Source organism: Mus caroli, unplaced genomic scaffold (genome assembly GCF_978045245.1).
Source record: "Mus caroli unplaced genomic scaffold, Mus_caroli_1 scaffold_13, whole genome shotgun sequence".
Classification (NCBI taxonomy): Eukaryota; Metazoa; Chordata; class Mammalia; order Rodentia; family Muridae; genus Mus; species Mus caroli.
Window position 1 is genome coordinate 59439629 of NW_028227268.1, and position 144179 is coordinate 59583807.

Here is a 144179-nt window from a genome sequence, read left to right on the forward strand (position 1 = left end):
TCCCTCTTAGATGTGGGAGGAAAATCCAGGTTTCATCTGAAACGAAAGCACAACTTTGTGTCTAAGAAATTTCTGTTCATTGCTCTCGTTTCTGTCATTACGAAGAAATAATTACCTGAGGTGAGGTAATAGATGGGAAAAGAGGTTTGTTTTGCTTAACCTTTCAAAGGGCTAGGTTGAAGAATCACAGCACTGGTTCTCATGGCTGTATCAGCTCGTGGAAGTGCTTGTGAGAGGAAACATCAAGAAAGGAAAAAAAGTTGGAGCTTGGGGGCGGGGCAGGGTAGTAAAAACTAGCCTTAGATCCCACCTCTCAAAGATCTCACTACCTCTTAAAGGTACTACACTGGAACCAAGCCTGCAACACCCGAACCTTTGGGGAGTGACCACATCTGAGCCATAGCTGTGTTACCTGCTGTTTCAGTACAGTTATATGCACATTTCTGTGTTATATATGCAGTATGAGCAGCCTCCTGGGACCTTTTCCGTGGACTGGGCTTGACATCCTTGAAGGCCATAAAATATTTTAGAGAAAGCACTCAAACCTCCCACGTGGACAGGGAATCGCTTATTACTTTCCCAATATGATCGGGTGCTGCAATGGTAATATGAAATTAAATAGAGAAAGCTGCCTTTCATCTTAAGGGAGCTACTATGGCAGAAGGTGGCAGTGACATCCACCACTGACAGACTGTGCGCCAGTTTCTCAATTTCTAGTGTCTTTACCTTACAGGGAAAAGAGCCAAAGTAAGAATTTTGACACCCTAGTTCTGTGTCTAGCTAAGATGCTGGGTCTTGCTGCCAAAAGAGGGGACAACTGTGAGAAATATTGAGTAAACGTGGGTGGGTGAGGGATGGGGAGATCTCCTAGGGTTTATCTGCTTAACTGCCACTATCTTACCATGGGACACACAGGTGCCTGTCCCCATACTTGCTGTATCATGATCTCTGGTCCAGGAGCTCTCAGGAGGGAAACATAGCAACACTGAAGTCCTACACATATGGGAGCCCGAGACGCATGGAGCAAGTTAACTACTACAGATATTGGGCAAAGCAAAGAAAGATGGTGCCAGCCTCTCGTGTCTCCATCCCAGCAACATGGAACATGAACAAGGAAGCCTAACAAACTAGAGCAAATTGTGTGTGAAAATGTTAAAGGTTGAAACAAGGCAAAGAACAGATTACAGAGGTAGCAGGATGGTTGTAACTGAAGAATTCACTAAATTACATGACAGATGGAGGAAATGTTTTCAGGTGGGAGAAGGAAAAAGAAGGGGATATAAAACACCAGAGAAAGCCTGTTATACAGAGGCCATGTAATAGAAGTCTCAAAATTGGAGAGAACATGTCAGAAATGCCTCAAGGGTTTGGAGGGATGACTTAGTGGTTAATATTTTGTTTTGTTTCCAACACCCCAGGTCATGTGGCTCACAACTGTCTGTAATTCTAGCCCCAAGGGAGCCTGATGCCTCTGGCCTCCACAAACACCTACACTCATGCACACACACGTTGAACCCCCCACCCCCACATATATACATAATTATAAAATAACAAAAATTTTAAAAGAGGGAGATTTAAAAAAAAACCTTTTGCTAGATAGGTTGTGGGAAAATATAAGAATATAAACAACAATAATAACAGCAAAACCCTAAGATGACACTGAGAAAAAGCTGATTTATATAGACGAATCAGACTGGCATCAAAGTTCTCAAGGGTAACAGAACAAGAAGAGAGAAGAAGAAATGAGGAAGAAGAGGAGAAGGAGGAGAAAAGAGGGAGAAAAGAGAAATGAAGAGAGAAAAAGAAAAGGAAAATAGAAGAGAGAAGTAGTAGTAGAAGAGGAAGGAGGAAGAGGAGGAGGAGAAGAAGAAGAAGAACAACAACAACAACAAGAACAAGAACAAGAAGAAGAAGAAGAGGAAGAGGAACAAGAAGAGGAAGAGGAAGAGGAACAAGAACAAGAAGAACAGGAAGGAGAACATGAAGAAGAAGAACAAGAAAAACAAGAACAAGAATAAGAGAAAAGAGGAAGAAGAACACAGACTATATCAGTAGGTCAGTGGCAGTGTGCCATGGAATCACTGATCTGTGCTGCAAACTAAAGCTCACAACTAAAAAGACAGGTGACCGGGTGACTTCACTCAATCTACTCTTAAACCGTCCTCAGCCTATGACTGAAGTAGTGACTGCTGACCCAGCTCTCCATCACCCAAAGCTGGCTGGAAATGCAGCACCAATGCCCTTTCTACTCTGTGGAATCAGAGTGTACACTGAAGACAATCTATGGTTACAGCATCACTGGTCCCTAGCACACTCTTCTTGGAAAGTGAGTGAGCCTACAGCAACGTCCTGCTTCGTGGGCTGATGGCCATCTGTGACTGCCTCATCCTAACTCACACCTTTGTGGACAGCACTGTTTCAGACCCTGAGACAAGTCTGATGGCTATGTGTGTGGGTGTGTTTTAGCTCTCACACATATGGGACTGGACAATGCCAGTAGCCAGGGTCATCTTAGACACTTCAGCGGTCAGTATCACAGCACTGTGGTGTCAGATGAGTCCGGTATAAAGTCAAGGATTTTCAAAATTGTGGAGAATGGGTGGCTCACTCAGCAAAGAGTGAAGTAATTGTGTAGGTACCTATAGCGGCTATAGTTGGAACCATGCAATTTTTCTGGTTCCACAAGGCATTCATTCTGAATCAGGGAGAGCATGTCTTTGTGTTTGGTCACTGGTTTAGCAAATATGGCCATTCTTCTGTATGCATAGGTTCCACGGCCACAAATTTAACTAATTTTAAAAATATGCATCTGTATTGAACATGTGTGGAGTTTTTCTTGTCATAGTTGCCTAAGCAATATAGCATCTATGTGAATGGCACTTATGCTTTTTATATACATAAACTGTGTCAAACTGATTCTCCATGTATAGGAGTATGTGTGTAATCTGCAAGGTGTTCTGTAACAGTCTTCTGGGCAAATGAATACACTGCATTTATTAAGCACCTATAGTGTCCCACCCATCAATGCCAAGTATGGTATAAAAGCACCATTGTCTATTTTTAAGTACAGCTCTTAACGTTTGACCCGTGGGACTCTGGGAGAAGGGAATGAGATAGTTTGTGAACATTTGTATCAGATCACATTAAAGTCACCTAATTCACCTTTGTACTATTCTTCGCCTTCTGTCCTTAGCTCTTCCACTAGTCTCTTCTTCCTAGCTAATAAGACATTTGCTTCTCAGGTGGCCAAGGACACCTGAGCCTTCGTGGCTTAGGTCATTCAGAAGGCCAGGCTGGAGCTCTGAAAGAAGCACTGTGTGTGTGTGTGTGTGTGTGTGTGTGTGTGTGTGTGTGTGTGTGTGTGGCTCAGACAGCCCTGGAACTTCACCCAAGATGCTGTGGTTTGCCTTTCCTCCACAGAGATCAGGCGATCAGGCGAGCGGGAGAATGGCTTGCATGTCTTTACCTTCTTCTATCTATCCCAGCAGAAGGAGATACAGGAGGCAGAAAGGGAGAAGTCATGACTTTAAAATCTAAATTCATTTAGATACCATTTCACTCTGAAAATGGATTTAACTGATCTTGGAAAGAAAGAAAAGAGGAGAAAGCAAGAAGAGAGAGGGAAGAAGGAAAGAAGATTTGGGGGAAGATGGGGTTAGAAAAGAGAAAAAGTACAAAAGAGGGCGGAGTGGTCTTGCTCCCCCCGGCCCTGGGCCTTGGCATCTCAACAAAGCAGATTCTCAAACCAGGCCCTTAAATTCCAGTGTGCAGCACACCGCCCACTCCTTTCCTTGTTCCCTAGGCTTGAGCTCTGGGCAAATCTGTCCTCATTAGGGGTGTTAAAGACAACATTGGTGTTTGTAGGGGCATGCACGCATGTGGAGGATTGTCTACAGCAGAGGCACATTATTGATATGTTTAAATGTGTGTGTGTGTGCGCGCGCGCGTGTGACACACACACACACACACACACACACACACACACACACAGAGTAACATCTCTGTCGTGCAAAGAAAAGACAAAACCATCCAGAGTGTGTTTCTTCCTTCCTCCTGTGTCCATCTTTCTTTCTTCTGTCATCTCCTTTCTCTGAAATCCCCAAACACTGATAACACTCTGAAAGTGCCATTGCATGCAATTCCCTCAGGGAGAAGGAAGGAAGGAAGGAAATCTTTGTCCTGGTGGCCTCAGGACACATCTTGTTTGGCAATTACTGCTCTATAGCACACATGCAAATTACTTCAGAGAACTGACTAACCCAACTGGGTGTCTTCTGTTGGAGCTGACTTGGGGATTTATTTCCTGACTTCTGAGGGGGCTTCCGGGCTTCCAGAGTGGAGAACTTCTCACAGAGCAGCATTCAGATTTAAAAGGCTTTTCTTGCCAGGCGATCATTTCCAGACTTGCCCACGCAGAAGAGCTTGGGGGAAGAGTGGAACAGAAGGTGGTAATTTGCTAAGAAAGGAAGGAAAAACAATAATATTTATTTGATTACATTGTCTCATGTTCTAGTAGGGGGTAAATTACAGGCCTGATGACTTCAGTGTTGAGGGTTTGCCCCAGAAGGCTTCCTGTGCTGGGGGCTTTGCTGTTAAAGGGAACAGCACAGAGGAGGCCCTTCTTATTGTCACCACTGTGGTGTTGTATGCAAAGCGAGTCTCCAAAAGGACCATCCAGCTGCACACCTGCTTCTTGTGCTCATTGACACTGCCCCCCAAAGTGAACAACTAAACAAGAAAGGAAGATGCTACTGGATTGCTACCAACCAGAGAGAGCAGGGCAATAGTTCCAAAGTCCCCCCACAATGTGTCATCTTTTCATCTTTCCAACCTCCGGGTGGCATTAGCATCACTAATGCTCCATACATGAGGGAATGGACTTTCTGTCCCCACTACCTGACAAAGGCTCCTCCAGACTTAAAAGTAACAAAGTCCTCTGGGTCTTGAGGGTCAGGCTATAATTGATGACCATATAATTGATGCCCTGTGAATGCACTTGCCCACTGACTCCCAGAACCCCCTACCTTGCTCCCCTGGGAATCCGTACTCAGTAAGGACAGAGACTTAGAGCCCTGGCCAACTTGGACCTGACTCTAGCTTGCACCAAGAGGGATCTGAGGGGTTGTTTAGCACTTCACATTCTTCACTCTTCAGTCAGGGAACATCATTTCTACCTTTCGTGATGTTGTGAAGATCAAATGCTTAGAGGATAAAACCTACTGAGCAAAGTACCAGTGTACAACCAGAGGCCCAGGCTGGCCTGTGCGATACTGCTCCAACTGAGATGTCCCCCAGGACTCGCGAGTGGTCCTTAATGAAAGACTATGTTCCCAATCACCCCACCCCTTTTTCAGGAGAGGAGGAAAGGGGAAGCAGAAAGAGAAGTAACTAGACGTGGTGACACCAGCATATAATGTCAGTGTTCTGAAGCAGGAGGATTTCCCAATCTAGACCAATCTTTGAGTCTAGCCTGTTTCAAAAACAAAACAATGGCAAAAAGAGCATCAGAATTAACCAAAATGAGCCCTGTGGCTCACACCCTGGCACCAACACTTCACACCTGGCTCACTGGGAGTCAGTTACCCCTTCTCTGTCTACCTCACAGCGTTGAAAGAATTCAAAAGAACAGAGAGGCAGCAGACGTTTCAACCACAAGATGCTTTCAAATAAAGCTGAATTACCTTGACAGTAACCATTCCTGGTCTGTTCAGCAATATATATTTTTCTCTTGAAGGATCCTCTAAGGCAGTGGTTCTCAACCTGTGGATTATGACCTCTTGTGGGGGAGAGGGGTGTCAAATGACCCTTTCACAGGGGTCACCTAAGACCATCAGAAAGCATAGATATTTATGATTCATAATGATGGCAAAATTACAATTATGAAGTAGCACGGAAAATAACTTCATGGTTGGGGCTCAGCACAGCATGAGGAACTGCATTAAAGGGTTGTAGCATCAGGATGGGAGCAGCCCTGCTCTAAGGGATCACTACTGGAAAACCTTCACTCCAAAGCAGGGCAGGACTTACGTTGCTTGGAGAGACTGCTGCATGTCCTTACCCTGTGCTCAGGGCTCTGGGAGTTTCTGTTTCTTCCTAGCGGGGTTTCTAGAGTGGGGTGTTAGAGGAGAGGACCAGAATCTTCCTCCATCCCAGCAGATGATAAATGCTTTCCAGATACAGCTGCTCATCTTCAACTAAAGCGGTCCCCATGACCAGGTATTTGTGAAAGGTTAATCGAAGGTGCGGTCCAAGCTTGCAGGCAAGCTCGGCCTGCGGCGTGATTGCTCTAGCTGCGATCCTCCAACTCTCCATCTCGCTCCTGCCTGCACTCATCTGATGATAAAATGCCAGCTCTCTATTACTGGCATCCGACCTTTAAATGGCAAAGAGCCACTTTGTCATCAAATAGAGTCGTGAGCAGTCACAAAGGAGGAGACGGCAGCAGAATACTAACTCGCGGAAAGCTAGCACACTGGAGATTCCGTTGACTCAAGCACGGCTTCCTACTGGAGAATAAGGGAAAGCAGGATTTTGGATTTCCTCTCTGGTTCTTTCAGGCAACACGGAATTCTTTACTGACAGTGTTCCAATCCAGCACAGTTTGTTTTCTGTCAGGTCTGGGGTTTTGTTTGTTTGTTTGTTTGTTTTGTTTTTTGAGACAGTCTTACTCTGGAACTCACTGTGCAGCTAGCTTACACTGGCCTAGAACTCACAGTAATCCTGCTGCCTCTGCCTCCCAGCTGCTGGGATTACAGGTGTGCCAGATCACACTCAACTCTTTTTTTTTTTTTTTTGGTTTTTCGAGACAGGGTTTCTCTGTGGAGCCTTGGCTGTCCTGGAACTCACTCTGTAGACCAGGCTGGCCTCAAACTCAGAAATTCGCCTGCCTCTGCCTCCCAAGTGCTGGGATTAAAGGCGTGCACCACCACACCCAGCCATACTCAACTATTAATTTTGGCTTACAATTTCCTTTCTCTTTGTAATCCCTCCTTGCCATCCCTTCCTCGTATCCATGAGGCTATTGGCTTAGCCCACATACCCCTTAATATGAACATTAAAAATGCTCTGGCCCTTGAGTGTCTCCTGCAGGGCTCCATCAGGCAGGACATGCAGTGCTATGACAGTCAGGAGTTAGAGTGAATCCCTACCTTCAAATTGCCAGCTGCTCTGCCAAGCCACTTAGCCTTTGGGTATCCCTGCTCTCTCCTAGCTGTAACTTGGAATGAGTTTAATGGCATCACCTCAAATCCTAATGGGACCGTGCTGAGGAATAACTAATGCCAAACCTTGTGAAACACATGGGAAAGTATGAAGCAAGACACGCAACGCTGATCTTGAATGGACTTTTCTGCAGGGCTGAGGCTTGAAGAGAAAAAGAAGCTGGAGAAGGAGGGGAAGGGGACAAACCCCAAACAACCGAATCCTTTAGTTTTTACACATCAGAGTCAGGGGCAGCTGTGTAACATACAAAAGGAGACTAGAAGGATAGATCTGAAGAACTAGCCTTGCCTGTTTGCTGTCTCAGGATTCAAAGATGACAGCACTTCTCCATCGTCTGTCAGGGAGCTTCCTCTGGTCGCCCACTGCCTGAAGTCTCTTCCACTTTCTGTGCTCACCTCTGCATGCAGCGAATTGCAACAAAGAAGACTTTATTTTAGATGTTGAATTCAGTGTTTAGAATGGCTTGAGGCCCCAGCATTTAAACCTGGGCTAACACATCTTCAAATCAGTGTATGCAAAGACCTGCATTCACTAAGCAGGAGTCTAGAAGATGTAACATTATAATGAACAGCACCTACATTTAAGATGTAAACTATGTTAAAGAAATGACAATAGCAGACATGTAAAATTGTATAGAGGGAAGATAAATTTTTATCATACAGACTGTTAATCTGTGGAAGTTGGGAGATTGAAATTTTTCCAGTAAGGAGAGTTGTTAGGATAACAAGAAGCTCAAATGACCCAAAGCTTGTAGGTCGATAAACTGGGATGGGAGAGGGGATAAAGAGCCTGGCACAGGGACAGTAGGGTGGATGCTTGTACCTGGGAGAGAGAAGATGCTGAAGAAGGGGTGAAAGCACAAGGGGTGGAAACTGAGCTAAGAAGGTGGGTTCTAGAGAAGAGTGGGGGTCTGTGGTTTAGGACTGAGACAATGGGGAACTTGCTGACTACCATATTTAATGTAAAAGATTTAGTTAAAAATGCTTAAAAGGGATACGCCCTCCCCTCACTTCCTGATACAGGTGGGTGCTTCAGAAGTCTGTAGGGAATAGGGATCAGACTCAGATAGTCAGCCTTTGACTACCATCTCTGAAAGGTCTGCTTCATAGAGTCAACCTTTCCAGCAAGCCATTGTCCTTTTCAAAATTTAAATATATTTTAACTGATACATAAAACTATAAGTTGTACGTATTTGTAAAGTACCACAAAGTGATTTGATGCATGCATATGCTCTATGATTTTCTAGTCAGTGTAAACATGTCTAATTCCTTGAACATATCCATCATTTCTGATGATTTTTTTTTACCTTATTGTGATATCAATGGCTTCATTTATAGCCAAGGTACTATGAAACAGTACACTAGATTATTTATCTCTCACAAAAATAGTCCCACTGGCCTGTGTTTCTCTCTCCCTCTCTCCAGGACCCTTCCAAAAGTTGGTATTTACCATTCTGTGGTCCTCTGTGAGGTTCTGCATGGTAGATTAGAGGCATACAGATCAGTGGATGGGCCTCAGTCGTTTTAGGTGTGCACTCATATTATGTAAGAGGCAATGAATGGTGCATGCCTATAATCCCAGTGTTTGGTAGGCTAAGGAAGGATTGTCAGTTGGACACCATCCTGGGCTAATGGTAAGTTTGAGGCTAGCTTAGAATAAATGGCAAGAATGTTTTTGTTTGGTTTTTTGTAGAAAAAGTCAAATTGCAGATCTAAAGCAGAATGTCAAGGGAAAATAAATAGAAACATGCTTCTGATCTGGGATTAAAGGACAACTTTTATGAAGAAAACAGCATTTAAGCTGCAATTGAAGAGACAGTGATGGTGTCACCGGGCAGAAATGGTGGATGGCAGAGTAGCAGGAGTCAGGGAGATGGCTGGAAAACCACAACCCTGATGGCAAGGAGCTAGCATCATGTCCTATTTCATTAAAGCAAGGTTAGAGTGAAGAGCAGTGATCAATAAGTTGGGGAAGCTGAGGATAGAGTTGTTGAGAAATGGGCTTTAGCAGACAGCAAAGAACTTGAATTTATTCCTTGCCAATAGGAGGAAGCCATTGGGATATTCATATAAGACATCAACACCTTGAGAGTTGAAAACTCAAAATCACCTTTGATGTGAAGTCTCATTAAATCATGAATATTTATCCCTCTTCCAGAAAAAAAGGGAACCTTTTAAAGTTGACAAAGAAATTGAGCATGTAGTGGGGGGGGGCAAAGAGAATGAAATCAAGACCCTTGGGGTACTCATATTCCTTTCATGGAACAGAATGTCAACTGCCTTGAGCATCCTAGTACAGGATGCTGGAAGCCTGATGTTGAATGGGTGTGAGGCAACCTGCCCCAGACTCCTTTTGTTTTCTAACTTGCTTTGTCATCCATGGGGAGAATGTACAGCCTCTCAAGATTTGAACATAGTCTTCATGGGCCTTTTATGGGCACAGCAATGGATTATTAGTAGGCAAAGAGTCATTCACTATGGGCTGCTGTGCACAGCTAGTCCTGGTGTCTGCAGCCCATTGGAAAGAGTAAATTTGAGCTACTTCTAGCAGGCTGTCAGCAGCTGAGTCCTCAGCTGGTTTGGGCCCAGCCTCCAGCCATGACTACAAGTATTAACTCTTTCTTCCACTCTGCTGTTTGGTTTCTCTTAGGGAATTTTTCTGTGGATGAAAGAAAAATTATAGATTGAGCTTACTTTTCCCTCCAGAACACAGTGTTAGAAATGGGCAGAGATTTCAATGTTCAGCCAGCATTCAAGTTGTAGAGATAGGTCCAAGAGAGGGAGGGGCTGGAATGAAATCAGGCATCGATTTCTCTGGTCATCTCCCCACATCTTAGTACTTCTTTCAAGTGCCTGTGTTTGGTAGAGCTAGCTGCAATGGACTTTTTTTCCCCACTTAATCAATCTCTCCCCTTATTGCAGCTTCCCTCCTTAACATCTAAATTTAGAAATTATTTTCTTAGATTCATAAAATATCTCCATAAAATGCTTTATGAAATGGGTCTCAAGTCTATCCTGAAACAACAGACCAATCAAGGAGAATAGTCAACAGTTTGCAGAATGTAAAAACTGCTTGCTCTGCCCAATAATTATCAAGGACCAACAGAGGTGTTTGTGTCATCTCAAGATTAAAAAACAAAACCAACCAAACAACCAGAAAACCAGGCAAGGAAAAACAAAACCAAATCTCAGATAGATGAATAATATTTAAATAATAAAATACTAAGCAAATATGGAGCCTCAGGAACGCAACCTGACACAACAAAAGACATAAACTACACCTGAACCCTCAGTGACAACAGAGACACTTCTGAGTCATTTCTGTCACTGAGATACTTCAGGTCGCTGGAAATTTGTTGGTTTACAGTTATGTTTGCAGCTAGACTCCACTCAAAACCATACATTGAGCAAAGATATTTTCTGAGAAGAACAAAGGGAGTTGATGGGTGAAGACCTGTGCTGCAGTGATGTCACAAGCTTGCCCTTCAGGAAGGCAGGTGAGAATCCATGGGAAGGCAAGTCATGTGACTATGACAAGCCAGCTGGCAGAAACTCCTTAATGGGAGGGAATTTATTTCAGCTCATAGCTTCAGATGCTGCAACCCATTAGAGTAGGGGAGGAGGTCTCCATCTGTGTGGTCTCAGTCTGTGGTGATCACATCACAGTGCCAGACAGAAAGCATAGATAGGGGCTCAGGCCAGAAGTGGAACTGAGCAGTCTTCTTAGTGGCCAATGTCCTTGCCAGCTGTTCTTACATGGATAAGGGCCAACATCTTTCCCAAACAGCACCACCACTTGGGTACCAATTGATCAAACATATGAACCCATAGAACCATGTCACATTCAAATCATAGCATTTTACCCATTGTCTCCTAGACTCCTGTCCATCTTACATCATGACACATATTCCATCCAACCTTGACAGGTTCCAGGCTGTTCAAAAGTACGAAGATCCTTCTGATGCCCAAGACAAACTCTTAACCCATAAAACCAAACAGCAAATTACATACTCCCAACATGCAATCTCGCACAGCAAATCTTCCCTTTGGGAGGAGCAGGAGGATAGCAAGGAAAAAAACCACACCAAAGCAAGACCAAACCCTAGCAGGACAAAGACAAAAGCCTGTACATAACTCCATGCCTAATGTTCAAGGCTTGTGGAGGCATTATCTGGGCTCCAGTGAACTTTGATGGCACTGTCTCTGTGACTCCACTGTGGCAATGGTGATTTTTCTTTTGCTGTGTTTGGTACCTGGAGCTCTCCCTAGTAGATATACTACATTGGTGGCATTTCTACTCTCCTGGATTCTCATTGCAGCTTAGGCTTCACCCTCACAACCGTACATTTTGGTCTCTTCTATGGATTCAGCAACATCACACATTTCCTGGTCTCATGACATCTTCGGAACCTTGGTGTAAGTTCCATGACCCACTTAACAACTGCCTTTTTTGATTCCTGCGAACCAACATTATGTGAATGATGCCAAGTTCTGCTGCCAATTTGCCAGGTTTCATAGTCCCTCTGAACCATGGCTGTGACAGCTACTGAGCCTCTGTGAAGCTCAACTGAGGAGAACATTTCTCTATGAAGCTCTGCATACAGAGGAAACTCTGGCGGCTTTGTGTTCTTGTGAACTCTCTTTATAAATGGACGTGTTTTGTTTTTTAAAGTTCATTTTAAGTTTTATAGCTCACAGCTTTTGGTGGGTAGGGTCTTACTCTTAAGTCACCAATCCCGTTGCCCCAGTGCAGAGTGAAAAGCTCTTCTATGGTGCACTTAGTCTGAGGCCATTTTGTTCTTTGCTTTAAATGCACCCAAGCTTCTTTCCCAGCAGAACTAGACATATGCTGCGTGCTTCTGCTCCAGTGTTTGCTTTGAATTCCTGCTAGAAACCTGGCAGAGGAAATGGACAGTGACCATGCCACAACCTGCATGCTACGGTGTCTTAAAATTGCTCTGTTACTTTTAAATCTAGCCTCACTCAGTTTTAACTCTATGAGCATAATGTGAGCCAGATTCTTTGCCGGAAGGAAGATGAATTCTCTGTATCCTAGGTCCTACTTCAATCCCACCCGTCCCTTAAAAAACCTCATGACCAGGGCCTTTGTGTAGTAACATGTTAAACAAAGCCTTTGCATCTGGCTTTATCTTACATATCACCACACCTCCAGGACCTATATTTTCATCAGAGCTATGGTCTTTTTATGGTAAGACAGTAGGGACTGAAGATTATAGCATCAAGGTTAATGTACAAAAGAGGCCAGTGTTCAGAAAGAGACTGGAAGCCCTTCATCAGTGTGGGCTTCAAATACACACAGTGTGTATACAGGGAAAGGTAGAGGCAGGTGCTATATAAATGTGTCTCACAAACGGTCACAACCTCATGGCCCAGCACTTTGGAGACTTTTCCTCGGCTCTCTAACTCACTCCTATTCTCAGAAGTATTCTCTTGTTACCCTTCAGAGTTCTTACCTGTCCGGTCCAAAAAGCTTCTTTAACAATGTGCTGTGGCCTCTTTACTTCTCCATTCTCTAGCTCTAAACTCTTCCACATTTCTTCCATAAACCAGTACAAAAAGCCCATGACTCATATGGTCAGGTTATCATGGCAGTGGTCTTACTTCTTGGTGACAGTTTTCTGCATTAGCTGTATTCTCGTTGCTATGACAAATTACCTGACATGAATAAGGGTGAAGGTTTTCATTTGTCCTATGGTCTAAGATGGTATCATTTATCATGGCAAGGACAGTGTGGGAGCTAGTGGGTTTTTGGTTCATGGTGGCAAGGTTCTGAGCTGGCCATATTGTAGGGGCAGATGGGAAGCCAAGAGCTTGCTTGGGCCAGAAGTGGACCTTCACAGATCTGCCCCTGGTGGTTTATGTTTGCCAATTACACCCCAGAGGTTTCAGGACCTCACAAAACAGCAGCATGAACTGGGACCTATGTGGTCTAATGCGTGAGCCTGTGGGGGACTTTTCACTTTCAACCTGCAGGAGCAGAGAGAGAAAATGGTATTCACTTGGGAAGAGCTTACATAGTTGCTGTCAACATAATAAGGATAGCAATGACATCTCATTTATCTAGTTAAGAGAACAGAATTAAGCGACTGGATGATGATACTTTTAAAATGCATTGGTCATTCACAGAGTGAACAGTCTAAGTACCGTGTATTTTTTTTAAAGAGAACTAAAAATAACATAGAACTATTCTATACATGTTTAATAGTATGTCAATGGTGATCATAACAACATTTCAAACCAGTAATTGTGAAAAATGGAACTCGCATGGCAATATCTCAGTCATTTTGATAAAAGGAAGAAAAGAAGGATGAAAATGGAACCAAAGACACCTTAAGGTGTGGTTTGCTCCTGAAGCAGAACTTGGAATAACACCTCATATACAGTAGCTGATTCAGGAAGTGCCTCAGAGAGCTGGCAGCCTGGAGAGTAGGGCAGAGAGCATTGATAGTGCCAGCTTGAGGCTACACTTGCTATGACCTGTCATTTAAACCCCTCAGAAGTACGGAAGGAGCTGCTCCAGAGCCATCTACCCAACAGATGGAAGAGTCAAGCGCTGTTCCACCCATGGAGTGGAGGTGCTGGCTGCTTCACTAGCTCAGCTGTGTGCATGTGTCTCTCAGAGGCCTCCCACATAGTGGCAGTGGTGATGCCCTAATGGGTTCAGTCAAAGACAGATGAACAAGCAGTCATGCACTGCTGTCATGTTACACCTGTGTAGAGCTGGTCATTCTGACAACAACTGAAGTCAAGTGATCAACATGACATCAATCTGGGTGAAAGAGATGGCAAACAGATGCACACACAGGAAGTCAAATTAGGACAGTAGAAATAAATGTATGCAATTTTTCCATAATTCCCAACAAAGGCAAATTGGAAGAAACACATCTCATTAGAAAACTTACATTAAAAGGTGACATTAGTTCTAAAGTCTTTTATTTAGAGCTAATTAGAGATCCATTGACCATGAGGGTGCAGAGGAGGCAGAATAAATGGTAGGGAAGCACTGTCCACGACCATCATCCCATTTCCCTAGGCTTTTGTCAATAGAGCCCACAGGGCCTAATGGGTGGGGGTCTTAACCTAGCTTTTCCCACTGGACTTCAGAGAAACTACAAGAGGGATTAGGGATTGGAAGTCAACTTCCAAGTGAAGAGACTGAGACAAAGGAGGAGAGACACGTCACTACCGGTCATTAGCTCCTCATTTGACCAGTTTCTCCACTCCGCCATTTTGGCACAAAGACAATTCAGCTAATATATAAATGAATTGTAGTGGTAGGATTTCGGTGAAATTGTATTTACCTTACCACAGCAGTCTAATTTGGCTGTAGTCTGCTGATCTCTGAAGCACCACAAAGAAAGCCACACAATAGCGTCTTCGTCCATGTCATGCATGTTCAGAGTCCATCTCAGCCCCACATTCTGCAGGATATCAGGATCCATCTCAGACCATGTTTTGTGGGACACTTGGGTCCATCTCAGTCTACACTGAGAGCAAAGGGGAAATTGGAAACATGCTGGCTTTTCTGCTCCTCTATGACCTTTCAACCCCAACATTGCTCTTGCCATTTCTACACTGCCTTTCTGGGCACCATGACAGTTACATGTTGTGGGTGCCATGCTGAAGGGAGAAGTCAGGTAAATTCCTGGGCTCCTCTTTCCCTGCAGTTCCCTATTTGTCCAGCTTCTGTAAACATCCAGAGCAGTCGCCTTCCGGTGAAAGCCGTTTGTTCTATTGTAGACGGACATAAAAGAGACCACCCAAAGCCTCCAGTGAGCATAGTCACCATTTGTCCAGAATTATGGACGTTTCCTCATTTTAACTCATCTACAGTTTCTAATGCTGCCACAAGGATCACAGAGTTCTTTTAAGAGAGGGAGGGTGGGGGGAGGGGAAATATCCAGTCTGGCCACATGAATGACTCTGTCATCCATGTTCTGGGGGTGACGCCCCCTGCAGACATGACAAAGGGTATTTTATGTCTGTTCAAATACAAAAACTGGCACCCTTGGAGCTGAAAGGAGCAGAACTGTCCATTGTTCCCTGCCCCCCTTTCTGTCCCTTGGTGCCATTTCTTAAATTCCGGGCTCTACTTAAAAGTCATTGTGCATTGTGCATTGTTTTTTGTTTTTTTGAAAAGCTGAAACAAAACAAAGCAAACTCCAGAGCTCACAGCCCGACTACAGACAACAATAGGGACGTGAGTAGCAGAAGCCTTCAGAGATGACAACTGTTAGGGACCTTCCTGAGAAACTGTCACTGGGACACGGCCATGGGCTCTGATCCAGCTTCTCCTCCTGCTCCCTTGATTGGCACCTACAGGTCTGGCCGTTTGAGGAGAGGATGGTGAATTATTTAGAAGCTCTTCCCTCGCTGATAGAGTTTGGTTTGAGGAAAAGCCTTTATCCGGTGTTAGCTACAGCCTTGGCTCCTGTAAGGAAGAAGGAGGAAAATCCCATCTGCCGCTTCCTCCGGGAGAGACACAAGGATGACATTTGTCTCTTTGTCCCTGGAAGCTCGGTTAGTCCCATTTACCTTTTACTTACCCAAGGGAGGAAGGTGGGAATTATCCCAAGGTAGAGTTATTGAAGGAGAGCATCTAAGGAGGCCTGTGGAGAAATTGCGGGTGCCGTTAGCCTGAGAGGGAAGGTCTTGGGGAGGAACTATGTTGGCTCTTGATGGGTATGGAGTGGGAGCACATGGGTAAGGTAGTCCCCACTTTGACTGCATTTAGAAAAAAACCCCAAAGGTCAGGAGATTAATTTTCCCTTCCAAATGCCATTACATCTTTGAAGGAATAAGAAGAGCTTCCTAGACAAAAATGCAGGAGAGCGACCCTCCTCCCGGCCTGCCTTTGATGTGGCCAGACTCAGTTACCCAAAGGAAAAAAATTTTTTTCAGTGCTGGAAAGGGAACTGGGGATTCCACATAAGCTAGGATCCTGTTCCACTCTGTCAAAGAGCAGCACTCCTTAAGGAGAGAAAGCTTAAGGTTTTAATGGAAAGTCTTAGCAAACTTGCCCTTCACCATATGATGGAGACTGATGAGATGTCAGGCCCCCCGTTCCTGAGAGGTGACTTGATGAGAACTTATCCTCTGCAGGTGGAAAGAGAGATTCTAAAACAGAACAAAACAAAACAAAACCAAAATAACAAACAAACAAAAAACCAAAACAAACACAAAAACTGAAAACAAACCCTATTGAGCAATACTGTCTAAAATACCCAATCAGAGTCCCTCAGACTGTCCAGACCACAGAAGGCAAAGGTGAGAGAGAGATGGGAGAAATGGGCACACACTGCAGTCTAGAAGTTGTGATGATTCATGCCGCGGAGCATCCCGAATGACTGATCGACAGAGAAACACCAACTAGGAAAACCTGAGTGGCTCTGTCACTGGTACAGCCAGAAACTCACCAAAGCTTTGTCCTGGACCACAGGCCTGTCTATCAGACTTGTCCCTAGCTTAGTGCTGTTGTGAGTGGTGGAAACCTCTGAGAGTAATACAGGTCATTTAGGTTATACCCGTAAAGATGTTGGGGCCCTGACCCCTTCCTCTCTCATCCACCCAGTCACAGGTGAACAGCTTATTCCGCTAGTCCTCTCTCCATGGTATGCTACCTACCCATAGCTCAGAGTAACAGGGACCAACCCACTATGGACCAAAGGTGAAAGCCAGAACAAACCTTTTCTCTTTACATGTTAATCACCTCAGTTATTCTGTTGTAGTAATAGAATGAGAACCCACACAATGTACTACACAAGGTGTACAATGTGAGACATCTCCAAAAGCAGATGGTGGGTGAGGGGTTTATAGGAACTCTCAGCTCTTTGTCTGACTTTTCTAGGAATCTAAAGTTATTCCACAATAACAGTATTGGAGAAGTGTGGCTTCTAAGCTATTCACCAAGGCATCATGACACAAACTCTGCTCTTATGAAGATGGGAATAGAAGGACACTCCCAGGAGCAGCAAAGGCAGAAGACAAAGTCAGTGACTCTCAGAGCATCTTTTAATATTCTTTTGAACTTTCATTGCAGCCGAATTGTTTATTACAGAAGGTCCCAATGTTCTGCTTCACAAGAAAAAAAGGCAGTATTGTATGATAAATCTGAAAGAAAATGAGAAATAAAATTTGTAGCCATGGGCTCCCCACCATAGTTCACATGATCATATGAAGATGATGCTACTGCAGGCCCCACCCAGAGACAACTTCCTTGCATCCTGCTGGACTCTTCAGCCAATCATAGCTGGCTCGGACCAGCAGGATGACTTCATGGTGTGCTCCTGTTTCTTACCCAACAAACGCCATTGGGCTAAAGTCAAAGTGTACCTGTCTTCTTAAGCACTGCCCATCTCTAGATTCAGAGACCAGGAGAGCACTCATCCATAGAGAGGATGCCCTTTGCCTTTGGCCCATGAGTATTGGCCCTAAGAAGATACCATACAAGCTCTCTGCTCTTGTCCGGAGTGGGGCACCAGTAGAGCAGAGGAGTGGTGGGCACAAGGACCTTATCCACTGGATACCCAGTGTGATTAAAGAGGCTCTTGGCTCTTCAAAACTGTCCAGACTGCAGGCCATCCCCACCACCTTTTCTAAATATCATTTTAAAATGAAATCATTGCGTCAACCTTCAATGTCTCTGGTTTTATGTGTGTTCTTTCAAAGTCCATTTTCAGCTTGAGTAATTATACTGAATTTGTTAAATGATAGTCACAAGGTTCATCCTTTGTTATAATGTCTCTCTGCTTTACATACGCCACAGGGCATACCCCTCACAACGTCTCTAAAACCCTGCACAAGCGACTACTTACTGCGTTTCTGACCACACCCTTTGCCCTTTCTTTCTGACTCACTTTTGTCTGGTACATCGACCTGCTTGCTAGACTCCAAACACACCAGGAGTTCTACACCCCAGGGGCTTTGCATCTGCCATTTCTCTTTCTTAAACACTTCTATTTCAGATAATTGTGTCTCTGCCATTCCTGTGTCCTTCAGGGATCTTTGGTATTAAAGTATTTAAATTTATTAATATCTCACCTCGTACTACATACCTCTATCCTCTAGCTCCCTCTACTTTAACATTTTGTAACATTCTATGAAATTTCGTTACAAGTTACATTTGTTATTTGTCGCTAATAAATAATAATAATAATAAATCAGGCAGATGAAATTTCACAGAGCAGAGGCTCTCTGTGCTTAGTCTGTTGGCATAGCCTCTCTCACAGTAGGAACTGAAAAGTACTTTTGATGAACAGGTGGAAGATGCTTCAAACAGGAGAAGCTTAAAAAGACAAAGAGAAGAGGAGCCTTGCACTGCTTAATGAAATGCATTACATACACAGACTTGACTACTAGTGTGTGCGTGTGTGTGTGTGTGTGTGTGTGTGTAGCCATAAAACAAAAGCTACAAGCTGACACAGGTACACCTGTGATGGCAATTATTTCAGGCAAAGGAGAAGTAGCCTTAAATTGTAGAGTTTCAGGTCAATGAGCAAAACATAACTAAATTTATCTATCATTCAAGGAAATAAAAGCTAGATTGTGTTATTCTGTGTTCTATTGTTACCTTTAACACGATTAAAGCGTTTGTATTACAAAATTACTTAATAAGGTAGGTGCACCAGTATTTAATATCTTCAGATTAGAGAACCCCATTATACAGACATTTATTCCAAGGACACAGTTGTAGTGACCTTAAATAATTGAGAAACCACCGATATTCATAAATGCTACACTCACAGCCTCCAAACTGGAACATGATCTGCGCGTGCACATCCATCTTAGTTCAGCCCGGCCTACCGAGAGGTCAGGCAGGTGATCTATAGACACTGATGATTCGACCCCACCCTTACTCCTTCACAGCAACATCATTTGTACACAACAATTAATTGTGCTGAGTGTTTTACACAAAGGGGCCATAGAAACACATTCAAGATTTCAGGAGAGGCCAGAGCTCCACGTAACTGAATGGTAAGTTTCCTTGGTAGGGCATGGTGTGGGTGTGTCTGGAGTTTAAAAAAAGGTATAGTGCCTGTCTATTTGGGGAGCATTGGAAAGATTCTGGGTACATAAATGGTTGCAAATATGATTTAATTTTTTTTTCTAGGGCTGGTGAGTTGGCTGTCAAGATGGGTTTGCTGTCAAACCCATTGGCCTGTGTTCGATCCCTGGGATACACATGATGGTGAGACCCTACTCATGCAGGTGGTCCTCTGACCTTAACATGCAAGTATGCCATGTCATGTACATGTACCCACCTCCCACACTCTATAAATGGATTTCATTGTTGAAATAGTTGGGTCTGATCTTCCTGTCTTTCCCCATTATAGGCAAAGGCAACAACAGACCTGGTTAGAAAAGGGACCAGCTGTTTGAGAGAAGATGAGAACATCCAGGGAATTTTTTGAAGTGGTCTGATAGTGTCAGTACAAAACTCACCTTCCCCCCACCCCCAGGTCTCTTCTAAAACCATCAAGAGAGCTGGGATTCACTTTCATATTAAATTGGATGACAACCTAGATAATTAAGGCACCTGTCCTAGGCAAATGCCCTTTTGCAGTTTGCAGGTCTTTGTTTATTCTTCTTAAATATTTAGCAAGATAGCATGCATTTTTAATAATTCCCACCACTTCTCATGATAGGCTTCCAGGATTTCAGGGTGTGTGTGTGTGTGTGTGTGTGTGCAAGTACTCTTGACTTCAGAAGTCAGCCATGCTCCATATCCCGTCGTAGCTCCATATCCCAATTGTTATCACACACAGAGAACAATATCCAATAGTCTTTTTGATCACTTGCCCAGGCTTCAAAATGTGCCTTTGAAACAGAAGGAACATCTGGAAAAAAATGACTTCCAGGCCACACCAGGCCCCACAGGATGATGGGACCCTCTGCAGCCCATAGCTGCCTGAGCTCACCACGGCAGGGACACTGCTCACATCTTCAGGATGAGTCTCCATTCAGCAACTGTGCAAGGGTGCCCCCACAGCACTGAGCCCATGGTAGCACACACTGTTGCTTAAAAGACAATCTTTTGTATGTTTCTGCTTTGGGGGTTGAAGGTTTAATTCCTTAAATATGAGGAGCTAGGTGCAAAGTAAGTGACTCTAACACCTCCTCCTCTCCCCCCCCCCCCCCGTTCATCTGGCTAATGGCTCTGAGAAGTGTAGGTTGTTAGGAGGAAGTTGGATGCAAGGCAAAAAGCTCACGAGCCTGGTGGTCGTCCAAGCAACTTCTCCTCTATGCATATGAGGTGAGCAGCCCCTGCAGCAGACTTCCACAGAGGCTGTAGGAAAAGGAACTTGGCTAATTCTTTTCATCATTAGCTTTTATTTTCATATGTATGAGGGTTTTGCCTTCAAGTGTGTCTATGCACCACTGTCAGCCTGGTGCCCATGGAAGCCAGAGAGGGTGTCCAATTCCCTGAAACAGGAGTTACGGACTAGTGTGAGCTGCCATGTGGGTGCGAGGAACTGAGCCCTGGTTGTCTAAAAAAGTGGCTCTTAACCACTGAGCCAACTCTGTGATGTTTACTATTTATCGTCACCTTGATGGGCACTGTTCCTCAGACATCCCTACCTTGTTTTGTGAGACAGAGTCTCCCACTGGCCCGGAACTCTCTAAAAAGGTCTGGTTGGCTTCCCAGAAAGCCAAAGTTACCCACCTGTCTACCTCCACAGCACTGCGGGTCTAAGGGCATGCTTCTTTACGTAGATGGATCAAGCTCAGGTTCTCAGGAATGAGTGACAAGGACTTTACCCATTGAGCCATCTCCCTAAGCCATCAGCCAATTGTCTTTGAAGAAAAAAGCTGTCAGGCTGCAAGAAGCAACCAAAGGCATGATGGTATGGTCTTGTTAGAGGAACTGTGTCACTGTGGGAATGGGCAATGAGACCCTCCTCCTAACCACATGGGAGTCAGTATTCTGCTAGCAGCCTTCAGATGAAGATGTAGAACTCTGAGCTCCTCCTGCACCATGCCTGCCTAGATGCTGCCATGTTCCCACCTTGATGATAATGGACTGAACCTCTGAACCTGTAAGCCAGCCCCAAATCAATGTTGTCCTTATAAGAGTTAGTTGCCTGGTCATGGTGTCTGCTCACAGCAGTGAAACCCTAACTAAGACATCTTCTTTGCAGACTTCTATCATACATACACTGCTCAGCTAGACTGTCTTTCACACTGCTCTTACAGTTACTTCATTTTTGTTTGTTTTTACCCCTCTGACACACTTCATTCCATAGCCTGTCTTTGAATTCGCTTACCATTCCTTCTGCTCCATCTAGACTACTTGAACCCTTCCAATAAAATTTCTCTTGGTTATTGGGTTCTTGGCTTCCTGATTATTTGTATTCTATACAGTGATGTTTCTTATGTATCTTTGTTAAAATGAGCACATGGCTTATTCATTAATCTCCTTATAAGAATGAATTTAATTACGCCAGGTACATCATATAACTTGTTCTTGTATATGCACTAGGAAAACCACACACATCCTTCAGTCTTTATAGACTGACCTTTATCAGCTAATCAACTAGGGGGTCATCTATATTGAGACAGGAGAATGGAGTGAGATGAATGGTATGTACCAGCTGTGGAGACTACTCCTGTTGTCAGATGCCAGACTGTGTTGGACTCATATGAGCTATAGGAATGGAAAGGGATCGTAGCTCTTTGGTTGGTCCTGAGGAATCTGGTTACTAGCTGTATGATCAACTGTCTGCTTTCTTTGAGTAAAGAGAACAGGGGTCCCTTTCATCTAGTATCTCTGTGCTAAGAAGATTGTTGCTGTTGTCAACCATCCCATGCCTGTTCTTTCCTGTGTCTCTGGATTTCTCAGTTTGCTGAGATCTGTAATACTGACAAGACAATGCCCAGTCCTCTGTGGAGTACCTGCTGCCTTGATCTCCTGCCCTGAGGGGCTTGGAAAGCAGGTTTGTTTGTTTGTTTTGTCTGTTGTCTGGCATGATCTCTGGGAAGAGTATCGCCTCCATCTCTGGGCCAGTGAGTCAGCTTCCATGTTCCCCTGAGTTCAGAAAGTTCAGTTATTTTTCTGTTCTTATAAAGGCAATTTAGCCAGTCCTTGCAGGTGAAATACTAAGTTTGGGGGGTGAAGAGGGTCTGAGACACCATTTTGGTGAAGCCCTGCATCTGTCTGTCCAGCACCCCTGAGTTCTTTGATCCTGTCTTGCTTTCAGGAGCTGTGTGGTATTCTCAGAGGACAGTGTTGTCATCGTAATTTTGCAATGGAGGTGTTTCTATTATTGAAATGCAGAACTTGGAGAACACTGTTGGTGGACGATAAGGGGGAAAAAGGGACCATTGAAGAAGTAAAACTATCCAGAATCATACAGAAAGATTCTGATAAATGTAAAACATAAATGGTATATTAAATGTTATTTAATAATTCTATTAGTTATTAATATGAACCAGGCAGCTTCCCAGTAATAGAGGCAGAGTCCTATGGATTCTTTAAAATCAGCTTTAGCACAATTATTGGGCAAATTACCCCTAATCTATTTTTCTATATGCTAGACTGTTCATTTCCCAGCTGTACTCCCCAAGTACTCGCTGTTTGAGTATCGACAGATACTTCATTCATTCACATGCTCCTGGCCCATCACGTCTAAGGGAGACCCCCTTCCTCTTTCTTCCTCCTCCTTCTCTCCTTGTGGTCCCTACCTAGGACCCTGAGCCCAGTAACCTAGCCTCACTTAGCTCTATTCTCCCCAGTGATTGGCTGTCAGCCACATCTATTTATTTAACTAGTCAGAGAATAAGACAAGGACCGTTTACACCTCACTTGGTGTACCTGAAGATCTGTTCAAGGGGCAACCAGATTATGGGGGCTGGTATTTAGCGTTTGAATACACAGTGGCACCAAAACTGCTCCCAACAGATAAACTTTGTTTAATTATTTTAAAAATTTTCTGTGTTTCCTAAGTGCCAGGAACAGAGTTACAGCGGATGAACGGAAAAATGACTCAGTCAAGTCAACCACGCCCAGAATAAACTGAGCAATACAAGTAAAAAGAAAGAAAAGGAAATATACAACAGGGATAAGTCACATCAATAAAGCTTTAGCAGAAGTAGGAAAAGAAAAAAATTATAAATCTGGAGATAAAAAGGTTTTACTTCACAAGTGATAGGGAAAATAAGTATTGAAACAATAGTCATCAGCAATATTTTTTAAGATTGATCATACTAACGGCTTTGAAACACATGACAGAAATAATTTCAATCTTCTATTTACTGCTAGTTAATTTAAATCACTATAACGACCACCAGAGACTCAGATGACATTTAGTAAAATTGAAAATCTGTATCATTCTTAGACTTAACTTCTAGATACACAAGAAAGACCTATGGACAAGGATGTTCATTGTGAAGGAGGAAAAGTTAGAAATAACCTTCAGGTCCATCAACAGGGGAGTAAGAAAAAAAAAGTGTCATGTAGTCATAGAGTGGAATTTCACACAGCGTAGGCATAAGTAGAATATATCTTTATTCACTGATATAGAAAAGTCTAATGACAATCAGGCTCTGTCTTAGTCAGGGTTTCTATTCCTGCACAAACATCATGACCAAGAAGCAAGTTGGGGAGGAAAGGGTTTATTCAGCTTACATTTCCACATTGCTGTTCATCACCAAGGAAGTCAAGACTGGAGCTCAAGCAGGTCAGGAAGCAGGAGCTGCAAGGCCATGGAGAGATGTTCCTTACTGGCTTGCTCAGTCCCACATGACAACAGGCGAAGGAGAGAAAGACTCCCTTTTTCCAATGTCTTTATGTGGTCTCCAGCAGAAGGTGTAGCCCAGATTAAAGGTGTGTGCCACCACACCTTTAATCCCAGATAACTTTGAACTCAGAGATCTCCCTGTCTTAATCTTCTGGAATCCATAGCCACTATGCCTCAAGATCTCCATACCAAGATCCAGGTCAGAAACTTCTATCTCCCAGCCTCCAGATTAGGGTCACTGGTGAGCCTTCCAATTCTGGATTGTAGTTCATTCCAGATATAGTCAAGTTGACAACCAGGAATAGCCACTACAGGCTCTAAGGATGAAGTGGGGGTGGTTAATGTACATGTGTGATGTGAAATTAGAGGCGGAGCACTGAGACAGCCTGGTATGTGCATGAGATGAGGCAGAACTCCGAGACAGACCTGTGCAAGCAGAGAGGTGAGGCATAGCAGTGAGACAGACCAGTACAGGCACAGGAGTGAGGGGTGGAGAGGTGAGAGAGATGAGAGAGAAGCAGGGCTGGGGCCAGCAGCCAAAACCAAGTGTGATGAAAATGCCATAAGAAAATACTTTATTTTGTGTGATAATTAAAATAAAAACAAAGTATAAAGAAAATAAATTTTAAAAAGATGTAGACAATCACATCTGACATTCTACTTAATTCCAAGTGAAACAAATGATTACATGTTTATTTGACAAATCATTTGTATATAGAGACATAGCTGTGTTAACGTAGAATTGTGTTTTTATAAGAATGGTGGTACCAGAGCAGAGGAAAGTGGGGTGGGGGTGGGGGAGCTTCAGTGGAGGTCATTAATGAATACTGCCATTGAAGAATACTGTCTCTTCAGTTCCTGCTGTCCCAGCCAAACAGAGCCTGCTTCTCCCTGCTGAAACCTGCAGTTTTCAAACAAAAGAAGGAGAACACTGTCTTCTTCTTCTTCTTCTTTTTTTTTTTTTTTTTTGCCATTTCTCTGGCATTTTAAGGTTAAAGGATTTGCTGTCAAACTTTACATTCTATGATGTCCTCTCTTGACCATTTATTTCTGCACTAGTCACGAGTGAGTTTTCTGTTGTTGGTCCCTCTGACCTTTCACCTCTCCCATCTCACATGCCCCTCTGAGAAATACACCCTTGTCAGCCACCAAGAAAACCGAGTTTTTAAGCCTATGTGTCTTTCTTGCTTATTTATCTATCTATCTATCTATCTATCTATCTATCTATCTATCTATCTATCTATCTATTTATTTATTTATTTATGTGGTACTGGGCGTTGAACCTGGAGCCTAGCTCATGCTACACAAATGTTCTACCACTGTGCTACAGCTCCAGCCCCTGAGAACTGGGGTTTTTAGAGTACAGTAGCTGAAGAAGAAGGTGGAGAAAAGAAAGTCCTTTAGTTTAAGTGTCTACTGCATGGATTTTCACCTCCGAGGAGAAGAACTCATAGGAGCTTTCTACTCTGCCTTCCTTGCTCGTTTTTGATCAAGGGCGGCTAAAGAGTAGCCTTGCGAGATAAGAACCAAGAGCATCTATAAAGCACGTCTCTCTGTGACGCTGTTCCCATGGCGGGATGTTTTACAGCCATAGAACACAACCAACATATTAATAGTACAGATTTATCACTACAAATGAACGCTCCACTGGAGCTTGTGAGAAGAGGCATGTGCGGAGTCAGGTTGCAGGGATGGACCACTGACATGAAGGACTAAGCCAGTTAGCAGATCCACCTCACCCTCAGAGCTTTAGCGGATGAACTTCAATGAGGACCAGCCACATCCCTGCATCGCAAGTGAGCGTGGGGGCACAGGGATGTTTGGATGAGAGAGGGGGCACAGGGATGTTTGGATGAGAGACATGGACCACATATCTCATAGAAAGCTGCCTGAATCATTTCTCAGCCAACTCACCTAGATAGTACGCTTTAAGAATTTTTTTTTTACTGTAAACGTATTTTAACATTAATAAAAAATATTTGGAAACCAAGGAATGGGCCAGTCATTCACTTTCAAACAAAATTCCCTTTCTAGTTCTAGATGATTTGTAAAAATAAGCTGACACAGTTATAATGGTAATAAAAATATGTTATAATGCATAGTTATAATGCTACTTATGAGAGTGCAGCATGACCATGAATTCAGTTCCACGTCGCAGCTACACTGGGACCATGGTTGATGGAGCAAGCACCATGGCAATATAGATGTGGTCCTCAGAGGCAGAGGAAAATAGCAAAATGGTAAATCTTGCACTGTGCTATGTTTTGAGAGTCAATTATTCCTCATCAGACTCATGTAGTGAACGCCTCGTGCCCTGATGTGACACTTTGGGTAGGATGTGGAACCTTTGGCAGGAGAGGTTTTATTTGTGGGGGGTAGGGTGGGGCTTGAGCTTTACAGCGGGCACCATTTACAATTGAATCTTTGCTTCCTGATTTGCCCAGTTGTGAGCAAGCTCCTGTGGCGGAGGTTAGGAGCCACTCTTACTGCCATGCCTTCTCCACGGTGGTGGACTGGGTCAAGATACCTCTGGTAGGGTGTTTCCATCAGGGAGTTTGCCACAGCAATGAAAAAACTAAATAATACACTCTGGATCTTACGCTTCTGTAAGGATGTGGCTCTTGTTGTGTCTACTCATACATCAAAGGTCACAGCAGTAGTCACATCTCTACCTGTGATGCCACCAGATGTCTGGAGGAAAGAAAGGATCTAGTATTTTCAATATCCCAGTGACTCCTGCTGGGACATTCCAAGGGTTGAGGCCAGAAAGGTATAATTGACTTTAGATTAAAGTACCCTGCCAGCTCCAAAGTTTCACTTCCATTATCACCCTGAGTCCACTGACTTCAGTGTCCTGTGTTGGTGCTTCCTGCATCTTCACCTCAGAAATAAGTGGAATTTCCAGAAGCAAATCTGCCCAGCATCAGCCAAGGAAGGTCTCAGCCCCAAAAGTGTCCACCACAGGCAAATGCTGAGCCAAACCTTAGGCAAAACACCAAGAGTCTCAATTCACTGGTTTCTAAGTTTACTAGGGCCCCCTTCAAATCAGATAACAATCAAAAAGTGGCTCACCTTTCTGCTAGCCAGTAAATGAAAGGCTTCTTGTGGCTAGAGATAGTTTCAAACTTTAATCTCCTCAGAAAGAATCAGGGACATGAAAGAATCTAGGCACATGAGCTAAGCAGGAACAGCCATCTTGATCACCACACTCAGGATACTTAAGGAGTTTGAGTCACATAAACAGAGCCACTCGGATCTGCCTTCCACTGTGTGCACTTGCCCACCCTTTCCCAAACATGTTCATGTCTCCCTGTTGCCTTTTTAGTTAACTGATATTTTCAAATGGTCACGTACTGGCCCTTGCTTGAATTAACTGGCTCAGCCACTGTTGGTCTGTGGGGGTCAGCCCTGGAGTACAGGTGATTGACAGTGTTCAGTACTGAGTCAGGTGGGGATGCTCGTCGGGTGAGACACACAGAAACATAGGTAGATGCCAAGAGACATTCCTTGATTGACTTTTCTGGGTCACTCAATTGTTTTGGTCCTGCTATGGCAGGCCTGTGTGTGTGTGTGTCCATGCTTGTGCATGTGCATGCTTGAGCGTGTGCCCTGGTATATATGAGTAGTCAGAGGACAACTTTATATGTTTGAGGCAAGAGTCTCTTTGTCATTCACTACTGTGCACACCAGGCTAACTTGCCCAGGACCTTCCGGGATTCTTGTGTTTTCAACTTGGATCACACCACGGGCATACTGGGTGTCACAATGTGTACTGCCATGCCCAGCTCCACGTTGTTCCGAGGATCTGAAGCCAGGTCCTCATGCTTACATGGCAAGCACTTTGCCTGCTGAAGCATGTCCTCAGCCCCTCTGGGGGGTTTTGAGCAACAAAGGGGTCTTGTTTAAATCTCTCAGTGAGCATGTGCAGTCTCTGAGCTAAGCCATGTACCCTGAACACAGAATAGGGAGTCGCTGGCTCATCCAAATGCTTCCTACAAACTCTACACCAAACTGATGAAGCCATTAGCAAGAGATACAGTTAAGAGGAAGGTGAAGATGCTGTTTGGCTAATTTATTTTGAAGTATTAAGAAATTGATACCACTCTCTTTTCAGCTTCACAGGAGACTGTGCCAAGCACTTTCCAGTAAAACTCACTGAAAGTGACCCAACTGGACACCATTCTGAGCAGGGTCCTGCGTGACCTCGGCAGACAAAATGAACCCAGTGTGGGATTAGTGCAGAGGATGGCTTCCTGTTCAAAATACCATTAGCCCCAATTTCAGGTCTTTGCAAACAGCACTTAGGGCCTCTGTGAGCCATTAGAAGGCTTTTTAGGCCTGACGATGAACCAGACAGTAGTCATTGCTATAAATCCCCGGGATGAGCTGGCTGCATTAGGACCCAAATTACAGGCTTGGGAAAAGTATTTGCTAAGAATCCTGCTAACATATACTGTTGGTTGGATAGAACCTCAGGAACTTTAATCTAATTATGATAAAAGCGAATTCCTGAGGGGAATGAGGGTATGAGAGCAGCGTCTGTTGGGTTTCTTTGAACAAGGAAAAGGAATTCCGTGAACGGTTTATTGGCCTAGTTAAAAAAAGAAGAGTCAATACAGAAGTCAGTGATAGTCCACTTCTGGTCAGAGAACCCAAGGGTCAGAGTGCCTCCCAATTGTCTCTGAAGGAGATTGGATTTCGGGAGGAGAGAAGAAGGCACCAATCAGTGCTCTGGTTGACAAATGGAGCAAGAATGGAATGTAAAGAAATGGCACTTTTCCTAACGCAATTTCATCCCCCTAAAAAGTTAATTGAACCCAAATGTGTGAAATCATTTATAAATGCACATTTCCAAACAATTACAGAAAATGTCACACTTGCAGTCCCTTTGGGTTTGGACACATGGAACACATTGTTTATCAGAACCTGAGTGCTAGTTGAGAACACGGACTCTGAGGTGGGTAGGAAAGCCAAGCGAAGCACAGACTGGAAAGGGCTCAGCCCCTGGCTGCTACCCGTGCGTGGGTTTGGCACTGGAGAGATACTGGTGTCGTTCCTAATCAGCTCTCATTGATGTATCCAAGGACATGTCAGATATATTTAAATAGTTCTTCTTGAATCTGAAGCCAGTGTCTGTCACTGTCTGCTTCCTTTCTCCTTGTAGAAAACTAGATAAATGTCTTGGAGTCACTCAAAGAAGTGGGAATGAGACACCCATCCTTGCTGCACTTCTGGGAGCCATATAATTAAATGACACCCAGGAGTGCAAGTGTCTGTCTGACACAGTGGGTAGCAACCCAGTCCCCCCACAACATGGCATGGGGGCTGAGGCCATCTGTGATGACTCCGGAAGCAGACGTGATTTGGAAAGGTTAAGTGGGGAAGTGATTGGGCCTGAATGGACGAGGCCATGGCTGCCGCAGCATGAAGTGTGGGGTGCACTTGCTCTGACCTCCCAGCTCAGGGGGTCTCCCTGTGGTTAATTCTCACTGAGATGTAAGCACTCCTGAGCCAAGCACCTCAAACCCAGCACACTGTCATAGCAACCCAGGACAAAGGCTCAGCCTCCACCTCCCCTTCCTTCCCCAAGCCTTATGTGGAGAAAGCAACAGTGCTTGTCCTCTAGCATTCTTTGTAAGCTCTTCAAGACATTCTGCCCCTCTGTTGGGGGTCTCTGACCTTCCACTTACAAACCTCTCACTCTTGATCCATCAGAACACATGCAATTTTTACCATCTCTGCATACTGGTGGGTCATCTTTCTGTCTTGTTGGAAGAGACTGCCCTTCTCATCACAATTAATTTTATTCTGCCAATTGAATCCAACCATAACTGACTTCATCCTCTTGATGGAAGAATAAAGCCACATTTTCCTGGACCTCAGATCACCACATCAGCTACTTTCAACAGCCAGGAATGCACTTGAACGTTGTCTTAGTCCATTTTGTGTTGCTGCAATAAAATACCACACACTGAGAAAGTCCTAAGAAAAGGGAGAGATTTCTTTAACTCCTGGCTCCCGAGGCTGGCAAATCTGAAAGAGTGGTGCCATCAACTAAGTGGGCTTCATGTGGGGGTGTCTGTGCTGCATCATAACACAGCAGGAGAAACAGAAACACCACCTTGCAGGAGGGATAGCCACAGAAACTCAGCTGGCACGGGGCACTTCCTGAAGGTCCTACCACCCCTCTGCACTGTTATATTGGAAGCAAACTACACATGAGACTTGGATTGAACAAACCACAACACAATTCAACCCTCCGTTTCATCACACCAGAAAGCTTTGCTTCTTATTGGAGAATGGTTTTGAGCTGGGTTTATTTGCAGGAATTAAGAGAGCGAAAGTAGACTCCCAAATGACAAATCTGGTAGTAGGTTTGCATGAGTTGGAATCTCTTATTGGGCTCTCTAACCTACTCCACAACTTCGTCAGTGTTTCCTGCACTATGGCCACAATGTCATTAGGAAATTTAGAAGATATCTTACTGTCTAGTAGAGCAGATTTTACTCTCATATGTTCTCCCAATCTAGGAGTTCTCAACCTGAGGTTGTGAACCCTTTTGGTAAACCTCTAATCTTCAAAAATATATACATTATGATTCCTATAGAAGCAAGATTACAGTTATGAAGTAAAAATGAAAATAATTCTATGGTTGGGGGTCAGCACAACATGAGGAACTATATCAAAGGGTCACAGCTTTAGGAAGGCTGGGAACCACTGGCCTTATCCATCATTGGTTTTGTTTGTTTTTAAGCTACCATTTTATGGTTGCTTCTGCATAGAAACTTTAGTGCCAACGTTCCCTCATCCAAAACTGTTTGCTAGTGTTCTGATTGGTGTGATCAGACTTTGCACTCAACTCCATCTCAGAATTTTCAGTTGTGGACTTCACCACTGCTACTCATTGAACCCTAGACTATCAGTTTCTTCTGGTTGCTAGAATAAATAGCCATTAACCAGGTAATGAAGCTAAATCGATTCATGATGGTTCTTCTGAAGGTGAGAAGTCCTCAGACAATGCATTGGCAGGACCATGGTTTTTGTCCCTGAGAACTTCGCACCCCTGAATATTCTCCATTTCCTTTTGCCTTCAGTTTGCTGATAATCCTTTCCACCATTCCACTTCCCTCTTAGTCCAGGATCATTCAATACTCACGCTTTGCACACAGCCTCTGGATCTTTACTTGGGATTCTAAGGACACCAGCCGTCAGGTTTCGGGTCCACCCTCATCCACTACAGCATCCTTGTGACTAATGACAGCTGTAGAGAGCTTATTTACAAAATGACAGCCTACTGTGTGATTCTACACAGAAGCGACTCTCAGAGTGTTGCTGTGCAAGCCAGGGAAGAGTTGACTTTCTGTAAGTTACCTGTGGGCAGAGAACTAGAGAGCGCCAGGCTGAGCCTACTGAATGCTTCTGTTCCTACCTGTGATGTCATGCTGATGACAAGTGTCCTTTCATACTCAATGACTTTTCCTCTGCATCTTTCTACTCCTCCCCATTGTGTTGTGGAGAGAAGAGTAGGGAAGGCGGGGCTGTTTGTAGGGAATCACATGGTAGACAAGATAGCAGAGTCTGCCTTACTCCCTCTGCCAGTCTTAACCAAAGACTGATTGAACTATCGTCTTGGCACTGCCTATTCTGTTTTTCTGTCCCCCAGGATGCCTCTGCCCTTCGCATTCAGTTTCTACAGAAGATACTAAGAGCTGTCAACTTCCGTTCCATTCCCCTTACTTTTCCTGTCTTTCTCTCCCAACACGTAAATGCTTGTTCCTGGGGTGCTTGTGTACCTATCCCCTGCCCAAGCACCAGGAAAGCCTGTTTTCAGAGCAAAATGCCTAATGCTTGTTTTATATCATTTACACAAATCAATCCCAGGAGGCCACTGGCCTCTTCACTTCCTCCTTTGTGACTCGTTCCCTAACATGTGATTCTTTGTATAAAGCATATTTCCCAGAGCATCTTGGACCAACATCATACGCTTTGATAGCTACATAGTTGTCACAAACAGGTGGACCATGGGTCTAACAAAGGCAGCTCAGGTCTTAAAATGACAATAATGTGGTAGGGCTTAACAAAAATGTGTGGACCTGGTGCCCTTTGACTTCCTATCACTTTATGCCAGCGTGGATCCTGCCACACACACGCATGCTTGAGTTTACTGTTCAATTAGAGGCTCAGAGATAACTTTACCTTCTTCCCACAGGAGCTGCTCTTTGAATCCTTGAAATTCCAAACATTCTAGCCTGTGACTTTACAGTTATTAGATCTCCTGTGAACACCACTTCCTTTCATTTGGGTATAGATTGTATTACATTTCTTACTGATTAAAATATATATATATATATATATATATATATATATATATATATATATATTATTTGGGGCTCACCTCTCCACCCCACAGCACCTTCTAGGTGGTCGATCATGTCAAGATGAAACTGACTCACTGTCTGTCAGATACTAATTGAAGTGGATGGCGAATGCAAGCTTCATGCTTTCTATGAGAGGGGTGTGGCCACAGAAATAACTGCTAATTTTTCATGTGGAGAGTAAAAGGGTTATGTGGTCTGAATCCGTGGCAGGAATGTAGACAAGATTTTCCCATGAAGCAAGGAGTCTTGACGAGCTTCAGAGTACACCTGCTGTTGAGTAACTGACATTCATATATATATATATATATGTGTGTGTGTGTGTGTGTGTGTGTGTGTGTAGAGAGAGAGAGAGAGAGAGAGAGAGAGAGAGAGGAGAGAGAGAGAGAGGGAGAGAGAGAGAGAGAGAGAGAGAGAGAGAGAGAGAGAGAGACCTTAGGCTTTCTCAGAAGCCCTGAGGAAAGTCTAAAGGAACATTAGTTCTGTGTCCTTGCCTAAGGGCAGACTTGGCAAGATCTATCTGCTCTGAGCCTGGGGCCACAGTTTTAAAGGAGTTAAGATTTTAGTTCTTGGCAGCTTGTCTTCCCCCCCCCCCAAAGAGACTGGATTTATCAGTGCCAAGGCTGCTGTGTGCTCCATCAAGACACCCTTGAGATATTCTGTGTTCTTCTTGTTCAACATTGCTTGATTAGCTTCTTAATGACTTTGTTCCTTTTGTCCCCTAAAAGCTGCGTATGCCATGCTACATTTCTTAGTAAGTTTGCTTGCCATAAGACACAGCTTGTGCAAGACCTCCCAACCACAGCTTTTCTGTCTTCTTTACCTTCTCATCTCCTGGCCACTGCCCCCTTAAGACTCCATCACTGAAGGATGATCTGCTTTTTAGGCCAGAGAGAACTGGGGCGAGGAAGCACAAGCCTGTTTGCGGATGCACTGTAGCTTACAATCTCTGTCCTCAATGTGGTTATTATAATAAAAGGAAGGAAAGGCATACCTGGACAGACAGACAATAATGTGCCTCTGTGATGGGCACCAGAAAGATGGAGGAGAATCCAAAGCTTTTCAATTTCTCTAAAGAAGATACTGTCCACCAAAAATGGAACAAAGACGGTAAGAAGCCGAGGACCAAAGCACCCAAGGTTCAGTATTCTGTTACCACACATTCTGCAACACAAAGCTCAGTCTATTGTTCTGAAGAAACAACACATTGAGAAAAACAAGGGGGAACCTGTAGAATATGCTAAAGTTTGGCCAAGAGAATGAAGGAAGCCAGAGAAAACTTCCAGATGAGATTGCCACCAGATAGATGGAGGCTGCCCTCACTGAGAGATTTTATTTCTGAGGCCAGGTAAAAAATAAGTATTTAAGGGAAACAAATAAATTATCAGACCTTGAATCTCAAAACAACAACAACAACAAAAACCCCAAACCAAACCAAGACAAAAAAACATCTTTTAGATTGGTGAGATGGCTCACCAAGTAATTGTGTGACACTAAACCCAGGGAGATGTGAACAAATGTGTATTTGTTCCAGATGGTTGACCCATGACAGACCAAATTACAGACAGATATTATCAAAGCCTAACTTGATAAACCCATGAGTTACATTGGGGTTACTTAGAGGAATATGGGTGAGCAGTTACTTAGAGGAGCAGAAACGACTTGAAGACAAATTCATCACCAAAGCCCATCCTTGTACATTAACAGCTCATGAAAGCTGGAAACCTGGAGTGCACTGCACAGCTTTCAGGTAGCTCAATAAGTTGGAGAATGTCTCTTTCAGGCAGATCGTGTGAGAGTCTCTTCCATGTAGTTCAGTTGATTTCTGCTTCTGTTAGGTGTCTAAGCGGGTCTGAGCCACTCCTAGCTCAGCTTGTCTAAGTGTATTTCTCTATAATCTTTCCAGCCTATATGTGCTCGGAGAGGGGAGCCTCCTGTGAATCCTGTTAGTTTCAGGGTCTTTCTGAACGAAGACTTGTTGGTTTGTTTGAAGACTTGTTCATTTTTCTTTCTGAGCTTAAGGAGCTTTCCTGCAAAATGAAATGCTTCACCTCTCTTTAGGGCATCTTATGTTTTAATAACAATTTTCTCTCCAAAAGTGTATGGTTTTATCATGGAGGAAATTGCTAGAACAAGGAGGTAAAGGCACTGGCTGACAAGCCTGATAACTTGAGTTAGATTGTTAAGTTCCACCTGGTTGAAGGAGACAAACAACTTCCACCAGTAGACTTCTGATATTCAAACATGTACCATTGCATGTGTGTCTCAATAAATAGATGCATATGTAATAATTTAAAAATCTTTTTTTCCTACTACAGCTATTAAGTTGTTTGTGTGGGAGAATGCTCCCCTTGTTCAGTATTTGCCATTCGATTACTTCCAAATTGCAAAAGATAATGTAGTTTCATTTAATTGTCAATTTTCTTTTATGGTTGTTGTTTTTACTACTACAATAAAGGTCTAAAAATGCCTGACTGAAATTGGAATTAAAAATACATTATATTTATAGATTGATTTTCCAAAAATTGTAAGAACTCAATATGTTCACATTGTTCTGTGAACTTGATTTTTTGGAAGTTTTTGTATCACATATATTGCATACTTTTATAATCACGTATCATTAGTACAAAATCAGATATGCACATTTTTGAAAACTATAAAAGAGAATAAAATAAGAATGTGAAAACATATCCAATCATTCATGGTATCTCAAAAACATCAACATTAATGGCTTTTAAAACTCTTTAAATTTTTGTGGCAAAACAAATTCATATTGAACACATTGTTGACTTTGTTAATATTCTTAAGCCTTTTCCATTTCAGTAATCTTTGATCTTATCTGTGGCTTAGCATTTCCAGGTTCTCCTGTTTGTTCTTAAATTCTTTGGTAGCTCTTCCTTTTCAAGATTTTGTCCAACCCCACCCTGCAACTAGTTGTTATTCCCTTAGACTCTTTCTATAGCATTGGCTCCTTGGAACCAGGCATCCTCCACTCACTCATTCTCTGTTGCTTTCCTCTTCCTTGTCATCCCATCAGCTAGCTGCTTCTCTAGCTTATGTACAACCATAGTCGGATCAAAATGTCACTGCCTTGTGGCAATTATTTTAACACACAATCTGGTAATTCACAGAAGTGTCTGATAATTCATATTATTGCATCCCCATCTATGATGCTTAGATGGAACAATAGACTAAGGATATGTCTAAACATGAGTTTGATCCATTAATTGTACACAAACAAAAATCCTCCTTGTGAATGTGCTGTGTGGTACATTACTCAGAACCTCAGTCTGGGATTGTCTGAATACCGACACTCCTTCATGAACCTCCAATGTCTTCAGGCTCTGTGCTTTTCTGCTTTAAATGCTCTTGCACTTATTATCAAACACTTTTCTCTACAGAATTTTCACGTGCTAGCTACCATTATTTATCTTCCGACATATTTCATTTTTTCCCCTTTCCATTAACTAGTCATTATCAAAGCAAGAGCTGGGTGATACATTATCTAAAATTTGTACTCTTAAATTTTCCATATGACATTTTAGTATCTTTGTGATCCACCAATTTTCAAGGTTTTGGTATATGTGAATTCATTATGATATCATTGTAAACCTTTATTTATTTATATATTTGTATTTTAATATACATAGAAAAAGTACTGGGTGCTTATAACACAAAGGGCTCTGTTTATGATCAGAATAGATTTCAAATGATTAATCTTAAGTCTATTTGCTTAGAAAACCAAAATGTAGTTATAAGTATAAATTGTATTGTTGAAACTCAAGGTATGACACTGGAGAGATGTCTCAGTGGTTAAGAACTCTTGCTGCCTTTACTGAGGACACAGGTTTGGTTCCTCGCACCCACATGGTGGCTCACAATCACCTATAACTCTATAGTTATTCTAAGTTCCATAGACTATGAGGTCCTCATCTGTCCCCTTCAGGCACTGAATGAACCGAATACACTATATACTCATATAAATTCCATCTAAGCATCATAGATGGGGATGCAATAACATGAATTATTAGACACTTCTGTGAATTACTAGATTGTGTGTTAAAATAATCGCCATAAGACAGTGACTTTTTGATCTATGTTTTTTGACTATGGTTGTACAAAAGCTAGAGAAGCAGCTAGGTGATAGGATGACAAGGAAGAGGAAAGCAACAGAGAAGGGGTCAGTGAAGGATGCCTGGCTCCAAGAAGCCAATGCTATAGAAAGAATATAAAACACTTATACATCTTAGTTAGGGTTATACTGCTGTCCACAGACACCATGACCAAGGCAAGTCTTATAAAAAAAAAAAAAAACAACATTTAATTGGGGCTGGCTTACAGGTTCAGAGGTTCAGTCCATTATCAAGGTAGGAGCATGGCAGTATCCAAGCAGGCATGGCGCAGGAGGAACTGAGAGTTCTATGTCTTCATCCAAAGGCTGCTAGTGGAAGACTGACTTCCAGGCAACTAGGGTGAGAGTCTTAAGCCCACACTCACAGTGACACACCTATTCCAACCAGGTCACACCTATTCCAACAAGGCCACACCTCCAGATGGTGCCACTCCCTGGTCCAAGAATATACAAACCATCACACACATAAAATAAAGAATTTTAATAATTGGCATGAAAAACAAGAAAGAAACTCAAAGTTGGCAAAGTGAATGAGATTTTGTTATTTAGTTTCTGTGACTAAATAAAAGTTATATATGTAAAGGTTATATATGCAAAGGATACACACACACACACATATGTAAAGGTATTAAAAGAGATACTTGTATACAAAATCATTCTTTAAAAAGGTTATAGTCTATGGGTTAAAAAATAAGCAAATAATATGATACTGTAGCAGTATCTTCCCATGAAAGAGTGCCTGAGGGATTAAGGTTGTTTTTAGTTTTTAAAAAGATCTTATCATGAAAAAGTCTAGTCATATAGAAAACTATATGGAAGAACATATTTCCTACAGAAAATTCAATTATCTATGTATCACTCAGATCCTAGAATCATCAATACATGACCAGCATTGTTTCATCTGTATCCATATGTACTTCTCTCTGGATCCAGGATAACTTGAAGATATTAATCATTACTTTATATAATGTACTTGTTCCTTATTTTCAAGCTAGGGCTTTGCTATCTAGCCCACACTGACCTTGAGTTTATCATAATGGTTATAAAATGGTAGCTATGGTACAGACGATGGCCCATGACAATGATATAGATAATAGTCTATAACCATGGTATAGACAATGGTATATAGCCATGGTACAGACAATAGTCTATAACAGTGGTGTAGGCAATGGTATATAACAATGGTATAGACAGTGGTACAGACAATTATGCTACAGAATTTACCATTGTTTCCTCATTTTATATCTGGAAATTTCTAAAATGACAACGTTTGTTCATTAGTTGAGTATTCAATGTTAGAGTCACATGGAAAAGATAAGCTGGTACGATGGCTCGTGCCTGCCATCACAGCTGCAATCGAGGCAGGATGGGAAGGTCACAAGCCACAGCCAGCCTGAAAAATTTAGTGAGGCTTTATCTCAAAATATTTTTTTAAAGAAAAGAAAGGAGGCTTGGGGGTGAACTACTTGCCTAGTGTGAGGCAGAGTTCAAATTTCTGTATAACCAACAAAAAGCACAATATATGCCAGATTGTATTCTTTTATTTACAAAGACTAGAGACGATAAAATGTACCCACAGATTAAGTGACTAATTTTAAATGATTCATGAATGTCAGTGTATTTCACATACTTAAATCCCTGTTTTCCCCCCAAAATCAACTTGCTCCATCTTCACGATTATTTCCATGTGTTTGTGACCTGAAAGCAATGGTAACCTCTTGACTTCCTGGTATTTTAGGATGCCCCATCTTACACAATTCCTTCTTCAGACCTAGAACCATCCACCTTCAAAAGGAGCCCTGGTCCCATCTAATGGGAAGTGTGGCTTAGAAGCTGTCATGTGACCTCTGAAGAAGAGGACACCACTATATTTATTACTGGTTTGGGCTAATTTGGATGGAATGATTGCTTGATGGGCATTGGCTTCGAAAACAAATGCTGCCTACAGTGTACTCAAGTGTTTGTGTTTGGGGCTAGTCCCACGGACACTTTTCTCCAGCTTTGGCATCTGGAATCATCAGAACATTTATCTTAACACTTGACCTGCTGTGTTTGACATTTGAAATGGACACTCGGTTCTCATCTAATACGTTGTGTTTAGAGCTTGGAGAGTATTTGAGACATGGTGCCTGGCTAATGGAAGTGGTTACTAGGGGTTAAGACTTGAAGGTTGTACCTGCCCCTATCTCCAGTCTAACTCTGTGCTTTCCCCTCCCCAGGAGAGTGTGTTGTTTCTCACAGCGTTGTTTCCATACTCTTCTCATCTTAGGAACAGAGGACTTCAGAAACCGTGAGCCTACACAGGCTCTCCTTCTTGTACATTGCATCAATCGGGCATTTAATCACAACAGGAAAGGTAGATGACACAGAAAATTGATTCTAAGAAGTGTGGTTGGCCCTGAGATAACCTGAACATTTAGCTCTTAAGCCTTTAGACTAGATGGGAGGGAAGAATTTTGAAGAATTTAGAGAGGAGCTGTGGGCTAGACAAGCCCTAGACTGCTGTCAATAGAGTTTAATAGGCATTCTGGGGGCAGTTCATGAGAACAAAATGTTGATAAAAATGTAGACAGTAAACACTCAGGCGGTTGCAGAGGGAACAAGAGGCTTGGAAACTGGCTCATTCTTTCAAAGAATCTGGCAATATTTTCCCCAAGTCCTGAAAATTAGGATGAAGCTGAATTCAAAAGCAAAGGATTAACTAATTCATTTCTTTTAAGACACTGTAGCACTCAGGCTGTAACATCATTGTGGCTAAGTTGTGTTTAGCTTGTTTTATGAGAACTCAAAGGAGGGGCTTAGAAAAGGAGGTGGGAAACAAGCAGCTTTGTAGTAAGGACATTTAAAGCTGCAGACAAAAAGAAGTGCAGATGAAGAGGCTGAAGCTTTTTTCGAGTTTATCACTATGAGAGAGAAACAACATGCTTTGTTGTCCGTAATAAATCGGAAGGTAAGAATTCACACACTGAGGAGTCCTTGGTATAAACCTGAAAACTCATTTGCAAGATTTTCATTTGAAAAATGGAGAAATACTGCAGGGCTAACATGCACAAACAGGGTCAACTAGAGAGGCTTTCCACTATTCAGCTACACAGGCACATGGAGACTGTTGCAGCTCTAGTCCAGGGACCAGCCACATCTCAAGCCTGCAACAGAATTTGCTATCATCCGAATGCTGTCAGCTTTGCACACATACAGAATGAATGTATTAACCAGTCCAAAGGGCTTGTGCTGAGGTTCCAGAGAAGATGCCCATGAGTCTAGGTAGCATGTAATAGGGTTGTTGTTTGACATGGAAGCCAGAGTAAGCTGTGTGTAAAGTCATGAATATTACACCAAGGGTACAGTGGAGACAGGCCACTGTGAAGCTCTGATCGGCTTCAAACTTGTTCTGTAGATTAGGCCGGCCTTGAATTCATAGAAACCTGTCTACCTTTGCTTTCCCAATGTTGGGATTAAAGGTGTGTGCCAGCATACTGGCTATGTTGGGTTTTTGTCTTGCTTTGGTCCAGCCTTTCCTTACAGTGCCTCCATTCCTCCCTCTTGGGATGGGAATGGATATTCTGTACCACTGGACATTGGAATGATGCAATGTGTGTTTTGATCATCTGCGGGTTCCCACCTAAGAGTTTGCCTATGAGTCTCAGGAGAGACTTTTGACTTTGGAGTGTTGAGAAATCACTCACCACTCTCGAATGTCCTGCAAGGTCCTCTCCACTCACTAATAAGGTGCCACAGAGATGTAACTCTTTGAGAATTTTGTTTTAGGAAATTATGAAGTCTTGGGGACATGTAGCATGATGACAGAGGCAGGTTGCCAAAAGTGGCCTTTTGATGGTCACACCTGCTTCCAACTAGATCTAGCTTTGTCTTGCTTAATGTTAATGTAGTCAGCCACTGCACAGCTCTACTAATAGACAGATAGCACCTCAAACTGTGAGCCTTAACAAACCCTTCCTTCTGTTTCTTTTCTCTGGTGTTTTATCAGAGAAAAGAAAGTAACACAGGGGCCTGTGGTTAACTAGGGAGAATGGAGATCCAAATGCCCCTTGGCTGCAATGTGAAGTGCAGAAAACAAACCCATCTTACCCCCATCCCACCCACCCCCGGCACTTTTAGTGTTTCCTGTGGGTGGACGTGAACATGTCCATGTAGCCTGCATGGTACTCTTAGCTCACTAATAAGGTGCCACAGAGTTGCAACTCGTTGAGGATTTTGCAGAGCTGTGGGACAGGGATTGTGGTTGGTCACATTCACAGCACTTGAATCTTGGATGACTATTGCATGCCCCCATGGCCAGGAACTCTGACTAATGGCTTCACGGGAATAAAGAAACTGCAGGAGAACAACACACACACACACACACACACACACACAAGCTGGGTTCAGGTTGGTAGACTCACTTTGTTGGTGAGTACCTGCTATTGCCATTCACTTGGAACCTTGGCATGTTTATTAATGTCTTAGGGTTTCCATTGCTGTGAACAGACACCATGACTAAGGCAACTCTAATAAAGCACAACATTTAATTGAGGCTGCCTTACAGGTTCAGAGGTTCAGTCCAATATCATCAAGGCAGGAAGCATGGAAGCATCCAAGCAGACAGGGTGCTGGATGGTTTGAGAGTTCTACGTCTTGTTTTGAAAGCAAACAAGACAAAATTGAGTCTTCTGCACTGGGCAGAGCTTCAAAGTCCATCCCCACAATATGCACTTCCTCCAACAAAGCCACATCCACTCCAGCAAGCCCACACCTTCACATAGTGGCACTTCCCCATGAGCCAATTATATTTAAACCATCCCAATTAGTTACAGCCCAGGGGTAGAGATTAGCTAATTTTGGTAGGTGTCCCTTTAGGTGAGCAGTCTCAGGCTATATGTCTCTGGGAGGAAGAAGCTGCAGTCACTGGTCTTTTACACACACTGGTCACTCAGACGTGAATCTTGAGGAAACTGTTGTCATTCCTCTCAAGCCTCATTCAAGGAAGTCTTTGCTTCCCCCATGGGGCTGAGGCAATGGTGTCTTCTACATGCCTGTGCCCAGGTCAAAACTGCACATCCCCTCAGGACTGCATTCAGTCATGGCTTCCTCTGCTCCCTACTGGCTTTGTAGCTCATGAACCCATACAGCTCAGAATGTGTCACGAGCACATTTTCAGTCGTGTTTTTGGAAAAATACCTGCATCCTCTTGATCATAAAGTTTGACTCCTGAACATGTTTATTATTTTTTAAAAAATTACATAGCTTAAGTAAACTGTATTGTTATGATTTTTAGTCTAGAGATTTAGTCTAATAAATTTTGGTGTAATGATACCTGATGTATTACTTATATATCTTTGTATATCTAATACTTTTTATATGTCTTTTCCATTGTATGATGTTTGTCTTTGTGGGTTACCAACCATGGTAGCTTTTGAGTCCCTTGCCCCTAATTTTTACCCTGACTTTTATCATGATGTTTACTCTTCATGTTGGTGTTCGTCCCTGCAGCCCCTCTACCTTGTGTCTTCTACTTCATCTCTCTCTTCCTCTCCTTATTCTCCTTGAAATGTATAACATAAAGTTCGTAATCAAGCAGACATTTTCACTGTCTAGTTTTCTAACATTCTGATTTTGCCCATGCTGTTTGAAATTAAATTTTTTTGATCTAATATAGATGTTTTGTTTCAATATAAATGTTTAATTTACCAATATTTACTATTTTGAATCACATAGTTTTATTGTTAGAAATAGACCTTCAGCCCCCAATGATCTTCCTCTCTCTCTCTCTCTCTCTCTCTCTCTCTCTGCTAAGTTTTTTCCTCAATACGTTACTGAAGTATTCACTTGCTATTTTATTACGTGTGTGTGAGGGGTACATACCCACAGTACGCATGCGCATGTCAGAGGACAACTTTGCACAGTTGCTTTTCCCTTCCACCTTCACATGGGTGTCAGGAATCAAACTCAAGTCCTCAGACTTTTCCCCTAACTGCACTGCCCAGACCTTCTGTTTTTATGAACATCATGTGTTTCAAGTAAACTGCTGCAAATTGCTGCTTAGAGAAAAAGGCAGAGGATGCTCTAGGAAAACAACACACCATATTCCTTGGTTCAACAAAACGGGGGGAGCATGCGGAATGTGCTGAGAGATGTAAAAATGCAAGGTCCCTTAGGTCCACACCATAAGCAATCCATTCATTTAACTGCATTTAACTGGTCTTCCTAATATGATTAAACACAGACTTCTGTCTATAATCTATCTAGTGACCCTGCTGTGGGGTAGGAGCTGTGGGATTCTGCTTTGGGAAATATTCGCTAAACCATTGTGGACACTGTGCCTTCCCTTCCTCGGGTCACTGTTCTCCATTACCTCCTGTTAAGTGAGAAAATTCAACAGATTTCCCCAGCTCCACTTCTGAGCTGACCCCCCTCCCCTTCCATATGCTTCAGCTGATAACTAGGATTTACTGCTGCTCGTGACCCTGTGTCACTGTGTAATTCTATCACCATGATACTTTGCCAGCTGAGACATTTTACTAGCAAATTATTAAATTGAGCTATTGGAATAGAAATGGATACTGACAACTCTAGCCTGCATTCGTATATACGTTCAGATCTTCATGGGCTAGGAAAGTGATATCAAATGGGTGAGAGAAGCACCTAAGATCTGAAATCCACATGAAGATGTGCAAAACCTGAGCACTGAGGACACCGATACTGGCTTTTAAGGGAGAGACATGATCACATTAATCTGGCACATTTATTTCAATGAGTTCAAAGGACTTCAAAGGCTCCACGACAAAAGCATTTTATTAGAGCCAAAGAGTAGCACATGGGGCCTTGAAACAACCATTCATGGTTTGATGGTTTACTAGTTTTCAAAGCAATAGAAAACAATAAAACTTGTGAAATGAAAGCCACTAAGGACAACGTTGAAGAGGTTTGGACTCCAGGCTCACTGCTGCTCTTTGCATCCATTTCAAGTCTTCCTTCCTTGGTCACTGCGGCTTTGCAGACTGAGAGCAGAGAAGTAGCTATTCACGTGATGCTGCTCATGCCCTATAGCCTCAGAAAGTCTCCAGACACGCACACGCGTTTAGTGATGTTGCCTGAATGAGCAAAGGTCACTGAACACTCCCCTGTGTGTGTGCTCTAGGTGAATGATTGAGAATGCCAACGTGCCCTCGTTTAAGATGGTTGTGAAATAATTTAACTAGGTTTTTATCAGAAATTTTAAAGGAAAGGGATAGGTTGGTTAAAAAAAATATAAAAATATTAAGCATAATTTAGAGCAATGGTTCTTCCATGAAATTTTATTTTATACTATTTAAAAATATCTAAGACTATGCATCTTGCTTGTCCAGAAAAGGAGCTTCCCAGAGTAGGCTGTTTAAAGACAGGTTGAAATGTGCTTGTTGCTATTTTTGGTTGACACCCCACACACACCCACACACTACAATAATGATTAGTGGAGAAGTCAAACAAAGTAGTGTCTAGCCTTGCATTGAGCCGCATAGAAGCTGTGCCCCTCAAATTTTCTTATATATAAAACTGTATACGTCTGCACACAATGTAGGGTTAGTTAGATTCCAAGCTTAGAAGCACATAAGCTGGGCTTTCAACTCTGAATATACAGCTGAGCTCTCAGAAGCTAAGTGCTGATGGCAGATGTGGGGGAAGCTGTATACGATAGGAAATCCAGTCTGACTCTCACCATGAGATATCAGCAACACCCTCCGAATCATTGTGACAACCAAAATATACCTCCTAGCCAACGGCTTCCAATATTACATCCAGGGAGTGGGGCCATCTCTACTGAAAACTGTGCTGTCGCAGAAAGACACTAGGAATCTAATCGAAGACAGACAGACAGCAAATGCCAAAACACTGCCAAGATGCTTGTACAGAGGGTGAGACCCAGGAGAATGATTGAGAGCATGTCTTCTGTGTCTAAAAGGAGCCTTCTTCTTTGGCACACATTAGATGCCTGTGGTGCAGGTCACAGGCGAACAGGAGCCACCTCAGAATGTTCCCAGAGCTACGTGCAATGCTTCCCTGCCCATTCCAGGACACACAGCATTCTCTGTTTCAAGCAGCATGCGGACATAGAGAGAAAAGATCTGGGACATTTTTAACTTTAAGGACAGGGTCTTTTAATTTCCTTGTTAAATTCAAATGTCATCTGCCAAGGCATATGAATTTCTTATCAGAAGGCTTTCCCTAGCTCCATTGCCTGCAAACTGGCAAGAGCCACCTCAGCTCTGCCTCCTCCCCTTTGATAACATAGCTCCCCGTTTGAACTCCTATCTACAAAAGGAGGGAAAAGTGGAATTAAATCTTTGAAGGACCTATTTCTGATATGACCCTTTAAAGGTCATTTCTCCCTGGCACATTTCCTGTGCCATCAAGAAGCCAATGATAGGAAAGAAATAGCTGAGGTAGACTTGCTAGAGTGTCATTCACTGTGTTCTCTATTTGGGTTCATTAGTATAGCCAGACAGTTCCCACTGGCTTGGGCTGTCCTGGATCATGCTTCCCTCTTCCTGCAGGTGTGTAACAGCACAGAAAGCTAACCTACTGATCGCAGGTGAGATATGTTTTAGTTGGAGCAATATTATCACCGAACAAGATAACTCTTGCAGGTATCTAACCACTTAAACATAATGCCTCAGATTATAACTCTATTTGCACGCAGCTTTTGCTTCCTGTGAGTTCTGGATCCCATTATGCCTCCAGGTCAGAGTGAAGAACAGCCTGTCCCAAGCACTGGCCCTGTGCCTGGCATAATGAAGGCCTGTTGAATTAAGAGATGGATGAATGAATGATTCCAAGGCACGATATGAATGCAAAAATCGCTGTTAATTTATTCTGTAGTTTCAACACATCTTCTTATCCAGATCCTTGTCCTTTGCCATATCTCTATAGGAAGCCCCAGTGAGACCAGAGCATACAGCCCTCAAGCCAAGAGGAACTTGGAAGTAAGCCTACAGCACAAATGATGGGATCTTGTTTTCTCTTTACAGTCGATCACAGTGCACACTATTCAATAGCTCCATCTGTGGTTTCCTCCCACACATCTGTGCCCACCCATAATTACGGAATTAAAATCCTGAGGCATATAAACACCATTTTCTATTCTTCTTACCTGAGAGGCCTCTGGTGCATTAAAATACCAACCAGGATAATTTCAAATATTTCCTAAACTATAAAGTCCAGCTATTTACTCAGTGTTAGTACGTGATGGATACAAGCCTATATGTTTAGAATATGAATGAATATGAATGGGACTTAGCTCCTAAAACTTACTGAAAATTCCAACACACAAGATGTACTATAACCTCAGAACAGAAGCAAGGCACATTAGGAAATTCCTGACTAGGGACCATCTTGGCCGTGTGAATTGCTGCAACAGCATGCCTGAGACTGCATGGTGTATAAAGAACGGGAGTCATTCATTTCTCACAGTCCCCAGGAGCTGGAAAGTTCAAGGTTAGGATGCTAGAACGTAGTGTCAGGTGGTGAGCTTATTGTCTCCTTACATGGGGGAAGCACAGGGCAGAAATATGAGCTCTTCCCTGAGGCTCACATTGAAATGCACCCATCTAAGTACCACAAAGAAGGAGTCCACATGAGCTGACCACTTCCCAAAGAATCCATCTTTGGATGCAATTACATTGGCATCCTTGAATTCTGGAGGGAGCATATGAAAATGATAAAGGAAACATCAGTCCACTCAATCCCCCATACTCACATATACAGGAAACAGTGGCCCCATTATTTATCATGTAGAACATTGAGCAATGAGGAGGAGGAGGAAGAAGATGGTGCTGGTGATAATGGTGATGCTGCCACATATACAGGAGACTGTGGCCCCACTACTTATGATTTATAACACTCAATGATGATGATGGCAATGATGACAACAAAGATGACAAAGAAGACGATGATTGATGGAGACAATGGCAGGTGGGGTTGTAGATTTCTGTATCTCTGTACTCAGTGATGTTGAAGGAGATGCCCTGGCTCAGAACTCCCTCTTCCTCTCCCAGGAGTACTGGTGACCAGGTGGCTTCTTACCCTGTGGTTCAGACTTTGAGTCCCTTCTGGTCTGGATTGTAGGGCCCTCAGCCCAAAGCTTTAACTGTGCATATGCACTTGGTGAAGACACAGGGTCGTTACCAACGGACGTCTCTCAGACTCTTTGTCTTCTTTATGCTCCCAGCAAACAGTAACTTTGAATTTTGGTCATGGAGCCCAGTTTGGTCTGGATCTCACAATGTAGTGCAGGTTAGCCCTAAAGATGAGAGAACCTTGTCCTTCTGCCCTCACATGCTGAGACTTGAGGCACACACCTCACCCAACAACCTGGAGCTTTGGCAGTCTCAGAGTCAGCTGCCTGTTTGCTACCCTTTCTATTTTATTTTTATGTTTTTTTTTAACCAACGCCCTGGAAAAGTTTATAATTTCTTTGCTCATGGCATGATTCCTCAGTGGGCTTCAAATTGAGAATGTGTGAGCTCGGACTCCAGCTTCTCTTTGTCATGAGAAGTAAACTACAGTGAAACGCTGAGAATTTTCTCTGAATCCTTTTTCTTTCCTTACTCTTGGTGGCTTTTAGAAATGGCCATTTCCTCTTCCCCATGTCCATGATGCAGAATTGTTCTACCCAGCAGCTAATAGGCTCATCCCCTCTCCCGCTGCAGGCAGAGGCAGCAGAGGTCAAGCTGAGCATCAGAGTGTCAAAAGCAGTGGCTTAGGCAGAGGCTGCTGTTTATGGAGCCACTGTCATAGCTACATACAAGCAAATGACTAGCTGTAGCCTTGGGTTACAGAACTAGAACAACATTGTTTCTAAGTAAGCAAGAGAAACCTGAAGATGTTGCTTAGCAACCACCCCCTTTCTGGTCCTCTAGTCCTATGGCTTAGTGCTGCGCCATGTTCCAGATTCCATTAGATCTAGCTTCCAATTTATACATGCAAACACACTGTGCCTGATAAAAGGGTCTTTTCCATAAGTAAGTCACTTAGATGTGCCTGATTGAATAACTCTTCAAACTTTGACTGTTGTCTTCTGAGACGTGTTTTGTGCTTGGCTGTTATGTAATTGCTCTTAGCCCTGTCCCCTGTGTGCTTGTGGCTGTGGCTGTGGCTGTCTGCAGATGGTGATCATGTGGTCCCCTCTCTCCTTGCTTGATGAGCTCACCTCCCATCCCAGATGTTCTGAATGGTCCCCCTGCATTCCCAATCACGTGCAGGAGCTGAGGGGTCTCTTCAGGCCAAGTTACCTATTGTCAGCTGGGCACCGCTGCCACCCAGTTCTGGGACTTCTTCATGAAGTCAATACTATAGTTCTGTAGTCTCTTCTTACAAAGCTGCCCAGGTGTGGCATGCTCATGGAGACGCTCTCCGGAGATGTAAAAGGTGGGTAAGAACAGCCATTACTCCTGGCATATTCTGAAGAGCTGCCCACTCTTCTGTTTGAGGCTGAAATTATTGAGTTTCTTTAGACACCTGGTTATTCTCCTGGTTTGAGAGATGGAGAAGTCCAAGGTCCATTGTTTGCAATTATTTGAAAAGATTTACTTTGTTTTTAAGTATGTTTGTGGGTGGGGGGTGAGTGTGCACACGGACATGTAGGTGCACACAGAGACCAGAGGTGGTTGGATCCTAAATGCTATCTGACACCAGTGCTGGGAACTGAGTCCAGGTCTTCTGCAAAAACATACTTGCTCTTAGCTGCCAACCGATTACGCTGCCGAGCCTTTCCACAGCCCTGTGCTTACAGATCTGATTCCAGGGATCTCTGCTGAGTGTGTAGATGGTCCCCTCCTTTCTGCATCCTCACACGGGAAGGGGAGCACACTTGTGTGTTTTCCTGTACCCCATCATGGTGCATTTCATTATCATCATGGTGCTAACTCATCATCAGGGTGGAGTTTACATCCCATCACCTCCTAAAGGCTCCACCCTCAAAGGCCACCCTCCTGGGACTTGGGTATTCTGCATGTGAACCTGATGGAGATACAACCAGCTCAACTCACAGAGAGGAGTTTGCTTCACAGCTACAGCTGTTCCCATGAGTGAGATCCTGAGTCCCTTCCTAAGACCAAATACCAATATAACACAAAGCACCCTCTGTATCCCTTATCCCTGCTTCCTCCTTGCCCCACTTATCCCCACCTTTTCCATCCCACCCAAAGGTCATCTTTTTCTGTTTGCACAGAATGTCTTCAAAGAGACAGCCAGGTGGCCACAGATGAGCACTTTCAGAAAACTTTTCCTTTCGTGATAACAAAATAACAAAAATAATTCTTTAGTCTTATTACATACTGTATGTGTCCTAATTATAAATAAAAATACAATTTCTAAATAAAACAAATAAGGACTTCTAAACACTCTTATCTTTTCAGAATTGGTACTTGCTCATCAGGAATTCAGGTGACCCGTTAAGCCCAGGGTCAGATGGGTCACTGCCAAACCCAGGTGGAAACAAGAACAGAGTACCTGACTGTGCCAGTATTGGAAAGTTGTACCAGATTCATGATTCATCTCTGCTGGCAAATTCACTTCAGTGTTATAGTAGTCACTCTTCAAGATGCACCTTGTATATTTAGAGTTTTGAGAATATTTTGTTCATATGAGCTGAGCACATTTGCTTTCACATATTTGCAAACACTGGAAGCAAATACCTAAAATAAGAACTTTTTAAAAACCTATCTTTCTAGACCTAATGTTTTCCAAGATAACTGTACCGAGGTGTACGGAGGTTACTTCCTAACAGCAGAAAAGTTGTGGTATAGGTGACAAGGAGCTTGCCTTTCCTTCTCTGCCTCTGTGATGGGTAGCAGCTGAGCCAGAGAAAGGCCCTGGCACCCTTGGCTGCTGTCACCTGGTGACTCACAGAAGCAGCGCATCCTCTCCAGCCTGGGACTTATACACATGGAACTAACATCACAGTGAAGAAAGACCTGGGGTTTTCTGGAAAAGATGCAGGTAGCCAGCTTGTATAAAGGTGAAGACATGGCTTTGCTTCTGAGCCCAGACCACAGTGGCCAGAGCACCAGACAGTGCTAGTGAAACACCACCTTGGCAGTTGCAGAAGAGATCCGAGTAAAAGCTGAGGTCTTCCAGACATTAAGAGAAACTGAAAACCTAGAGACTGGGAAGCATATATACAAACTAACCATCTGATGAGGGATCGCTCTCCAGGACATGCAATGGACTAAAATCATAATAAAGATAATAACAATAAGCAATCTGTTTTCAGAAAACATGGTCCTGAATGACATTTCTCCAAATATCTCAAATAACCAATAAGCGTATGGTAAAAGCACTCAACATTGGGGAAATGCAAATTAAACTATGGGGCACTATCATCTCATTCATCTAGATAGCTTTTATCTAAAATTCCAAATGCAAGTGCTGCAGAAGGCTGGGAAGAGGAACTGTCACTAGTTGCTGGGAGGGTGTGACCAGGGTGGCTATTATGGATGCTATGTGGAGCTGCCTTTAAAACTGGGAATGGAACGGCCATGCGATTCCAGAAACAGAACTACCAGCCCAGAACAAATGAAGTCGGTTTGCAGAAGGAGTGTCTGCAGTTACAAATTGATTACACACTTGCAGCAGCCAAGATAGAGAAACATGATTAATTCCTGTCAACAGACGAATGGACAAAGGAAATTCGTTTGCAAGAATTATTCAGCCATTAAGAGGAAACCCTGTTCTTTGCAGTAAGATATATGGAACTAGAGGGCATTATATTTAGTAAAGTAGTCTAACCATGGAAAGACAAAGGCAAATTGTCCATTCTATAAGGATGCTGATGCTGAGCCTGGGGAAGGTGTTGAGGAAGAAGGATGGACAGATGATGTCTGGCAGAAGGGACAACCCCTTATGTCAATTATGATTGACAGCAGTTAATTTAATATTAAAAATAGCTACAGGATTTTTCAAATGTCTGGGGTGTTACGTATTCCAATGTAATGACTTAACCATTACATATTACATATGTGAATTGAAATGCCTCCCTGCACTCTGTAAACATGCACAGCTCTTATGCACCCATTAAAATATAATAAGACAAAATTTTATGAGTCAATTTTTTTGCCTTTGATGTTGTTAGTTATAGTACCCTTGATGAGCGCTGACACTCTGTTAAGTGACTTTTAAGTGATTTGATCTATTGGGCTGAAGAAGAGTTAAAAGCCAATGGAATAAATTCTATCTTCATATTCCCTGACATTTATTTCAACTCTTACCTGACATTTTGGAAGATAGGCTTTCAAGAATCCTCTCAGCACATCAACTTTTTGATAAATCCACCCGCTGCCCCTCCTCCTGTCGGGGGTCACATCATCTCTTAGGAACCTCTGCTGGGAAACCAAGTCTACCTTGAGCTCTTTGACTTCAAGCAAGAGTGTACAGCCTTTCCTGGAGAGGGTCTGTGAGATGAGCTGCTTTGGGTCCCGTGTGTGAGTGTGCTCAGCAGTATCTGCCTCCCTGCCTGGCTCAAGCCAGTCCTCTGTCTTCTCAGGTCATCCCTGTTGTTGTAAATAGCAGAGTTTCCTCTCTTAATGGCCTAATAGTTTCCTATTGTATCTATGTACCATCTTCTCTCATCCATTTATCCTGTGAGGGGTTCTCAGGCTGAGCCTGATCTTGGCCATTAGTAACTATTTCTAGACACAGGGCTGCTAGTGTGTGAGTGTCAGGGGGCAGGGGGAGTGGGGAAATGCAGGTCAGAGATACTTAGGTTTAGTCAGGTATGGGGGGTATGTTTCAAAAGCTCTATTGAACAACAAAGGGAATATACTTAACAATATACTTAGCATTGTTTTAATGAGAGTTCTTTAGAGAAAGTGGCCGAGCCTACCATGAAGGTGATAAGGAAGACAGGGTAAGCATCTGCTGACTGGTGAGATCTAACTGTTCCAACACATACACATACTTCTAAATATCATCTTTCATATGATTGAAAATGAGATATTACATGTCAACTTAAAATTTTATTTGGGGAATGGGTCAGAGGGAGAAAAAGGACGTGGTATACTTACATTATAATTAATAAGTATGCATATTTTAAAGGCAAGTCCTTACAGGAAAATGGTGACCTCATTGCTCCCAAGTGTGTGGTGTGCTAGCTAGTCCTCATGGATTGGGTGGAGTCTGGGAACCCCAATCCATCTCCCGTCTGACCTCTAAGTTCTAGGTTACCCTGGTTCCTAGGAGGACACTGCAGATGGAGTTTCTCAGAAGGAAGCCACAGGCATGGTGCCACAGAATTCCATGGCTGTGAAATATAGTGGATAACCAATCAGATTGTCACAAAAAAAAAGAAAGAAAGAAAGAAAGAAAGAAAGAAAGAAAGAAAGAAAGAAAGAAAGAAAGAAAGAAAGGGAAGGATCTGACTTTTCTCAACGATGAGCAGGTCTCTAAAGCAAAACCAAATTAAACCTAAGAAGGCAAGTGGGAACAGGACGGAGCAGGTGTGCTGGGACATGAAAAATGGCCCCTGCGGGCTTTTCATATTAGGTATCCCAGCACCGCAACCCTATCTGTGTCTGCACACCAGGACCACCTGGCAGGCTGGCGCACATGTGTGAGGACTGGCTGGAGGAAGGGAAAAGATGCTGAGAGCAACTCACAGGCATGTAGGACTGCTCCGTAGGGCTGCTCCTATTCAGACCTCTTGAATAAGAAAGAATATATGCTGCACACATACCACTGTCCAACAGAATTCCCTATTCAGAATCTGATTATAAGGGAACAGAGAAGCAATTGGAAGTTCAGGTAAACAGATTTGTACCATCATGTAATGGGTTTTCAGAGTAGAGGCCTGGCCTCTGGCAGTCTCAGCCACCCATCCCTTCAACGCTAGAGAGATAAGCCGATGGTCGAAAGTTGCCAGATACTTATCCAGTGTTATCACATGGAAAAAGGAATAGAAGAGGGCTCAGTGACTCCATGTCTGTCTTTGGGATACAGACATAGGCTTAGGTTTAAATTGAGGGCTCAGGAGCTAAGCAAGCATCACTAAGCAAGCCTGCTCCAGGTGTGGTCCCAATATTGGCCAATCATTGCCGCAGCTCCAGCCCACAAGAAGGGTCATAAAAGTGTTAATCTGTCATTTCTTCTGTCAGCTGAGGGAATCAATCTGGTTCTAACATCTCGTACTTCCATTTCAGGGTGCAGCCCTGAGGTCATGAATAACGGCCCTCATGAGGTGGGAGTGTCTATCCTAACAGGGTTTGCTCTTACTGGGACCCAAGGAGGCCTTGGGTTTGGAACAATGCCTTACCCCTGTTGTCTTTGCGTTTAGGCGAGGCAGACAGTCTGGCAGGAGTCTGAGCAGACAGCAGGATGCAGTGCACAGCGAAGGCAGAAGTGCCGGGCTTTCACCAGCTTTTCTCTGTGTGTGTGTGTGTGTGTGTGTGTGTGCTTGTGTGCCACAGCGCACCTGTGTAGGACAGGTGTCCACCTGAAGACATCCTTGGGTGTTGGCTCTCACCTTCCACCTTTTGGGAGACTAGATCTCTTCTTAGTCACTGTGTGACCAGATTCACTGGCCCATGAGCTTCTGAGGACTTGTTTGTCTCCACCAGTCACTGTTTTGTTTGTTTGTTTGTTTGTTTGTTTGTTTGTTTGTTTGTTTTTTAGGAGAAAAGGGATTAGAAGACCTCAATGCAATTGTGTCTAGATTTAACACAGGTTCTGGAGATTGAACTCAGATCACTGGGCTTACAAATCAGGTGCTTTGTCCTCTGAGTAATTTCCCACCTTATGTTTTCTCTAAAATAAAAATCAACCAACCAACCAACCAACCAACCAAACAAACAAACAAAAAACATTGAACGCAATCTGAATGGCCCTCAACAAATGCAAAACAGGGAATGCACAGGTTGCATAATTCCTAAAAGCAATGTCAGAAACCACTTTCTTTGCTTATTTGTAAAGTATGATAAGTGGATGTGGTGGTTTGAATATGCTGAGTCCAAAGAGTGGCACTATTAAGAGGCGTGGCCTTGTTGGAGGAAGTATGTCACTGTGAGGGTGGGCAATGAGACCCTGCTCCCTACCAGGTTGGAGCCAATCTTCTGCCATCAGAATGAGAGGTAGAACTCGCAGCTCCATCTCCAGCACTGTGCCTGCCTGGATGCTGCCATGCTTCCTGCCATGATGATAATGGACTGAACCTCTGAACCTGTAAGCCAGTCCCAGTTAAATGTTTTCCTTTATGAGAGTTGTCTTGGTCATGGTGTCTGTGCACAGCAGTAAAACCCTAACTAAAACAGTGGAATTTAGTTCCCAAATAACACACCCAATGAAATTAGTTCTTGTCTGAAAAGTTCATGTCCAGTTATAAAAGCAGAGGGAACCTCTCTGGGAAGAGGCGCACACTGTGTTTATTTATAGTTTGTGAATTATAGGAACTTTATTTTACTTTAAAATTTTTTGCTTTCTAGATTTTGACCCTCACAATGAGCATGAAGAACTATAAACGATTAAATAACAAAGGAATGTAGTGTAACTTCCTGTAAGGGGAGCGACCTTTTGAGAGGCAACAGTTCCCCACCCTTGGCTGGGAATCCTTGTTAGGCCAGCTGCATTCCCCAGTTTGAGTAGCCCTGCTATAGAAATACTTTTCTAATCCTGAGGCTCAATCTGCTCCTTTAGGGGTGCATCTGCAGGGTGGAAATGAGCACTTTCCATAGTTCCCATAATTTGATCACAGATGACTCTATTGCTTCAAGCTGGATTGTGTTTGGAAATTAGAAATTCTTGGGCTGAGATGCAGCCCAATAGTAAGTGTCCCACTGGCCTAGCGTTCAGTGAGGCCTCAGGTTCTACCTGGAGCAATAGTGTAAGAATTCTGAAAGAAAATTCTCCCCCAGTTCCATCTGGGGATGCAATGGGGATGCAACAGGGTTTTCTGTTTCCTATTTGGGGCTTCTATTTCAGTTACCCCAAGAAAAGGCATCATCTCACTGCAGGCTGCACTCTAGGGCAGTACTCGGAGTCCCCAGGTGAGGGGCCCCACTTCACTCCCGTGGAGAACAGGTGTCTGGTGACTCTCCACTCTCCAGGCTTTGGTTTCTGCCCTGCTATTGTATTTCTTCCAAATACTCCCAGACCCTACATTGGAAACAATATTTTATAGGCCAGGACTTCTCTTTGTGACCGGTGAACTTCCACTGACCTCCATGAAATTCTGCCCTGCAAGCTTGGCTATTGCTCCCTTTCTCAAAAACAAACAAATACATAAAAATAAAAGAGATGATTTCATTAACTGAGAATTATCACCACCTTCCGATGTGCTAATAACCACTGTTTTTTGAAGGTGTTAATTTCAAAGCCCAGTGTAGCTAATGTGTTCATTTCTCCAGAGAGTCTATGCTAGCCTTTTCTCCGCCCCTCCCCCTCCACTTTTTTTCCTGATCCAGATATCAGTTCACAATAGGACTTCTACTTTAATAGTGAGTTGGAAATGTACACATTTGAAATGTACACATTCTGTATTTTCCTCTCCAACTTCACTGCCAAGCCTGTTTGCACAAGATGGGGTGTTTGTTCTTAAACATAACGTAGTGTCTTCCATGGCCTGAAGACAGCAGACCAACGGTTTCTGACATCTGAGAGCCTTTCTATTTGATTCTTGTTCTCATTAGGAACAAACAAAACAAGTCAACCTCTCCTTCTCTTTTGATGGAAAGGCAAAAGGGAAATAGATGTATAAATACAGATCTTTAAACAAATCCTGGGCATATGATGGTGCTTTAATTGCCACCCATTCAAATGGAACTACCCAATTCTCTATTTGCTAAGTGTCTCTTCTTCCAAGGTCTGCTAAGCAGTTAAAAATCTTTCTATGAAAAAAAATGACTTTTATAATAAGGGAGATTGTCTCTCCTTATATTGATATAGTTACTGATGCTGGGGTTTTCAGCTTCTTTCATAGTAGTACAGAAAGAAGGGTTACCAATGGCCCCAGAGCAAAGGACCAAAGAATCGGAGTAATGGGAACCATAGCCTCTTGTCTTAATATTTAGGAAAACGAGGAACAAAGGTCTTCAAAGAGGCAGTCATTCATTCAGGAACCTTTCCAACCCTGTAGTTTTATCCACCCCCACGAGGTTGCAGGATAGCTGGACACGGCTACTGCTCATGGCCCAGGCTAGTGGAATTCCTCTCCATGATGACAAGTTGAATCTTATCATGTGCATATGCAGCAAGTCTAGGGAGGGTAAGACCTTCTGGAATGAATCAAAATCACTCTCCAAACCAAACAGAAGTCTAAGCTTATTTTCCTGACCCAAGAGACTGACTGTTGGGTCTGGGCTGTGTGAAAAACCTCACCCAGCCACAGCTAGCTCTGGAAAACAGGGATGGCTATTGATAGAGTTTGGATGTAAATGTGTCCTAAAGGTCCATGATGCTACTGGGAGATAGGGAGCTTTTAAGAGCTAGAGTCAGGGCCCAGGAAGATTTTGGTGGGTAAAAGAGCTTGCCTGTGCAACCTGGTGAGCTGAGTTCAGATCCCTGGAACACAAATAAAAAGTCAGATGTGGTAGCATGAGCCTGTGACCTAAGGACTCCTACAAGATGAAGGCAGTGACAGAAGAATTGCTGACTAACACAGTTATCACTCTGCTTGGAGGTCAGGGTGAGAGCTAGAAAGGATATAAACAAAATGTTTGGCATCTGGGATGGCTCAATAAACAGCAGCTTCTACCATTACCTTCAGTTCATATCCCTGCTCTTCCAGAGTGGACAAGTGAGAAGCATTGGAGAACACAACTCCAGAACTAAACAGCTAAACAGCCACTCTGTGCTTGGGTGAGCTGCAGTTTATCTCTCAAATGAAGGTATATTATAGGGAGATTTCTCCACTCTCTCTCACAGAAGCAAGAGTGAGGAGAAGGAAAGAAAGCCTTGGCATGAAGTAATTTAGACACAACAATCTGTTTCATTAGCCTGGAATCTAGTTGCTAGGAAATTTCACCTGTAAGATAACATGAGGTTCACCCGCCTGGTTCACAAACAAACCTCAGAATGCCAAGGAGTCAATTTGGAGCCTGGAAGAAGTCTGGCTACTTCCTCAAATCTGTCCTCCTTGTGTGTACAGCCTGTCTACTGCTAGTCAAACAATCTGCTGAAATGCTTAAATTGGATCAATAATTTTTGTGTGACATGTTGAACAAGCAATGCCAGATTTTTTTTTAACTGCTAGGGCTCGGTAAACACACATTCCTGACTGTAGCTTAAAGCAAAGTCATGTCTAGTATTTTTGTCTTGGTGTAGTTTCTGTTGCTGTAACAACCTATGAGTCTTGAGTGCTTTATAAAGAAAAAAAAAGTTTAGTTCATAGTTTGGGAGGCTGGGAGCTTAAGATCTGGGAAACTTAAAGGTGTGGCCTCTGGTACAGACCATGTGTCTATATCACAACGTAGGGGAAAATCATGCACAGGAAATCACACGGCCAAAAACAAGAAGCAAAAGTCCCAGGAGGGGGTGGGCTCTCTGTTTTATAGTAGCACATTTTCTCAGGAACTAGTCTATTCCTGCTGGAACCAACTCACTCTATAAGACCAATTGACAGCTGCACACACAGAGCCTTCAGGGGTGTGCCAATGTTCTACCAACTCATCTGGGAATAAACTCCCAGCATATGATCCTTTAGGAGGCACAGAGAATCATGTCCAGAAGACAGCAGCTAACTGTTTCCCTTCTCAGAGTCTGGTGTAGTAAAGGAATATGGCAGAAGGAATAATCTCTCCTGGGTCAGGAAGCATCAAGAAGTATGCTGTGCTGTCTTGGTTTCCATCCAAATTTCAAGGTCAGTCAAGCAACAGCACAATGCTTTGTGAAGTCTCTGATAGGAGACACTAAAGCTGTTTGCTTCTGTTTCTGACAATCTCTGTCCTATGGCTGGAGGAACTACACACACATTCTATTTTATTCAAACGTGTTCAGTTGAATTGCCATCTGCTCTGTCAGGGACAGTGGATGCAAAACAAAGAGATGCTAGTGACTGTCCCAGAGACGTTCAGAATCTACCTGGGGAAAAGAGAATAAGGACAGCGTCTTGTCTTTTGGGTCATCACTGCAATTACTATATTTTTAAAATGTGTACATATGTGTTTTGTATGTATATGTACGTTCACACATGCACACTGGAGTTCAGGTGCCCGTGGAAGCCAAAGACTTCTGAACCCCTGAAGTTGGAGTGACCAGCAGTTAGTTGTGAGCTACCCCATATAGGTCCTGAGAACCCAACTCTGTAAAGAGTTCTTAATCATTGATTTCTCCCTCTCCCTCTCCCTCTCCCTCTCTCTCTCCCCTAGCCCTAAGATTAATATTCAAATATATGAGTAAAGTTCACAATGCAAGTTTAAAGGAAACCTCAAAGGACTTTTAAGCCAAGTTTAGTAAGTTTGTAGTGTGAATGAAACTCTTGAACCCAAGCTGCGTCTACATGGACAGAGTGGCTGATTAGAACTGCAGTACTGGGGAGTGATTGCAGGTGCAGAGGCTAATTACCTTGCCTTGAGTTAGCTTAGCCCTGCAGAACACACAGGCCTTGCCCACCTCCTGTCTGCACTAACATCTTTTGAGTACTAGATAAAAAAATCTTTTCCAATCTATTAATTGAACCGACAATTGGGTTCAACCAGCCCCAAAGCTAAGAATGTCATCAGTTCTCATTGGCCTATAGAAGAACTTCCCCCATCCTTGTGTGACAGTCTTTCTGATGCATCCACTCATGTATTTTACATTTGCCATGGGTTATGAATAGTTTTGTTCTGTAAAACTATAAAACTTCAAAAAATAAAACAACAAAACAATTATAAAACTTCATGAAACTGCTGCTTCCATGTTGAAACATGGAATTTGGAGTGATCTCGATCCCTACTCTCAGATCATAGGCACTCAAAACGGCTCCAGAATGAGCTGTCTCCTTATTTCCATTAAGAGGAGAACTGTGGGTTTTGTGTCAATAGTGGGTTTTATACATTTCATGTTTTAAAGCATAAAGTGACATGAAGACTTCTGGGGTCCCATGGATATACACTAGCCATTATCTTTGATTACTATGAGACCATGAAGCAAACATTCTTTGTTGAAAAGGGGGAAACACATATAGTGTCAGGTTGAGTACAAACACTTCACTGAAAGGAACTAAGGCTCCGTGGAGAAACGACCTACCCTGAGTGGGTAGGGCGGGAAAGCAGGAGTTGAACCTGGAATGTTGGAACAGGAAGTGAAGAGGAAATTAAAGAATCTGGAACACAAATCAAGGGGACACAGAAATCTCCCAAGAGGGTCTTCTTGACCAAAGCAAAGCCAACAGCCCATATGCTCACTAGAAGAGGTAGAAGTCCACAAGTAGGTGGCAATAACAACCAAAATCTGAGTGGAAGAGGGCATGCTTTCTTACAGTTCCAAGCCACCTAAGGCTTGTAGAAGCAATGATGGACCTCTAAATTACCCCTTGGAGACCACAGAGGGAAGGAGATTCATAGGCCCTTAGATTCTGACATGTTTTTCAACCAAGTCCATTTCTGCATTCTGGTTCAGTTTAGAAACATGCATTGTTTATTGCTGTGTTGCATGGTGTCCTTCAGTCTGCAAAGTCCTTTGGTCATTTCCTGTTTCCCAAGTGTTTGACTTTGTTAGAGTGCAGGGCTTCCATGCCCTGACATGAACCTGAGTCTGTGTTTGCCTTGAGCTTCCTGTGATGACTCTCCGTTCATGGATTCTTGGCATATGAGGAGAAGATCTTGGCTCTCCCAGAGTCTCTCCTGCCCACTCGTGCTGTTCATCAGTGACCTTCATCTTGACTGTCTAGTCTTGTGTTGTCTTCCAAATATCCCCAACCCAAGTTCACTGCTTCTCTTCTTCATGGTCTCTAATATTTGCTTACCTTCCTCCCAAGGTTCATGCAGTGTTTCTTACCCTGGAGGTCCAAAGTGACATTGTAAGGCTTCCGTGGTTGTTGAATTCACATCATGGTAGACTATAGTGACTACAACTGCAATCCTTTTGAACTTGGACCCAGCTGAGAGTCACTCCTTTACTGTGTTCCTGGGAAGAAAAATTCACTCGTGCTGGCTACAATGGATTCGTGCCCATGAATTACTTTGAAGTCATGTGCTGGCCTTGCAGGAGGAGAACGTGATGAAATGGAGCCCAGCTTTGAAGAGGATTTGTTTCCCTTTGCTCCCAGGCCCCTTCCTGTTCCACATTGGTTAGATAGCCTCTGGCCACTGTCACTCATGGCTTCTCCAGGACTGGTTCTTGTCAAGAGATTGTTTTGGTTATCCTAATTCCCGACCTTTCCCCGAGTTGAGTTGAAGTTGTTTTCTTTCTCAACCTTGCAACAACACTCAGCTGTCTGAGGAGGGCTCGCTAGGAAATGTTTGTTTTTCATTAACTCGTTTTCTCTCTATTAGAGCCAACAGAAAAACAGAGGAGCAAAGGAGAGGAGGGTCCCTGTTCAATTAGCCTAATTAGACTTCCCGCTTCAGAAATGTGTCCGGCCCTGGTGAATTCTCCACTGCAGACCCTGGGAAAGCACGCTGCCTCTCAGGGTTTCAGTGCCTTGTGGGGTCATCTGCTCAGTGTTTATTAACTCTTAGGATATGCTAGATGCGCTCGCATGTATGTCTTCTTATTTTTATAAGAACACCGCATGATGTGGGCTATTAACTCCATTTAAAGACCAGGAAATTAAAGTTTAGAGAAGTCAAAGAGTGTGTCCTGGATTCCCATTCTCAGACAAATGGTATAAGTGGTTTTGCATTTTGATGCCAAACTAAACCGTTTTTCATGTGTGTTTTGACCAAGAGAGGGCTTTGGTTTATAGCTACTTTGGTCTTGACCTAGCAGTCGCTGGGCTTTCCCAGTGGGCTAACTTTGATCACAGGACTTGCCTTGAGCTAAACCATGAGTTTAGTGTACCTCTCTGCCTGCCCCTACCCCTTGACTCCATTTACCTTGGGTGACTATGCAGAATGGAGGAGACATGGGAATTGTGCTGGACTGAGGATAACTATGAACACAGGCACAAGCTGTGTAAATGAGATTCTCTTGTGTATGAAGTGCTATTCAAAGTGAGAAAGTGGAGAAGGTGAGAAAAGAGTGCGATGTTTTATGGATTACAAAGCAACTAGTGCTCATCAATCTCATCTTCTTGTTCATTTGAAGCTGGAGATGGATGAGACTCATTGAAACTGCACAGCTAATGAGGGCCAGAGTCAGGTTGTGAAGCCAGGTCCCCAGATGTAAACCTTTTATTGGCATGATATACTTGCTGTCTCTGAGACTACCTTCATATGCTAACCTAGGCCTATTCCTGGATGCTTCTAGCCTCTGCACAATCTTATCCAGACCTAGAATGTTTTCAGCCTCCAAGACTTGCTGCTGAATAAGCTCACCCTTTCTAGTTCTTTATGGTCTCTGCCTGGCAGGTTCAACTCAGTTGTTCTGGCTGAATCTTCTCTCCAAGCTGACTAATTCAGTTTGGCTTCTCTCTCAGCCTCTGACTTTTTGCTCTGTTTGACCTCAAACTAACTCTGATAATCTGCTCTAGTTTTCTGGATGCTTCTCATTCTCTGACCCTTTCTGTCTTCACCTGTGTCTAGCTTGTTTTCTCTTCAACCTGTCTCTGTAAAACTCTCCCAGTAAAATTGCCTCCTTCCTCTCTCTACACTGCTCCCTCAAGTAGCTTCCCTTTCCTTTCTCTTCTCGTGAGAGTTGTGCATCTCCTATTCTGTCGAATTTTTCTGATTCATCACTTTGCCACTCAATTAAACATCACTTTCAAACATGGGTGCTTCCTTCTACAAACTAACTTTACCTTCATTGTTTGGGATTAAAGGTATGTGCTAAAGGATGTCTGTATTCCAGCCAGATGAAATAAGGTGTGTGCTAAGGGTGATCCCCACTATAACTAAAAACAGGGTTTTTTTCTGTAAATTATACAATCTCGGGGTTCACAGTGAGATCAAATATCTTTCACCAAGATGTCTTGAACACAGACAGAGTGGTCAAAAGTAAAACAAGGTCCACTGATTGGTTAGCAAGACAGAAACAGGCTGGAATGGAAGGTGGAGGGTTATGCTACACCACAGGTTTCAGGTCTGTGGTCCCTCTCTAAGGAAGAAAATAATAATCAAGGGCCTAAAGGTCTCAGATAAAGATATTAAGAAATAAACACATAAAGTCAGTCTATTGATGTTAATAAACAATGATGATATCTAATAACTTTAATAATTAAATTACATGCATTTAGTTATAAGGGTACACATGCTGTGTCTTACAATATGGAGATCAAAGAAAAATCTACTGAAATTGGCTCTCCTTCTATCAGGTGAATTCTGGGGATCAAATTCTGGTTGTCACACTTTACAGCAAGAGCCTTTACCCATTCATTAAGCCATATCACCAACCAGTATTGATTCTTTTAAAAATTGTTGTATTGAGATCTATTTAATATTATAAATGTATAATTCAGTGATTTTGCAACCACACTGTAAGTCCTCTTTAGGGAAGTTCTATAGTGTAATAAGATCCATCATAAGTACTTGTAATAGCCAGCAATTATTGAGTGAGTTACTCTGTTTTGACTCCGTCACTTGTAGTAACAGAGATTATATTGTTGTCCCTTCAAACCATCTCACCAATGAAGGAACTAAGTCATTCTAAGGAGGGGGGGGGATGTTTACTGTTCCAAGTCACTCAGTTCCTGGGTGACCTTGGATCAATTATCTGCCCAAGATTTGAATTCAAAGTATCTGCCTTTTAGCCTATGCACTGATTTACTATACTGTCCTGGCTTCCATGTTCATAAAGAAATGTCATGACAGTCTTTCTGTTTTCTACAAGATATACTGTCTTCTCCCCCCTTCCCATCTCTCTCTCTCTCTCTCTCTCTCTCTCTCTCTCTCTCTCTCTCTCTCTCTCTCTCTCCTTCCCCCCACTCTCTCTTCCTAAGTGCTAGGATACAGATGTGTGCCACCATACCTGGCCCATATTTCCTTCTACTTCCATGTGTTCACATGTTATAAATATTTAGGAACTTTGAGTAATTAGCTGGTATGAATTGGTATTCTGAGGTGTGCCTAGAAGAGAGGCACCGAGATGCTTAGCAATGCTTCTGCTAATAATAGCAAATGCACTTCCTGGATGGAGAGTGTCATACAGTGAGGATCAAAGTGTGATAGGGAGGCGGACTGGAGACCAGCCAGCCTTAGAGCAGAGAATTGGCTCCATATGAACGCCTTCTAAGGAGGAGTATTAGGTGGGAGAATGATTATTGGGGAATCTTGGTTATTGGGGAAGAACAGAGATATCTCACATCTGTTAGAATGGTTGTTACCAGAAAATCGCATGATCGCACATTGGCAACATAGGAATCCATGCGCAATGCTGGTGAGGACATAACTAAGCACATTTGTTGCAAAGGCACTACAGATGTCCTTCAAAACATGGGAGGCTACTAAAAGGTGATCTCGTGATCCATATTCAAAGGAAATAAAGTCAGTATGGTAAAAAGACATCTTCATGCTCATATACACTGCAGTATTAGCCATAACAACCAAGATATGGAAACAACCTATGTGTCTATTGATAGATTGATACACTAACAATGCACTTTTCTAAACAGTTGCCTACTTATCCTGAAAGAGGAAATCCTGCTATTTGAAGCAACTTTGGTGAGGCTACAGAGTTCTGCTCAGGAAAGTAAGGCAGGCTCAGACATTAGAAAAATCTCAGGCATATGTAGGATCTACAAAAATTAATCTCACAGAAACAGAGAGTGGAATGGTACTACCCAGAGACCAGGGAGGGCAAGGACGCAAAGCAAGGTTAGTTAACAAATATGTTATTGAAGTTGCATAGAAGGAACAGAAAAGAAAATGCCCCCAAATGGAAGATATATAGGACCCAGGAGTCTGTGTGTTTAGATACATCTCATCAACTTGAGTATCAGAGGAGCTGGTCCTCGAAGTAAAATGATTTACTCCAGAAAGCTCTCACCAAGAGATACATTGAAAAGAATTAAGCTTTGGGGTTGGCTTGTGGGGCAGCATCTGTTCATGTTTGTAAGGCTGGGGAAATGCAGTACTTCTAGACTCACCATGATGAAGATGCTAGCTTCTGAGAACTAGGCAAGTCCTCTTTTGTAGGGATTCCATTTGTTTCTGTGTTTACTGTGACACTGAGGATGGACCCCAGGGCCCCGTGTGTGCTAAAAGACCATTCTTCCACTGAGCCATACCCTCAGCACAGATTGTCCACTTCCACAAAAACCAACCAAACAAACAAAAAGATGACTTCATGAGGAAAAACATCTAGAATTGGTTTTTTAGGTTATTAATTAGGAAAATAAAAACAACCCACTGTAGTAGAAGTCATTCTGGGTGGTTTCTGTAGGGTTTACAGTATGTACTTCAAAGAATGTGGCACTGTCACCAGGAATGGTGTAACACTGCTAGCCCAGGAACCACTCCCTGGGGCCTGGGGGAGGTGAATTGAGGTACAAACACAGTCTTAAGATCACAGGCTCAGTGCTCCAAGCCTGCACTCCTCGGCTGGCCTTTCATGTAAGGTGGTCATGTAGACTCACACTCAGGTAAGGCTGCCAGGCAAATGCTGAGAGTTGTGTCCACATTTCTATCTTTTAAGGTAAAGTTTGTGTGTAAACAGTTCTGCCGCCTTCTGGAGTGCATGTCTGTCTACATCTGTCAACCAATAAGTTTGTTAGAAATGAGCTTTATGAATTTGTTCCATCTGCTTGAAGTTCTGGGCAATTCTAGGAGGTTTTTTACATTCCCTGCAAGGGCACGTGGCCAACTAAAATTAGCCCAGTGGGACTTTTAGGTATGACTCCCTATGGTTGAGTCAGACCACATTGTAAAGAAAACACTGGCTTAGAAAATGTAGACAGAGATCAGCCAAGTCCTTCCTACCCAGATTCACGGGCTCTAGGGACAAAGTGAGTGAGCTTTGGAAGTGTGTTGGGACCTGTTTCCAGGCAAACCCGGTCATGGCTAATGGAAGAGGTATGGCCTTGCCTAGATAATGCTGCTTGACAGATACAACATGAGACCTTCACTAGATCAAGCCAGCAAAATCTCATATGGACAAGTGAGGTGATCATGGAGGCTCACCCCTAGTTGAGTAGCTATTGGCAGTTTATGGCTGCCAAGAGAGGGTGCTTTCTCTATGGATGTGGCCCTTGAAAGGCTACCTAAATTTTAATAAATGGCCTCACACCCATGAAGTAGCCTTTGAGAGGCTACCCATGCTCCAGTAGGTTTCCTTATACCTGTGCACATACCAGCAGCACTAGGTGGACTCAGTGGATTTAAACTAAAAGAGCACAATGAAGTGGGAGGAGGAATGTAGGGGGAAATGGGGGAGAATTGGAGGAGAGGGACTGGGGATGGACTTGGTCAAAATGCATTACATGTGTGTATGAAATTCACAACAATAAAAATAAGTTGCTAGGATAATGGAACACAGGCTGTGGGTTCAGCCATCAGGGCCACAGAATATACATATACATATACATGTATATGTATGTGTGCATGTGCATATGCATATATGATTGATAGCCAGGTAATAAAATGAGAAGCACAGTGGAAGCAGACTGTGGTGGTTTGAACAGGTTTGTCCCCCATAGACATGTGTTTGAATGCTTGGCCTACAGGGAGTGGCACTATTTGAATGAGTAGCCTTGTTGGAGTAGTTGTGGTTTTATTGGAGGAAATGTGTCACTCAGTGGGTGGGCTTTGAGGTCTCCTATACTCAAGCTCTGCCCAGTGTAGAATAGTCTCCTCCTGGCTACCTTGCAAATCAAGGTGTAGAACCCTCAGCTCCTCCAACATCATATTTGCCTGCTGCCACAACAGACTGAGCATCTGCAACTGTAAGCCAGCTCTAATTAAATGTTTGCCTTTATAAGAGTTGTCTTGATTATGATGTCTCCTCACGGCAATGAAATCCTAATTAAGACACAGACCATGCTGGCTTTTGTGAAGAATGTGAAGCACCCATCTTTCTTGCAGAGTTTTCACTGTTTCTGACCAGAGGAAAGGACACAGACAACATTCTCTCCTCCTCTGAGAGACCCACAGCAGAAATGCAGCTCTTCATTTTGTGCCTCTTTGAGAATACAGGGTTAGCAGTAGGTCCTTCAAAACAGTCCACGATGTTAGGAGAGCAGACTCCCTCACTCCGGAGAGGTGCAGCATGGAGAGCATGTGGAGCCAGGGCCCTTCCAAATTCAGTTCCCAGCAAGCAACAAGGAAAAAAAGGGACAACAACCAAGAAACATGGACTTGTTCTTGTTTTGCTATGGCAATTTGGCTGTTGAAATTGAAAATGACATTTCCATCTTGTTCCATTCCATGTACTATGACAAACACCCCAAACACTCAGTTACAGTAAACATTCCCTTCTCACAGTGTGCCAGTTTGGGCAGTCCAAGGTCAAGACACTGGCAGGTTCCATGTCTGGATGACTGGTGAGGGCATGCATTCTGATTGTAGATATTTGTCTTCTTGTTTCTATTTCTCATGGTGGAAGGAGCCAGGGAGTTCTTGGGGTCTCTTTTATTAAAGCACTAATCTCTTTCATGATGGCTACACTAGTCAGACTGAGAGAGAGAATGAGAGAGAGAGAGAGAGAGAGAGAGAGAGAGAGAGAGAGGTGCATGAGTGTGTCTGAAAAAAAAATGATACCGTGTTTTGTGTGTGTGTGTGTGTGTGTGTGTGTGCACACGCGCGCACAAGCGCATGCGCGTATGGATACACACACACATACACACACATACACGAAATCAGCTTGGTAGTCCAGCAGCAGTATTCATGCTAGAGAGATGGAGAACTCAGTGGCTGCTCATTCCAAGAAACTGGAGACTCCAGCTATTCTACTCCAGGGCCGAAGGCCTAGGCACTCCCTGGAGAGATGCGGGTGTTGAGCACAGGCTGAAAGGCTGAAGAAGTGGGAGTCTGGTATCTCTGGATGATGTCAGCAGCAACGATAGACACTTGGAAAGGAAATGGCTTGCACTGCTGCCTCCCTCCAGTTTCCTTTCATCCAGGCTGCCAGTTCCTTGGAAGGTATTGTCCACATTCAAAGGTGCTCTTCCCTCCAAATCCCAGGCACTATCACAAGTCAATCTTTGCTAAAATTGCTCTAGAGACACAGATAGGTGTTGCTCACCGGTTCCGTGGCATCTCTGTGTCTGGGCAAGTTGACCACTGAGACCAGTCAACACAATGCCTCCAACTTCCGGGTTAATCACCTCCCAAAGACCCTGTCTTGTGAACCCTCACCTTTGGGGTTGAGATTCAACATACCAGTGCGGTGGGGGCTTTGGCTTTGCTTCCCTCCTACATCTCTGACTGCCCATGGAGAATTTACCAAGGGGCTCTCAAGCATGCCTTGTTTATCATTTTGGTGCCACTCAGATCTTAAGGATTGAAGCTACTGTGTGCCAGCTCTGCTTGCTAATGCATACTTTTCTATCTGCGATAGACCCTTTTCCGACAGTGCCTGGAGCAGGGGCCATCATCACCAGATCTATTTCTCTAAGGATGAGGACCAAGATCCACACTGGTTCTCTGGCCTTGCACTAGGGAGACAGCCGGTACCTGCTGGGCTGGTAGGCCTGTGGCCTGTGGCCCTGGAAAATTAATCGGTCTTCCTGGAACTGAGCCAGCAAGCTTGGCCTTGTTGATACAAGTCAGCCCTGTAGTCAGTGTTCCTTGTAAAATCCCCATGTCTACAGGAATGCTTCATTTCAGTGGCGCTAGAAAGTGAACTTCTTGACACTAAGTCCATAGAGGCCCTCTGTAATCACAAGAGAGGTGTCACAGGCTGAGCTAGGTCAAGAGGTCATGACGAAAGTAAGACTCGTGTCATCAACCAATGTTGACAAGGACCCCTCCCAGAGTGGGGACACGGGAACAAGAGTGTGCCTTCCTGGATTAACCACATTTGACTTTCTCTCTCTCTCTCTGTTTTATGATTGTATGAAGGAGAATCTCCAGCAATGTTGCCCTAATCACTTCTGCAACTTCACGTACTCTCTAGCAGTGCTTCGTCAGGGTACCGTCTTTAAGAACAGTCCTTCCTCCAGTTTTTTTTTTTTTTTGGTTTTTCGAGACAGGGTTTCTCTTTATAGCTCTGGCTGTCCTGGAGCTCACTTTGTAGACCAGGCTGGCCTCGAACTCAGAAATCCGCCTGCCTCTGCCTCCCGAGTGCTGGGATTAAAGGCGTGCGCCACCACGCCCGGCTCTTCCTCCAGTTTTTGACAAGTGTTAATTCCACAAAGAAAGGATACTGCTGCATTATAGTGCCTAGCAGTCCTTGGGGTATGGGCATAGAACACCCAGCAGCTACGGACAACTCCCTAGTGGACTGGACACGGAAGATCTTAATTGAAGATGCTGAGAGGCACCCCTGTCACTTACTTAGCCTCCTTGAGCACAAGAAGCACAGGTTGGCTAAACACAGCCAGATCCCAGGGTCTCTGTCTCACACTTCATGCCTGGCATCCCATGGCTCCGGCTGCCTCTCTACAGTCCTACTTCCTGCGTGAAGTCACAGCTACCTCTATGCGCAATTAGCAGCACCTCTGCTTGTGGATGAGAGTCAGCAAATGGCAGTTTCTCTGCTTCTACCTCTCTACAATGCAGAATACCATGTCTAGCACACAGTTAGAAACAAAGACCTAATATACTGACTGACTGGCTAAACCTAACCGCACAACTGCGGATCACAGCCCCTCTGGACAAACTCTACACACTGTGCAACACAGTTGCAGTTTGATTCTCTCCTAGCCGTCCATGGGGAGCTCTTTGGAAGCTGGGAAGCTCCCTGTGTTTGCAGTTGTGAGATAGATAGCATCATCCACTGCCTTGCGTAACAGAACTTAGATGGAGAGAGATTCAGCTGGAACTTTCATCATCACGTAGACCAAAAGTGGATCTACTCCCTGGGTCTTCTTTCGTGTAAAGATGCACATTCTTCTCTGAGTCCCTTCCAGTTTCCCTATGTTGCCATGAACTGCTTAGGAAGCAACCCAAGGGAGCCTAATCCTCAAAAGGAAGAGTGGGAAGTAAAAGTGAAGAGGAGGTTGAATGGGTTGTGGTAGGCAGGGGCGGGAGCTGGGGATACTTATTCTCAGACCAACCAGTGGCACTCCTGTAGTAATAGAACCAGCACACTGAAGATTTGGGGGCTTCCTGTGCCTAATGATGTTCCTCTTGAGAAATTCCTACTGAGTGTCACAGGGGTGGATACATAGCTGGGAAAGCTGTCAACTATCAGGGTATTCACATTCCCAGGATAGCATGGCTACCACACGGTATAACGAGGCATCTCTGTGGCCCTTCCAGGTACTTCACCAGGTAGAGACACTAACATGCAAGGAAGACAAGAGAGCCACTCTAGCAGAAGCAACAGGGTAGCTCCAGAGAATATTTAGGTCTGGGTCAGCCCTGCCTGGAGGTCATCCAGTAGCCTGGACGGCAGCACAGTGCTCACCTGAATCCCAGTTTTGCTGAGATTTCCAATTGATTTCTAACATGACTATTCATCGTTTCCAACTCTCCCCTTTATTGCCAAGACAAGACTATTGTAAAGATGAGCTGAGATGCTCAATGGGGATGTAGTGGAGCCTCAGGGAAATAAGCAAGATGTAAAGCAGATAGGGATGCTGGAAAGGAAGGGACCCGGCTGGTGAGCTCTAGGGAGCCTGCATTCCTAGCTGCTTCCCAGCAGATGTTCAAGAAGCCCCCTTCTTCATCTTTCACTAGTACCTTCTCCACCTTCTTCTCTCCCCTTTCTATCACTAAACATCTGTGGCCACCTCCCAGTCTGTCCTTTGGAAATGGGAGTGCATAGGTATCTGCATTTAGAAAGCTTTTGATGTGTGTTGCCAAAGTCCGCCCCGAGAGTTCCAATTTAGCAATTTACACTCCACTGGCAGTGTATTAAAGGGCCCTCTCCCTCGGCCCCAGCTAACACTGGGGATTACTGTTCTTTGAGTGTTTGCCAATGCCTTGGGTTTGACATGGTATGCTATTGCTGTTTTAATTTGCACTTTCAAAATTACTTATGAAGTTAGTATTTTTCCATGTTAATTTTCAGTGGGCACTCTGTCGTTCATTGTCTTTGCTGGTCTGTGCTGTTTTACTTTGGGGTGTTTGTATTTTTTAATTGATATAGAAAGAAATGTGAGATGTGGGTTGTTTCTTTCTGCCATTTTCCAAGAAAAAAATTAGTCATTTAATTTATAATTCTTAAAACTCGTGTGCAGCCTAACACGTGCCTAATCATCAAAATAAAGAAAGCAACAAATCTTTTGCATCTTGACTTCTTTCTCACATTAAGATGAGCTGGGAACTTTCTGTTCCATCTAATCTAATAGAGATTTTAGCCCAGAGTATCATCACATTATACATTCTATAATACAACCCTTTATTTGGGAAATAATATTTACATCTGTTAGTTTTATAAGCAAATACAAAGAATTTAGATTTGTATATGCATGGACTCACCAGTTACAGGTCAAAGTAACAAAAATGTATACCTCTCTACTGACTGTTGGCAGAGTTTTTCTTGTCATAATTCCTAAAACAATGTAGTTTACCAACTGCTTACTCTGTTCATATATTATGCCTGGCATTGTAAGGCATTATAAATAATTTAATAATGACGTATATCTGCAGTAGATGGAAGGTTGTCTGGCGCTTATATGCAAGTACGACACACATTGTAGAAGGGACTTGAGCATTCTGAGAGTTGAGAATCCATAGAAGATCCTGGAATTGCACACACACACACCCCATAATGAGTGACGTCACACCCTCTGCAGAGTTCCCAGCACAGGGAAGCACTAAATTAATGTCAGCTCAAACACTATTTTAATAACTTCGATGAATTAACTCTGAGGCTAACTATTTTAATGCACACCAACAGTTATTTTACATCGAGTTTCCTGTAATTGAGTCTTTAATGTTATTCCATATGTTACATGAAATGAATTTTTCCAAGTGATTTCTTTTTCAAAAAAAATAAACTTTGGAAATATATTTTTAAAGTCTTTGGATTTCTGACCCTCTGTCTATTTCTCTTACATATAAAAGGAGCTGCAGCAGCATTTAACTATGTGTGGACACAGTATTTCTCCCCATGACCTGTTTTCTTTAATTCCATTACCCTTAGGAGAACACTGTATTTCTTTGTGTTTAATTTGCCCAGATTTTTTATCAGACACAGAATTTTTCACTTTGATTTTATAAAGAAAAGATTTACTGCAGTGGTTCTGGATACTGAACTTTTTCATAACTTTCTTCAAGGAAATGAGGTAAAATCTTGAAATGCATGGAGCTTTTGCAGAAAAAGAAAAAGTGTGTGTGTTTACGTGTGTTTACGTGTGATATGTATGTATGTATGTATGTATGTATGTATGTATATGTAGGTATGTGTGTATGTGTGTGCCTGTGTGTATGTATGTGTATATATGTGTGTATGTGTGTGTGTTTATGTGTGTTCATGTATGTGTATGTGTGTGTGTGTGTGTGTGTGTGTGTGTGTGTGTATCTGTATGTATGGTAGTGTATCTCATCAGAGCTACAGTTTGGAGGGAGCATGCTCACAGTGCAGACACGGACTTTACCTGTTCTTCCTGACTTCCTTTCCTGTGCTCTGCTCTGCCTCCTGCTTTTACTCTCAGCTCTGATTCTTCATCAAAAAATACAAGATGGGAAAGCTGGGGTGGTTTGAATGTGAAATGTGCCCCATAGGCTCATGTACTGGAACACTCGGTCCCCAGTTGGTGGCACTTATGAGACAGGTTATGAAACCTTTAGTAGCTAGATGGATGGATAGATAGATAGATTGATTGATTGATTGATAGATAGATAGATATGCAAGAAGGCAGGCAGGCAGGTAGACAGACAGACAGAGTGAGAATTTCTGGAGGTGTATGTCCCTAGGAGGTTTTATAGTCTTTCTCCACTTCTTATTTTCTCTTTCTCTTCCATGTGGATGAAAATGTGACCAACCAGCTTTCTGTTCCTGCCACCATGCCTTCCCCATGCGATGGATCTTATCTCTTTGTGTAAGCTAGAGTAAACCCTTACTTTCCTATGTTGCTTGTCTTAGTCATCACTGTATCACTGTATTGCTGTGAAGACCATGATCAAGGCAACTCTTATAAAGAATGTAATTGTGGGCTGGCTTTCAGATTCAAAGGCTTAGTCCTTAGTCATGATAAAGAGCATGGCTGCACACATGGTGGTGCAGCTGAGAGCTACATCCTGATCTAGAGAGACAGTTGGCAGGGGGTGAGGGGGTGGGGGGAAGATAGCATAAGCTTTTGAAACCTCAAAGCCCACCCCCAGTGACACTCCTCCTCCAACAGGGCCACACCTACTCCAGCAAGGCCACACCTGCTAATCCTTCTCAAATAGTGCCACTTCCCGGTGACTAAACATTCTAACATATGAGCCCATGGGGAGCAGTCTTATTCAAACCACTACATTGCTTTTGGTCATGGTGTTCCATCATACAACAGGAAAGTAGCTAATACACTGTGCTACCTCTTTCCTGTGGAGTTTTACAAGAACAAAGTGAAAACCCCCATTCAGAAACTCGAAGACACCCAACTGTGGCTCACAGTTCACTGGAGTATGGCTCACATACTCAGCTCTTGCTCTGCAGGTATCTGTAAGTCCATTGGGACTGCTGGAACAGAACACCATAGGTAGTGGCTTATCAGCAACCCACAGTTCTCACAATCCCAGAGGCTGGATGCCAAGATCATGACACTGGCAGCCAAACTGACTCATAGCTGTCTATCTTGACAGTACGTCTTCACATGGCCAGAAAGTCTCAGGACTTTCTGAGATGATCTACCTCCATTAGCAGTAATAATCCAATTCAGGGCCCTGAGCATGGAAGGTAGCCATTCGGACACTCAGGTACAGCTCAGCCATGGATTCACCTCTTACAAGCCAAAAATCTAAATCCCACTTTCTAACACCATCATCCCCAGGGATTAGATTTCAAGATATGAATTGAGAGAGCATATCTGGACCACACCAATAAGAATAGGAACACTACCCACTCCTTAAAATCCTAATGGTGAATCCTAGCACAGTCTTTGGGAACAGTGGGTGATGGGTTTCTATGTCTGCCTTCAGTGGAAGTGCTGTTAGCAGGCAGGCTCTGTTCCTGTTAGGAGTCCCTGGATACTTTCCCTGTGGGGACTTTGCTCTGTTCCTTCCAGTGTCCTCTACAATAGCAGACTGTAATTTCTTCCAAGCTGTTTTTGGTATCTTTCTGTATTGAGCCTTCGCCAGCCTTGTGTCATCTGTGGGTCTGTCTGACTGTCCCCAGAGGATGGGCTCAGATGAGATTTGGTTTCCAAATCAGTTTCTTCATACTGAAGCCTTGCTGCACCTCCTCTGTCCAGCCTGGGCTCTCAGCCTTCTAACCAACCTCCAGACCCTCCTTTGCTCAGACTTGCTCAGACTTGCTGGTTTCTCTGCTGAGAATCCTTATGCCTGCTGATCTAATTATAAAATCATAGGACCTTCCTCTACTTCTGCTTCTTTTTCAAAAGACACACATGCATCCTGGAAAATGAGCCCACTGCCCCAAAATAACCTGTCTCAGTGCCTGGTGTGTGCCTCGGGGAGGGGCCAATGCCAACAGAGACAGAGCTAATGCTAAATACACAGCACAGCGCTAACTTTTGAAATATTCCCAGGTCAAAATATAGTTTAAATTGGAAATAGCACTTGTTTCTCGGTAGAAAACAAGGCAAAGGAATATTCTAGAATCACATCTTTTTACTTGATTGTTCAGGTAGGGATAAAAAAACCTGAAACAGCATTGCTGGTGAGGGGCAGGCTTTAGGAAGCCTGTCATGTGATGGGCATTTCCAAAGATGTAGCTCAGAAGAATTCAGAGAGGCTTTGGAGACACATGACTTCAAGGAGTGGTGGTCCTCACAGCATCTTTCATGGTGGGTTTAGAGTCCAGAAAACGTGGGGATCATTTTTTTTCTTGTCTTTAATTTTTTTTCTCCCTTAACGTTTTTCCTTCAGCAGGGGCAAAGGCACCAGGTGAGGCCTCGCCCTTGCTGTGTGGTTTTTCCTCAGCTGAGCTTTGTTCTGTCCTCTCTTTTTTATTTTGTCTATTTTTTAAATTAGCGTAGAAAATAATGTGTTATCGCATTCAAATAAGTGTGCTGTGCTTTTGTTGACCCCTCCCCGACTCCGTGCCCTGCCCAGCTTATCCCCCTGCTCCTCTCCATAGTCCCCTTTCCACCCCCTGTCACTTGTATGCTATCAGCCTTCTTAATCCCACTTTCTTCCTTAAGACCTCCTTTCCCCTCTCATGGGCCCCTTGGTGGTTTATATAACTTCACCCTACCCCATATACATACATTTATAAAAACTGAAACCTGAGCTACTTCTGAGAAAGAAGAGGCTCTTTGCCATTCTAAGTCTGGTTTACTTTATTTAATATAATTTCCAGATCCACCAACTATCTGGAAACATTTTTTTCTTTATGGCTGAATAGAATTCTAGTGTGTCTATGTATTATGATTTTAAAATTTTGACAGAATCTTTCTACTAGACAGGATCTCTTGGTTACAATTTGCTTTGTAGATCAGTCTGGCCTCAGACTCACAGAGATATGTCTGTTTCTGTCTCCTAAGTGCTGGACCACCATCAAGCTGTATTACAGTTTCTTTATCTATTCATGCATTGGTAGACATCCAGGCTGGTGCTGTGAATAATGTAACAATGAATATAGGTATATAAATATCTCTACAGAGGGATAAGAGTTCCTGGTATATGTCTGGAAGTAGTTCATGTATGCAGGAAAGCACACGTAAGCACTCACAAGGTGCTATTCTTAGATTTTCTTTTTTACTTTGTACTTTAAAGATATCTCTTCTATTGTATGTATATGAGTGCTTATCTATATGAATATGTGCATGTGCATGAGTGTAGACATGTCCTAAGGAACCAAAAGAGAGCATCTGATACCCTGGAGATTACCCAGAGTTACAACAGACAGTTGTAAACTAACATGTAGCAATCAAACCTGGGTCCTCTGCAAGAGCATCAAGTGCTCTGAACCTCTGTGCCATCTCTCCAGCCCCTGGGTTTTTGTTTGTGTGTTTTGGGTTTTTTGGTTATTGTTCTTGGGGTTTTGTTTTGTTTTGTTTTGTTTTTTAAGAAACCTCCATACTGATTTGCACAGTGGCCACACCAGTCTTCTCTCCTACCTGCAGTGAATATCCCCCCGCCCTTTCCACATTCTCACCATCATATACTGTTGTCGGTTCTCTTGATAAATACCATGACACCTGAGGTAAGATGGAACCTTGTGTAGGATTTGATTTTCATTCTCTCTGCGGTGCCTTTGAACATCTTCAGTAGCATCGGTTGCCCATCTCTACTTCTTCTTTTGAGAACTCTATTCAGGTTCTTTGCCTTTTTCAACTTTCGTTTTTGAGACAGGGTCTCAGTAAGTTGTGCAGGTTGACCTTGAACTTTCAATCCTCCTGCCAGGCCTCAGGTGTTGGGATTACAGGCCTGAGCCACCAGGACCCCAGGTAGGAATCTGTGACACATCTTCCACCCTTGCCTGTGGTGCACTCTGCCTTAAGTAGAAAAACTACAGTATGCCATTGGAGAGTTAGAGCAGAGATCTGCCTTAAACACTCCTGTCCTGTCTCTGTGAGGCCCCAGTAGGGCCCAATCCCTCAGTCTCATTTTGTGAAACATGATTTTGAATGATTTAGCTTTAAAAAAAAATAAAGTTATGTTTCTGGAACAGGGACACCAACATAACCCACAGAGGTCTTGAACTCATTATCTGCTGTCTCCCAAGTGCTTAGAGACAGGTGCCATCTTGCCTAGTGCTAGATTTTTTTTTAATCTTCATAAGTATCTTTGTCAGAAAGAAGAAGAGATTGCATCAAAGCTTGTTAGTCAGACTCCTTTGGGGACACTTGCCTGGCTTGTGTGGGGGTGTTTGTTGGGGAGGGGTGTCTATTTGTACAGCTGACAGATACTACTGGCACTACTGTGATTCAATATTCTTTTATTATTCCAGTAGCAACTCTGAGACTACTAAATGCTAAGTGCCCACTTCTTGTCCCTGCTCCTGGAAGTCACACTCCATCTTCTTTCTCTATGATCTAACTTTCCGAGGTCCTAAGACTCACACAATATTTGCCTCTTGTGTCTAGCTTCTTCCACTTAGGGTAAGCAGAGGAGTTGCGCATCCTAAAAGCTGTGGGTGAAATGTCAACAGGGAAGCTGGACTCTGCGTCAAGCACCAGTCCTCTCCTGCCTTCTTCTGGGACTGAGCAGCTCAGTATCTGTAACAGACAGGCTCGTATTCTTCTTCCCACTCTGAAACTCATCCACTGCTGTCTTCAGCGACAGTTCCTCCTATGGTATGACAGGAGGCTGTGACATCCACCTGATAAGTAGTCAAAGCTCATACCGAGATACACCCTTCCAGGTCTGCAGAACCTACAACATAGCCAAAAGCAAAACACCCTGATTGGATCCACCAGGACCTAAGACAAGAGAGCCACAGGGTACACCATCATAGAAGAGTTCAGTTAAGGCTCCTTTCTCCTCAGACCCTCTTATGGCTAAAATGAACTAGTAGTGGAGACCAGAATGAGGGCCTGCGAGGCAGAGGAATTTGTGACTGGCTTTGTTGTCCCCTAAGGTTTTTGCTTTAACAAGAGCACATCTCATGCTAATTCATGGCATTTTCAGACTGGTTTTCAGGAGGGGAGAAGGGCAATCATCACATTTGGACAGTGAACCCTCATCTCTTAGAGCCCTGGCTCTCAGACTGGAGAGTGTCACTCGGAGACGTTTATCACACTGGGGATAGCATCTACCCTCAGAATTTCTGCTGCAATGGGCCCTTATGATAACACCGTTTCTTTTAGAGACAATCTTACTACGTGGCCTTCTTTGGCCTTGGGTTCATCATCCTCTACCTCAGCCTTCGTGCTAAGGGCACAGGCATGGCCACCACACCCTCCTTAGCACTGACATTTCTAGCATGTTCTCAGGTAACAATAGTACAGGTTCAGAGACTTTACTCTGATAACTTTCATGGTTTTAAGAGAGAAAGCTGCCTTCTTATCAGAACTTCTTCTGGAATATGAATTCAGCAGCCTTTCCACCCATCTGAGCTGGGTAAGGAGCAGAGACTCTAGGACCATTTTAAGAAGCCTTCTGTGAATGCTCTTTCCTAACACATGATGTTTCTTTTTCTCCCACTCTGAATAAAGGGACAAATGACCAATAGATTTTTGGATCAGGACAAGAGATTTCTGGCAACTGCTGTCCTCCACTAGCCCTGAGGTGGTCTGTGGAGATCGAGTCATCTCATCTGCTGAATCTTTATCCTTAAAGGTTTCATAGCCAAGCACATTCTAGAAGAGGCAGTCTCCTTAGAATGCCAAGCTTTCACCACATTCACCACAGACTCAGCCGTCAGGGGGCAGAAAGCTTTCATCCTTATAGAGCATTATTTAAAAGCTGTTTCCCCTGGATAGGGACATAGATGTGACCATATCACTCTATTATGGCTGCCACTGTTCTATGCATCTCTGCCTTCCTAGGAGAGCTGTTTTCCTGGGAAATAGCAGAGGAGGCTGCCAGTTGTTACAGACATCCTCACACAAGACACCACCCTGCAATATGCTCCTCTCTGTCCTCCAAGCCACACACTGGAATGACTGTGTCATCAAATCCTCAATCAAGAGGACCACAGAATGATCATAGAACTGTGTTGGGTAGCACTAGGAGAGCATCAGAAACCATTATACACATTTACTATAGGACCTACCTAGATATATCCCTCCTGATCCTGGACATCCTTTCCATTTCTCAACTAGAAAACATATTTCGAAGTGTGTAGCAACAGAAAAGGAGGACCCATAAGCCACAGCAAAACAGGAAATCTTTCTTCCAAAACTCAAGACAGAGCTAAGGAATGACCCTGCAAGTCTGCTCGTGGGTACATACCCACAAATAAATGGCATCTGTAGACCTGAGAGCTATCTGTATCCCCGTGATTACTGCTGCACTAGTCACAATAGCCAATATAGAAAACCAATATCTGTGTCCATCAGTGGGTAAATGGCTTACAAACTGTGGTGTGCACACAATGGGATTTGAGTCAACCATAGAAAACACAGATCCTGTCATTTGTGGCAGCCCAATGGGTCGAGAGGATGTGATGAGAACAGAAACCCACCAGCTGCAGAAAGATAAAGATACGATTTCACATGTGAAATCAGAAAGATGATCTCAACAGTGGTTATCAGAGGCTGGGCCAAGAAGTCAAAGGAAGGAGGGGAAAAGGTTGGCCACTGAGAACAAATTACACTTAGGAAGGATAGGTTTTGGCATTCTGTGGAACAGAAGCATATCTGTAGGCAGCTACTGAAAATACAGCTACAAGAGAAGGCTTAGAATAGTTCATCACATACACACACACACACACACACACACACACACACACACACACACAAAACAAACAAAAACTGGTAAGTGTTCTAGGTGAGGACCCTTAGATCATTTCAGCAAGTTTGTATGTGCTAAAGTTATTATTTTGTGCCAATTAAAAACTGTCAATGGGAAAGGCTGTTTGGAGGCAAAGTGTTTGCCTATCTTGTGGCAAGCCTGAGTTTGATCATCAGAAATGCAAAAAACAGAACCAACACCAAGCATGGCAGGACAGATAAAACTCAGACTACTGGGGCAGGAGAGAGAGAGAGACAGAGAGAGAGAGAGAGAGAGAGACAGAGAGACAGAGAGACAGAGAGACAGAGACAGACAGAGAGAGACACACAGACACAGACAGAGACACACAGACACAGACAGAGACACACAGACAGAGACACAGAGAGAGAGACAGACACAGACACAGAGAGACAGAGATATGAAGTGGACACAGGTAAGACCAAAGTGACTGAGCAAAGCACACGAGACTAAAATCAAAACCACAGAGAAATAGAAATTATGGAAGGTGCTGAATGCAGAGAGTTACTGAAATGGCTTGGCCAGCTGGGCTGGGGCAAGGCCCCTTTGGAAAGTTGTAGAATTGGTTTTGTTGGGTAAAGCCTCAGCTTTATGCACACAGCCTAAGGCAGGTAGAGGCAGACTGAAGTTGAGCCAAGTTTCCAAGCAGTGGTTGGAAGTCTGTGCTTCCTGAGAGACCACAGTCCTCAATAACTAAATTAGGGAGAGACAGTGAGCTGGTGGAGCAGACTGCGGGGGTTAACTCAGTGTGGTGAGGCGTTCTGACACAGACTCTCAGAAGAGCAGTCTGTGCCGGCTTTTCCTAGGTGAAGGGCTTAGGCTTCTGCACCCCCACCCCTGAGGTCAGCCTACCCTGGCGCATGCTTGCATCAGAGTCCTCCCTGATATGTGTGGTCAGATCACTCATCTTCCTTTCCATATTCAGTCCTTCCCATTAAAGTGCTGTCCTTGGGCTTGCATGGATCGTTTCCTCACTTCATCTCCTATATAATGGGGCCTGCATCACTCTATGAACTCTATGGAGGATCCCAATGACAGCAGGATTTTCAGCCCATCAACTTGCTTTTAGCATTAAAACAATGAACCCACCTGCTGGTGACAACCAGACTCTCCTGGCCCACTATAAACTGTAAACAAAGTTGCTGGGGACAGAGGACATGAGAAGGACCTAGGCAGTCTAAACTGAGCACTGGTTTCACCCTAAGCTGACCGCTGGCTTGGACTTGAGCAGACCACTGCAGGGTTTCTCTGTGTAACCCTGACTGTCCTGAAACTCACTCTATGAATGACAAGCTGGCTTTAATCTACAAGAAAGGGTGCTGTCAAGAACGACCAGGTAAGCTCATCTATCATCAGAGAGAGATGGGAACCCATTCAGCACATGCTGGATCTTGTCTTTTCTAGGGGTTGAGATGTCACTGTAAACGGTCTGAATTTTGTCCGATATCTGTCTAAATGCCAAATGATCACCACATTCCTAACCTGTGAGTGAGAAACTGGTTGAAGTCAGGGAGGCTTTTGGGCCTCAGAGGACCAGTGCTCTCAGGAGTTACTTTGATGGGGGTCAGGAGGAGGGCACTATTTGTCTCAAGGCCCACTTTCAGGGGAAATGAGGGTTAGAGAGGGAGGAGAGACTCAGGAGGCCGTAGTGTGTTATAGACTCCATTCTTCCAATCATCCACCTGCTCTACCTTCTCCTCCTCCACATCCTTCTTTTTTAAAATCTATTTATTTATTTATTTATTTATTTATTTATTTATTTATTTATTTATTTATTTTTCAAGACAGGGTTTCTCTGTGTAACCCTGACTGTCCTGAAACTCACTCTGTAGACCAGGCTGGCCTGGAACTCAGAAATCTGCCTGCCTCTGCCTCCCAAGTGCTGGGATTAAAGGCGTGCCCCACCACTGCCTGGCCACATCCTTCATTTTAAAAGGTTGTTTGTTTTGTTTTGTTTTGAGATTGAGTTTTACTATGTAGCTCAGGCTGTCACTGGACTCTGATTCTTCTGCTTTTGCCTCCTCGGTGCTGGTACCAGAGCTGCCACACATCAATTATCTATTATCTATCTATCATATGTTTGTCTGTCATTTATCTGCCACCTATTATCTACTTACCATCTTTCAATAATCTGTTAATCACCTACCCAACCACTTATCAATCACTTATCAATCACCCATTAATCATCTTATCTATAGATCAACCACCTATTATTTCTCTATTCTCTATCATCTATCTAATATATCTGTCAGGTGGTGTAATTGATATCCATTAAGACAAGCACCATTTATTAAAATACCACCATTTGTACATACAGTTATGATACTGGTTTGCTTGCTTAATGAGGAAGCTTATGAAACAGGAAAATAAGAAAAATTAGAAGACAAGAGAAAGGAATGGGGCATCCAGTAGAGCCTTGGTAGGAAGTTCATGTTCGGGTGTGTCATGTAGACTTTGTCATCTGCTTCCTAGACACCAGCGAAAAGAAGTGCAACCTAACTCTCAAATGATTCAGAGGATACTTCATTGACAAACCATCCCAGCTAGTTCAGAAAAACATGCAAGATGGAGCAGCCTTGGTAGGCAGGTGATACAGGTTTGGGTCCCGAACAAGCGTTTGTTAGATGCTACATTCATGTAGCACTTATACAAACTAAGCATTTGATAAGGCACAGTATGAGCATTGCATTCTCAGCCAACACGACGAACAACAGAATCTGACCATCCTGGAGTGAGAAGCTGAAGACCAGAAGTACTTAAGCCAGACTGAGCCATCCAACTTCACCCGCCCTTACGGCTGCGTTGTCCTGCAGTCTGCTCCGTGTGTGTCTTGGTTGAAACATGCAGTGGATCTCTCGTGGCTTGCTGCTTCTTTGGAAAGAGATTTCTCCCCAAAGAATGAAAGCTAATTACGGATGGGAGTTAAAGCCTTAGTTGCTGCAGCCCTTGGTGGCTCTTTTCATTTCAACGCTACCCAGCAACGGTTTCTACTTATTTATTCAGTCTTTTTTGGTTGGCGATTAGTGAGAAGTCAAAATTTTCTTCTTAAGGAAGCAATAATGAGAAATGGATAGATGTGCTTCATGACAAATGCCATTTCACACTTCCCTTTGCTCCAGCATCTTGAAATGACAATTTCTAATAAACAGTGGGGACTTGGTAGTCATTTTTTTATTGGTAGATTCTGGGCTGTAGGATTCACATCTCTGCTTTAAACAGCACAACATGAGCTGTTTTCAAATATTTATTTATTGTTTTGTTTTGACACCTGTGTGTGTTTGTGTGTATGTGTATGTGCGTGTGCATGAGTATATGTGAGAGTATGCACACGTGGGCACACACACTCTCACAAGTTCCCTAAACCCACATTTGGAATTCAGAAGATAAATTTTAGGAGATAGCTCCCTCTTTCCATCCTTTTATGGGTTTCAGGGATGGAACTCAGGGCATCAGGCTTGCAGACAAACCTTTTATTCATCGAGATATCATGTGCTGGCTGCAACAATCAGCTTAACAAATGATACTTATAGAAGTAACTAAACAGCGTAAGGGAAAGGGTTGCCCTGGGTTCCACAGAGACTGGGAGTCCCCATGAGCAATGTGCTTTAGGATTAGGGCCCTGAGCTGTCTCACGAGAGGAGCACCTGTCAGTTACTGTGATGGGAAGCGTTAGTTTGCATTCTTCAGTTCCCTGTTGACTGACTGCATTACACCCAAGCAACACGGTTCCCACACTTGCTAATCTGTGGATTTCCACTGACAGATAATTAGCCTAGACAGCTAGAATTCAACACAAAATGAGCTAGTCTTCAGAAATTACAACCGGTGTCTAGGGGTCAGCAACTCAGTTCTGGGCCCCTCCATTCCGTGTCCAGCAGAACTCATCTCCGTCTGACTAGTCTATTGACACATGTGCCCACTGATGCCCTGACTGCGAGATGTTCCCTTGACAACCATTTAACGTTGAGGTGAAGTCTCGAAGGAGGGAGCAAAGCCTGACTGACTCTTGGAATCCCAGTCTTACTCATATGGATGAAGCCAGGCTTGAGGGAGTTTTATAAGGAAGCTAATGGGTTCTGAGGAAGGCTGAAGGGAAGGTCCAGGACTCCTCCCATCAAACCCACACTGCCTCTCCAGGAATGTTTGTTTATTTGCAGCTTGCTGCTTGGGGGCAGTGAGCATGCAGGAGCCTAGTTATTTTCTTCTACCAAGTTTCTGGCGTCTCCCCACAGCTTCTCCCTCTAGCTTCTCCCTCCCTTCCCCACCAGCCTTCTGTCTGGTTTGAGTTTATTGTCAAAACACGCCCAGCCAAATTACTTGTCTGCAGACATTTTTGCTGGCCTTGGTGTATCCGCAGAGAGCTGCTAACGATCACCCTTCCTGCCTGCTCTTGGTTCATCCTCAGAAAGGAACTGCTCATTATCCTCCTCCACTGCAGGCTGGGATGTCTGGAAGCTGTCAGGCAGGCGGGATTCCCGCAGCTGTGGGGCTGGAGTCCCAGCATCTTCTGCTGGGCGCCCAGTCAAATCTCCACCGGAGGCAGCAATCAGCCCCAGGTCCTGGCTCCTGCTCCTTGAAGCATGGGGGAGTCTGGGTAGGTGGGGCCAGAAAGGGGATACTTTTGCTCATAGCTGGCTCCCTGAAGCTCCATCAGGACCAGCTACATCATTTTTGGGGGCCAAGTACAAAATGAAAATGTGTAGTCCTTTGTACAAAAATCGAAGAGAATGGTGCCTTTCATCAGTGATCTCTTTTTCCATTTGTCATGATTTTTGACTGGCTCTTTAAAAGTTTTAAACTGTGAGCATATGATTTAACACTTTTTGTTGCCTTATGGAAGGCCAGTTTTCAATGCAAATGTAAAAGTCTTTGACCCCTGTGTGGAATCGCCAAAATGGCATTTATCGTGGCTAGATGGTAGACAAGTGTATGCAGTGAGGGCCCCATGCAAGTCAATCAAGGGAGAAGCAAAAACACACAGGGACATACATTCATACATACATACATACATACATACATACATACATACACACACACAGACACACACATATAGACACAACACACACACCACATACCACATACAACACACACAACATACAACATACAGCACACACAGAGACATACATGCATATACAAACACACACAGATACAACACACATACACACACACAGGCACACAGCCTACCTTTCTCTTCCTGGAGATAAAGGACAAAGGTGTTTTACTTCATTTATGTCATTCATTTCAGCATCAATGTTTGACTAATAAGAGAGAATCATAAACTAAGAGAGAGTCAAAGAGGGCTCCTTTCAGGGCTGAAAGGATGGCTCAGTGGTTCAGAGCATGTTCTGCTCTTACAGAAGATCCAAGTTCAATTCCTAGCATCCATGTTGGATGGTTCGCAAGTACCTGTAACTCCAGCACCAGGAGGAGCTGACGCTTCTAGTCCAGGTGAGCACCTGCACTCACGTGCTCACACACACACACACACACACACACACACACACACACACCACATCATTAAAAATAATAAAAACAACTTATTAAAAGGTCCAGGATACACAACAAGCTGTGCCTTCTTCCTGCACTTGTAGCAAGTTCTGACTTGACAGATCTGTCAGTACCTTTGCACAGGTGGAAGTAAAGCACACATGCCTGGCACCCTTTTGATCTCTCTGGCTCTCATGCACAGCAGGTAGATCAGAGTTCAATGCTATCGACTTGGTGTGAATAGAAAGCACCTGGCCTTTCTCCTCTCACCCATGACTCTGCTCCTTTGTCCCCTGTGACTTTATTTACAGGAAGCAAAAGACAAAGACAAAAGGAAGAATTACACTGCAATGGGATGGGCTCCCAGAACAAACATGAGGTCCTCTCAGACATGGGCCCTACCGAAGAGATAGCTCAAGTCACAGGCACCTGAAACAGTGCCTACCCCTACTTGAACTCTTGTACCCAGGCTTCACTCTGAACTATGCCAAGAAATAGAGGAGAGGCAGTAGGAATGGCTGGAATGAGGAAGGCAAGAGTTGGGAGTAACCAAGTCTGAGAGAAAGGAAGTTTCCACACCATTTGCGAATTAGAATAACCCAGGCGACATTTTAATCTCCAGTATTTACTTAGATCTTAACTAATCCTAAAAGCCTAATTTAGTAGGTGCAGCTCTGGTCCAGGCACAGTTCAGTCTGGGAAGCCTGACCTGTCCTTGTGTTAGCTCTCAGTAAGGGGTTATCTTATCTAATTGCTTTGACAATGTATAATGGACAAAACGAGTAATATAGACACTGCCTCTCTTTTTTCAGGTAGAATGTATTTTCTGTCCCGTTTGGAAGTTATATGGCAAACTGTAAACACAAATGCTCACAGAAGACCAAGCTGCTCATTCTAGTACAGCCCTAGCACTCTGTGAGTTTCCCAGCACTAGCTGGGGGGTCCAAGGTCAGGTTTATGCTCAAATATACTTCTGGAAGACATAGAGTAATTTACCCATGTGTTTAAATAAGTTTGAAAGCTTCACTGTTCAACGTGAATCTCTCAGGAATGAGAATAATCACCTCCAAATAGGACTTTTAGTAGATATTAGTTATTTGGATATTAATTAATTAAAAATTCAGCTCATTTAATATTTACAAACTAAAGGTCCCCCTTTGCTCAATCTTTTGATCTACAATGGAACACTGGTGCAAATATCCCTGAATATATAGACCACAGATATGTATCACTTGACTGGATATGGTCTAAGAGATGCACGCCCCTCTTCATGACCACTGGCACTGTGTGAGCAACATGAGGGTACTCACACTGGCTTGGTGTGACCTCTTGATGCAAAAATCCAAATACTTCATTTTTTTACTCCTAAAACTGGTTCGGAAAACTATGAAACTGTATGGCTTTAAGGTAAAATTTGTTCACAGCCCAGGGCTTTCATGGGATGTAAAGAGTTTTGAATCCTCAATGGAGGTGTGAGTACACTTCACCAAACAAAATCCAGGCATCTGCAACACCCCTCCACAACCACCCTGGCTCCCTAGGAAAAATGGGAGGAGAATCTGAGGGATGGCACCTTTTTTGGACAGCATCCCTGACAATCCAGGAAGCAGATTTTATGGCATATCACCTTGGGGGCTTCTCCACCATCCATGACAACATGAATTAGTTGAGGAATTCTCTTCCCAATTCTTTTAAAAATACTTTTAAATTTTTTGGTTTTTTTCTCCTTCACTACCCCAGAGACGGTGACCATGTATTTATTTACTTACTTACTTTAGGTTGACTTTAAATATCAGTTGTTTTTTAATTGTTTTTAATTTTTCATCTCCTCCCAGATCCTCCCCACGTCCCTCTTCCATTCAACTCCACGCTCCCCATCTAGAAAAATAAACAAGAGATAAAAGCAAAATAAAATAAAAACCAAGTGAAAGGAGGAGAAAAAAACACAAGCCATAAAAACACAAAATCAGAAATTATAATATACAAGCAAAAGATCAGTAAGAAAAAAAATGGCCAAACAAAGCAATATGAGACCAAAAAAAATATATCTACAAAAATACCACTGAGTTCATCTTGAGTTGGCCATCTACTGCTGGACATAGGGCCTACCTTCAAGTGTGGTTAATATACATAAACCCCACTCCAATTATCCCATCGTAGCCAATTATCATTTATTGGAAAAGGTTCCCTGGTCAAATCATAATGTGGTTCATGTCTTCAGATGTGATTCTGGCTGAGCAGACATGTTCTGAGATGCTACTGCAGAAACTCTTTTTTCCTTTGCCAGGTATCAACTGCAGATAGCTTCTGGGTTTGCCAGGTATCAAGTGCAGATAGCCTCTGGGTTAGGGGTGGGAGCCCTGTATCCACTCCCTGCTATCAGCACTGAGATTCCATCTGACTGGAACCTATGCAGGTCCTGCTTGTGCCTGAACAGTCTGTGTCAGTTCATATGTGTGTCAGTCCTGTTGTATCGTGAAGACAATGTGACCTTGGTGAATGAATATATTTTTAAAAAACAATAAAGTTACAATATCCATTTTAAAAGAGGTCTTTACACATTTTGCTACCCAAACCTCTGTCACTTTGAGACCAATATTCATTTATTAGGAAAGATTCTCTGGTCAAATCACTACATGGTTCTGTCTTCAGATGTGACTCCAGCTTATGCAGACATATTACTAATCTAGCTACCTTGGTGGGCCGATAGAGCATACTGGCACAAGGATGGTCTGAGTATAGCATCAGAGATCCCAGGCAAGGAGTGAGGAAGCCAAGGTGTTTTTCAAGAAGAGTTGTGAATGCAGTCCAGTGAAATGTTCTTTAAGAGAAAGGAACACACAGGATCTTTGGTATAGTGCCCCACGATAGCTTTATTATTAGTTATTGATAACTTAATCCTGTGCCTAGTTTATGAATTACAATTTCCCACAGGTATGTATGTATGTACGTATAAGAAAAAAATGCAGAAGAAACAGATGTCGATGTTATCTGTAGCATCAGGCATTCATTGTTGGCCTTGAGTGTATCCCCTGAAGGTAAGAGAATTAGCACGCATGATTCTCTTATTTATTGTGCTCGTTATTTATTATCTGTTTTCCCCAATGAGAGTGTAAGCTCCATGCAAGAAGAAATTATGATCTACTCATTCACTAAAGCATACCAAACATGGATATGGCCCTCACACAATTAATATTTATTCACCAGGAAACATTTGAAAAAAACCAGTGCTGCTGGGAAATTTTGCAAAGCAAAAGACAATGGAGAGCTGGTGGGACTGTGCGTCCTGTCTGCTCACCAAGTACACTTTCCAGAGATCTGGTTACTCCCCATCCTGGGTACCTGATGTGCCCCATCTCACAGGCTTACAGTACGACTGATGGTCATGTGGCTTCTGTGTTCACATTATAACCTCCAAATCCAGGGCCACAAATGGAAAGAAGCCTGTGTTTCTCTTTGTCCACCTACAAGGATGGGACATCAGGTTAAAATGTCATCGAGGGAATCTTAGCATCTTCCAGGTAATTTTGGTGAGCTAGTCAGAACAAAGGAATATCCTGGAGTTACTTAATGTCTTTCCAGAGGTTTGAAGAGGAAGTGTTGTTTTCACAATGAAGACCATCCCTTAGAAGAAATTAGCAGCCTCCTCAGCCCTGGATTCATTACCTTAAGCCCATGACAGGAAAATAAACACACATTAGAATGTCAGCAAGTAGAAGATAAATTCCACACTGTGTTCCCATGGCGTCTTAAATAGCTCAGGTATCCCATTTAATCCTTTCCTCGAAATAAATAAAGACTCTGTTAGTCTCTTATTAATTCTTAAAAAGCATCCATTACACTCAAAACACTATTTTCTGTCCATTACCTGATACAGTTGCCAAATGGAAGATTTTCACTCCCCACCCCTCCCCCCAAGCCACTTAATTCAGCCATCAGGCTGGAACAGGAAAGCAGAACATTCCAGAGTGACAATCCTTAAATCCCTTGAGAGCATCTTGAAACAGGCCGTGGCAACCTTTGGTGGGATGCAATGAGATCTTTACATGCAACTTTCAGAAACTTTTAGAGATCCAAGCTAAAGCTACACCAGCAGGCTGCTTTCCTGACCTTTACAACACAGCCACTAGTCACTAATTCCATGGCTCATCCCAGCCCCGGACAAAGGAGGACCACATCCCTCTTTAGGAATTATAAAAGCATTCTTTTCAGAGTCCTAGTAAAGATGGCTGCCATGATCCATGTAAGACTCCAGTAGCTTAGGTCTTTCACTGTCCCTAACTCTTCTTCCTCCTCAAGTGAAAGATGCAGGAAGGGAAGGAGTGGGTCAGAAGGAACACAGGGTACTCTGTTGGTCCCAAAGCCTTCTAATTCACCTTACAACTAAGGAGTGATAGAAAAGCCTCCTGCCTACTGTTATGTTGCGGCCTACATTATTAGTGCCTCTTCTTTTTAAAATTCAGTGTCGTAAGTCCTTGGAGCTGGTAACGTGGGCATCATTTTTGTGGTTAAGTACCTTGTCCCCTTGTGTCTTTAGCAAAAGAGTCAGGTTGAGGAAATGGATCAACAGGGAAAGCACTTGCCTTGTATGCTTAAGGACTGGAGTCCAGATCCTAGAACCTGCATCAGTGCCATGTGGGCATGGTGCCCCTCTGCAATCCCAGCCTCAGAAGCTATAGATAAGGGATCCCCAGATCAAATCGGCTATCAAGACTAGACATATCAGTGAGTTCTGAGTTTGACTGAGAGACCCTGCCTTAATGAATGAGGTAGAAAAAACCATTTAGGATGATTCTGAAATCAACCTTGGGCCTCTCTCTATACTCATGCATACCCAAGTTTATATGCAGCACCATACATGCAAACACACACCACATACATAAAAATAAACAAATAAACACAAAAGGTCAACTGTAGTTGTGTACACCTGCTTGAGAGTGAGGTCCAGAGAACACAGTGCAGCCACTTGTGGTGTCAATGAAGCACATGTAAACATTTATATCCATGGCAGAGGCTGGGCCACATTTTTCTGTAGAGGAAAAAAAAAAAACCCTGAAGAGGCTTGGGTTCTGTCCAAACCATCCCATCTCTCTGTCACAATGGACCCATTCAAATGTAACACCCTCTGAGATCAGAAAGTGTCACTATGTCACAGTATTTTTCCAAGAATTAAGTGGAGTAATGGATGCATGCCCAAGAAATTCTTGACAGCCTTTTATCAGACAGACATCTTATCAAGGGCTTTACAAAATGCAAATCTCAACACAGGTTGATGAAGGGAAGGCCATTAATATCCTCGATTAGAAGTCACAAAATGGTCCTAGTTCCAGGAGCCCACCCATATCTGCAGGTGCTCATGTCCTGTAAGCACACAGTGGCATAGAATCGGCATGGGACTTTTGCATATTCTCTGTTCTCAATGCAATATAGATTAATTATGATCTCAATACTTTATAAAGTCTATGTGACTCAGCACTCAGAAATAATGAAATGAAAGAGGGCTCCGTGAAGTTTGATTCCTGGATGCTTGTCATCTGCATCTGGTTGAAATGCATTCACAGAGGATTCACAAATATAGATCATGATCTGCATTTTCCAGTTTTGCAGATGAATAGACTGACTTAGTACAAGCCATTCATGGATGCTGCATCTTAGAACCAGGGATTTTGGTTAAAGTGATCTGTGGTACAGCCTAGACATGCCAACCTGAAGCTTCCATGTAGCTCTGATGGCCAATGGAGCTGGCAGTCCATAGATTTAGGACCAAATTCCTTGTTCCACAGAGCACAGGACAGCAGCTATCATAGGAAGCATAGCACCTCAGCCATCATAGAAATTCTACTGAACCAAAACTTGCATCCTAGCACATAGCCTGGGCACATCCTACAGTGTTCTTGTCCCCAGTGACTGTGTGCACAGTAAAGCTGAGCACTATGAGAAGAATCAGAACCTGGAATGGAGTCTGGAGCTGGCTGATTGCAACTCCATGTTTCTAACTACGATGTAACCTCCACCTGCATCTGTGAATGTGTCCAGAGGTCCGTTTCCCACTGAATGTGGTGATGATCGCCTTAATCCCAGTGCTTGAAAGGTATAGTCAGAAGTTCAAGGCCACTCTCATCTATATAGCAAGTCCAAGGCCAACTTGGGACACAGAAGACTTCCAAAACAAGGGATCTTCTCCTAAATAAAATCTCCATATTGGATTTGGAGAAATCTAGTGACACAAAGAAACATGTTAATTGCATTTAATAGATGAGAAAACATAGTTTGTGTGTGTGACCAAGCCAGAGAGTGAGATATTAGGGTGTGCACCCAGGTTTTCTGAAAAATTCCATGCAATCCAATGATGTGCTTCCTTAAGAATGTTCTAGTATCTTAGAAAGATCTTTTCCCCTTCACCCTGGCTGACATACAATATTCAATATACTTTTCTTCTCTCTCTCTCTCTCTCTCTCTCTCTCTCTCTCTCTCTCTCTCTCTCTATTTCTCCGACTTGTGCTGAGTTGCAGAAGGAGCCATGCTGAAGCAAGTTCAACTATAAAACACTCTTTGCCACAAATCACAGCCACTCACAGGGACTTCCACAGCCATCCCTCCCCCAACACTTCCCTAAAACAACATTCCACTGGCAGGATTCTGCCAGGATAGTGCCAATTAATGCTGGAAAGAAGTGCACAGAAATCTTGGAGACATGACAAAAAAGCCATCCGAAAGCAGGTGTTCCCAAATGTCCCAGCAAAGTTGTGTTGGGACATATCCACCAGCCGTAGGCAAAACAAATTCTGATAAAAGGTCACTTGTTAAAAGCCAATCATGAATCCTGCAGGACAATGCCACATTGTCAGGCCGCCCCTTGTACCATTTTTCCACTATTAACACTGGCATGTGTGTGGCTTGGAGGCATCCCAGTAGTAACTGAGCAGACAACCTTGAATGATCTCATTCTTGCCAAGTCCATCATGAAGGCCAGAGTACCCCTCAACCCCATGCCTACAGTGAGACTCTGTGTCACTTCAGTGTGAGCCTAGCAACACCAGCCAAGAGTCACACCCTACTCCTACCTGTCTTCTCATGCCCTTAGCTCATGGCAGTAGTGGCATAATTAAATCCTGTTAGAACCTGGATATCTGTAAAACTATCACCATAAAATTCTGGAGTCAGAAAAGACCTCAGATTATCCCTTTCAAGTCTGGTTTAGCACAGATAAGCCAACAGACCCATGGCACTTGTACATTTTGTCCTCTGTGGATGTCCCCTGTGTGACTAATGAGATGTTACAGAAATACTGGAATGAGATGTCTGAGGTTCAGTCATAAAGGACATCAAAGGTTTGTCTTGTTATTCTGGTTATGGCTCTGGGATATATCAGACACCATGTCTTGAGAAGTTCAAGTAGCCTTATGGAGTGAACAGGGATGACGGCTCCTGCAGTAAGTAGCTCAGACAACCCATTGGTCTTAGAAGGAGGCCATGTGGAAGTAGATATTCTCATTCCAATCAGAACCACAGATAAGTGCACTTTAAGATTTCACCAGAATCCCTCAGTCAGACTGCCTACCTATGACACTCCTGAATTCTGCACCCTTAAAATATCTGTGATTATCCTTGACTGCTGTTTTCTAAAGGCATTAAGTCATGGGCAATTTATCACATACAAACAGCACCATACCAAAAAGAGTTACATGAAATGTCCTTACCTATAACATACATACTCACTGTGGATATCAGATTCACGCTGGCAGAATTGGCCCACACCATGGCCTGGCTAGTGTGAGCATCCCTTTTGATTTTGTGTGTTGACATGTAATCCCCACTGTGAGGCTATAAGAGGTCAGAAACTGGGTTGGATTATGGTCTAGCAGGTAGTGACACTTGAAACTAAGCCTGACAACCTGAATTTGATCCTTGGAACCCACATGATAGAAAGAAACAACCCTTACAAGTTGCCCTTTTCCTTCTATATATGTGTGTGACACAACCACGATCAATCAATCAATCATAAAAAAATAAATAATCGAGACAGACTTCTGGAGTGTAGAGAGGGCTAGATATGACCATTGAAGAGGAGACCCATGATTGAACACTGCTCATTACAGGAAGAGGAATAGAAAAACTAGGTAGACAGACACTGACACACTCGCTGTTTCTCTTGGTAACTGATGTTGTGTGGAGCCTTAGGCCTCATCAGCAGGATGAGTTACCTGCAGGTAAGGATGCCAGATGTAGTTTAGTCTAAAGCTGTATCTATGCATAATGTTTTTTTTTTCCAGTTTGGTCTAAAGGTTCTCCATACAGTAAAGTGTAACCTCATTTATAAACACACCTCAACCTAACTTACTCAGGTAACAAGCAGGCAGGTCTCAATCAGTTTCCGTCAATCATTGGGGTCAACTCTTCAAACGAGGTTCACATAAGGTAAGTGACAACTACAGTCCAATAAGACTCTGCACCCCAAGTTCATCTTCTGTGATTTACTTCCTTCTTCTCTAGCCGTCCAAAAACCTTGCCCCACTGGTGAAGCAAAGCATCAGGAGCCATTATTCTTGAATTTTATTTTATTATGTGTGTGTACATATCTGTAGAGGGTGTGTCTGATGCTAAGGTCTTGTTCCTGTATTAGTTCTTGATAGAGCAATAAAGATGCCAGCGGCCAATTCCTGGACAGAAGGGAAGAGGTGGGACTTCTGGATCCCAGAAAGAGGAGGCAAGGAGACACAGGAAGAGGAAGGGAGAGTTCACCATGCTTTGGAGGGAGAAAGGGCCAGCATTCATGTGAGATCTAGGGTGGAGTGGCCATCAGCCTCTTTCCCGACTGGGCTTGGGGTAGTAACTAAAGCTGAGGGCAGATTTAGGGTGTTGAGCTAAGATCAATGGGATGGGCATGATAGCTGAGGGAGATTAGAAGTACCCAGCAACAGAGACAATAAGACAGGTTGAAAATAAGCTAGTGCAAGCGCCTGTGTGTGTGTATCTTTCATCCATGAATCTTAGGGAACCTGGGCAGAGCTGATTGTGCGATCCACCCAGAGCTTAAAGCAGGGTAGCCAAAGCTACATGATACACATACCTGTGTGTGGGCTTTCTCAGAATCCTGAAGAAACTGTAAGATCCACTGAGCTAGAGTCACAAATTGTTTAGTAATATAGGTAAAACTATTTTTAGAACTTAAAAAGAAACTTTCTTTTTTTGGAGTGTATGATTTGTAAAACTTTCTTTTTTGAAGTGTATGATTTGTAATTCGATGCTGGTGCTTGCTACCAGACATCTCTGATAAGAGCAAGGCCTCAGGCCGGGCGTGGTGGCGCACACCTTTAATCCCAGCACTCGGGAGGCAGAGGCAGGTGGATTTCTGAGTTCGAGGCCAGCCTGGTCTACAAAGTGAGTTCCAGGACAGCCAAGGCTACACAGAGAAACCCTGTCTCAAAAAACAAAAAACAAAAAAGAACAAGACCTCAGAAGCAAACTCCACACAAGTCACTTGTCAACTTGACCAGGGACAGGTCTTGATGTGCTAGTGAACCAACCCCAGCCTGAGAGCCCTGATAATGCAAAGCTACCACCCAGTGAAATAACATAAAAATTGGAACTTTGGGGCTGGTCTCTAGCCTCTGTGTTGATACCTATTAGGGCAAGGACTTGAGTGAGACTCTGGTGCATGACCCAGATTTCAGTGACCAGTGAATTTCTGGCACTGTTGCTGGGCTCACACAGGCCCTCCACTCAGCGCTACACCCTGGCCAGTGCTCTTGAGGACTTCTTAGAACTCCATCAGTGCCATCATCCTCCCCAGCCTGTCATAGCTGAAGGACTTCATGGTGGACATGGGTAGAGCCTTTAAGCTCCTGAAGCATCTTCACCAGAGATGACTCTCCAGTGGGACCCTGCAGCAGCATTTTCTGCCCTATCAACTGCTCCCTGCTTTGTGAGACCTCTGCTTAACTTTTATATTAGTATGATAGTACAAAGAATAAACCTAGCATGTTTTAAAAGACAGTTCTTGTGTGGACATCCTCACTACCTTATAGCCCATGGGCCGTGCTCTCCACACACATGAGTCACCCAAACTGCAGGTGATAGGAATCGAATTCCAGTCTTCTGGAAAGAGCAGTGAATAATCTTAATGGCTGAGCCATCTTTCCAGCCTTGTTGGACCATTTTTTTGATCCTAGCTGTTGCCCAGTTCTAGAACTGCAAATGAGATCTGAATTGGTGGATGTGCAATGTTCTCTTGCAATACCATTCTCTTCGCTGGGCAAGAAAAGGCCATGAGAGGGAAAAGTCCCTTTCCAGCTTTTGAAAACATACCGTCCAAGAACCATGGGGTCTCACTGGTACCTTTATCTCCATGGAGACAGGTAGTGGAAGGAAAGAAGAAGACAGCTGTGAAAGAACAGGAGGAAAGGGGGTGTACTTAAAACAGAATAGAATAGCTTAGATCTAGAGAAATTTTTGAATGGAATCTCTGGCTCAAAGTGCACTGAGAACGGGGTCAGCCCTACTCCCCACTGCTTCTATAATACTTTGTATTTGCAACAAGAGGAAAAAAATTCAGTCGGCTTGGACCTCATTCTCATTTCAGGCAGGCTATGCTCAGGAGTCTCATTCTGAGAACCAGTTCTAAGAAATATATCTTTAGGCCCAAACCCCCAGAAGGGAGAGGCTGCAATAAAGGGGGGTCCAAAGGATGAAGTCATGAAATGAATGGAAAGAAAGGAAACTTCTTCGGGCCGAAGATGAAAGGCCTTTTTCCTGTGAAAATGTGTTAGAATATGTCATACTCTTCTTCCCAGAATAGAACAGCCTGCTCCTTACATTATTTAACACAAGGGAGAACAAAGAACTGGAGAATAGACATTGATCCCAATTCAGCCCCTGGGATGAAAGATGGGAAAGATGACCTAATGGTGATTTCCTATCTCTAATTTGCATGAGCATTTGAATCTCAAAACAAGAAAAACAAGGAGCCAGAGTCCTCAGTAGCCAGGGGGCGAGTGAGTTGCCCCCTGGCATCTCTCTGGGGCAGATGTCCAGTGCAATTCCATGGCCCTCACCTCCAGTGCCTCATACAGAAGTTGCTGATGCTCAAACTCCACATATCCTAGAGACTCAGAAGAGAGTCACTATCCGGGACCAAGTACACAGACAGCTGCCCTCTAAAAGGTTAGGACAGCAGTAATGAGAAACAAGCCTTCTCACCAGACATAAGAGGTGAAAGTCTGACAAAGAGCATGGGAAAGTTTCTCAGTCAAGTAGATAGGAAGGCATGGTTCAGATTCTACTGTGTAGAAAAGGTTGTCTCTGTGCTGGTGCATAAAAGGCCCAGAGAACATTTGCCTGAAATCCAGAGGGGTTGGTGAAACAAAGCCATACTATACTATTGAAGGTAGCAGAGCAGACCTGGAGGTGGGGCACCTCTGCTCTCCTGAGACTACTCCTTCCCATTTCAGAAGGGGCTATCTACACCCAAAGAGAAATTAATACAAAGAAATTTGAGGCACAGAAACAAAGGAAAGTATGAAGAGAACATTGTTTATCTGGAGCCAAAACGGTGATCAGGATGGTGATAGATGAAAGAGAGGTGTGGAAATACAGACATGGCTTGATGGATGTAGACTCCCCTCACCTGCCTGCCTGCCTGCCTGCCTGCTGCAAGTCACTTTTTCTCCCCACAAAGTATAATGTAAGTACCTGAAGTCTTGGTGGCTGTACAGAGAGATGAGCTGGGAAGGGGGCAAATGAACTGTTGGGCCATCAGGTCCAGGGTGCTTCCCATCTCTGCCCTTGGTGCATGGAAGTGGCCAGTTTGGATGGTTCATTTAAAGGGCAAATAGGTGAATACAGGGTGATCCCCGGGGTGGAAGATGTCAAAGGTTTTGAGCAGATAGAAGCCACCTTCCTTGCACTTAGACCAGGAGGGGTCAGAAACACTTAGCCACTAAGCAGAGGGTGATTTGCTCTGATCTCAGAGCCACAAAGAAAAGAAATGGGACTCTGCCCCTCTGCTCTGTCTGTGCCGAGTCAACTCAGTAATGAAAGGTGGCTAGCAGACGCTCAGTCCTAATGTGCTTCTATGACAGCCAAATGAAGCCTTACTAACCCCCATCATGCCTGAGGGCTTTCGCCAATTAGCAGAACACCCCTGAATATTCTGTATAGCCTCAGCAACTCCAGGCTAGGTAAGGCCTCTTCCTAGTGAGTGTGGGCTGTCCTCCAGGCAGGTGTGGCCTCTTCCTCCTTTTCTTTTTGAAGAAAAAGGATCCTGGTGTGTTCAAATAGGCCTCCATTCCGTAGATGCTAGGGTGAGTTTTGCTTTTACATAGCTTACATGGGTGAGGTGTGGATGAGGGCTCTCCTCCTCCCCTTGCCTGGGGGGATTAAGGCACTCCATTGTTCCAGGCCTATTGGCCTCAACATTTGCATACATCAAGTCCCTAGGGCTGTGAATAGAGCCAGCTGCACCTGCCACCCTTTGCTCTGGGGGTTGACCCTGGTCAGACCTTCCAGGTAATTCTATTTGTGTCATAACAGATTCAGGGGGCTGGGCTTGAGAGGTGAGGGGGAGACTGAGTTAAACGCATGTGCTCCTGGGATGGCTAAAAATGGTCAGAGCTGGCTCCAGAATCATTGATATTCTTCTAAGCAGGCCATTATTTGGAGAGACTTTCAGCCTCCTAAAGCCTCACTGAACTTGAGAATCTGCAAGCTTCCTTTCTTTCCACAGACTCTCTGGCATCTTTCTTACTTCATCCATCCAAGTCACAGTTAGGGAACACTCTAGGAGGCACCTCCTTAGCTTCAGAGGAGGCACCAGGATGAGATCGTTGATATAAACATGGTAGAACACATAACTGAATAAGCCAGAGGAGTGTGGAGGGAGCCCAGTGTCCTATCAAAGCAGACTTCTGGGGTTGGGCAGCTCTCCTGTGTAAATGATTTTATACGATATACACGTTGCTCTATTGCTGGGAATAAAGGACATTCCCAGTGGACAGGGAAAGGGGGGCTCTCCAATGAGACACGATGGACATAGCTAACCACTGACATGGTTAGGACAATCTGGGCTTTGTGTTCCAAGTCCTCCCACTCTGCTGCTGTGGCACAGCGCAGAGAGAGAGTGAGCTCATGAGGCTTTCTACTTCAGCAGGACTCAGCTGAAGGGTTTAATACGCCTGTGATGTATAATAGTGATCTCAGAATATTTTACTGGCAAATCAAGGAAAAGAATTTATTGAGCACCTGAGGTGTACAGAGCCCAGGGCTCCACTTGCAGTGGTCTTGCTGATAAACGGCACCCTAAGGAACACTAGTGAATGAATGGTTTTATTGACTGATGTATGCCCGTATTAGCTGGAACAGGGTTAGCTTAAACCCCACCAACAATTCTCCTGCTGATCTTGTCTGCAGCCTCCTCCCTCTCCCTACCCCCAAAAGGCTACTTAACACCCCACAATTTTTAATTTTTGCACTCCCCAATCAGGAATGGCCATAACAACAGTGTCTGGTGGTTCTTATCTGACCACATTTTAATACCATTGGTCATGTGCCCAGGGTGTTACAGTTAACTGCATTTTGGGGATAAAAAGCAAGTATAATATAACTAATATAACTTCTTCTTGTATAAGTTTGCCTTTTGAAAATAGACACTTTTATGAATGCTGACAGATGCATGCAACGTGGTATCCACAATCATAACCAGGATATAAAGCAGTACAAAAAAAACACCCCACAAATGATCTAAATTAGAAGGAATGATGAAAGCTATGAATCAGCATATCACTACATGTCACCTTCCATCTTGGAGAGAAGTTAGGGCAGAAATTCAACTAGGAACACAGAGGTAGGAGCTGAAGCAGAGACTATGGAGGAATCCTGTTCACTGCCTTCCTTTCATGACTTGCTCAGCCTGTTTTCTTACACAACACAGGAATACCTACCCAAGGGTGGCATTACCCACAGTGGTGTGGGCCCTTCCACATCGGTTATTAATCAAGAAAATGTTCCACAGGCCAGATTTTTACCTCAGTGATGCTGGTCTTTTATTAATCACAGTTGATTATTTTTATACCCTACCAGTCAACACTGATTGTCTCAATAAAGCAAAAGTTTCACTTCCAAAGATCCTTAATACGAGATATCACATGAATAGCTCCGATAGTTCTGTTTTCCCCTGAAGTACGAAAAGCCAGGCCTCCATCATCTGTAACTCTCTCGCTCTTCCTATCTGCCAATGTGGAAAGCCTTCTGGGGTACCACTTGACAGGAGTCTGACATTGGCTAAGGACAAAGAAATGGGCTTCAGACAGGAATCTGACATTGGCCATGGCAAGGAAGTAAGCTCAGGCAGGAATCTGACATTAGGGCATAATAAGGACGTAAGTTTCAGCAAGAATCTAACTTCAGGCTGTAATAGGGAAGTAAGGTATGGCAGGAATCTTAGTCTCAGGGTGGAACAGAAGAACTAGGCTTCAGGCAAGATTTTGGGTTTGGACAGGGAAGTGGGCTCAAGCATTTCAGTCATTATGACAAATCCTTTTAAACAACTGTCACGGGAGTAATTTCGGGACTTCGCTGCTTTGTTAGTTCCTTATTGTACTGCTTGCCCAGAATACTTGCATGTAATTAAAATGGTATAAAAAGTGGATTGGAAAATAAAAATTTACCTTCAGTCTGAGAATTGACTGGGGTCATGCTACAATGTTATCTAACTGTCCTTTTTCTTTTTATTTTTTTATTTTTTTTTTTTAAGATTTATTTATTCATTATATGTAAGTACACTGTAGCTGTATTCAGAAACTCCAGAAGAGGGCGCCAGATCTCGTTACGGATGGTTGTGAGCCACCATGTGGTTGCTGGGATTTGAACTCTGGACCTTCAGAAGAGCAGTCGGGTGCTCTTACCCACTGAGCCATCTCACCAGCCCCCCTTTTTCTTTTTAATCCTCACTCCCGCACTGGAGAACCTGTTGACTGACTGAGTGGGCTTGGTCATTCCAAGCTCTAATAAAAGCCAAATTATTCACTGATCACTCAATGGCTTTTTTTTTTTCTGGTTCAAACCCCAAAATCCTTCTACAATCCAGCCAAAGTACAACATGTGATGGATGGTCAGATCCATCACAACAATATCTCATCCTTGGTACCAAATTCTGAACTACTATTGCTGTGATGAGACACTTATGAAAAGCAACTTGGGAAGGAAATGATTTTAATTGGCTTATGGGTTTCAGTTCATCCAATGAAGGAAGACAAATGGAAAACTTCTATAATCCTCTCAACACACACACACACATACATCACACACTAGAGAGAAAGAGAGAATTGAAAATGGTAGTTGGTGGACCAATGTCCCCACTAGTCACTATAAGGCAACAAATAAAAAGGTCAGTACAAAGAATAAACTCTTTGGAGTTGTTGGCCAGTTAGGGCCACAGACCCCCCCCCCCCCCCACACACACACAAAGGATAGCTGTTACCATTGGTGTTGGTTCCCCTCCGGAACTTGACAGGAAGACCCTATTGCTGAAGGCAGCATAATGTTGAGCTACAGTCCATAGAGAAATCAAACTGGTACTGACCTAGAAGCTTCATCTCTACTGCCTAGCTTCCACAGGGCTGGAGAGTGCTGAGCATGCTACCATATAAGGAAAGCATCCCCAGTCTTACCCAACTGTGAACCTTGCAAGCTACAATAACCATTGGCCTGACAAGATATACCCCCTGGCATACCTGGCACACATATGGAAATAACCAACTACTTTCTGATTGGATTTAAGTTCTACTCCGAATGATGAAATTCAACAATTCACTGATAGGCTAAGAACTTGTAATGAGATAGTCCACAGGATCCAGGGTGAGCCCACTACTATTATTCTGTTAACTAGAAATAATATTCAACCTTCTCCTGGTGAGTTATTGGTTACACATAGATTCATGCTTCTCTCATCAGAAAAGCTTCTATTTGAAGTAGACGGTCTTTAACAATGGAAATCCACAAAGTGGCTAAGGTACAGAGAATAAGAGGGTGCAGAATGCCCAACTCTAAATGGAACATCTATACACCACCCCTTTCTACCAAGGCTCAACAATCATTGCAGAGTAGGGGAAAGAACTCGAAGAGCCAGAGGTAGGGAACAAATGCAGGGAAACAGGGTCCTCCAGACACAACAGGGCAACTGCATACACGAGCTCACAGTGGTTATCACAGTATACACAAGCCCTATGCAAGCCGAAGCCAGCTCATACCCCAGCACGGAGCAAAGGTGATTGATAGCTACTGGGAGAGGGAGAGTCAGTTCTCTTTAAGAGTACTACCACTGGTAAGTTGACCAGGCTTGGTGGAAAACCACACATCTGAGAATACATGGGCAGCACAATAAACTTGATGGATAAAAGCATAAAAGAGAACACAAAACTGGGTGACTAGGGAAGAGGTGTGTGTCTGGGAGGAGTTTCGAGAAGAAGTAGATGTGGTCAAAACTCATTGTACTAATTCTCGAAGAACAAATATATAGATTTATAATATATATATATATATAATAAGTTTTATATTATATATACTTTACATATTATATACAATATATATCTTTCTCTACACTTTACATACAGTGCTTGATATTGTTGTAAAATTACTACCCATATTTTTATAACTTTTATTCATTTGTATTTACTTCATGCATATACATGATAGTGGGTCCCCTCTACCCACTATCTCTCTCGAATCCCTGTGAACACTGTCTCTTTCTTCCTCATACTGTCTTGTTACTCACTTAGTTGAACCAGGATCATTTGTGAGCCTGGTGGGTCCACAAGCAAGGAAGATGACAGCCTCTGCCCCGAATCTGCCAGCAGACAGTAAGGGTTGATGTGGTCCTTTGAGTCCTATCCATTAGAGCCTGGTGTGCTCATCCATGGAGACATAACTATAGACAATGACCCTTCTCTAGAACCCATCAGTTCAGTGGGAAGCACTGGACACTGTGAAGCTAGCTTCAGTCTTGATTGACTATTGACAGACCCAGTCTTATGCAGGCCTAGTGCAAGCAACTGTAGCCACTCTGAGATCATTACTGCAAAGCCTGTGCCATGCCCAGAAGATGAATCTTTGGAGCTCTTTCTCCCACATGGATTCATAAGCAGGTTACATGATGTCCAGAGAAAGGGAACTGTTAGACAAATCTACCTGATAGGCTATATTTGACAGTTCCCTTATATGGTCATACATACACAGCTTGTAGTCTCTGATTTACTGATGTTTGACTGAGTCAAACTTTAGGTTCTGCTGAGGCCGAGGTATTAGCTAGAAGAATATAATTTCTGGTTAGGTTACAGTTTGAACAGCAAGTTAGTCACAGTTCCTTATGAATGAAGAAAACATCACACCGAACTTGCAACCCATTCAGAGGCAACACTGATCAAATTTAATCGAAGTTAACTTCCAATGAAACACACCGGTTAACTTTTGTTTATCCCTTAGATTTCAGTTACTGGATTTGGAAAGCATTTGTTGGCTTGCTCAGCATAGGAGCAGAGGTTTGAAAGCCCCATATTGTCCGATTGCCAGACAGGTCACCCTGCCAGCAATCACCTGACTCTTAGCCTTGAGATCACTGGTTGGCTCCTCAGAGTTTTTCCCTCAGTCATATCTTTAAGAGGTTCGCAACTGTAGCATTCAAGCCAGCCTTTCAGCCATACCTGCATGTGGTCACACGGGCCAAGGACAGGGATACAGTAATGCTCCCCTTGCCTGGTCTTGACTGGACTTTGAATGCTTGCCATTGCTTGTGGTTTCCCGGGGTCTCTCTCCTTCAGTCTACTCTGCACTTAGGCACCAAAGAGACCACGTAAAGTGGGTTTGTTCTTCAGAGCTCCATTTGCTTGCTACAGTTTTGGATAGAGCCTGCCCACTCAACTTCCCCGAGACAACAGTCTTCCTCTCCATCCCCAAAGTGAGGAACAAGCCTCCTTTCAACAAAGAATGTGGGAGTTCTGCTTGTTGCAATTTCTCTCTTCCAACCCTACTAAGAATTAGAGGAAAATTGTGTGTGGGAGGAGGTGGTGGTAGATACCATTTCACACAGAGATAGCAGGAGAGAGGTTCAGCTGTCACGTGTTCTGTTAGTGAAGATCAAATGCCTGTGCCCTCTCCTTTGATGCTTCCTCAGGGAAAGGAATCTACAGTGTAGACAGACTGCATCTAGCCATTACAAACTAAAAGGTCAGCACCTTCTTAAAGCATGGGCTACAGGGCCCTGCCGGAATTACATTAGCAATACCCAGTTCCTGACTTGGGAGTGGAAGTGGTTTCACATCTCAACAAGTTTCAAGAAGACACACAAATTGCTGGCCCAGGGACCACACTCTAAGAAGCTCTATTTTTGAGAAAGTATAGAGCGGAAACACTAGCTGTGATCCAGAGGACAAACCTCTGTGTGACCTGAAAGAGAAACAGATACCTATAGAGGGTCTTCCTGTCCATATTCTTCTAGGCATTCTATAGCTTCTCACAGTATTTTCAAAGACAAGATGATTTAAATTTGAATTAAGGAATAAGCTTCAAGACACGTAGAGAAATGAGGTGAGTTTTCTTCAAAACAAACAAACAAACACACACACAAACAAAACTGAAAAAGTAACCCTGGCTGAGTCCCTAGAGTTGCTAGGCAAGCTGGCCAAGAAGACAGAGGCAGCTCTAACCAACAACACCTTCTGTTTCCATGTGCTGTGGTTCCATTTGGTTAGGAAGGTTAGGAAAATAAGTACAATTGACCCCAGCTTTTCCAGCTGGAAGCCTGATCTCAGAGTAAAGAAGAATAAACACACCATGCCTGATATTCAGACAGCTCACAATGGCTCAGGGATCCCGAAAAGGAAAGTGTCAGCCCAGAAGGACCCAGGGAAAAGAGCCTGGCATCATTTGTGACTTCTTGGCTTTGTGCTTACACGTCCCATCACATTTAATTTAATCCTCTAAATGTCCTTATGCAATCAGTTACCCAGAAATCCTAGCAACGTCAAAGCTTTGACCTATGACTGACCCTTTGAGGTGAAAGGGTAATTAATGGAAAGGAAATAATAAGCCACCTAACTGGCTGAACTTGAACTCAGACTTCTATTGTTTTTGGAACGCTTTGGGGTCAGGCCATATGAATCCTTAGACTTGTCTCAAAGGTTTACAGTATGTATCGGGACCTCCATGACTCAACTTAAAACCAAACAACACAGAAGGCTTTCTCCCAGCGGTTTTCTCACAGGATCACCCTGATGTAGCCTCCAGCTCAGCCCCAGAAGTAAACATCCTTTGTCTTTGTGAACTCACCTCTTCTCCTGAAAGCTCATGTTCTAAAGCTCCAGATACCCATGTTCCAGTCCCCACTATGACCCGTCCCATGTTCACCATTGGGAACTCAGCAGACAAGTCCTTCAAAGCAAGTGGAGACTGAGGGGAACTTACAGACAGGGGAGCAAGCCCTGGGACAAAGGAGAGAGGTCATTGCTCTGTAGTCTTAAACCCTGGAGCAACACTAGACAATGGGGTGGCTCTAAGTTACCTTACTCCTAAAGTGACCATAAGATCAGACCCCTTAATCTAGAATCAGGAGCTAGGAAGATGCCCTCATTCTAAGGAAAGGGACATCACGTGTTTTCCACTTCATATGGTCATTGCAGACTGCTGTTTCCCAGGGGCCCTGAGGTGTTCTCAGGCCATCTCTGAATGTTTAGGAACCTCTTATGCTGATCCCTGCCTAACACTAAGACACTCACAGGAGAGGTGGAATTATACTGTCTACCTACAAACAGCACACACAAAGCTGAGCTCCCAAGATGTGCTCATGTGGTGTCTGCTGGGTGTGGTGTTAGCTGTCTATGAGGCCCGTTGTACTCTATACATCCCTTTACCTTTAATGTGTTTTAATCTCCTCTTGAGACATGCTAAGCAAAGCTTCCTTGCTGTCTTTGCTCCTGGCAACCATGCCTTGGGGCTTTCTTTGGATGCATGGCTCTGTCAGCTGCCTTGAAACACAGCCTTCTCCAGGAGCCTTCCACTCCTGGTCTGAGAGAACGCGCCTGCCCTGGCCAGTGATGCACTGGGCTCACCTCAAACTTACAATTGCCTTTACCTTCTCCCCTCATGAGCCCAGACTTCATAAGTTCCTGTCACCAGCAAGAGGAATGAGGTGCCTCACAACGCCCTTTCAGCAGGAACTCAGGATTTGTCTAAATCAAACCATTAAAATAGGGTCATTGGGAAGAGAGGGCGGTCTCAAATACTGAGCCAAACCATTTCTGGCTGAGTCAAAAAGCTGTTCAGGTGTATAATAAGCCAAATTTGGTTCAGACTCACGGGCATTTCTCACATGGTCGGAAGGTTTTTGAAACGTTTGTTGTTTTTTCTTCCCCCTTCTGCAGTGGAGTTGGGGGGCAGTAGAGATGGGGGTGGGGCAACGGAAATGTAATAGATTGTGGAATGTGAAATGTGTGTCGAAGACGAGTGACTTCCCTGAATGAAAGCACAGGGCAGCGGCTGTGAGTTGACTTAACCCGGCCACCTGCAGAAAACGGGGAGCCAAGGAAAAACACGCTGGCTGGCACACTCAGAAACCACACGTGTGTCTAAGCTTCCGTCAGCACATGTCAAGCCTCTGGTGAGGATGGTTTCAGGTCGGGATGCCTTGGCAGATGTGGCATGGCCTGGTGCCAAGCACATACTCCCAGGGTGGGTGCTCACTGCGATGCCTGGAAGACACCCTCACGCCTATGTGTGTCAAAGCCAAGGAAACTGCTTGCACTCCCAGAGCTGTCTAAACACACACACACACACACACACACACACAAGCTGTTTTGTTTTCTAGGCACCAAGAGTGAAACTGAATAAGAAAAGAGGCTGTTCCCTTGGTCTCTACCTGCTTCTGGAAAGATCTATCTGCTCGGCAGCGTGTGACTATGCTTTGGAATGGCTGTTGTCTCTGTTTTATAGAAGAGTCATGGAAGCCATTTCCCAAAGAACTCTGATTACTAATAACGATGCCTCACAGCTAGCCAGTACTGTTCACCACACTGGGCTGAGAACCTAATGTGTAGTAGGGTCTCTTTGGCCATCAAATCCTCCAGGCTGGTCCTACCATCATCTTGATCACAATCCTCAGCATCTGCTGCAGAGCTGACTAGTCACAGCAACAGCCAACAGCTTTGTCTTCCTTTTTTGTCTTAGGAGAAAGGGGTTTAAGGCAGTCTCTTGGGTGGTTTTCTTCAATGTTTAGAGGGGAATCCTAAGTCCTCATTATAGGACCTAAAGATCCTTGAGTGGATCATGGTGCTGAGCCTTTGTTGCCTCGGGGACTTGCTATTTGTCCTTCCCTCCCTCTCCAAACACACACTAATTACCGACTTTATTCATCATTTACACCCTCACTACTTCTTTAAAGAGACCGCCCCACCTTCCTATCGATGGAGTTGGTTTTCTCCACTGCAGGCTTCCCAAGTGTGTTGTTGTTCCCTGGGTTTACAGAGTACAGCTTCTTATTGTTAACCTTTGCTTGCTTTTATTCCCCCTTCTGTTCATGTGTAGCCTGGTACTGGGAGTCTTTTGTTTAGTACTGTACGCATTGCCCGACTGCAGCTAGCAAACAGAGAGTGTTTAATAATTATTTATAGAAGAGATTAAACACATTTGGAAGTAGGAGTTGCTGTTATCAGCCAGATTGGGTAAATTGGCTATTGTCCATGTGAAATGGTATTATCGTGCCTTAGACCATATTGACTCACGTGGTGGTTTCTGGCGTGCTAGTGCATGTTTTAACAGATAGTGGGAGAAAGAAAGGGAGGGCAAAGAAAGGGGAAGGAAAGGAGAGAAAAGCAGGGGCTGATGGGAGTGAGTCCTGTATGCAGCTTTTGCCTATTTTGGTAGTATAAATATTCCCACAGCAGAGCATTTCTAGCTCACAGTGTGAAGGCCAGGCAAGAGGGCGTGCCCACAAACAAGACAGCAGTAGGTATCTCTATTACTGGAAAACCTGATACTCAGGCTATTCACTGTGGAGTCTATACTTTAAAGAATTAAATTCCTGTTTATCTATCAAACATTTGCTTTGCTTTGAACATGTTGCAGGTTCTGCTGTGGCCTGAACAGAGCTTCTCACCTGTACCCCATGGTGAGGGCTTTATAAGGGTGAGTGAGCTCTCTAACCCCACAGTCCTAGAGATGACCTTAGGCACCAGGCTAACCGTATCTGGCCACAGTGTGTTCATCACACAACTGTAATTGTGTGTCTGTGCTCATGTGAGCCTGCACATGGACATTTTCCAAAGTACAACAATGGTATCCTGACCTCTTTCTCCATTTCCTCTTTTACAACAAGGCAGGGAAAGAAAGGCAAGAAATCCCCCAAGTTTCAGAGACTGCTCCCCATGGTGCTCCCCATGGTGCTCTGCATAGTGCCGCACAGGTCCATGACTAATCCTTGTCCCACACCCTCACACGGGCACGAACGATTCCACCCTGGCTCTCAGGAAGAACAGAGACAGGCTACAGAGGTCAAAAGTCAAAAGAAAGCATTGGCTCCCCTGGGTCTGCAGCTACAAGTGGTAGTGAACTGCCATATTGGTGCTAGGAATCGAACCCAGGTCCTCTGCAAGAACAAGTACTCTTAACCACTCAACCAACCATCCAGCTCCAATTTAGTCTTAATACAAAATTTTGCATCTTTACTTCAATTTGTAGTGTGGCCCAGTAAAAGCAAAAGCATCCATCAGTTTCTACCCTTACACGGTGTCTGTGTAAAAGCCCTTTGACCTGCAGAGTCTCCATGTGGATTCCCTCCAGTGCCCACACAGCACATATTCCAGGCTCTCCTGCCCTCTGCACCGTGGGAAGCCCCTGCGCAGTGATTTGCTCTCATTTGAGGACACACAAGGTCTTGGTGCATGCTTCTTATGAGCCATTTAAACACATATGATTGTAAAAGCCTGAATGGATGCTCTTACTCCCCAGAGGTTGAAAAATGCAAAATTCTAATTCTCTCATTCATCATTCTCAACATGAATTAACTTGGATGATTTTGTTTGCAAATTTGCTCTCCTTTCTAACTGCTGAGTTTTGCCATTTTGTATATTATTTTATCTCCTTTCCTTGTGACTTTAAACACATCTTTTCATGCTGGAGAGGGGAACGGAAAGCAGCAGAAATCAAGGCAAACTACTGACAGGCGTCCACATCTTTTCGTTTTTCATCAGTGCTAGGCAGAGGTGAAACACCTGGCTGATTCTGTTTCTCAGGGTGTCATCTCAGCACTCAGCATCCTGAATCTTACCTTCATTCTGAGCAACCCATGCAGTCCAATCGAAAGGATTGGACAGAAGCACCGTTGCCCTTCTCATCCCCATGGATATTGGATGATAAAGAGTTCCAAGACCCCACTTCTCTGAGCTTATTCCTGTAGGATTTTCTTCTAAGACTGGAGAGTGAGGCTGTAGCAAACCCAGCCCATGTGTCTAGATGACAAAAACACAAATGAAACCAACCAACCCACAAACAAAAAACCCCAAACCAAAAAGCAACAACAACAAAACAAAACAAAACAAACCCAAAACATGTAAGTCAGTCACTCTTAAGTGTCAGTGACAAACCTCTGGATTCTTGGAAGCATCCTGGTAACCAACCATTTTTCACTTCTCACCTAGACATGTTAGAAAGTGTAAGTCCCAACTAAAGACGCTAAGAGACTGCAGACTTGTCCCCTCTAATCCCCCATGGAGCCAAGCCTTGGGATTCTCCTACCCACGGAATCCGTACTGGATGTTAAATGTGAGAAAGAACATACATGTGAACTAGTTTAATTCCTGTTTTGTAAGGAGACAAGGGACTGTGTGTCCCTTCGTACCAGTGGTCCCAACCTTCCTAATGCTGTAACCCTTTAATACAATTCTTCATACTGTTGTGACCCCAATCATAGAGTTATTTTGCTACTATTTCATAACTATAATTTTCTACTGTTAGAAACCGTTATGTAAATATCTTACAAGCAACCCCCACAGATTGGGAACTGATGCTTTATAATCTTCAATAAGAACTTTCTGTTTGGTTTCCTCATAATAATACCTGTGGCAACTCAAGTATCGGATCACACCTTTACCTCTCTAGGAACCTGGGTATGGTTTTTCCAGCGTGAAAATGGCAAAGTTGTCATTGCAAACCAAGTTTCTTCCTCTGCATTTGTTTTTCTTTTTTTCAATTGTTTGTCAAGTACCAACTTCACAATAGATACCACACTAGGAGTATTGGTACTCAAATGTCTTAATGTCCATTACACATCACCTTTGGTTAGACTGTGAGCCACAATAGAGAAGTTTAAATATTCAAACATCTGTGGTTTAAGATGCAAAGATTTCTACTTGACTCCTGAGCCCTGTCCTGTCTCTGATATGTGTGTATTTCCTTGGTATGTGGAATTCTTATTTTTATTTCTAAACCAGCTACTCATTCACTATGCTCAAAGTAAGCCAGTTACATATTTATGAACAAGAAGAATTTAAATGAAAGAATTCATTCAATTTAGTTTAAGTTGCATACATTGAAGTATGATGGTGATAATAAAGAGAACTAGGGACTACCCTTTTATGTCTGGCATTGGTCAAGCTATCCAGTGTCTGCTAAGCCCTGAGTTCCTCAACTGTTTATAGAGGTCATGCTTGCACCTACAGAAAGCATGGCTGCAGGTTACAGGCGGGATTCTCAGCGTAGCCCTTGGCAGGAGAAATGCAGTGATGATGACAGAATCAGGAAGAATCTGTGCCTACGTTAGTATGACATTAGCTGTGGGATTAAGCAGACACTGGGCTTGGATAAGCTCTAAGACTCTTCTACTCTTGTTTTCCTCCAACTTGAAAACACTGACCTTCTCACTTGGGGAAGATGGTACCAAGATGCTCATTCAGTGGCTGCATAGGAAGTCATTCCCTGGGGTTTTATGCTATTCATAGACTTCTTTTTCCTCTTTAAAATTTATTTTCTTCTATTTTTAAAAGATTCTCTCTAGTCATAATGAATAATAACTTTTTATTATTTTAAAAAATATTTCATCGGTTCCCCCTGGGGATTTCATACAAGGTTTTGATCATATTCAACCTCTTCCCCCAACTCATCCCAGCAGACATTCTCTAATGTTGGGAGTGAAATCAGGTACAAACATCATGGAGATCAGTGTAGAGCATCCTCAAAAAGCTTCAAATGCAGCCTCTATATGATCCAGCTTTGCCACTTTGGGTATCTACCTATAGGACTTCATATCCTAGTCTAGAGATACCTGCTCAGGCATGTTCATGTCTGCTGCATTCACCATAGCCAGGAAATGGAAGCACCCTAGATGTCCATCAGTTGATGAGTGGATAGTGAAAACGTGGTTATGTTTACATAATGGGATATTATTTAGGTATTTAAAAAAAAACTATGTAATTTACAAGTAAATTGATGGAGCTGGAAACAATCATTTCTGAGTGAGGTAACTCTACCCAGAAGGATAAATGTGACGTTTTCTCTCACTTGTGGATATTATCTTTGAATCTTCAGAAATGTGTGTTTCATTTGGAATTCTCATAGAGGTCAGAAAATTACTAAGGGGTCATGTGGAGGAGTTTTCAGTAGAGGGGAGATAGAATAATGTGGTATTAAGGGTTAAAGGGGAATAATGGATCAGGAAGGATTAACCTGGGCTTGGGAATTAAAAGGCAACATACGTTGAGAGGGCAGTATGGGGAGGGGTTAATAACATTAGGGACTTTCAAAATGTAATATGGAAACCATGCCCTCTTATAGGAATACTCCATTTTCTCTCTCTTCCCCTCTCATAGATATGAGTTTGTTTCTGTGTGTATGTGTGTGTGTGTGCTCACATGCATGCATATATACATATATATGAATGGGTTTCCTATTACTTTTTTGAGAGAGAGAGGAAGAAAGAGACAATACAATAGAGTTTTCCTATAGCAGGGCAACTAGTGCCCCCACTTGATGTCACAGACTAACAAATAAATAGCCTGGTTCAAGAAATGGGCTATTTATTTTGAAATTGTTCCCCACTGAGGTTCCGTAGACCCACAAACATTACACGTTGTTGCTAGTGCTATTTTTGGTTTGGTTTGGTTTTTGTTTGTTTGTTTCCCTCTAGACATTGATAGTAAGACCCTACTGCTGAAGTCACCACCTACTAGAGCCACAGAACGTGGAGAAACTAAGCTGACGCTAAGCTGGGAGCTTCACTCCCTACCTGATAGCTTCCAGTGTTGGAGGGGACTCTGCATGCTACCAGGGGAGAAGCATAAGCATTCTCTTAACGCCCTGGGAATATGTTGGGTTGCCATAAAGGCCTCCCTGGCAAGATGTGCCACGGGTGCAGTAGTGACAAACATCATGGGAGTAACTTATCACTTTGTGATAGGATTTAAGTTCTGCTCCACAAAAATGAAACTCATACCTGGAACCACTGTTGGGTGAAGAACCTGTGGCTAGGCAGATTATAGACCCCAGGGAAGAACTTTCCACTATTATTCTGTTAAATGGCCACAGAATTAAACCAAATCATAAAGACTTTTGTTTTGTTTTTTGAAACAGGGTTTCTCTGTGTAGCCCTGGCTGTCCTGGAACTCACTCTGTAGACCAGGCTGGCCTTGAACTCAGAAATCCGCCTGCCTCTGCCTCCAAAGTGCTGGGATTAAAGGCATGCGCCACCACTGCCTGGCCGTTCTCTCTCTCTCTCTCTCTCTCTCTCTCTCTCTCTCTCTCTCTCTCTCTCAGAGAGAGAGAGAGAGAGAGAGATGCAAATACACACCATAACACCTATGTAGAGATCAGAGGACAACTTGAAGGAGTTGGTTCTCTCTCTCTGCTATCTATGTGAGTCCCAGGATAGAACTCAAGAAGCTGTCAGACTCGGATACAAGTGTTTTTACCACTGAGCCACAATGCCAGCTTTAGTCCATTTTGCCAAGAGCAGCATGTCCTAGGTAGGCATGATGCTTGCTTCATACCATTATGACCATCCATCGGGAGACCTGCACCCTGTGGAGAAGACAAAGAATAGGATCAGAGGGCCCCAGAGACAGAGCAGAGGGAACAGACACGGTTTTCTTATCTACAATGGTAGAAGCTGGAAGCCGACTTGGTTGCTTTTCAAACAAGGGGAGAAAGAACCATTGTTAGTGTGTGAGTGTGAGCCCCAGGCTGGGTGTGCGGTGTGCATTCTTTGTTATATCCTCTGGCACAGGTCCAGCTGGCCTCTCACTTCCTCCTGTCAGGCCCTGCAATAGGCCTTTGAACTGGAGGCTTCACACTCAACCCAAGACTCAGAGGCTCTGAAAATGGTCACTGCTCGGCAGGCAATTTAAAATCACTTTCGCTCTTGGCTACCTTAAATCATCTCCCACGGCACTCTGGAACACATTAGACAACTTTATTGCCACATTCCTTGCCAATTTAATTTTTGTAAATCATATCACGCACTTGAGATTTCTTCATGTAACTCCGATTTTTTTCAAGGGGGGGCCTTTGTTTGTGGTGGGCTTTGTGGCCGGTGGACTCTGCAGCTGTTGGTCCAGACTGCTACCTTCCATCTATAGGAGAAGTGAGGATAACTGTTAGCTGCATTCCTCGACACACCTTTAGTGACATTTTCACTGCCTGCAGTTACCAAGATTATTGTGGTAACCTGGCATGGGTGGGTTCCTCGTGTCATCTGGAGCAAGGAGAAGCAGGCCGAGGGGGACACAGTCGGAAGGCATCTGTTCACTGAGAAGGGCACTAAGGCCACTTAAGGGGTTTGATTATTGACTCCAAATTTCAGTGTGAATGTTTCAGAAGTATCTCCCTCCAATTCATAGCATTTCAAAATGAATTTTTACATTAAACTACACGAGTAATGTTACAGAAGGCAGAATATAAAAATGCTGAATAAAGATAATCACAAGAAGTGAAGCAAGGCCGGAAATGCTAATCCTAGCATCTGGTTGTCTTTGTGGAGCAAGTGTTCTTCAGTGCTCACTCTTTTTCTCTGTGTGTGTGTGGGCACTTTGTTTCTTTTAAAGTACAATTAGAGTTTTATCCATGCCAATGTGAATTCTTATTCAAAACGACATTACAAATGTTCTATAGGCAGACAGGCCAGTCCTCTTTTGCAGAATCTTTATGTTCAATTCAGGTTTTCTATATCACCAATAGCAATAATTAAACATTTCAGATGTCTCCTTTTATTTCTGATGGCACCTCTTGGGTGTGCTGATCAATAAAATGAGTATTTTAAGGGTTTTTTTTTTATACACTCAGCCCAACAACCTTAGAGTAAACAAAGTTCCAGGCACGCTGCAGAGAAAACTTCATTTTATACAACTCATTTCTGGTCCTTTGAAAATTGTCCTAGTTTGATTTCTGTGGCTGTGAGGGAGGAGTTTGTTTGGCTTACAGGTTGCAGACTGAGGGAAGCTAGGATAGGGGCTCAAGGCAGGAACCTGGAGGCAGGAACTGAAATAGTTACCATGGAGGAGTGCTGCTTCCTCATGGAACTCAGGTGCCCCTGACCAAGGGTAGCACCACTCACAGAGAGCTGTGTCCTCCCCCATCAGTCATTAATGAAGAAAATGTCGCACAGACATGCTCTCAGGCCAGTGATGGGGCCAGTTCCTGAACTGAAGTTCATGTCAAGTTAACCAAAATTGAGATGAATTTTGACTCACTTTTGTTTGAAGAGGCTGAACATTTTCACATTTCTTGTCCTTTTAAAAATATTTGTAATTGACTCCCTTACTTCCAGGGCGCTCATATTTTCAAATTAAGTGTTAAAGACTATTTGCAAAAGCTGAGTTGACTGGGTAGTAAACTCTTAGACAGTTATTCCAAGATTGTGTAGAATGGGCTTGCTTCACACCTATCTGGCGCATGATGCTGTGAGAATGTAAGTGCCCCCACACTGTCTTCTCTTGGACTACACATTTATCATTCTGCAACACCCCAGTCAAGCTTCTGCCATGCAGGGGATGTCTTTGGCTGTCACCGAGGAGAAGGTATAGCACAAGCATTGCCTGGGTCAACTCTGGGAATGTTGCTAAATGCTTATGTATGGAAGCATTATCCCAAATCAGAAAACTATGAGTCTTAAAATGTGGGCTGGAGAGATGGCTCAGCAGTTAAGAGTACTGACTGCTCTTCCAGAGGTCCTGAGTTCAATTCCCAGCAACCACATGGTGACTCACAACCATCTGTAATTAGATCTGATGTCCCTCTTCTGGTGTGTCTGAAGAGAGCAATGGTGTACTCATATACATAAAATAAATAAATAAATCTTTTTTTAATGTCAACAGTGCTGAGGTAGAGAATCTCAGCTCTAGACTCTTGGAGGATTCACTCTTATAGAAGGTTCCCAAACAACATGTTAGTGTATTTTTCAACGATGCCAAGGCCAATTCACGATCATTCAGAAAAATGGCTGCAGACTCCCTCTATGCCTAGTCTCCTCTGGATTCTGATTAGCACTCTCTACATGATTCTGTTTTCCTGTTTGTGATTTGTCTTCCACAGTGGCTTCATTCATCTCTTGCCTGAGCTGTTTGGGCAGAGTGGGTTTTTGCAGACTGTAGAATGCACGTCTTTTCACCCATCATTCCTTGCTTCATGTGGTCCTCATCATTAGTTATGCTGAAACCCACGCACTTACTCTTCCATTCTTGTAGTTCCCGCAACAAGTCTTTTTCATGTGTGTGTATGTAATAATAATAATTTTAAAAAGAGGTTATCAGTTTGAGAGTAGAGGACATAGAAGGAGGGGAAGGAGGGGACTCAGGAGAGCTAAAGGGAAGAAAGGGATGTAATTATTTTGTATTCGATGTATAAAAACCCAGCCTTCACATTTGTTTAACCATCTCTTATTGCCCTTGCATTTTTAGGGGCAGAGGGGTACTATGAACACATAAAGGGCCTTACACATGCCAAGCTCTGCTCTGCTGAGCTACATTTCCAGACCTCAACTTCTTCTAGATATGTTGGTATTTACTGGAGAATTCTGTACTAACTTATACTCGATCTCACCTCCTTCTCTTTCATTTCCAGGAGCAGATAGAAACTTGGAGTTCCTTCTTGTCAACCTCAATTCTATTTAAATATTCTCCCACAGGTGTTGAACAGGGAAGGTCACTTTCTGTTTCAGGAGCTGGAGATGGCTGAGATGACAGAGGCTGCAGGACCTTTCCACTGAGTATTGTTTTGTTTTGTTTTGTTTGTTTTTTCCATTCATTATGTAACCAAACCTTGGCCAAGTTGAAGCCATGTCCTCCCCTTTCAGGGAGCATTCCTCTGGATTAAGACAGATCATCTTCCTTGAGATGATGTAAGGTCATCGTTTGCAGATTAGTGGAGACCTAATTGGATTTGTGTTGTTTGGAGATGGAGTCATGTGTTTGTTTGCTTCCCGCTGTTGAGGCTACTTTTCTGCAGAACAGCTTCCAGTAAGCTGTTATGAAACCAAAGGTCTCCTCTTTCTCCTTCACAGTTAAGGCTTTAGAACTAAATTAAGCTCTACTTTGCTTTTAGAAGATTGTACTCCAGAGGCAGAGCCATTGAGGATTGTCAGCCTGAGGTCAGCCCAGGCTGCACAAGGAGATCCTGTCTCAAAACTAAAAGAAACAAACTAAAGCAAACAAAAGAGCAGAAGGTTCCAATGTATGGATTATACTTTTTTTTAAAAAGCAATATGATAATTTCTGAGAAAATTCAAAACAGAACTACCATAACCCAGCAATTCTGTTCCTAGTGAGATGTGCCTAAAATACCTAAGGCAGAAATTTGAGAAGGTTTGCAAATACTCTCATAGCAGCATTCTTTATGAAACCAAAACATGAGAGTTGTGCATGAATGGAAGGACACACGTGGTAGGTATGTGTTGCAGACTCGTTCCTGTTGCTGAGACAAAACACCCCAACAAAAATCAACATTGAGGAAGAAACAGTTCATTTTATCTTATAGCCCAGGTATCAGTCCATCACAGAGGAATTCAAGGCAGGCAGTCAAACAGGTAGTCATAACACCCACAGTCTAGAACAGAGAAAGAAATAAGTATGTATGCATGCATGCTTGCTTTCTTGCTTGCTTGCTGCCTGGCTGGCCCGCTGGCTGGGTGGGTGGCTTGCTTGCTATTTCTGCTCAGCTATCTTTCTTTATACTCACACAGTTCAGGGTCCAGACCATGAAAAAGAAATGCCTATTCAGGATGGATTTTCCCCCTCTAATTAACAATGAAGACAACCCCCCACAAACATGCCCACAGGCCAGCCCATTCTAGATAATTCTTCAATTGAGACTCTTTGCCCAAGTGATTCTAGGTTGTGGCAAATTGGCGTTTAAAACTAACCAGCCCAGAGCATACAATGGAATGCTTTGTAAATAGAGGGTTTTAATTCAGTTTGGGGGTAATGTATAAAATAGTGTTGTTTATTATGATATATGTTGACTTCTCAAACTCACCCTCCTATTAGCCTCCCACACTCTTCTTCATTCCCAAATTGTTCACTACAGCTTTCAAGACACATGTGTATATGCACACATGTGCATAAATGTATATAAATGTTCCTCCTCTTCTCTATACTCCTTCCTCAACCTAAAAATACTTTAAAGTTTTACATCATATGCATATATTTAAACCTAGGTTCTGCTTATGATGGTAAGCATTCTTGTCTTTCTATGGTTGGCTTGTATCACTTAACACCATGATATTCTAGTCTACCCATATTTTTAATATGAATGAACTTATATATTATGTTGTAAATCAGAGGATCCTAACATTCAATATGAATGTGTTTATGATTAGGATGTGGTTTTCCTTTTATTAACATATGATGCCTTTATCTGTTCTGTTGTGTTTTTTAATTGACTGATGCCTTTTTCTTTTTAATCAGTTATGAAAAAAGCTACACTGGCATTTTTTTTGCCTTTTCTCTTCTCAGTGAATTCACTTCCATTCTTGTGTCTCAGTCTATGTGTACCTTTGCCATTGAGGTGTGTTTCTTAAGAAAAAACAGATAGTTGGTAGTTGTTTGTAAATCCAAATAGCTAGACTGTGACTTTTAACTGGATAATTGGAACCATTTACATTGACTGTTAGCACTAAAAGAGTTTTGCTCATTTCTGTAACGTGGTTGTTGTCTTTTCAGGCTGATTGGATTATTGTTTATTCTTTCCTTTTCAGAAGGGTTGGTTTACTTCGTGGGACATGGACTCTTTCTTATTTCCATTGTTCATGCATCTGCTGATTACTTCTTTTCCTCCTCAGTGCTTAAGATTCCCTAAGTATCCCCATCAGTGCAGGCTTAGTGGGCATGGATATTTTTAGTTTGTGCTTGCCTTGAAATCTCCTCATTTTGTGGGAACAATTTTCCAAGGCATTTTTTTTTCTGGATATAGCAATTTCAGTTGGAAGTTATTTGCTCTGATAGACTAAAATCTAACATTCTAGCTAGTCATGGTGGCACACATCTTTAATCCCAGCGTTAAGGAAGCAAAGGCAGGTAGATCTGTATGAGTTCAAGGCCCTCATGGTCTACTTAGCAAGTTTCAGTCCAGCCACTGCTATACATTGGAACTTTTTCTTAAAAACAAAACCTCTAACTTTTTTCCTGTATTCTGCTTATGGACCTGCTGCTATTCTTACATTCTCCTCTGTAAGCAAGTTATTCCTTTTCCCTTACAGCTTCTAATATGGTCTCTTTAAAGTTTTTATTGTGTTGTTGTTGTCTTCACTATAATTTGTGGCAGAGAAATTCTTCTCTGGATGTCTATCTTTTCCTTTCTTTAGATTTGGGGATTTTTTTCCTGTTATGATTTTGTTGAATAGAAATTTTTACAACACTAATTTTTATCCCAGTTTCTTCTTCACCATGAATTCTTAGATTTTCTCTCTTGATTGTGCTCCAGGGTTGTTGGAAGTTGCAGTGTTGCTTGTCTGTTCTTCATTTTCTTTATTGATGTTTGAATGTGGCATCATGTTGATCTTGTTCTCTACCCCTGTATTCTTTTGTCTGTTTGGACCACTGTTGATGTTTTCACTACATGTCTTTGTTTGATTCACTGAGTTTTCCATTTCCAATGTTTCTATGATTTACTGTTAGAAAACTCAGTTTCCTCCTGTATTTCCCCCCTGGATTCCTCCATATTTTGGCTTTTTTATCTATTTGCTGACTTTCTTCCCCAGACACTGAAATAATTTCTGTGCTTCATCTGCTGTTCATAGCCAACTCAAAGTTATTGGTCATTTTAACACAATTCTCATCTGGAATTTTGCACATTTTGGTATCTTTGAGTCCAGTAGATGAGTTGAAGAGTTACATCTTTTGAAAGACTCACGTTGCCTTGGTTTTTGTGGTTGTGTGAGCATGTGCTTTTGTGCTGTCACACACCTGAGTTTTGGGTACCTCTTTGTGTTTTGAAGATCTTTAATGTTAGCAGTTCTCAACCTGTGGGTCATGACCTTTGGCAGTTGAGAGACCTTTTCATGGGGGGCAGGGGTTCATATCAAATATCCTGCATATCATAAATTTACATTGTGCTTCATAACAGTGGCAAAATTACAGTTGTAGAAACAAAAATAATTTTATGGCAGTAGTGGAGGCACCACAACATGGGGAAATACATGAAAGGATTGCAGCATCAGGAAGATGGAGAGTCAATGTTCTAAATACTGGGCAGACTACTCTTGAGGGCTCAGTCTTTAGTAGTGCTCAGAGAGGAGAAAACCAACAGCTGTATTGAAGGACACAATGAAAAATGACAAGCTTTCATGTTAAGTGAGTATGATTAAAATGCTCACTTAGAGAATGTCAGGTAATATAGAAATATGAAAACTGAGTAAGAACATGTTTCAGACCTAAGGCAATAGAGGTAAGCTGAACTGCTGACCTATGCTTCTATGAACCCACCTGCCCCTTCCATATTCCTGAAAATGGTCACATCTGCTGTTCTCCCTTGAGAAGCAACCACCACCAATATTCACTCAGACAGTGAGCTCTGTTGGTTGAAGCTCAAACTATCTTAGCTAGAAACCTACTCATTTCTGCTTCTGCAAAACTTGCTCAGGTCTAGGGAAAATATCCTTTGGGAAGGAAATAAAAAGACCACCCTAGGATATTCACTAGTCTTGCAGACAAGATTATGGCAGTGTCTGTCCCTATATAAGCTATATAAGCTTTGGAATGTTTCTGGTCAGGGGTAGACCTCATAAAGCAATGGCTACAGGCTACAGCTGCATACTAATTAAAGAGTTTTTCCTTTATCTCCAAGTGCTAAGAATGTCTGACTGGGGACAGCTGAGCCCCCTTGACAGTACCAGCCACAGTGCCAAGCCAAACAAGGTACAGAAATATATACTCACAATTAAAGTTCACTGACATCCCATGCATTGGTCATGTGTATATGGACACAACTTAGAAAGTGGTAAATGTATTCAGAGTGTGTTATGAGGATAAATTTACTTATTCTTACTGAAGAAATAGCAAACAAATATAATAAAGGAAGAGGGTAGTTGAGGGGGAACCAAAGGAAGGAAAAGAACCATAGAAATGAGTGTTATACAGAGGAACAGGGAGGGACAGGATGCAGGACTGAGAGCAGGCTCAGCTGGCAAAAGCGTTTTTCTGTGCGAGCCTGGCGATCAGAGTTCAATTCCAGGATCCGTCAGAGAAAGGATGGAAGGAGAGAGTGGATTCCTGAAAGCTGTTCTCTGGCTGCCCACCTGCTCCATGGTACACACACACATCATACATGCACACTTATACGCATACACACATGCACATGTACACACACACACACAAGCCACTAAATAATTACCATTTTAAAAGGACAAGAGATCCAAAAATGATTGCACACAAATGAGAACATACACAAATAAAATATGATATAAGAACAAAAAGGGTAAAGTCAAAATTACTGAAACTACAGCAAAAAAGAAAAAATATGGGAACACAAAGAGCAATCAAAAGATGAGGTGTTAGCCTGGCTTCCTTCCGTGTCCTCGGTGACTGGAGCACTCCAGGTACACCAGCGGGCTGGGCGAGGGGCAGTGTCACTCTCATGCTTCCCATCGTTTATTCTGGCACTGAGCCTACTCCAGTGTCCTCAGAGCTGGCTTCGCTTCAGCAGCTTCTTGCCTTTTCACACCTTTTTTGACTACATGTAGCTGTAGTCTGTGAGCTGGGCAGGTTTCTACACTCTGTGGGGCCTCCCCCATTTCATGCACCTTAGAGTGGCTGATGTCCTACCTGGAGTATGTGTCCCGTGTGCAGTGGAAGTTGGGGAAGCAAACATGGCAATGTCATCTAGACACATGAACCCCTCTGTGCTTTCCAACCCTTCGGCATTAAACACCTTCTGGAGGGACTGTGGTTGTCAAGCAGTGCACACACACACACACACACACACACTTCTCTGTCTGCACTACAGAGACACTCAGGACAGAGAGGTGGCTTCAGAGTCACCTACCCACTGACCTCAGGCTCAGAGATCCCAGACCCCACAGTTGTTCTGATGAGGTTCTCAGCTCCGGGAACCCACCTCCTCCTGTTTATCTGTTTGTCCAAGGTGAGCCTTCTGACATGGGATGTCATGATTCACATGCATCTGGCACACCACTCTCCTCTTCCGTGACTGTCTTCCACAGCTGCCCTTCACCTTGGGGCTGTGGAAAGTTGATGATAGCTTCGTTTTAAGCATGGTTTCTCAGTATAGTATAAACTGCAGCACTCCCACCTAAAAGGGGGTGACAAAATAAAAGTCTCTCCACAGCTGACCCATGGTGTGGTGTCAGTGTCCTTGGATGAAGCATCTGCTCTAGCTTCCCCTGACCAGGGGGCCACAGCGGGAGCCCTGCACTTTCCTTTTAGTGAGACACTTTCTGTTCCCCTGCATTTGTAACCTTTCCTAGCACTCCTTTGTGCTTCCAATGCTCTTCCACTCTTTCTGCTTTTGGCATGGAGTCTCATCTTCCATATCTTGACTTTCACATTCATCATAAGATAGCTTCTAACCTGCTGTTTTTATAAAATGGAATTTAATTAAGATACATTCATACATACATACACACATGCATACATGCAATACATAGATGATAACATGCAACACAGATGAACTTCAAGGGCATTGTGTTAAGCAGATAAGTAGTTACAAAGCGACAGCCTATCGTATGATTCTGTCACAGCAAAGCCCATAATGTGCTTAGATTCACAGAGATGGGATATGGAATGGTGGTTACTGGGACTGAGGAATGGAGAATGCGGTGACGGTCACTGTTTAAAGGTTATAGAATTCGGCTTGAAAAAATAAAAAAGTTCTTGAGGTAAGTGGTGGTGACCGCACAAGATGAATGTTGGTGATGCTGTCAAACTGTAATGTATGCATACAATTGTGCATCTTAAAAAAGTAGTTTTAAATACTTTGTAAATATTTAAAGCAGTGTTACCTTACAGTGAGGTAAAGGAAGGGACATCTTGAACACAGAGCCCACCTCCCACAAGAACCTTCTCACTATCCACCTCCCTTATTGGATGGTATATGTGTTATAACTGCTGAACCCATACAACACATTAACCTCCAAAGCCCAAGGTTCGAGTTAAGGTTCACTCGTGACGTTGTATATCCTGAGCTGAGAAAACATAGCAACAGAACTTCACTTTAAGAGTATCATGCATTGTGCTCTGACTTCCCGTAGAGTTCCTTAGGCCCTGCTTTTCCTTCCCTCCTCTCCCTGTCTCCATTGCCTCACAACCACTGATCATTTTCAGGTGCCCATAGCCTTATGGAGTTTGAAACTGTATTCAACACATGTGTAAGTTTTACCAGTAGCCCAGAATAGCCAGAACAATATGTCCAGGAGCCCAGAATAGAGTTCATGAGTAAAGCTAGTAACTGGCTGGCATACTTCTGAGTGTACGGACTTGTCTAGTGCAAAGACCTTATTTCATAACAGAAAGCAGATTTCATAAGTGAGAGAAGAGTAGCTGTGTCATGAGAGGGTGGCAGGATATTTTCTATCCCTTTTCTGTAGGATAGCAGCTTCCTCCTGTTGCTAATTCTTGGGATGCTTACAATTTCTTGTATGATTTCTTGGCTTCCCCTGTGAGATCTGGTAAATTGTTTTTCTTCACTGAAACACCTGGAATGGTTTTCGATTTCTTGTCTAAACCCTGCCCAAGAGGAAAAAAGGACTAAATTATAACTGCCACCTTCTTCCACCTCAGCCACCTCCATCTTCCTTTCCTGGACATTGGTCAAATGTGCTTACTGAGGACTTCCCTGGTCACTTGCTTGTGCACATTGTACCAAGACAGGGCTTTAACCCTGTGTACTTGATGTCTAGGTGTTCTGTGAACTTGATGTAGAGCCAGAGCAAGTCTATGGCAGCACTTGGTATTAGTCACAGAGCAGATCAAGATGAATTTACATTTTGAGATGTGTCATGAGGTATGGTGACTTAGTCTCTAAACTAGTTTCCACAATTTCAACACAATGCAAGTCAGCCCCCTAGCAGAGGAGCACGCTGAGAAAGTCAGTGAAAGGCTGAAGCATGGTAGACACGAAGCTCAGGAGGGGTGAGCAAGAGGGATAACCTCTTGCTTTCTTTAATCTCAGCACTTGGGAGGCAGAGGCAGAGGCAGGCAGATTTCTGAGTTCGAGGCCAGCCTGGTCTACAGAGTGAGTTCCAGGACAGCCAGGGCTACACAGAGAAGCCCTGTCTCAAAAAAAAAAAAAAAAAAAAAAAACAACAACAACAAAAAAAAAGATTTATTATAAAACAGTATTAATAAGGCTTGAACAATACTCTAAGTATTAATTTTTTAAATGGAATGGAATAATATGTCAGACGGACCAGCCCACATTCTACAACATACACAAAACTCAATTCAAGGAACAAAAACTGAAAATCTAAACATAAAACTTTTAGAAAGAAAAACACGATAACATTATCAGTTAAGATAGGCTAGGATCACTGAGCTGAGAAGATATGGCAAACTATGAAAACAAATATTTTGTCTAAATATTTCTTTTCATAAATGATAAAAGAAGTACAATGTGAGTGAGTGAATTTAACTGTTTAGAGAAGTCGTTCTCATCCTTCCTAATGCTGAGACACGTTAAAACGGACCCTCGGGCTGTGGCGACCCCTCACCTTAAAATTATTCTTGTTGTTGCTTCATAACTGTAAGTTTTCCACTGCTATGAGTCACCGTGTAAACATCTATGGTTTTGTTTTTACGGTAATATCTATGTTTGCTGATGGTCTTAGGAAACCCCTGTGAAAGGATTGTGCAGCAGCCAAAGGGGTTACCACCCACAGGTTGACAGCCACTGGTTTAGCCATTAGGGAAAGTGTGCTTCAAGCCCTGTGTCTGACAAGAAAGTGTCTAAGAAAAAAAAAAACTTTAATTGTACAGGTTAATAAAAATTGCAAACAATTCAGAATATATAAATGGGTGTTTAACAGAAGAGAGACCTGAAACAATTCATAAGCACATGACTGGAATATTTATCAGGAGACTAAGGTGTATCAACTTAGAGAGTTGCTTCACGGTACTCTCATGACAATGGCAGACCTTTAAACTATGTGATCTTAAATTGGCAAGCTTGTGGGTAAATGGAAACAGTTATAGCTTGCTGATGGAAATGCTTTATATGCTTGGAAGATGACTTTGAAGAACAGTTCAGAGATGTCTATGAAGACAAAAGCCGCCTAATCTTTAGACCTTGTGGTAATTTCACTGAGAGACTACAAAGCGGGGACTCTCAGAGAGGTGTGAATGGAAGGGCATGAAGGAATCTCCACCCAGCATTTCTCGAGAAAGAAAAGCCAGCCCGCCTCACACAGGATTTGGCAGATTGTGTTATGGCCGCGCAGCACTTTAGCTGTTGAAATGGATGACCTAGATCTTTCCACAGCAAACTGATTAAATCCCTTAAATGTAATGTGGGGAGACGAAAGTTAAATTGTGGAGGGATAAATAAAGGAAGGCACTTTTATAGCTATTGAAAAGTCATATGCACTGATAGAGCATATTGCTTATGGATATTTGCATTCATAGCAACACGAAGCAGGGAGTGGCTATTGTCAGACAAAGGGGGTTGGGAAGGTAATGGGGCTCAGATTACATGTGAAGCAGGCATGACAAAAGGTTGACAGCTGTGGACTTGGGGAACTGAGTGTCTATGTATTTCTTATATCTCTCTGTTCTTTCCTATATCACGTAATAAAAATATATTTGCCACACAATGCTGTCATTATTTTCCATTTTCCTCTGGAGTGCTTCAATTTAGTTTTTATCTTTTTATAACATTGAAATCACTTTCTAGATCCTCCCCTTGGTCTCCCTGACTCATCCTCTCTCCCCCGTCTTCCCGGGAAGAACTTTTCTTGTGGTTTGCCTGGTGTGTTGGTGAAATTTGGAAGATAACAAGTGTTACAATGACTGTGGAAGAAACCTGGAGTGACGCTGCCTGAGCAGGCCCCTTCAAAGGCTCACCTAGCAGGGCATAACCATGATGCAATCCACAGACATGCAGCTGAATGCAGATCAAAGGGCTAAAAAGTACTTAAGTATAGACTGACATTTTATAATATTTAAACTGTGCTGTCCTCTCTCCAATAAGTTTCTCTCTCTCTCTCTCTCTCTCTCTCTCTCTCTATATATATATATATATATATATATATATATATATGTGTGTGTGTGTGTGTGTGTGTGTGTGTGTGTGTGTATATGTATATATATGTATGTCTCTCTCTCTCTATATGTCTCTGTCTCTCTCTTTCTCTTGCTCTCTCACTCTCGCTCTCTCACACTTGCTCTCTCACTCTGTGTCTACTTTCTTTCTGTGTGTGCATGCATCTACATATACTCATGTTTCTCTGTCTGTCTGCCTGTCTGCCTCCCTGTCAGTCTTTCCACCTGTATGCCTGTCTCTCCCTTTCTCCCTCACCTGCCTTTTTGATCTGGCTAACATTTCTTGCTACCATTCTCAGCCACCACACGCCCGATTCAAATGGGCTTTTGCCACACTTTTCTTGGGCTCATTTCCAGGGAGACTCGGGATGGTTCCAGACAGTGAGCAGTCTATGCTGTCTTTGAACCGTGTATCAAGTAACATATTTCATTGTAACCGACCGGTGCAGGGAACTTCATTGCTCTGCTCCCCTACAGCTCTCCGTTAGGTGGGTTCCTCTCTAGATTTCACATCTGCTGATCCCAGTTGGGAGCTTCTGGAAGTTACCGTTCCCTCAGGATTGCTTTGCTATGCAAAAGCAATGTGACATGAAAAGTAATGTCACAAAAAGGAGAGTTTTCTTTGCATTGTTAAGAGATGCTTACAAGAACCCAGAGATTCTTAACATCAACAACCACGCCTTGTGAGCAGCCCGGCTTTCATGCCAAACATTCTGTGCTTTTCATTCAGAACACAGTAATTCACATCACTGAAAACAAATTAAAAAACAAAAGAAAAATCTTCAGTAAAGAGAGGGAGCTAGCATCTGTTCAACATTTGTGTGCGTTTTCTTTTGTTTTAATATATTCTTGTGTGTATCTTCACATATAATTTTGTATCTATATATGCATATATATATACATATATAAAAAATCAGGTAATTGAACTTTGTCTTTTCTCCTATTTTTTTGTATTTGAGTGCTTTGCTTGCATGTATGTCAGTGTGCTACATGTGTACCTATGTGTGCAGAGGCCAGAAGAGGGGACTGAAATCCCTGGAACTGTCGTTGTAGGTGATGTGAGCCACCATGGGAGTGTTGGGAATCGAATCACGATCATCTGGAGTGCTCTTACCCAGGGAACCAGCCCTGCATCTTCTCTTTACAAAGGTAAGGACTGGGTGGGGAGATGACTCAATGAATAAAAGTTCCTGCTGCACAAACCTGACCAGTGTTCAATCCCTGGAACCTACATAAGAATCCAGATGTGGTGTTAAACATCTGTAATTTTAGTTCTCCTAGGGAAAGGAGGGAGGTAAATACAGGAAAATCATCTGCAAGTCCAGGTAAGTCTACGGGCCAGCCTAGCTCAGAATATACAGAAACAATAGGGCAGACCCCACCTCAATAAAGTGGAGAGAGCTAACTCCCAAAAGTTGTCCTCTGTTTCTTGCCTTCGTATGTCCAATATAGTATAGATGCACCCACACCTCTACAAATCCCAGATACACACACACACACACACACACACACACACACACACACACACACAAAACCCTTGATGCTACTCAAAGGAGCAGAGTCCCTCAGAGGCAGTTTTGTCACTGAAAACCCTCAGGCCAGCTTGAAACTGGGTCCTTGGGAAGTCTCTTCTCCCTCAGAAATTGTCAAGAGTGTATATAAACTTGGGGAGGGGCCTTGTGAACCTGAGACTTCCTGGGTTCCATGACCTTCCTAAGCCTCTTAAGTTATCCTTGGCATCCTAAGGCCTAAAAGCCTCTACTCTCTGTCTAGGAGAGAATATTTTAACTCGGAATTGAAGTTGGATGTAAATAGCAATGCAGCAGCCCCTGCTTCTCCTGGCTTTTACATTCTCTCTGCCCCTTCCCTCCTCTGCAATGTCCCCTGAACCTTGTATAGATACACAAATGATTATAGACATCTGCTTATTTTTTATTTTCTTTTTAAATTTTTGAGACAGGATCTCACTCTGTAGCCCTGGCTGTCCTGGAACTTACCGTGTATTCGAGACTAGAATCAAATTCAAAGAGATCTGTGTGCTTCCATTTCCTGCTTGCTGGGATGAAAGGCATTCACCAGCACACCCTGCCTGGCTATGATATTCTTCTATTTGTGATCAAATATTGGGCCACTACGCCCTAGCAGAAGCCACCTCAACAGCAGTTGATTATTCTCAGAGGTTTGACTGATTGTGAGTCTCTTCAGTTATCACAACTAGTGAAAAGCAGCAATGCTTGCCTGTGTGACTAGGCGACAAAAGTAACATTCTATAGAAATAAACACAATCGTTCAGAAGGCAGTTTGACAGGTCCAGTACAACAGAAGTAGCCTTTCTCCTGGGTCATGGCCTGTCCCCCAACCCCAGCCACAGGTCTTTGCTTACAGTACCCAGCAGGGTTCACTTCCTGTGGGGCTGACTTAACATCCTGTTGCAAAGCTTTTGGTTCTACCTTTGAGCCCCATTCCTATTGTACCACTGAACACTTGCTGCCTGGCATTTTGGTAGTGAATGCAGGTTCCTCAAATGAGCAGGACTACTAGCAGCAATTCACCCCAGAAGCCTGAATTAGAACCTTCGAGCATTAAAAGAAACAGTGTGCAAGGTAGCCTCCACATTCATTCTCATACTGATTTATTAAGGTCCTGTAGCCCATGTGTTTGATGCAGTCAGCATTTATGATCTTCTCCCAATATGTACTACTTTCAGGGATTCCAGTATATTCTATCTATCTAATCTATCAATCATTTGGGGGACATCTTTGCTGCTAGCTTGGCAGGCCCATTCATTAAAGGCACATGTCACCCCAGATTACACAGATGGAGGCAGCTCTGCTGATCAGCTTTTGTCAACTTTACTCAAGCTAGAGTGATCTAGGAAGAGGAAGCCTCAATTGAGAAAATGCCTCCATCTCTCTTGGACTGTAGGCAAGTCTGGGAGGCATTTTTCTTGGTTAATGATTGATACGGAGTTTTTGGTAGTTAACATTCCTGGGTAGACACTTCTGGGTGATATAAGAAAGCAAACTGAAGCAAGCCTTGTAGAGCAATCCAATAAGCAACATTTCTCCACAGTCTTCCCTTTCATTCCTGCCCTGCGCTGACATCCACCAGTTGGGCCTGTGCCATTGGAGTTACAAGCTGAAATAAATCCTTTCCTCCCCAAGTTTGTTTTGGTCAATGTCTTCTTACAGCAATAGAAAGCAAACTAGACTAGCAATTGGTTCCAGAGAGTAGGCTGTTGCTGTGGCGGACCTGACCATATTTGGGGGAGGATTATAGACATTTTGGGAATCTTAGACTGGGGAAAAGAGCTGAATGCAAAAAGTTTAATGGGCAGTTGTGTTGGAGCTTGGAAGGTAGGAGCATTGAGAAAGATGCTGACAGTGGAAGCCTGGTTTATAAAGTTTCAGAGGGAAGAAAAACTCTGTCAAGACCATTCATGTCATATATATGAATGAAGGATCTGTGGTTTCTGGTCAGCTGGGACTGAAGAATCAGCTGTGATGAATAAGAAACCAAGATCACTGAGGCAAACTGTGCTGGGAAGTATTTTTTCACGGTCAGAGAAGCTGTGGTCCAGAGCAGGCCAAGAATGCTTTTCAAGCTTGCAGACAAACTTGATAACATATAAGTCTCCCACGATTTACTGGGGCTTTTTGTTTTCAGTCGTGGAAATGACAGGATTGAAGGAGTCAAGGAAAGAAGCTGAAGCTTGGCAGTGTTAGAGACCTCGAGAAGAGGCTGTTGGTAAAAACACAGCCTCAGTTTCAGTGGAGACACCATAATACTGGAGATGCCAGGATGGTGGGATGGCTACCAATGACGTCGGCAGGTATGGAGCAGAGCCAGCTCAAGCCTGCAGGGTTAGCTCTGTTTGCCTTACAAGGCACAGCTGGAAACGTGGAGCCATGCCAACTCTTCAGAGCCCAGAAGATCATGAGTTCTGGACTTCAGACACTGAGATTTTTACACTTCTGGAATTGGGTTTTGCCTCGATTTGACTGTGACTGTGCCCTGGTTCTTCCCTCTTGTAGAAAGAAGTATTTAACTTGTTTTTGTTGTTTGTTTGTTTGTTTTTTTATGGGACTCCATAGTTAAGAGACTTCGGACTGCATTAGGTGTTGAGAATTTTAAAGACTGTGAGACCTTGATGATAAACAAGAAAGGAAAGGTTGCTGGATTAACAGTGATGTGTTTATATATCAGGATGAGCAGGGGTCAAATATCCTTGTTAGGTTTTTGTCAACCTGATATAAGCTAGTGTAAACTAAGAAGAGGGAATCTCAATTGAGAAAATACTTCCATCTTATTGACCTCTGGGCCTGTCTTGATTGATAGTTGATTTGACATGGCCTAGCCCACTATGGATAATACTACCCCCTGGGTAGGAGGTTCTAGCTTGTATAAGAAAGCCAGCTGAGCAAGCCATGGGGAGGGAGCAAGGCAGTAAGCAGTGTTCCTCCATGACCTTGCTTCAGATCCTGCTTCAAAGTTCCTCCCTTGAGCTCTTGGCCTGAATTCCTTCAATGTTGTGCTGCGACCTGAGATTTGTAAGCTGAAACGAACCATTTTTTTCTCTGGTGTTGTATTACAGTTGTAGGAAGCAAACTCAAACAATAGCCACCCTTGAATTCCCTCAAAGGACATGCCCTCCTCAGATGGCTCATCCTGGACTTCATGTCTCATAACTCATAGAGGGAAGCATGCCACTTCCACTATGGCAAGAAGAAGATACATTGTCCTATGCCACATGAGTAAAGGCAGTCATGTCTGGGTTGCTCTCATAGAAGTTCCACTCTCAGGTAACAGGAAATAAGTAGCATATCTTATCATCCATCACAGGTGCCACCCCACTGCTCCTCCCATCTTATCTTTTGCTATGTTTGGCACTTACTTGGGTACCAATTTCATTCTGCCACTCTACTAGACAGACATGAACCAATGTTCATTCACTCCAGATAGGGCAATAATGATGAAGCAAATGATGAATAATGATGAAGCAATTTTACCCAAGTCTAGTTTAGTGAACCACATGTCAGAATTACTTATAAAAGCATGTATAGGTCATGGAGTGTTGTGTATTGCCATGGTGCTGTTTGTATTTTGATGATAATTCTGATTCCTCAAGAGGGGCTTTCCCAACAAGGAGAGGATGATGTACTCAAGTGATTCTATGTGAACCTTCTCATTCTAATTGGTCAAATAAAGGCTAGAGCCTGTGATTGGGCAATGGAAGGAAAATGTGGGGCTGGAAGTTTTAGAGAAAGAGAGAAGAAGGAGGAAAGAGAGATTATGAGATGGAGTGATGTAGAAAGATAGGACAATGAAGGAAGAGGAAGTGGAAGATGGAGCAGAACCATGTGGACTGTAGGGACCACAAGTAGCAAGGCATCTCATAGCTAGAGATAGAGTAATGTAGTGGTATATCTGCCCAATCTAGGTGTGCAGGTTATAAATATTATAACTGAGTTGTGTTTTCTTTGCACAGGCATATTTGGGGTTGAGAATTTACCAATACAAATTTGGCTGGTATTAAATATTAAGGCTGTCTGTTGTTTTCCATTTGCAACTATTTAGGTGGACAAGAGAAAAGATTTGAGCTGAAGATAGGTCCAGGTGTTCTCAGGTTTGGGCAGCTTAGCAAGCCAGCCATGGGAACCAGGGTGAGACAGCTGGTTTTGGCATCCAGCTAGGAGGAATGGGTGGGATGTAAGTGGAGTCAACGGTGATGTGAAGCTCGGAGCTAAGTCATGAAGGGCTGAGGCACTGGAAAAGGAGACCAGCCAAGGAGAAGCATACATTTCTGAAATTACATGCAACAGCAGAGGACTTGAAGAAGACCACTTTTCTAAAAGGCACACAACACTGTGGGGGATGATAGGTAAAGCCGAATCCCTGGAGTTCCCAGCCCATCTTTCAGGCAGATCCTCTGAAAGGTTCTTTCTTCCAGGAAGTACTTGTTACTCATATTATCTTTGGGAGATGAGGTCTGGTGAACCACATCACATTCTGAGCTTATTGAGTCTTGACAGCTTCCTGAGCCTTGACATCTTCCTTTCTCCCTCTGGAAGCAAATGTTTTAGTTCAGAAGAAACACACACACAGCACATCCTCAGTGGCTTCTCTTACATACTTGGAGAATGTCTTTATAAATACCAATCTCCTTTTTCTCATGGCCAGATACAACTATGGAATAATGATTTCACTAGATTTCTGATAAGGAATATAGAGATTCCGGTGAGACCAAAACAGGAAAAAAATATACCATGCAGGTTAAGGGTTCTTTTTGAGTTAAGACAGTCAAGAATAAATTCCTGTTTTTCTTGTGTTAAATCCTTGCAAGTTAAGGTCTCTATATTAGTTTCTGTTTCTTAGATCTGACATAAAATACCAAACATGTTTTTCAACTACACTAACCCCCATTCACATGATGTGTCTCCTACCCTTGTTCCTTCCCTTTCCTCCCATCTTTCTAACAATGAACAGCAGTCAGCTCTCTCACCCTTATGAATACCTTATCTCTCCTATACAAAGACCCTCAAAAGGCTGACAGGGCTACACTCTCATATATGGACTTAGGATTAGACAGCCAGTTGGCCGGTTCAGAGTGCATCCCCAAATGTAACCTGTTTTAATTGGACAATTATAGGTTTGGTCTTTTCTCCTCAAGATTATCAGTGTCTTAGTTTGGGTTTTATTGCTGTGAAGAGACACTGTGACCGCAGCACAGCAACTCTTATAAAGGAAAATAATTAGTTGGGGCTGGCTTTTAGTGTCAGGGGTTTTGTCCATTGTTGCCATGGCAAGGAGCATGGCAGCTTACAGGCAGACATGGTGCTGGAGAAGGAGCTGAAAGTTCTACATCTTAATTCTAAGGCAGCTGGAGACTCAGACACTCTAGCCAGACTTAAGTTTATAAGACCAACCTCAAAGCCCACCCACCACAGTGACACACTTCCTCAAACAAGGCCATACCAACTCCAACAAGGTCATACCTCCTAATAGTGCCACTCACTACGAGTCAAGGATTCATACCTAGGAGTTTATGGGGGCCATTCCTATTCAAACCACCACACTCAGGTTTTATGGACCTCTTCAAAATTTCCTTTGTGTGTGGGGGTGGTGGAAGTTGGGGGGTCCACATGCCACAGTTGAGGTCACACATGTGAAGAATACAGTGGAAGTCAGATGATAATTTCTTCTCTCTGTCTACTAAGTGGGTCCTGAGGATTGAACTCAGGTTGTCAATCTTGGCAGCAATCACCTTTATTTACTGATCAATCTCAATAGTTAATATCTCCCCCTGTGGTAAGTACTGTGACAATGAACACTAAATTATTTGTGATGGAATTCAAGGTAGGTAAGCATGCCTATTTAAAATTTTTAATTATATTTACAATTTTATTTGCTCTCTAGAGAAACAGAACTGATAGATTAAAATATATTGATTTATGAATGGCTTACAGGCATGGCACAACTAGTCCAACAATGGCTGTCTATCAAAGGAACATCTAAGAATCCAGTAATTATTTCATCCATGAGGCTGTTCTTCAGTACATGCCAGAATCCCAAAGAAGCAGGCTCGCATGCCAATGAAAAGATGGACTTGCCAGCAAGAGTAAGAAGGGGCAGGCAAACAGAGAGAGAAGTTCCTTGGGATCTGTGTCCCCTGTGGAAATCACGACCAACAGGTTGAGAACCAATGCCCTAGATGGGTAAAGATGCAGAGCCTCTCTGGATACCTGTTAGCCATTTGTTTGTGTCCTTTGAAAAAAAATCTGAAGTTTTTTTTTTTTTAATTTTTGTTTTGTTATTTAATTTTAAGAGTTCTTTGTATATTTTGGAACTAACTCTAACTCAGACGTACTGTTCACAAATAGTTCTCCCCCATTCCATTTGTATTTTGTTGCTCCTTTCCTCTGCTGTGCAGGGGACTTTCAATCAGTGCAACATTTATATTTGAGTTTTATTTCTGGATTTAGTGTCACAGCCTAGAGATCAGTGTTAGGACCAATGTTAAGTTTTAGGCTTTCTTGGAAGAGTTTTAAAGTTCTGAATTTTTTAAAAACAATTTGTGTGAGTGTGTGTGTGTGTGTTACCTGCTAATATATATATACATATATATATATATATATATATATATATATATATATACATATATATATATATGCACCATGTACATTTTGGACACCAGAGGAGGGTGTCAGATCCCCTGGAACTGAAGCTATAGTAGCTGTATGCTGCCCAGTGTGGGTGCTGGGAAGGCAAACCCTAGGTTCTCTGCAATAGAAGCACATGCTTGTGACTGCTGAGCTGTCTCACCAGCCCTTGAATTTCAGGTCTTAGGTTAAAATCTTTATCTATTTTAAATTACTCATTTATAGTGGAAAAAATGGTGACTATAATTCTTGTTGGTGTGAGGATCCACTATTGTAGATAACGTTTGTGGAAGAAACTATCATTTCACCATTAGACATACTTAGCACCCTTGTGTGGGGGAAGGATTTTTTTTAAGGATCTGTTTACAGATGATCTGGCTTCATATATAAAAAAAATGTAGAGAATGTCACACATGGACACACAGATATGAGAGATGGTAGGGTGAAAACAGAAATAATTGAAGAATTTTAAAAAGTTATAGAATGCAAGGTCAACATACCTGAATCAGTTGTACTTCTCTATGCCAATAACAAAGTAATTGCAAAGAAAATTTAAAAAAAATATTCATGGATAAACTTAATAAATGCTTTTAATAGGTGGTTTCTAAGAGTGTAAGCAATTCTAGGCCAAAGAAACAGAGCCAAAAACATCATTCTTCCTGACTTTAGCTAAATGATTGTGCACCTGCTAAAAGCAGATTTTCTAGAACCATGTTTACTTTTTGTGTTTCTCTCCCTTTCCTTCCTCCATCTCTCCCACCACCCTTTTTTTTCTTGTATTTTTTTTCTCCAGTCCTGATGAGCCCTGGGCCCTAAGCAGGCTATCTGTCCTTGAGGTATGCCCTCAGCCCTGACTATTTGTTTTTCTTTTTTCTTTTTCTGTTTTCAGTCACGTGTACTATGCCTGCTGTGTTATTTCCCTTACTTTTGTGGTTTGGTCTGTTTTATCTTACTGGGGACTGCAGTTATATACTGTTGTCACAGCTTCCAATAGTTAATTTATGTGTACATTTTAGCTGTATTCCTTAAGTCTACGTACATTCAGATTTAAATATAGGCACTAATTCAAATTGTCTTAAAATGCCTTGTCTTCTGATAGTTATATGTTTAAGATACTGAGTATATTAAAGACTATTTTTTGTTTACTTGCATTTTGGTGGACTGTAGTTTTAAACTACATTCTTGTTATTTTTATTTTGCATAATTTCCCTTAAAATTGTTGAATATTAGAATAGATAACTCATACTGAGCTACAGTCTTGATTTGTTTTCTGTTGTGTTAACAGAACACCTCATACTGAGTAAATTATAAACACAGGGGTTTACCTTCTCTGTACGCCTCTAGAAGCCTGGACATCCAAGAACATGTGCATCATGTGGAGGTTTCCAGGATGCATTGGGGGTGGGGCAATGAGCACTCAGGGAGGGAGGAAGGACTTGGGAGCCCACTGCAGCCAATGTATGGAATGAGATAGGAGTCTACTTCAGAGGAAATGACATGAACCTATTCCTACTGGCAGAACTCTCATGCCTTAACCACTTCTGTAAACAGTCATTTCTTAATATTATCAAAATGGCAAATTAGGAGCTAGAGAGGTGGTTCCTTCCATAAAATAGACAGATTGAGCAAGGTCTGGTGCACATCTGTGATCAACCAAAGTGCTTGGCGGGGAGGTAGGCAGAGACAGACAGATCTCTGGGGATCGTGGGCCAGCCAACCTAGCCCTACAGATGAGCTCCAGGTTCAACAAGACACCCTACCTCGAAAAAAAAAAAGGTGGAGAATAACTGAGAAAGGCCTTCTATGTTGACTCAGGCCTCTACATAGATGTGCACACATATGCACACATACGCATACCCACCTGACACAGAAGTCCTCACATCTACACATCCATATACCACACCCACACAGGTGGTTAAATTTCAGCAGGTGCTTTGGAAAGGACTTTCGAACTGCAGCATCTTCGTTTTTAATGCCCTTTCTTCATTTTTGAGGTATCCATATCCTATGGATCTGGAGTGTCTAGAAAACATTCCTACTCCACATTCATTTGTAATGTTATTTCTGCAGACTTAAAATCGGGGGCGGGGGGCGTGTCTTGGATTTGGTTTTGTTATGTTGTCTCAAAAGAATGCTCTGTTGGCCTTTTTTTCTGTGATAGATCCATGGTTGTTTGTCTCCGTTCCTAGCATTAGAATGCCAACCCACTCAACTGCCTAAAGAACTTTTTCTGTTGTTGTTGGTTTGCAACATCTCCACTGCAATGGCCTCATATTTTCTCTGTACTTTGATGGCCAGTATGGAAACTCTCATCCATTGTTTTTGTTTTGTTTTGAGTATATTTGATCATTTCTCTTCCTCTTGTGGGAAGGCATTACTTACATAGTATCAAGCATGCCTTCCTGGCTGGAGGAATTTTAATTCCTAAGTAAACATGCAGGGATCTCGCTCCCTGTGAACCATCCTTTATGGAAGTGTTAGCAGGGGTGGACAGCATAGAACTTGAATTTAGTTTTCTCAGGACACTGACACTGACAACACTGACAGCCCATCCTCAAAGTGGCCCTTGGTCATTGTCTCTTGATATTCATGCCCTGTTGCAAATGTTTCAGGCTGGGTAGTTGCATGAAGTTGACCCATGGAACCATTATGATACAGCGGAAAAGACAATGCAATTTCGGAGGCAAAAGATTTTGCATTCTTTTTTTCTGACATGTTGGAGTCATTGTTCTGAGGGAATCCAGAACTCATGAGAAGAAACAAACATCCCTGTGGGGAGGTCTGTCTGGCAAGGAATTGAATCCTCTGCCAACCACAAGCGAGGAAGTAAGATCTGCTTACAGCCACTTGCAGTGGCCATCGGGAAAGAGAAATATTCATGTGACCGTGGTCTGGTCCTTATTTTGAGTATGGCTTTGTATAGAAGTTAAAATAGCACATCTAAACTGTTTTGGGATTGTTTTATTATATAATAAATGTTTACTGGTTTCTCAATCTGATGAGTTGCTGGATAATTTGGTACATACCAACAGATAACCAAGGCATTTTTTTTGATTGTCCTAGGAGATGAATACTCTAGGTTAGGACACTTTCCCTCTATCTCCTTCTCCTTCTCCTTCTCCTTCTCCTTCTCCTTCTCCTTCTCCTTCTCCTTCTCCTTCTCCTCCTCCTCCTCCTCCTCCTCCTCCTCCTCCTCCTCCTCCTCCTCCTCCTCCTCCTTCTCCTTCTCCTCCTCTCCCTCCTCCCCCTCCTTCCCCTCCTCCCCCTCCTCCTCCTTCCTTCTCCTCCCCCTCCTCTTCCCCCTCCTCCTTCCTCTCCCCCTCCTTCTCCTCCTCCACCTTCTTCTCATTCTTTACTTCAATTGAAATGGGACAGCTATACTGCAAGGAAGCTTACTACTTTATAAAGAAAGTGGTTTTTCTTTTTTTTTTTTTTAATTTGTCATTCTCATAACTCCTTATGGTGGCATATGTGATTTAATGAATTCTGTAAACCTCAGGGATTCTAGTCAATGTTCTAAGCCATGAGTCACTCTCTGCTGTATCTTATAGTTTTAGGGCCTCTGATATATTTTCTGCTATGTATCTGTATAGGTGTCTTTTCTATTGTTATGGTAAATCACTATGGTCAAGGAAAGTTGGAGGAGTCTACTTGGTCTTATAATTCCAGACAGCTAGAGTCCATGAATATGGACCAGAGGCAGCAGGCATCATGGCTACAGCAGCCACCTGAGTGCTCCCATGTTGAACAAGAACAAAGCAGAGAAAACAAACTAGAAATAGTATGTCTTTGTTTTGTTTGTTTGTTTGGTTGGTTGGTTGGTTGGTTTGGTTTTGTTGTTGTTGTTTGTTTGTTTGTTTCAAGACAGGGCTTCTCTGTGCAACTCTAGCTGTCCTGAAACTTGTTCCACAGTCCAGGCTAACATCACAGATCTTCCAGTCTCTGCCTCCTGAGTGCTGGAATTAATGGCCATGTAACACCTCCACCCGTCATAATGGTATGAATCTTGAAACTCCAGTTACAAACTTCCTCCAGCAAGACCACACCTCCCAACCCACCCCAACCAGTGCCACCAACTGGGGACCAAATGCCCAAGACTATGGAGGACATCTCTGTCAAACCACCACAGTGACCAATACTGTACCTACTGCAGGATTATGAAGTTTAGAAGGCAAAGTCAGAGTGCTGTGTGTAAGGTGTCTTAAAGAACACCCCAGGGGAGGAGGTCTGGATTTTCCTATTCTGTTTTTATATCCTCATAAAACACAAATTGCAAATGGCCACTGAATGGCCAGAGCTGCTACAAAGTAAAGAAGGAGTTTGCAAGTGCTAAGCTGCTTGTGATGATTGACAGCTAGACTGACAAATGTGTGGGCCTGGTTCACTTGTCAGAAAGTAGTAGATGGCCATTAGGGAATCCCGACTTGCTGAAGAAGACAAGGAGTGACGTTGTGGGAGTGAGTATTGGTACATGTGGGGGTTCTGCTTAGTTTTGAGGTGCATGTATATGTTTGGCTTCCTTAAAACATGCACTTTTAGACTATGAAGAGGTTCTGAGGTTGTGGGGGGCTGCGGTATGTGATCTTTCACCCAGACCATTGTTCCAGCTATGTGTCATGTGATTTAGTTTCTACGGTGGCTCATTTGGGGTGTCAGTGTATCTGGATTGAATGATGCCTGGAAATCTGGTGGTCTGAGCATGTTTCCAGGGAAGTCCTGGAAACTTACTCAGTTGCAAGTGTAGATGGTGGAACAAAGAGAACCACCCCTCCTCCACTGTCTCTTTCTTGTTCCTTTGTTCCCCATTTCTCATTTCCAGGAAGGATAACTTTTCTGCTGCTGTCTCTCTTCAACAGCAGATTGCAGTTTTTTTTACTTTTTCTTTAAATTTGGCCTCCCAGAGCCCCACCCTGCATTTTGGACTGAGCTACCATACCAGCCTGAATTTTTGGACTTGGGCTACACTTCCAGACTACAGACTGCCATTGTGGAACTGTTAGCCTCTGTGCCTGTCTGAGCCAACCCAATAATCCCATTACTGGGTCTGTTTCCCTGGATACCTTGCCTAATAAAACCCCATTGCTTAGCAGTCTCAAAGACCAAACAGCAGAAACCCTACAGTGGGATGCTGCAGACTGATGGTCACTTGAGTTCCTGGTCATGATCTTAACCTTCATGATTGGTCCATAGAGAGTTATATCAGGCCAACACCTCCAGTGTGAACTTTGTATATACAAAATTGCCATCCTCTCTATTAACTGATGATGAGATCCTATGTTGTACATAACAAGACTGAGTATGTAAATTCACTCCTTCAAGTCATGTGGCTGGAAAGTGGTAGACACCATGCACAAGCTGTGGTCTTTGGCTCCCAGAGCCCACAGACTTCCCACTGGGATACATTACCCATCATTTTTAGCAGTGCTGGTGTCAGGTCTCTCGTGTTGTACAGTTAAGTAGTACAGAATCCCTGGCAAATTCAGAGCCAGCTTTCTCACCCCTAGGAGGTCATTCCTTTGGATAGAAGCTAAATGGTCTACAATAAGACATGGCTTTTGCCACGTAGTCTTCACAGATGAGAACCCTCCTCTGATCCATGAATCTGACCCTTTCAGCTCTCATTGCCAATCATTGCACCAGCATATGGTTTAATAATGGTCTCTAGAGTTTACTCACTGACTCAGCCTTCTTTTAAATGCAGAAGGGCATGTCTCATTCAGAACGACCTGCCACTGTACTGTGCACCCTGGGTGCTGTGCACCCTGCATGTGGATGAGTTAGTTCTATCACAAGCTCACAGCCAGAAGAGGTTAAGTGCAGAGTTGACACTGTTGAAGGCCATTAGTACTGAGAGCAGTTATTCTCAAAGCTGGACTCCCAGCCTGTAGCAACTTCATCTAGACACTTATTAAGAAGTTATATTCTGATTTGTTTGAGTTAATTTTATATCCAGCTACTGCACTGAAGCTGTTTATCAGGTTTAGGAGTTCTCTGGTAGATTTCGTAGGGTCACTTATATATACTATCATATCATCTGCAAATAGTGATATTTTGACTTCTTCCTTTCCAATTTGTATCCCTTTGATCTCCTTTTGTTGTCTAATTGCTCTGGCTAGGACTTCAAGTACTATATTGAATAGGTAGGGAGAAAGTGGGCAGCCTTGTCTAGTCCCTGATTTTAGTGGGATTGCTTCAAGTTTCTCTCCATTTAGTTTGATGTTGGCTACTGGTTTGCTGTATATTGCTTTTATTATGTTTAGGTATGGGCCTTGAATCCCTGATCTTTCCAAGACTTTTATCATAAATGGGTGTTGGATTTTGCCAAATGCTTTCTCAGCATCTAACGAGATGTTCATGTGGTTTTTGTCTTTGAGCTTGTTTATATAATGGATTATGTTGATGGATTTCCGTATATTAAACCATCCCTGCATCCCTGGGATCATGATGGATGTTCATTTGGATGTGTTCTTGGATTCAGTTTAGGAGAATTTTATTGAGTATTTTTTCATCGATATTCATAAGGAAAATTGGTCTGAAGTTCTCTTTCTTTGTTGGGCTTTTTTGTGTGGTTTCGGTATCAGAGTAATTGTGGCTTCATAGAATGAATTGGGAAGATTACCTTCTGTTTCTATTTTGTGAAATAGTTTGAGGAGAGTTGGAATTAGGTCGTCTTTGAAGGTCTGATAGAACTCTGCACTAAACTCATCTGGTCCTGGGCTTTTTTTGGTTGGGAAACTATTAATGACTGCTTCTATTTCTTTAGGGGATAAGAGGCTGTTTAAATCATTAATCTGATCCGGATTTAACTTTGGTACCTGGTATCTGTCTTGAAAATTGCCCATTTCGTCCAGGTTTTCCAGTTTTGTTGAGTGTAGCCTTTTGTAGTAGGATCTGATGATGCTTTGGATTTCCTCAGGTTCTGTTGTTATGTCTTCCTTTTTGTTTCTGATTTTGTTAATTAGGATATTGTCCCTGTGCCCTCTAGTGAGTCTGGCTAAGAGTTTATCTATCTTGTTGATTTTTCTCAAAAAAAAAAAAATCAGCTCCTGGTTTGGTTGATTCTTTGTATAGTTCTTTTTGTTTCTACTTGGTTGATTTCAGCCCTGAGTTTGATTATATCCTGCCATCTACTCCTCTTGAGTGAATTTGCTTCCTTTTGTTTTAGAGCTTTTAGTGGCCTTTCTCTACACAAAGGATAAACAGACTGAGAAAAAAATTAGGGAAACAACACCCTTCAAAATAGTCACAAATAGTATAAAATACCTTGGTGTGACTCTAACTAAGGAAGTGAAAGATCTGTATGATAAGAACTTCAAGTCTCTGAAGAAAGAAATCAAAGATCTCAGAAGATGGAAAGATCTCCCATGCTCATGGATTGGCAGGATTAATATAGTAAAAATGGCTATCTTCCTGAAAGCAATCTACAGATTCAATGCAATCCCCATCAAAATTCCAACTCAATTCTTCACAGAGTTAGAAAGGGCAATTTGAAAATTCATCTGGAATAACAAAAAACCTAGGATAGCCAAAACAATTCTCAACAATAAAAGAACCTCTAGGGGAATCACCATGCCTGACCTCAAGCTGTACTACAGAGCAATTGTGATAAAAACAACAACAACAAAAAACAAACAAACAAACAAACAAATAAAACACTGCACAGTACTGGTACAGTGACAGACAGGTAGATCAATGGAATAGAACTGAAGACCCAGAAATGAACCCACACACCTATGGTCACTTGATCTTTGACAAGGGAGCTAAAACCATCCAGTGGGAAAAAGATAGAATTTTCAACAAATGGTGCTGGCACAACTGGCGGTTGTAGAAGAATTCGAATTGATCCATTCTTATCTCCTTGGACAAAGCTCAAGTCTAAGTGGATCAAGGAACTCCACATAAAACCAGAGACTCTGAAACTTATAGAGGAGAAAGTGGGGAAAGGCCTCGAAGATATGGGCACAGGGTAAAAATTCCTGAACAGAACAGCAATGGCTTGTGCTGTAAGATCAAAATCGACAAATGGGACCTCAGAAAATTGCAAATCTTCTGTAAGGCAAAAGACACTGTCAATAAGACAAAAAGGCCACCAACAGATTGGGAAAGGATCTTTACCAATCCTAAATCAGATAGGGGACTAATATCCAATATATATAAAGAACTCAAGAAGCTGGACTCCAGAATAACCCCATTTAAAAATGGGGTACAGAGAGAAATACCAAATGGCTGAGAAGCACCTGAAAAAAAGGTTCAACATCCTTAATCATCAGGGAAATGCAAATCAAAACAACCCTGAGATTCCAGCACACACCAGTCAGAATGACTAAGATCAAAAATTCAGATGAGAGCAGATGCTTGCAAGGACGTGGAGAAAGAGGAACACTCCTCCATTGCTGGTGGGATTGAAAGCTGGTACAAACACTCTGGAAATCAATTCAGCAGTTCCTTAGAAAATTGGACGTAGTACTACCAGAAGATCCAGCAATACCTCTCCTGGGCACATACCCAGAAGATGTTCCAACTTGTAATAAGGATACATGCTCCACTATGTTCATAGCAGCCTTATTTATAATAGCCAGAAGCTAGAAAGAACCCAGATGTTCCTCAACAGAAGAATGGATACAGAAAATGTGGTACACTTACACAATGGAGTACTACTCAGCTATTAAAAACAATGAACTTATGAAACTCTTAGGCAAATTGATGGATCTGGAGGATATCATCTTGAGTGAGGTAACCCAATCACAAAAGAACACACATGATATGCACTCAGTGATAAGGGGATATTAGCCCAGAAATTTAGAATACCCAAAATTCAATTTGCAAAACACATGAATCTCAAGAAGAAGGAAGACCAAAGTGTGGATACTTTGTTCCTTCTTAGAATGGGGAACAAAATACCCATGGATGGAGTTACAGAGACAAAGTTCGGAGCAGAGCCTGAAGGAATGACCATCCAGAGACTGCCCCACTTGGGGATCTACCCCATAAACAATCACCAAATCCAGACACTAGGCAGATGCCAACAAGAGCCTACTGACAGGAGCCTGATATAGCTGTCTCCTGTGAGGCTCTGCCAGTGCCTGGCAAATACAGAAGTGGATGCTCACAGTCATCCATTGGACAGAGCACAAGGTCTCCAGTGAAGGAGCCAGAGAAATACCCAGGGAGATGAAGGGGACTGAAGCCCCATAGAAGGAACATCAATATGAACAAACTGGTACCTTCAGAGCTCCTTGGAACATACCACCAATCAAAGAAAACACCTGGTGGAACTTGTGGCTCTAGCTATATTTGTAGCAGAGGATGGCCTAGTCGGTCATCAATGGGAGGAGAGGCCCTTGGTCCTGTGAAGGCTCTATGCCCCAGTATAGAGGAATGCCAGGACCAGGAATGGAAGTGGGAGGGTTGGGGGAGCAGGGGGAGGTGGGAGGAAATAAAGGATTTCCAGAGGGGAATCTAGGAAAAGGAATAACATTTGAAATGTAAATAAAGAAAATATCTAATAAAAAATGACCAAAAAGGAAGCAGAAAACAAAAAGTTATATTCTGAGGCTGGAGAGATGGCTCACTGGTTAAGGGCATTGGCTGCTTCTCCAGAGGTCCTGAGTTCAATTCCCAACAACCACAGGGTAGCTCACAACCATCTATAGTGGGATCTGATGCCCTCTTCTGGCAAGCAGATGTATATGCAGATAGAGCACTCAAAAATAAGATAAATAAATCCTTTTTTAAAAAAAGAAGTTATTCATCTCAGACTTCATCCCAGAAATGTGGGAGTCTGGCCTCAGGAACTCTGAGTTTTAATAAGTTTTCCATGAGTCTGACATATGCTTGAGTCAGATCGCTGCTGGCTTTGGGTGTATTTGCAATAGCACCAGACTCAAATACTGTGTTCGAATACAGCTTCAACCTTGCACACGAGTTCATACCTCATTGCTTTAACTAAAAATAATTGATAATGATAATAATAATAATAATAATAATAATGTTCATTCATCCAACGGAGCCAACTCCTACTGATATAAAGGCCTGCATAGCCCAGTATTAATTTCCTGGGAACTGAGCAATTTTATATCAATATAAAGTCATTTGTGAATGGAAAAAATAGCCTCCTGTTTGTTTTGAAAATCGGTAGAGGAGGCTAAGAACTTGTCATCAATTGTCTTTTGGAGCTGGAAACTGCACACAGTCAGAGGTGGTGGGAGTGAGTTGGGCATCCACTCTGTTATGGCTCATACCCTGTAAGAACAACAAACTCAGCACCTCACTGTCTTCTCCAGCTTCCCACTTCTGCAGCCACCCTGTGGGACATCTAGGATTCCTACTATCAGGAGACAAAAGAGCTGTCTGCCTGGCTCTTGTCAGTGGTTGAGTTGACAGCTTTATGTCCTCAGAAGTGGGAGGACCTGAAAGGAGGTGTCACAAGACTGTGTCTGTGTGGCAGGAAGGGAAGATGGCTGTTTTTATAGAGGAAGAAAAGCATCGAACAAGGGTTATTAGATGGAAAGACCATAAAGGTCTCAGGTTGGCAAAACCAATTAGTAGATGTTTATGAAAGATAACCCCTAAGGTCAGAGAGGATTTGCTTTGATGTGGGTACCCTTGGGTTTGCAAGATGGATTAGCGTCCTTTCTACTGTGGTTAAGGGAGAAAGACCCCAGTCTCCTGCTGGAGACTCCAGCCAGCTGTGCGCCCTTGGGCAGGCAACTTAAGGTTCCAGGGATCCTATCTCCATCAGCTGCAGGAGAGGATTATGATCACTCTCACATCCTCTTCAAGTTCCGACCTGCCAACAAATTCTTTCTGATTTCTGCAATGTTGGGGGGGGGGCACGTCAGAGCTCCTGTGCTCATTCATGGCTGACTCCCTGGGCTTTCTGCACACTTTCAGTCTCTTCTGCCTAATTTGAAGGGAAAGGTTTTTCGTGTCCATTCCTAGGCCATTGCAGTGGGTTTGGAACAGGAGTTACTTACATCTAAATGAGAACAAACCCCAGAGAGTGACCTCAGGGAACTTCCAGCTCTCTGGTGATGTTTGCCCTATTGTGAACCATGAAACAAAATTGAGCTGTGCTGTCAGGTCCAAGTCTGGTTTTTGTTTGTTTGTTTGTTTGTTTGTTTGCTTGCTTTAAACTTTGAGTGTGCACTCATGGATCTTTTATTAAAAGCATCATCGGGGACATTTTCAGAACATCTAAGGAGATGGAAACGGATTCTGCGGGAATCAAAGAAAGCCAACTTTGCATCTCATGTTCCCATGGAACAAGATAAGGTGCAGATTCCAACTGACAGGGCAAACTTGCCCAAGTCCTAGATGAGTAGGGCTGCCATACTCAAGGAGGAAGGCATGATGTGTGGCTTGGCAGCAGAGCATTTGCCCAGAATGCATGACTTCCAGAGTTCTCACCCAAGCTCAATCCCAGAATACGTTCTCTACACTGAGAATCAGCGCCTCTCCATAGCTGGTCTCCTTTCATGCCCCAGCTACTCTGTGAGTCAGGAATCTAAGTGGCTTGCTATATCAGTTAATGCTATCAACCTTGCAGGAGGATTGATAGTCTTAAGGACCATCCTCAGTGTTAGCATTCCTTCTAGGCTTCACTCAACAGTTAGCTGGCAATAGCCATGTGAGCCTGGCTTGCTATAAAAGGGGATCTTTACACCCCTCCCCTCTGCTCCTTCTCTCTCTGACTCCTTTCTCCCTTTCTCCCCTTCCCACCTCTCTCTCCATGTGTTCCTGGGTCCTCTCTCTCTCTCTCCTCTCTCTCTCTCTCTCTCTCTCTCTCTCTCTCTCTCTCTCTCTCTCTCTCTCTCTCTCTCCCTTCTCTCCCCTCCTTCCATACTCTGTTACCTCAGGAGGAAAGGATGCCTCTGCCTGGGCCCACCGAGGCACCCCTCCCACCTCACCATACCTGGCTCTACAAAACATCCTGATCTTTTTTTCCCTAAATGACAACACTTAGCTCTATACACATTTGTGAGGAAATCAGTAAACGCTGAGTGGGACAAGCAGGTGTGTGCCTGGCTCTCGTGAACAGGACTCTGGTCCCACCCACCCTTGACTCTCACTTATATTAAAGGTGGGACTCCAGAGAGTAACATGTTGTGGCACACAGTAGAGAAGTATCAGAGGTAGACTTATACTCAAGGACTCTGACTTCAGAATCCAGGGGCTTTTGTTGTTGTTGTTTAATTTTATTATACTTCAGTGTGTGTGTATGTGTCTGTGTGTGTGTGTATGTGTGTGCGTATGTGTGTGTCATCCTGTGTGTGATCTTGTGTGTGATTTGAAGACAGTTCTCTCTGATGTGGGTCCTGGGATTAAACTCAGTTCAACAGATTTGGCAGCAAGCCTTTACCCACCAAGCCATGACATCAGCCCACAACTCAGGCTCTTGATCAATATGCTGAAATGTCTATCTCTGCCCCTAACTATGAGCCCCATTCTAAGTCTGTGTTCTATCCATGTGTTCTAACTGCTTTCACAGAGTCTAGCCAAGTGAAAGAGCGCTTGTCTTTCTTATCTCTTGTCTTCCATTCTAGTCTCTATCTGGACTGATCCCCAGTACCTACTTGTGTAGTAGCATCTTCTGTTACATGAATCCCCCAGAGGAGGAAAAACCCATACTGATTACTTTACAACTATATCTGCAACCTGTAACCAAGTCCAGGAGGCTCCTTTGTCTTTAATCCATTTTATCAGTGAA